At 42.1% G+C, this 144,179-nt stretch overlaps 1 protein-coding gene across 4 annotated transcripts; it reads left to right on the forward strand.

Annotated features, from left to right (window-relative positions):
- The first annotated feature begins 14,617 nt into the window (after positions 1 to 14,617).
- On the forward strand, positions 14,618 to 109,237 carry LOC132872586 (zinc finger protein 213-like). Of its 4 annotated transcripts, none has more exons than XM_060907496.1 (3): positions 14,618 to 14,909; positions 105,885 to 107,106; positions 107,322 to 109,237. In XM_060907496.1, the coding sequence occupies exons 2-3, from the start codon at positions 106,351 to 106,353 to the stop codon at positions 107,454 to 107,456; spliced, it is 891 nt and encodes a 296-aa protein (XP_060763479.1). In that variant the 5' UTR covers positions 14,618 to 14,909; positions 105,885 to 106,350; the 3' UTR covers positions 107,457 to 109,237. The 4 variants fall into 4 exon arrangements, with proteins under 4 accessions (XP_060763479.1, XP_060763481.1, XP_060763478.1 ...); XM_060907498.1 differs by lacking the exon at positions 14,618 to 14,909 and adding an exon at positions 94,580 to 94,615; XM_060907495.1 differs by lacking the exon at positions 14,618 to 14,909 and adding an exon at positions 105,287 to 105,746.
- Positions 109,238 to 144,179: the final 34,942 nt, after the last annotated feature.

The following is a 144,179-nucleotide window of genomic DNA, read 5'->3' on the forward strand; positions in this document are numbered from 1 at the left end:
TTTCTCTGAGCTTCACCTCACACTAAATTCACGTCTTTTCTTCCTTTATCAGAATTATAGTTCTGTATTTATGTCTAACAGACCAAGACGTACAAAACAAACAAAAGTCTCTCCTTCCTTCCACTGCATTTCTAATTTTAAACCCAACAGGAGACTAAAATCAGTGTCTCATCATCATTTCTGTTCCACAATCCGACATTTTACAACCTCAAACAGACAACAAACAGGATCACTTTCTCTGATTCAGTTTAATTGTTCTGGACAGAACCAGGTTCAGGATCATGATCACAGCTTTGTATTACTGATTTTTGTCACTGAAGCCCAGGAATATCTTCATTCTTCTCTTTGATGAATCAATTTCTGTGGTTTTGCTGATTGAAGTGTGTAATTATGATCCAGGTGTATTTTTCTTTCCTAATTTATTGGTCAGGGATGATACTAATTAATGAACAGGCCTGTAAATGAGCCAGCACTGTCCCAGATCCAGTTCCTGATGTTTCCCAGATGTGAACAGAAGAGTCTCCATGTCAGTAAGAATAACTAATGGATCACAGAGATCATGTTAGAGATCATACTGAAGCATCATGAAATGAAGATGGACACAAGATGCTTTTATATATATGTGTGTGTGTGTGTGTGTGTGTCTCTCTCTCTCTCACACACACACACACACACACACACACACACACACACACACACACACACACACACACACAGAGCTCCTCTGGGAAGAGGCTGAAGGACAGAAAGAGAGAACGGCCCTGATTAAGGCTCCTGGTTGGAGATCTCGGCCACCTCGGCCTCCTGTGTTTGTTTATTTGAGCAGAGGAAGGTTTTCTCTCCGCATGTCTCTCCTGAGTTCACAAATACAGCCGTGACAGCTGCCATCTGGAGCAATCAGCAGGTTCCTCCCCCAAAAACAAGGCCACCAAACACCAAAAAACCATCCTGCCAGGGCCAGAAACTACTGAATGTGTGTCTCAATGCATGTGTGTGTGTGTGTGTCCTCTATAAGCAGATGTACAGGAAATCAGAACGTCTCTACTGTAAACTTGTGTGTAAGGACGACCCACACTGTACTTTATTTATTTATAAACGCAGAAACTGGAAAACATTTTAATTTGAGAATTATTACAGAAACACAGCACCACTTTTTCCTGATTATCAGCTCACATCAGCACTGTCAACTATCATACAGTCCTCTCCAAAAGTCTTAGCCCCCCCATTTTTTTCATACAAACTTTGTTATAGATTTCTACTTTATGATTTCTACGTTCATTATCAAGTCACAACATTACAAAAACATTATAGAGTTTCAAACGTTTTGCTTTTCCAGCACAAAACTTAAAAGTTTGTGAACATCTGAGCACCATATTCCATCTGTAAGAGACACTTTTCAGATTAAAAAAGAAAACATAATGAAGGCCACTGGTGCAAAAGTTTTGGTGTAAAATGAAGAAGTGAGTGTGACAGTCAAAGTGTCCAGAAGAACTGTGGCTGGTTCTGTAAGATACTCAGTAAAACCTACAGCTCATTTCCACATAAAACTGCACTCACTGGACCTCAGACTACTATTATTATTTTTAAAGTAAAGGGTCATTTCACACCGAATACTGACTTTGTTGTTATAGTGATTTATTACAGTTTACTGATTACTGTTTACAGTATTTTTTTAAATATTGAAACATTTTATTTCATTATTTTTGAATCCATTTTTTGGTCTCTAGCATTTCTTTACATGTCCCTGAGTCTTTTCCACAGCACTGTGTGTGATAAAAGTATAATTATATATACAGTGCTGTTCAAAAGTATTACACACTATTTTTATTTTATGACATCTACATTATCGAATCAGTCACAAAAGAAGTCAGAAACAATTACAGTATTTTCCCAGGACAAAATTACAATTTTTGTATGCCAGTAAATAAATCAGAATAAATTTTGCAGCTTCAAAAATGAAGAAGTGAGTATGACAAAGTGTCCAGAAGAACTGTGGCTGGTTCTTTAAGATGTTCAGTAAAACCTACAGCTCATTTCGACATAAAACTGACCTCACTGGACCTCAGACTACTGTTTTTGTTTTAAAGTAAAGGATCATCACACAAAATATTGACTTTGTTTCATTTATTATGGCTTACTGATTATGGTTTAACTTGTCCAGGGTGTACCCCGCCTTTCGCCTGTAGTCAGCTGGGATAGGCTCCAGCTTGCCTGCGACCCTGTAGAACAGGATAAAGCGGCTACAGATAATGAGATGAGATGAGAAGTATTTTTTTTTAAATATAGAAACATTTCATTTCTTTATTTTTGAAAGCATCTTTGCTCTCCAGCATTTCTTTTCATGAGCCTGGAATTGTGTATAAAACTAATCCCAATAAAAACACACGTATCAAATCTCTTTATATTTAAAAATTTACATTAAAAAAAGCTTTTTCATTTATTGGATTAAAAAAAAGTTTTTCTCCAGTATTTTAAATCAGTCTGATATTATCCGATATTCATCTTAAAGATGTGGACATTCTGGGACACTCAGTGTAAATGTGTATAATCTGCATTCTTTTCCAATTTAATACAAAATCTTTCCTGAGACAATAACGACACAAAATTCTTCACGGGTTTCTGAGCACTTGGCTCGTCCCACTCGAGCCAGACCGGACCGGACATGCTGGTGTTAAACCTCACATTCGATCAAATCCTACAGAGAGTCATCTGAACATGGGATTTAATGGAAGGAGGAAAAACCTAACATTTATTTATTTGTTTGTTTGTTTGTTTACAAAGGAGTTAACACGATCAGGATGACACATTTGCTCAGGTTTAGTAGAAATACTGATAAAACCTCAGGATTAAATATTCAACACACTCAACAGCTGAACTTTTCCTTTTTGAAAAACACTTTTTTTATTTCCAGTTTTAACGGATAATAAATTGAGTCTGATCTCAGTCTGCGTGTCCGAATGCTTGCGTAGATGTCTGATGATAAATACAGGACTGATCTGATGACTGATTGTAAGTGTCGATGTGAGAGAAATCAGTGGAAATGAATATTTTTATTTTTAAAAAAGAAATTGTTTGAATAAGTGCTGTGACTGTATTTACAGTGAGCTGATGGATTTAAATAAATAAATATATATATACAGTCTTATACTTGCAGTTCATTACAATTACACAAGTAGAGAGGATTGAAATTCATAACATATATGAAATATAAAGAATTCATGAAAAAAATATTTTCTACTACAAGCAAGTTTGCCGCCACATGACATTTTACAGGCTTATATTTCAAACAGTGGAATTCTTCTTCTTCTTCTAAAACATTTATACATTCTTTTATATATATATATTTTAAAATTATACAATACACCGAATGTTACTCATGCCACATTGTGCAAATGCAATATTTGGAATCGATAAAGTTAAATTGTATTTAGTTATATTTTTGAATTAACACCATTTTAATTTTCAATTTCTTAAATTTAATATTATGTCTTATATACAACCTCCTTGATATAATGATATGATATATATTTGATATTTATCTATTATATGTTTGTTTTTTTAATGTTTAATTTAGATCTTTTATTAGTTTGAATGGATTTGTTCCAAGTTTTTGACTCATTGCGCATATTGACAATAAATAAAGTCACGATTGATGACTGAAGAATTATTTCTCATCACAAAACAGAAAATAGTTGGCTGGAAAAATATTTTCAGCTCCTTTTACATCAACAATCAACAACAAAAATGTTTAAAGAAACATTATCTGTTATAATAATAATAATAATAATAATAATAATAATAATAATAATAATAATAATAATAATAATAATAATGTTGCTCTACAAAGGTATTGTTTAAAAAAATCAAAGCTTTTTGTCATTTTGCTTTTTAAGAACATGTTTCTTCATGACTCTGTAATTGAAGTAATTTAAGTTAACTGACTGTAGAAAGGTTAGTTGTGAAAACAGAATGATGGATGTTGAGCTTTAAAAAAAAGTTTCTTGCTGTAGAAAAATGATAAATGTGACCATCACGTTGTTGAGTTTGTCTGAAAGTCCAGATGGCTGTAAAACACGTTTCATTAAGCAGAACTTCTCACTGTGGAATGTCCTGAAAGCACAGATGAGGGAAAGAAAAGAAAAGAAAAGAAAAGAGAAGAGAAGAGAAGAAAGGAAAGAGTCAGCTCTGTTCTCTGTTCTCTGTTCTGTGTTCTCTCCCATGCTGTTTTGTTTTAAAGCTGGGAAAAAGCTTTTAGCTTTTGAAACGTATCCTTTCCCTATCGGAGCAGAAGCCCCGAACCCATCATCACCTGGGCCTCTGCTGCACTCTGATTGGTCCGATCCTGAATAGCTGGCATTCCTGCCCCAGAAAAAGCCATGATATGGAAGCAGGGCTGCGCTGATCCCTCAAATTAATTAAGGCCTTTTTTTGCGTCTGCTCTGTAATACATCCTGAGCCTGCTATTAAACACAAGCGCAGAAGCTCAGCACATTATAAATCCATCAGGGGCTCGGCTTTCTTCTGCTGGATCCAGGTTCAGGAGTCAAAACATGTTTTAAAGTTGAGTCACTGTCCTCAAAACCTCATGAAGCTGGGACTGGAGTCACATTGCTCATCTCACGTTCGGCTGGTCCTCAGAAGGAGAGAAGATCTAAACAAAAACTGGAGCAACGAAAGAAAAACTAAACCAGCCCAAAAAATATTTCCTTTTGTTATCGAGGTCAGGGTTAAGTGTTAAATTTAATTGTCACATGTCATAAATCGGCATAATTATCATTAATAATGCATAATTATTTCTGTGAAACTTCTTGACAATGACAGGATAATAAATGTTTGTTTGGTTTATCAGGAAACCTTTAGAGGAAAATGCCTTCGACTCAGACGGGGCAGGGTGGGGCGGGGAGGGGTGGGGTCATGATGCTGATATCATATTGATACTAGGATTAATAATTAGTAAGATATCTGAGACATGTTGTGATATCTTTGTACAGGCTTTTAGTACTCGAGTTCGACTCGTGCCCTAATTTTAAAGACTCGTGACTTGACTTGGACTTGAGCACTGATGACTCGGACTTGGACTCGGACTCGTGCATTCATTAACTGCATTCGGACTCGTAAATTGGAGATGAGGACTTGGGTTTTTTCTTTATTTTTTGTAATATGCCATAATAATTTGGCATATTTATATTTACATTTACAGGGCGGCACGGTGGTGTAGTGGTTAGCACTGTCGCCTCACAGCAAGAAGGTCTGGGTTCAAGCCCCGTGGCCGGCGAGGGCCTTTCTGTGTGGAGTTTGTATGTTCTCTCCGTGTCCGTGTGGGTTTCCTCCGGGTGCTCCGGTTTCCCCCACAGTCCAAAGACATGCAGGTTAGGTTAACTGGTGACTCTAAATTGAGCGTAGGTGTGAATGTGAGTGTGAATGGTTGTCTGTGTCTATGTGTCAGCCCTGTGATGACCTGGCGACTTGTCCAGGGTGTACCCCGCCTTTCACCCGTAGTCAGCTGGGATAGGCTCCAGCTTGCCTGTGACCCTGTAGAACAGGATAAAGCGGCTAGAGATAATGAGATGAGATATTTACATTTACATTAATTTTTATACTAATTTCGTGCAAGAGAATGCACATGCACCTGCTCATACGTCATGTTCAGGAACAAACTAACGTTAATGGCGCTAAAATGCCTAGAGAGACGCCCCTAGGATTGTCCGCTTTGCTTATACACACTTCTCGTGCAGTGGGAAACAATGCACCGCTATGTGTTCCATATGTAGAAGAACTATTGAGGAGACGACGGGGACAACCTCGAACTTCCATCGTCATTTGGTAAGACTCCACCCAGAGAAGGAAGTGATATTCATTATAATATATTCATTGTTCTGTTGATAGTGGGTGGGGCTTGCTGAGTGATGAACTAGCTAGTGTTAACCCTCTATCATGTTATTTGCCCTGTTGATAGTGGGCGGGGCTTGCTGAGCGATAAACAAGCTTTTTATCTGTAGCCTGTTAACCAAAATGGGACAGTCGAGCAGGAACGTTAGTACAACACAGTAGCAGAGACGCTTTCACATAAAGGTAGCAACAGCCACCGTCACATGGTGCAGTTGGAGTCTTGTTCTCAGAATCAAAATTTTCTTACTGACTCGGACTTGAACACTGGGGACTCGAGACTGGATTCGGACTCGAGATTTAGTGACTCGACTACAACACTGTCTTTGTGCAAGGATTAAAATATTCATAAACTCTGATTGGAAGCAGTTTATTAGATGTCAGGATTTGGAGGGTTTAGAAATAGAAAATGGACATCAGATGAGAACTACGAGTATTAGCATCAAATTCAGAATTTGTGCTGAGAAAGGAAGTGATTTGGTTCTAAGAATTCGGCTGTTTTTAGCTCTGTGACGTTTTGCGTGTGTGTTTATAGATGGGAATATGTTCTAGAAAAAATCCAGAATTTTATTTTTCCACCAATGAGCTGAGTAGTATATCATAATACATATCGTGTATCGAAGAAAAGTATCTTGATATGATATTTCTGTGATAGCACATGATGCACCAAATCATGCAGATACAAATCAAGAGCTTCAGTTAATGTTCACAATGTTCAAACACCTGAACGGGAAAAATTGTGATCTCACAGTGTGACATTCTTTCACTGTGGTATGGGTGTTGTTTTGAGCCAGATGAGTATTTTTGGTTTGAGTATTTCAGAAACTGCTGATCTCCTTCCTGGGGTTTTCACACACAACAGTCTCTAGAGTTTACACAGAATGGTGCGGAAAACAAAAAACACTGAGTGAGTGAGTGAGCGACAGTTCTGTGGGTGGAAACAAACACCTTGTTGATAAGAGAGGGTCAGAGGGAAATGGACAGATTCAAGGTGGTTTGAGCTTTTTTTCAGGAAGGATATAGTAACTCACATAATCACTCTTTACAACCATGGTGAGCAGAAAAGCATCTCAGCATGCAACAGAAAACAGAAGAACACATTGGGTTCCACTCTTGCAGCCAAAATCAGGGATCTTAGAATCAAAAACACGTTTCTATTAAAGTGGCCACTGAGTGTAGTGTATGCACACAGTATCTCCAGGACGTCCTTGCCCTCGTTTCGACTTGTCTCTTTCCTTCCCTCCTGAAATTTAGGGATTCATCAAAATGGACGTCTCAAATAAAACACCAGAATGAGTTGGTGTTTCAGTTCCTCGACTTCAGCACATATATATATATATATATATATATATATATATATATATATATATATATATATATATATATATATAAAAACAAACAAACAAAAAAACCCCATAAACCCTGCTCCTTATTACATTTCACTTACATTATTTTTCAAAAACACCAGATAAATGAGCCGTCTTGTGAATTAAAAAAAAAAAAGTCCCAACATTGGCATGTCTGTGCTCGCCGGCGTTCCCTTGCCTTTCCTCCATAAAGGGAAACTGTTAACTTTTCACCACGTTAGTTAACACACCCGCTGTGGGACGGACTCGGCAGCGAGGTGGTCTTCCACAGGAAATGGCTCACTTGTTTCATTTCTCGACCCCGTCTTCCCCCCTTCATCCTCCCCCCACATACATGCCCTCTGGATGGTCAAACTGCACCCCGGGCTCTGAAACGCCAACGTTCTCTTTATTAGAACAGAAAAGCACGACACGGGCTGTGAGGAAAAATTATTTACAGTTGTGTGTTGTGTTTAGTTTCCCATCATCCTCTGGTTGTGTCGTGATAAAGAAGGGGAAGTTTAGCAGATGGGTGGATGAAGTTTAGCGGATGGGTGGATGATGGGAAGTCCATCCTCAGATGCCAGCAAGCTTTTTAAAGCACTGACCCGATCAGCTATAAACGGTTACGTGTGGGCACACGGATGCACGCCATGATTGTGTCTGGGGTCATGATCAGTTTTTCACTCTGTCTTGTAGCATCATTCTGGTTTCCAACATCAAGCCCAGGTGCATTCTGGGAAAAGACAAGACTTGTTAATTCCTACACACTTCGCATTCTGATCATGTGAGAAATTTTGATGAATTTGATTGAATGAAATCAGTGTGTTTGCCTGATTTTCCTGATTTAACATGAAAGAATCTGTAAGAAAACATAAACTCCACTGACTCCACCCCTAACCACGCCCCTAACACTATTTTGAATCATTGTAACCGTTCAAATGGACTTGGTAGCTCAGCTGTTTTTAGCTCAATTATAAGCTAGCGTCTTTCCTGATGGTCAACACGGCCTTAAAAAAAATAAAATAAACAATATTAATAATTTAGAGGAGTTTAGTTAAGTTGTGTAGCTGAGTAATCAACTCAATATTCAATTTAATTTACTGATCTTTTCTCAAAACTTGTGTACATTATAATTCATAAGAATTTAGGTAAGTTAGTTAGTTAGCACTGGGGGTGGGGCAACACTGTTGAATTCTCCCTTCTGATTGGTCAGCACTGTTACAATAAAATTGCAAATGTTTTCTGTGTGTGTATACGTTCCTCTGAGAAACACTGAGTGTGTGTGTGTGTGTGCGTGTGCGTGCACACGCACACACAGTTGGTTAATTACAGGCCCTGATTGGACAACTGTAGACAGACTTGGACTCCACCATTCAGCGAAGGACGTGGGGGGAAGTGAAGGTGGATGACTTCCACACCAAAGTTGACCTTCAGACATTAAAACTGAACACAGCAACGTCCACCACATCCCAAACGTCCGCCATTTGTCTTCATATTTCAGACTCATGACTGCATGACTGAGACATGTTTGCTTCTTTAGCTATAAGGTTAACGTAGCTAACACACACACACACACACACACACACACACACACACACACACACACACACACACACACACACGGAGTTTATGTAAAGTATTTGTACACAGAGTTTAAAAACAGAACATGGAAATAAACTCGCACCAAGATGACGTTCAGCGTGTGATCGCGGTAATCTGTGTTCTGAGATTCGGTTTTCAGAATTCTGAGTGACGGCAGTTTGTAGCTCTACGGCGTTCTTGCGTGTATATTTATAGGTGACTGTGTTTCCTCAAAGGTAGCTACGACTCCACAAACTGCTAGCTATTAGCGTCCTTTACTTGTTAGCTACATTAGCCTTGGGTGCAAAGCTTCAAATGCTGAACATGTTGTGAGTGATGTGGATCATTTTCTGTACTATTTCTGTCCCGGAGTAAAACCTGTCCTGCTGTTTACTTTTCTGATGCTAACGACAATTTAAATATAATGTGACACATGCGTAAGCTCGATGGAATTTCACTCGACTGCACCAGCAAGTGATGCAACACACCAGGTGTGTGTGTGTGTGTGTGTGTGAAACCATGTATAAAACCACATGCATTGCTGAACATGGAAGGCATGAATCTTATCAAGGTACATCTTATACCCAGCTTGAAAAAACAGAAGTTAAAAAAAATAAAAGATAAAAAATTTCCATGATGTAAAAGTCTAAATGTAAAAACAGGAACATTTTTAAGGTCAAAACTGTAAAAAAAAAAAAAAAAAAAGCTTGATTGCAAAGAGAGTGAATTTAAGAAATGACGGTACTTTGTACTTTCGTTCAGAACACCAAAATAATGTTTTAATATGAATAAATATCTAACATTCCCTTAATAAATAACTTTATGTAAGTAAATTAAAAGTAGATATGTAACATTTAGCTAATGTTCCATGTTAAATAAACAAATAGATGGTTTGTTTTTAATTATAAAATTTATTATGATAAATTAGCATATTCAACTTTAAAGTTGTTACATAAATGTAAAAAAAGTATAATTTTTGAAAGTTAATTATTTGCTGATACACACAGTCAGTATTGTATATTAATTAAATAATATGTGCACAAATATTATATTATAATAACTATAATTATAATGTATAATTATAATAATTTATAATAATTATATAAATGATCTATATTATATTTTACATTATATAATTTATAATAATATTATCTGTAAATTTTTGAAAACATTTAGAAAATCAAAATGTGTTATAATAAACTTGTGTTTTTAAAAAAATAAAAATAAAAAACTGAATTTATAAATGCTTTAATATAAAAGCTGTCCAAATATTGATACGAGTACAAGTTGCAATATTTTAAAAATTATTTTAAGATACACTCACTGTCCACTTTATTAGGAACACCCCTACATCCACCTGTTTTCTGCAGTTCTCTAATCAGCCAATCAGGAGCTTCAGTTAATGTTCAAACATCAGAACGGGAAACACTGTGATCTCAAAGTGAAGTGTGACTTTCTTTCACTGTGGTATGGGTGTTGGTTTGAGCCAGATGAGTATTTTTGGTTTGATTATTTCAGAAACTGCTGATCTCCCTCCTGGGGTTTTCACACACAACAGTCTCTAGAGTTTACACAGAATGGTGCGAAAAACAAAAAAACACGTAGTGAGTGAATGACAGTTCTGTGGGTGGAAACAAACGTCTTGTTGATGAGAGAATCAACATTTTAGAATCAAGTCCTGCCTTTCCTTTGAGGCCAGAAAGACGCTTGTTGTTTCTGCCACTTTTATGTCTGTGTTGGATGATGGAGATGTGATCTATATGCATGCGTCTTCTCAGAGTTGACATGCTCTTGATACAGTTTACCATGGAGCACTAAGGTTCATCACAAATTTCACAACTCTGACTCATCATTGTTTGTCATATGCTCGTGTTGATTGGTCGGCTGTGTCCACATGTAGACTTAAAGGAGAACTGAAGTCATTTTTAAACCTGTTTTATTTCTTAATTAACGTGTTATTCAGTTACGTTTTCAGTTTTGGTAACATTCTATTGTGACTCATATTGGCAACTAATTGCAATTAAATATTATACTTATCAGCCTAGTCGGTTTTTAGCTGTGTTGAATTTAGTTCGTTTGGTCCACGGCAGGGGCGGCACGGTGGCGTAGTGGTTAGCACTGTCGCCTCACAGCAAGAAGGTCCGGGTTCGAGCCCCGTGGCTGGCGAGGGCCTTTCTGTGCGGAGTTTGCATGTTCTCCCCGTGTCCGCGTGGGTTTCCTCCGGGTGCTCCGGTTTCCCCCACAGTCCAAAGACATGCAGGTTAGGTTAACTGGTGACTCTAAATTGAGCGTAGGTGTGAATGTGAGTGTGAATGGTTGTCTGTGTCTATGTGTCAGCCCTGTGATGACCTGGAGACTTGTCCAGGGTGTACCCCGCCTTTCGCCCGTAGTCAGCTGGGATAGGCTCCAGCTTGCCTGCGACCCTGTAGAACAGGATAAAGTGGCTAGAGATAATGAGATGAGATGAGAATGGTCTACGGCAGGCGTCGCTTATCCGCGTAATCTTCACGAGACTTGTGCGAGACTTCGAAACGTGACGTGTCAGCCAGGTGTCCGTGCCGCCATTTTGAAAACTGTTTTCCAAATGAAATATTGCACAAAAATGAGTTTAAATGACGATTACTGCCTACTTTTTTCAAACTTTCCTGATTGCTATCAAAACAAACAAAACTTCCGGCTTGATTACATCAGCATTCGAAAGAGGGCACGCGCGTCTTTTGACAACGTTGGCAGATGTTGGTCACTTTGATTTCCGCTGTACGTTTTACTTCCGTCCTACGATGTCTCGCACAAGTCTCAACGAATCTTGTTTACAGCCGTTGCTTTGACATATGGACTGATATATTACAGAGCATATTTCAAACACTCATAACTTGCTATAGCAGCGACAAAATAGCGATCAAAAATGCATTCCGATATTTAATAAAATGAGAAATAGAATTTTGATCATAAAAAAGTTTGCCTTCAGTTCTCTAAACATTGGCATGTTCTTGTTTATAAGTGTATTTTAGATCTGCTCCCATCGTATCTTCATGCGTACATTTATCAAATAAGTGTGGGCAGGTACAGTCTTCATTTGCAGGATCTGTTCTTACTTTCTGTTCCAAAGTCCATACTGAACTGGGAAAAAAGGCATTTAAATGTTTTTGTGCCCTCTGCTTGGAACCAATTACACATTGACCTGAAACTTAAGGAGCTGGTCTCACTGCATGTATTTAAAGCGATTTTCAGTGATTGCGGACAGAAACATCCAGCTATAGATGTTTTGCCTGACTTTCTGGGATAGTGATTTTAATGAACTTTTGTTGATTATTTTAAAATGATCTATTCATTGATGTCTATTCATTACTTTATTCTGTAAATTATTGAACACTGTGTGTACGGATGCACTGTATGTATGTACTGGCTCGATGTTTTGTTAACTGTGCTGCTGTCTGTCTCGGCCAGGACGCTCTTGTAAAAGAGATTTTTCATCTCAATGAGTCTTTCCTGATTAAATAAAGGTTAAATAAATAAAAAAGAGAGGTCAGAGGAAAATGGACAGATTCAAGGTGGTTCGAGCTTTTTTGCCAGGAAGGATATAGTAACTCATATAATCACTCTTTTCAACCGTGGTGAGCAGAAAAGCATCTCAGCATGCAACAGAAAAACACATTGGGTTCCACTCCTGCAGCCAAGAACAGGGATCTTACCCTAGGCTGACACTTGCACGACTTTTGGCCACGATTTTGTCGTTGCAAGTCGTGCCATTTTGGGGCACGGACTGGGAGGCTCCTGCACTGTTCACGACTAGTTCATGCATAGTTCACGACGAGTTCACGAATGCGTGCCTGTCCACATTCACAAACTGGCACGACGAGTTCACGCATAGTTTGCACACAGTTTATGCACTTCCCGCGTTGGCACGACGAGTTTGCGCAATTCGGACGGTGTCGTGCCAACTTGGGCACGCCTGTGTCATGCACAACCTCATCCTCATCAGATACCCACACGCAATTTCAGAAGTGGACCGCGAAGATCCGGACACACATGATCTGATCCCTGGTGGATGGAGGACTGACCGACACCTGCAGGGGATGCTGCCTCTAACCGGCCATCATACCCAGAAGGATGCAAAGGATCAGCGAGATTACCTGTCACATTACTACATGTCCCCTGCTGGTGCTGTCCCTTGGCAAGAAAGAATGGTAGTAGCTTCATGAGCTGCATCCACAGTTGTTCCACTTTTGAAATAAAAGAAATGAAACTCCCCCCCCCAAAAAAAGTCATGAAGGAATAGAAAATAAAAGACATTAAAGAAAAAAGCAAGAAAAAAAATTGCGAATGGCGAGAAGTGTCCGGGAAGCCCTATATATGCCCCCGCACCGACGCGAGCGCCACTGTCGCGCAGTAGTCGTGAACTGCTCGTGAACTGCTCGTGAACTCGTCGTGAACTGCTCGTGCCATGCGCAAACTGTTCGTGAAGTGCGTAAACTAGTCGTGAACTGCTTGTGCCATCAATGCGTGACCGTGTCAGTGGGAAGGCACGGCCACGCTGCGACGCGCACCAGTTCGTGAACATGTCGTGAACTACTCGTGAACTCGATGTGAGCTGTTCGTGAACTATTCGTGGCAGTTCGTGACAGTCGTGGCATGGCGCGCACTTCCACGCACTGGCACGCATCCTCCCGCATCGTCCCGACGAGTTCATGACGAGATCACGAACAGTTTGCGCATAGTTCACGACCCGGTCGCGAAATTTTGTCGTGACCAAAATTTTGAACATTTCAAAATTCTCGTCCCGACATGGCACGCAGTCACGACGGGTTTACGCACACTTCACGCCAGTTTACGACTAGTTTGCGCACTGGCACGACTCGAGTCGTGCCAATGCGTGCCACGGAATCGTGCAAGTGTCAGCGTAGCCTTAGAATCAACATGTTCCTATTAAAGTGGCCGGTGAGAGTGTGTTCATCTCATCTCATCTCATCTCATTATCTGTAGTCGCTTTATCCTGTTCTACAGGGTCGCAGGCAAGCTGGAGCCTATCCCAGCTGACTACGGGCGAAAGGCGGGGTACACCCTGGACAAGTCGCCAGGTCATCACAGGGCTGACACATAGACACAGACAACCATTCACACTCACATTCACACCTACGCTCAATTTAGAGTCACCAGTTAACCTAACCTGCATGTCTTTGGACTGTGGGGGAAACCGGAGCACCCGGAGGAAACTCACGCGGACACGGGGAGAACATGCAAACTCCGCACAGAAAGGCCCTCGCCGGCCATGGGGCTCGAACCCAGGACCTTCTTGCTGTGAGGCGACAGCGCTAACCACTACACCACTGTGCCGCCCGAGTGTGTTCATGTCAGTGTAATTTTACATCTACTTAATGTTTGTTTTATTTATTTATATCAGTATGAATGTAATATTTTGGAAAATACACTAATTCAGTGAATGTTTCATGCCTTTTCTTGCTGAATAACAGATCTGTGTCTGGAGTTAAATTTATTAAAATCTCATTCTGAACTCATTTAAAGTGAATTTTTAGCATTCCTGCTGTACACGGGTTCTGTGCCCTTCTGCTCCACACCGTGTTTCTGAAACTTTCTCAGGAGAAAATGTGACACTTTTTATTTTTTCTTGTCAGCCGGTTTGTGATTTGTGTCAACGTGCTATTTGTTTTGTCTCGCTCTGACTTCTCTCTCTCTCTCTCTCTCTCTCTCTCTCTCTCTTTTTCTCTCTCTCAGCACCTTCTGCACCCGTCCTCATTTTGAAATATGGACCAAATCCTCCCATGTGACCGAAGAGAAGCGAAAACATGGTGTTGAGGGACAGAAAAGTGACAAATGAAAGCAAGAAAGAAAAGAGAATGAGAAAAACAAAGAAGTCAGTGAGAGAGAGAGACGGAAAACGACAACGTTTGGGTCTCGTTTGTGGTCTGTAATGATATTTATCAGGACGTGTTCCTGCTCGTGTCTTATGTTGCGTCGTGAGACGGATTTTTTTTTTTTTTGTGGAGCAGATAACAGGAAGGTGTTTTATTGCTCAACACATCAATAATCCGTTCCTGCTGAATGCTGAGTGATCTACGATGTGTGGTGGTGAAGGTAATCTCATAAAACTGGCACGTGTCACGCTGCATCTACAAACATTTTTGCATCTGAATTGATTGAAGTTTCTGGCTGGCAGAAAGAACGTCTGTTTCACGTCTGTGATGTCACATTTATCGCCAAAGATACTCGAATTTTTACCCAATTCCAAAAAAAAAGGGATTACCCAAGATAGTTACCGAGTCGTACCTATCAATAATGATGGATTAGCGACTAGTTTACTTAGTTACTACAGTACCTAGCTAGTAAGCATTACGTGAAAAGTTTAAGAAGAAAACAAACAAGTTAATACTCATTCGTTAATGTGATAATGATTCAATCTAAATCCAGCACCTGTAATCTAAACAAACACCCCTGAAAAAACAGCCACTAATTTAGCTAACAGCTAACGCTACGTCTCTAAGTCATTATCTCAGCTATACAGTTCACTTGTTCACAAATAAAATTAATACAGATGTTTGTTTCGATGTATAAAGCTTGATAAAGTGAGACTGCTGTTTACTGACTCACCATACAACAGATTTCCTTTTTCTATTGCTGGGTTTCAGTCACGTGACTTTTCTTAGCAGTTTTACCGGAAGTGAAATAGCTGGTGGTCTAAACGGCTGCCGTAGTGCAAAAAACTAGTGATAACTTACCAGAGTATGCTCGTAATCTAGAAGCCACTGCTCACTTTAGATATATTCAGAAGATTGCTATGTGCAATGGAATCGACCCGACAGTCTGGGAAAGAAGGATTTGTCATATGATCTCGAAAACTACCATTCAGTCGAGTTCCCCGACATCTCGAACTATCTGGTGTTGCAGACGTCCTTCTACACCGCAAAACAGATGAAAGCGTGGAAGAGTATGGAGGCTTACAACGGTTTTGTATGTGGCTGGGTAAAGAACCTTGGTATCAAGGTGCTGCCGAATGAATCCTGTATTGTTTTTGCCCGTGTAAGCAGTGGTCGAGTTGTAAAATCAAACCAGGGGGGATGGTGAAATTTTTAGTCGCGTGTCGACCCATCGGTCGGTCCGTCGGTGGGAAACTGGTTTGCTTTTAGGAGGGTTTGCACACAACATAGGTCTGTGGACCTATGTTCATTTACCAGACATACAGTATTTTGTGCTGATAAAGTGTGTAGACCCTTTTTATTGTTGTAAAAAACATAATACACTGGTATTTTACTGTAAAACATGCACAGTGTGGATGTCATGTGTCATATTTAGTCAGTCTCCTGGCTGACATACCGACCACATTCTCCATATTAGGGTGAAATGCAGATGACAAATTTGAAGTGTAACTTCATAGTCATGGTAGGCTCCTTTTAAATCGTTTGGTAAATAATTTATTAAACAAAAATGAACGATCCTCTCTGGCTAAGATGTCTGCCAGTTTTCTGGAAGTCCTCTCATAGGGATTTCATCCCAAAGTGCGTAGAAACATATCTGTGACGAATCTCAGATATGTTTGGGATGAAATCCCTATGAGAGGACTTCCAGAAAACTGGCAGACATCTTAGCCAGAGAGGATCGTTCATTTTTGTCAACCTGGAATGACCATCATTGAACAGAGGTGGGTGTCTATGACATCTTTTATCAGCCACCTACAATGCAGCCATCAGCATTCTGATTCGGATTCTATGATGATCCATGAGATGATAAATACTGGATGCTCCCTATTAGTCAGACAGAACTGAGGAAGCCTTTCGGATGAGAGGCGAAACGTTTTCAAGAATCTTCAAGCAAGTCCAGTTGCTCTCTTCAACCAACCACAGATTACTATGTACCTGGATGACTGAGATTCGTCACAGATATGTGACTGATATTCGTAACTCTTGACTTACCTCCTGAAATGTTTTTTCTTGCGATCTTAAATCCAAACTTGCTTAGGTCTTGCTGTCCACTCCGCTTGGCCATGATGCTGCAATCCGCTGCTGTCACTGACGCCGAATGAAATAAAAAATAACGGAACCCCAACTGAATGTCACCTCCTCAAATGCTTCGCTTGCGCGTGCCCTCTCTCGCGGTAGCTTATTGTATGCTCAGTTTCAGCAAAGCTACGTGGAATGGCATTTCTAATTCCAATGTTAAATAGAAGTAATGTCCACATTTATTGATAAAATTGCTCAAGGGAAGGGAGGGGGGATGCCCGTTTTAGAGGGGGGATGATTTTGACCATTTTTTATTCCAGGGGGGATGGGATCCCCCCTCAACTCGAGTACAGCATGTAAGTATGTGGGTTTTTTTTAAAGCTTTTCGTTCACGTCTTTACAACGAAGGGCAAACAAACAACAGTTGGTTTGATTCTCACTTGTGTTGGCTCTTATCTCTCAGGTAAATCATTCACAAAGATCATCAGAAACCCCTTTAAAGACCTGGATCTTAGTTAAACCAGATGGAGAAGAAGTGATCACGGCGCATTGTAACTGTACGGCTGGGGAAGAATTTTGTTGCGACCTTCATGCATATGGACTTTGTGAGGCGTAAACAAAGAAACAGCTGGGAACTTTAGCGCTTCGTGACTAGAAAAAAGTACCGTAAAGTAACAAGCAAGAAACGTACTTGGAAAACACTAAGGACGTAGCTGAGAGGGAAATACAAAGCTTTCACCAAGTGATCACTGCAAACTCGAGCATGCTTCAACTCGGCTCCCTTCAATTTCAGTGAGAGGTTCAAAAGCCACCTTTCTCAACGTCTTTTTGTGAAATCCTGTGTTCATTCACCCTTTTTTATTAGCTCAAGGGGAGCCCTGAAGAAACTTTTATCAGTTTCACGATTTGATCGATTCGAACAACACAAGCGTAAGGCATTTTTCATGCAAACAAATGCTTTGTCAACTGAGCTTTAGCCCGCCAGCTAAAGTTTTGAATAATTGATGAGGCAGATGTGATGTCATGCGAAACCCAGCAGTAGTGCAGAGTGGCTGAAGACAACTCGTCTCGTGAAGATCGCACGGATAAGTGACGCCTGCCGTGGACCAAACGAACTAAATTCAACATGGCTAAAAACCGAATAGGCCGATAAGTATAATATTTAATTGCAATTAGGTGCCAATACGAGTCATGATATAAGATTACTAAAACTGAAAACATAATTGAATAACACGTTAATTAAGAAATAAAGCAAGTTTAAAAATGACCTCAGTTCACCTGTCTGTCTTAACTTTAGGGTGTTGTGACTGCATCTTTCTTAGACTGTATTTAGGTTTCTTAATTTGTAGAAGCAACAAGTACAATGGGTGTTTGTTCATCACTTTCAGTTTATTAGCTCATCTGGCCAACAGGTGATGAGTTTATGCCATCATGTGTCATCCATCATCCGTCTGTCTGGCGTTGTCCACATTTCATGAAAATCGCTACTTCTCTCTCAATTCTTCACTGATTTTTATTCTTTTTGGCAGGAAGGTAGGTCTGCCTGGGGTGCATATATATATATATATATATATATATATATATATATATATATATATATATATATATATATATATATATATATCTTCTACCCAGATTTGCATAACTGCAATTAACAATGAAGATATGGCGCAATTAATCAATCCCTAATGAGCAGTTTCCACACAAATTGCTTCTTCTCTCTCAATTCTTCACCGATTTTATTTCTTTCTGGCATGAAGGTAGGGGTACCTAGGGTGCATATAACTGCTACCCAGATTTGCTTCATTACAATTATTAATGAAGTTATGGGCTAATTAAGCCTTAATGCCTTCAGCAGTTTAACAAAAATCACTTCTTTTTGGTCAATTCCTTGCCATTTTGGATTCTTTCTGGCAAATAGGTTGGTATTCCAGGGTGGATATCGCTTCTATATATCGCTTATATATAGTGTATATGTAGGCAGATCAGACGCTCGCTGGCCGTGCTGTGAAAATTGTCCATGCAGACTCTCATCTAAGTTTCCAAATCTGTCATTGCTTAACTCTTGTATATTTTCTATTCTGAACACTATCATTCATTAAAAATCTTATAATCTCTGCTTTCCAAAGAAATGTATCTGGTTAAGATCTGTTCAGTACTTTGGGAGTAACAGCAGGTTGAAGTCAGTACAACAGAGTAAAAACTCTGCTCGCGGGACATCGGGAAACTGCCGGTGCTTTTCTTTTTCGAGTCACGGGAAAGTGCCCAGTCTCTCTCTCTCTCTCTTTTCTGATCGGTTTCCCACTGGATTACTCGTCAGTATCAATCAGATCACTTTCATAGATATGTTCTCTCGCTCTCACTGTTTCTGATGAAGGATTCGGTAAAATTTTCCGTCTACTAGTTTTGATGTTCTGATTCACGGGAGACTTTGAAGTGAGTTTTCATAGCTTTACCTGCTTATTTTTTCAAATCAAACTGATTCATGTAAATAAATAACTGTTTTAGAATATAACTGGAGTTGTTTTGATGAAAAATATTGAGCTCTTAGTGGACAGAATGAGATTTAAAAAAACCAGAAGTCAGAAACATGAGTGTCAATTTCAGTTGAGTTAATGGAATTGTTTATTGGATGTGGCTCAGACAGTTTTTTTGAGGTTCTCCTTGAAAGCTGTGAATATTAATCGAAATAATCATTTATATTCTTTCATATAAAACACAAGTCGACCCTACTGAGAAATACAAAGGCTTACAGGGCACAAAGAGGGGATTAGAAATAATCTTTCATTCATTTTTTATTTTGATTTTATAATTAACATTGATTTCTCCTTCTTTGTGATGTATAAATGAGAGTTAAGATCAGCTTTATATCGCACAAATAAAGCCGTTTGGTGAAACTTTGAAGAACAGAGTGAACCGATTTAACATTTTAACATAATTAGCATAATTATTACTAATTAAATACCAATTTGCATAATTTATTTTGACTAATTTTTTAAACTTTGTATTCAGTATACAACCATCTATGTGCTGCCAATTTCAATCCAAGCAATTTGGATTTAATTTTAATTTTCACCTGATATGCCGTGTATATAGCTTGCAACATTTATTGCGCATTAAGGTGTCCCACTTTAGATCGTTCCTTCTGGACTAGATGTGGCCGGAGTGAGATACGCCATCACTGATGGGCTCGCTGAAGACGTTCCTGTCTTGTTTTTCGAACGGCACACATATATCTGTTCTCACTTTCGCTTGTAGCACCTGTCCAAAATATTTTGAACAATGGTGAGTTCTGGTTCTGCAGCCCCATAAACTGGAAGACCACAAGATATATTATATTCATATGAAAACAAACATCAAATTAGTGACGTCGCCATAGTAACCAATAGTAACTTCAGCGTTGCTACTGGTGGTGTGAATGCAACAAACAAACACAACCCCTCTTGAAGGTATGGTGCTCCCCAGTGGGTAGTTCATCTTATAAGTCCTTCGAACTGTTTGGTCTGAAAGTGTCTCATGATACCTCAAGAATCCTAAAGGTTCTAGATCTGACCTTAACATAAGAGAATGAAGGTTTTGTTGTTAGTTTGTTATATGGTTCCTCTTTGTTTGTTGTTCGTTCACTCAGATAGCAACATTGCTTTGTTTCAAATCTGTCTCGTTACTATTCTTAGGAACACGCTCGCCGTCTGGAGGATTTCCTGAACGTGAATGGCAACCCCCACCTCACGAGTGTTATAAGACCCGAGAACTGGAGAGCAAACTCATACTTTTTTAGCTGTTTGGTCGCAGCCCTTTGGTTCAAGGTTGTGTTTATGGTGAGTTTATGGGGCGGTGAGCATCTGAGAGCGGCCATCGGTCTGACGCTGTATCGGGTGTCCCATCACACACACACACACACACACACACACACACACACACACACACACACACACACACACACACACACACACCACTCGAGGGTCCTTCAACTTCACACACACCTTAGATGTCATGGCGACCTGGGTGGCAGAGTAGTTAGCAAGGATTTACATCAAACCACACACACACACACACACACACACACACACACACACACACACACACACACTTAGGCCGTCTCGAGCTAAACCATGCAGCCAAGATACACAGTCTTACATTTGCATTAAAAATATATGATCAAATTTAACACACACACACACGTTCGTCACTGCTTTGAAGGCGTTTCACAGAATGTTTACTGATGCAAATTAGCCAGCGCTCAGCGGTGTGTCTGCAGATCATCCAGCTCAGAGAGGAATGTGTGTGTCGTGTTGTGTTTTCTTTCTTCTCCTCCTCTCTCTCCTTCCTGCGCTACTTCTTTTATTTTTACACCTCCATCTTTCTCTCTCTCCCTCTCTCTCTCTCACTGGTCCTGACTCAAAGCTAACCATGTGGTCATCATCACAATCCAACATTTACATTCCACTTGCTCCTTTATTAAAATTAAAATTAAGAAAAACACACACACACACACACACACACACACACACACACACACACACACACACACAGAGCAACTGCTGTCATAAAAGCACAAATTATTTTCTTTGTTTTTCCCCACATCGTAATTGTTCCCCTTAAGGCCAAACTAAATGTTAACAGATATGAATATGTTCACACTGCAACGATCAGCAATTCAGTTTAATGACTCTATATGGGGCGTGTCACCACAACACGACTCCAGTGTCACTAAACTTCATTGCGAGATACTGTAGTGATTTGAAACACACACACACGCACACACTCACACCAGCCACTTTAATAGGAACATGTTGGTTCTAAGATCCCTGTTCTTGGCTGCAGGAGTGGAACCCAATGTGTTCTTCTGTTTTCTGTTGCATGCTGAGATGCTTTTCTGCTCACCGCGGTTGTACAGAGTGATTATATGAGTTACTATATCCTTCCTGGCAAAAAAGCTCAAACCACCTCGAATCTGTCCATATCCCTCTGCCCTCTCTTATCAACAAGGCGTTTGTTTCCACCCACAGAACTGTCGCTCACTCACTCACTCAGTGTTTTTTGTTTTTCGCACCATTCTGTGTAAACTTTAGAGACTGTTGTGTGTGAAAACCCCAGGAAGGAGATCAGCAGTTTCTGAAATAATCAAACCAAAAATACTCATCTGGCTCAAACCAACACCCATACCACAGTGAAAGAAAGAAAGTCACACTTCACTGTGAGATCACAATTTTCCCCGTTCTGGTGTTTGAACATTGTGAACATTAACTGAAGCTCTTGATTTGTATCTGTGTGATTTGATGCATCGTGCTGCTGTCGAGGGATCGGCGGATTAGAGAACTGCATCAAACAAAACAGCAGGTGGATGGGTGAGGGGTGTTCCTAATAAAGTGGCCAGTGAGTGTATGATTTTACTAATATTTCCCATAAACACATTTCTAGTCTAATAATCTGTCATTTATCCATCACGAAAATGTTCTACTGCATATTCTAAAAATGACTTTATAGTTTTTCTCCAAACTTGATTTCCTGTTAAGATGATGAGACCTGAAACATTTTCGCTGATTCCTCTCGATCGGCTGCATGAAATTTAACAAATGGCCCTTTATTTTACAGATCATTAACTTTAGATTGAAAATATCCAACTTTTTTTTTTAAAACAAAAAGGCTTTTTTTTGATCAACTGGACTCACGTCCTGTGTCTGAAATCGCTCCCTACTCACTATATAGTGAGGACGCCATTTTGTAGTGCTGTCTAAAACCTTAGTGAGGATTATTTACACCTTATATAGTGCACTTAAAGTATCCCACAATGCATCACGAAAAGTAGTGTACAACCGATGGTCACTAACCAAAGCAATATATCCCATCATGCATTGAAAGAAATCAAATTAAAAGTCTCAAATGTGATTTAATAAAAGGCGGCGGCAAAGAAGAAAGTATTCAGCCTTGATTTAAAAGAACTGAAAGCTGCAGGGACTTTGTATTGATTAATGTGGGAAATGCGCTCAGTATAATATGGATTTATCACAAAAACACATGCGTGTATTTATTATTTTGAAAACAAACCAGCCCACTGATCTGGCACGTTTTAATGGTGCGACAATGATGTAAATCCCAGCACAACGGAGTAGTGTCCGAAAGCGTTTTTTCATTTTACCAATGAGCTCACTGTATAGTCCTCTATATAGTAATTCCCTATATAGGGAGTAGGGAGTAGTGAACGAGTGAGCGATTTCAGACACAGGGACTCACTTTGAGGTGACACATTTCAGAAAATGTCCTGATCTTTGACAGATTTCAGCATGTACAGGATTACAAAAAATAATGTTAAATGCTTCTAAAACTTTTTTTGGTCATACATAAGTAGTCTAAATCAAAACAACAACAACAACAACAACAACAACCCAAATCCAATTCATATATTTGTTTCACATTTTTCATACACAGGATGCAAAAAGTGTTTTGACAATTTGGCACAGAATACAAACCAAGAACAACAACAACAACAAAAAAAAGATTTAATAATGGTAATAATAATTAAATAAAATGAAATAAAATAGTAATGAATAGATCACACAGTAAAATTTTTTTGCTTTGCTTTTAAAACAGTGTCAGTTCTTTGCTTGAAGGAGTTTGTTAAAGTTCTCTATGTAATAAACGAGACTGTTAATAATGGCGTATCTCACTCTGGCTCCGTTTAGTCCAGAAATGATCTAAAGTGGGTCAATAAATGTAGCAAGCTCTATACACTATATACCAGCAATATATAGAAGCGATATACACTCTAGGAATATCTACCTATTTACCAGAAAGAATCCAAAATGGTGAGGAATTGACTAAAAAGAAGTGATTTTTGTTGAACTGCTGAAGGCATTAAGGCTTAATTAGTCCATAACTTCATTAATAATTGTAATGAAGCAAATCTGGGTAGAAGTTATATGCACCCGAGGTTCCCCTACCTTCATGCCAGAAAGAATCAAAATCAGTGAAGTATTGAGGGAGAAGAAACGATTTGTGTGGAAACTGCTCATTAGGGATCGATTAATTACTCCATATCTTCATTATTAATTGCAATTATGCAAATTTGGGTAGAAGATTTATATATATATATATATATATGCAACCCAGGCAGACCTACTTTCCTGCCAAAAAGAATAAAAATCAGTGAAGAATTGAGAGAGAAGAAGCGATTTTCATGAAATGTGGATGACAGATGATGGACAGACGGATGACGGACGACACATGATGGCGTAAACTCATCACCTGTTGGCCGGATGAGCTAATGATAAATCATGATGCAGGCTTGCTGTGAAAGGAAAATAATCAGTCATGGTATTTTATCTGTTCATAATGGCGTGTAATATTGTGTAAGGTCCGCTGTTGTTATTTACATACTACGACAAAAAGCCACAGCTTGTTTTTCATGTTACCGATAAAACAGAAAGTGTAAACTTGTCTGTCCTGATAACAGTTCCAGATTTACCTCTGACTCTTACAAACCACTGACATTGGAGACTCCTTCCAGGGAGGTTCTGAGAGTTCTAAGGGTTCGGAGGGTTCTTTGATTAATTCAGGGTTAGCTTCCTAAAAGGTTCTAGAAAGCCTTTCTTTTAGGGGTGTATATATTTAAAAAAAACCCCAACCCTTTCAGGATTCCTGACAGAGAGGCAACTGGAGAACGCGTAAAGACAGTAAATGTTCTCTTTCTTCTTTCTATCCCTCTTTATGGGCGGAGCTTGGCGTGTGCGAGGCGTCGCGTTGCCTCAAATTCAACTCTTTGATTCAGCAGCTTTGGAGATTATTCATTCGTCTCCAAGCGGAAGACAAACAGACCTCCCTGAGTGTGTACGGGAATGCTCTGTACATGCATGTGTGTGTGTGTGAGTGTGTGTGTGCCCAACCCGTACCAGCTGTGGTGCGGCATGGACATATGGTGGCCTGTGTTCAGAGTTACGAGTGTTCACACGTGTTTGCGAGACCGTGTGTCCGACTGCAACTCACCCGACTACAACACATGAAGTCATGAAAGTTTATTTATAGAGAGCAGCAGAGACGAGGGATTAAACACACAATCAGTCTCACATGCACCTCGGGGCTTAGACCTCGACTTATGAGTGTTCTTACGAGCGCAGCGTGAACGTTCTCACAAAAAAGCCTTTGTATAAGATTTATAAAGCATTACAAAGGAACACTTGAGCGTACTTGCTCTCGATAAAGACGGACCGATCGAACCTTTACAGCATGTGACTGAATTCTGGATTCTGATTGGTCAGATTTATTCTTGATAAAAGCTGAACAGCTCTGATAGAAGTGCATGCAGCTAGCTGGTTTATATTCACATGCTTGTTCGTTCGTTATCATTTCCAGCGTTTCTTAAACATCACTTCTGAAAAAACACCTCATATGAGCGTGAGCGTAAAAATTATTATTTTTTGCAGTATTTGAGAGGTTTTTTTCTGAAATACATGTTGTGGTATTTTTTTTTTTTGGTCGCTGCAGTTAGCGAACAGGCTAACACCCAGACGACACAATGTGGACGTATTTCATGATTAATAAAACAATTCACTGCAATCAAAGAAAAATAGGTGGCAAACAATGTTCTGGGAACATCTCAAGAGAACGAACTACAGCACGACTAACCCGATCAAACATCTGAAACATAAAACTAGCATGAGGAGTCAGGATCATGAGCAAAAAATGCTGGCTAAGAAAGAACAAAAAACCTACACTTGATCAGAAGTGAAACGAACATCTCTTATATTACGGTACGTTGTTGTTATTGACGACAACGAGCTACTCGATTTGAGCTCACGAATGTAGCCAGATAATGGGCTTCATTGACTTTTTGGTCTAATTTGGTTCTAATCCCACTATGAAAACACTCAACATGAAGGGCACCGGATCAAATCCCAGCGCCGACCTTCTGCTTTCCCTGTTCATGATCCCTACTGTGAATAAATAAGGGTTCTTTAATGAACTCTCAGGGTGTGTTGTGATACAGTAGGGGATGGCAGAACCTCAGGGGGGAACAGGAAGATGGAGATGTTGACCCAGAGCAACAGGGGGCACTCTGAGGAGGAAACTACCCCTGAGGGGGTGTATGTATGTATGGATGGATGGATAGATAGATGAGAGGAGAAAGTAGGAAAAATCTTTGCAGATTGATGACTTTCTGACGGGGTCAGGAACAGGACGTGTCCCGTGTGTTTGTAGAAATGGCTTGAGGTCATTCTGGGCTGTCTTGATTTTTTTTTTTCAGGACTAATATGAGTCAGCTTTTTTTTTTCTGATAATGATACTGACATGAGGAACCTACATATCATTCAGGAACGTCATGGAATATTTTACTGTTTATGTTTCTGTAGTTTAAACAGTGAGCAGGAAAAACGCAGACACACACACATACAGACGTGTGTGTGTATGTGTTAATGCATTGACACTACTAGCGTCATTCTTTATAATGTTAGTGAGTTGATTTTAACTGAAGCGCACTTGTTTATAATGTATCGCTAGCTATGTGAGCTTGAATCGACTCAGAGAAGTGCAGCAGTTTTGTATCACTTCGGAAAATCGCTTCTGTACGTTTTCATTTTCGGTGCGTGACAATCCCTCGTTAATCGTGAAATACGTCTCAATCGCTGTCATTTTGTGTTTCTGTTCATTAGTGTAATGACGCACACGAGACGTCATTAATTGATTGGTGTTTTTGTATCTCTAGTTGAAACTGGCACTGATGATAAAGGTGACGTTTTCTGACAAACTTGCTGTTGATTGCTTCCATTTCTTTGTGTCAGTCCAGGTGTGTGTGTGTGTGTGTGTGTGTGTGTGTGTGTGTGCGTGCGCGTGTGTGTGCGTGTGTGTGTGTTAAGCAGCCTGAAGGGATAAATTCTTTCTCTATAACCCAGTGCCTATCCTTCAGTTCTCTGCATCTCCTTCAGTCCCATTTTTACATTTTTACATATCTACAGAGAGAGAGAGACAGACAGAGAGACAGACAGACAGAGAAACAGAGAGACAGAGTGACAGACAGAGAGAGAGACAGAGAGAGAGACAGAGAGAGACAGACAGAGAGACAGAGAGAGAGGCAGAGAGAGACAGACAGAGACAAAGAGAGAGAGAGAGAGAGACAGTGAGAGAGAGAGAGAAGAGAGAGAGAGACCCTAGCTCTTAAATGGTTCTCTGTAGAACCGTATCTTTATGTACGTACCGTAGAACCTCTAAAGTTTCCCTCAAACCCCTTTTCAGCCAGCAGGGAATGGGTTCTTGAACTGGTTCCGTTCAGGATTCTCTGAACCCACATTTGAGCCCATGTTCTAACCAGTTTTGATCAGAACCATTGTAATCAAGGCTGTGTCATGAACGGAGGGCGTGGCACAATTCACAACGGGAGTAAACAGGAGGAGCTAGATCGCGGTGTGCATTGATTCCCTCCGAGCTTTTGTTCTGTTATTGCAGATATTTGTTTTCGATCCATTTTTTCCAAAGATGTTTCCTTTCCCGTTGTGTTCTCCATCACTGCGCTCTGCTTCCTGTCCAAACTAGAGACACACCCACTGATGTCATCATGGCTTACGCTGGAAAAACAAGCTATATTTTGTTCCAGCTGGGAACTGAGTTTTCAAGCTCCAAACCAAATCATTTGTGGTTGAAATGCTTTGAACAATTCAAAATTTGGTGCACAAACTAAAATTTGGTGGAACAGGGGTATCAGAGGAACAACCAAAGAACCCTTAAGAGTTCAGAAGTTCCTTGAAGTTTTAAAAGTATATCATCTACATCGTTCCTTGGAGGTACATTCTTCAAAAAATTATTTTTATTTATTTATTTTTTGTTAATTTAAATGTTCTTCTATTGTCCATCCCAATCTTTGTAGAACCATTCCAGGGTCCCTCAGAGGAACAACTGGAGAACCCTGAAGGATTCAAAAGGGCCTCTAACTCACATTCTCCATCTCAAGGTACACATTGTATGGTTTCTCTCGAGGTTTCTTCCTCATGTTGTCTGAGGGAGTTTTTCCTTGCCACCGTCGCCACAGGCGTGCTCATTGGGGATAGATTAGGGATAAAATTAGCTCATGTTTTAAGTCGTTCAAATTCTGTAAAGCTGCTTTGCGACAATGTTTATTGTTAAAAGCGCTTTACAAATAAACTTGACTTGACATTATTATTATTATTATTATTATTATTATTATTATTAAAGCTAGACGGCCTTTCGATTTCATAAAGCCGGTGAAATTTATTTCCCTCTGAAATGTGGTCATTGTGATATATGTTTATTTCTGTAATATCTGACAAAATATCAGGCCATTCTGTGGCTGGGAAGTTATTTAATTTGAGGGGATTAAAGCAAATAATGTGCATGAAATCGCTCGCTTCGCGCAGTCAAGCAGACAGAAGAAGTCTGTGTGTGTGCGCATGTGCAGGTTTCCCTTTGACCGTGCACTGACAGTTCCATCATTCCGTCGCTAAACGAACAGCTGATCACACCGAGGTGCTCGCTGAGCGCCGATATTTATTAGTTTGGTCCTGCGTTTCCTTTCCTTCGTATATAACATATCGTCTTTTCTTCTCGCTTTCTTTCTGTTACTGTAGTCGGTTTTTCATGTTTCATTCGCACACTCACGTCCTCCATTTTTCTCTCATGTTTCAAATTTGTATCCCACAATGCTTTGCGTGAATGGGGAAAGCCCACCACGTGATGTGATGCATGATGTAGTATCTTGTGTTGGGTCATGGTGAAGCAGGAAAAAATAGCGGAGAATTTACGGCCATGTGGAGATAAATTCATTAATTGTTCTATTAAAAAAAATACTAATAAAATTGGAAGCCTGTGATTCAAATTCAGTAGCTTTCAGTCACTAAACAAAAATAATTGGGTGTCGGGAAAATTCTTTTTATGACCTACACTTCAAAAATCTGAAAAGCAGTCTACCTTTAAGGGTTTTATTTAGATTAAGAGTTATTCAGTTAACCATCCAGGAGAACCCTTAATGGTTCCACTTAGAACCATGTCCCTATCTATGCAGAACCTTTCAGGGTTCTCCAACCCAACTAAAAGTAGACTTTTTTTTAAATGTACTTTTTCTTTACATTAGATATTCTTTTGTTTTAAAGGGAAAACCTTTAAACGTTTCTCTGTAGATCCCTGTCTCGGTAGAACTGTTAAATCTAAAGGGATCCTCTTTGAGGAACAACCAATGAACCTTAAGGTTTTACAGGTGCACCATGTCATCTAACTCGGTTCTCCAGCTGAAGGTCGGAGAAACGAAAGGTGGACTCTTGATGGAACATGAAGTGAAAAGGGTTTCAGTGAAAGGAAGTGTTTAGTGCTCTTTTTTTCTGAGTGTGTGTATGTGTAAGTTAACAGTACTCCCTCTACTGGTGGTTATGTTTGTGTGGAACCCCCTCGGTACTCCTCGGGGTCATATCACTCTTCTCCTAGTCGAGGAGTCAGTGGGTGGTCGTTCTCTCTCTCTCTCTCTCTCTCTCTCTCTCTCTCTCTCTCTCAGCTGTGGGTCTGTATACATGCAAGGTATAATTCCTATAAAAGGGTTCTGGTGTGTGTGTGTGTGTGTGTGTGTGTGTGTGTGTGTTGGGGGTTCTTAGTGCCTGCGGCGTTTGGTCAACCCTGCTGTGTAATGTGCTTCCTCTTCTTCACTTACACATTCCTATAGTCCATAACACACACACACACACACACACACACACACACACACACACACACACACACACACACTGCTTTTTCTACTGATGGTAGAACCATCGCACTAAGCCTCTCTCTCTCTCTCTCTCTCTCTCTCTCTCTGCCTCGGCTGATTTATTCTCGTGTTTTCTCAGGCCCACATGGTCCTGGAGTTTGCACGAGGGCAGCTCAAGCAGAACCGATGTCATTCAAACCCCAGTAAAATAAATGACCCTGTAAATTTCCCCCAATAATGAGAGATGTGTGTGTGTGTGTGTGTGTGTGTGTGTGTGTGTGTGTGTGTGTGTGTGTGTGTGATGAGGAATGTATGTGTGTGTTTGTGGAAGATTGATAGAAAGTAGTGGTCAGCTACAGCATGGTGACTCTCTCTCTCTCTCTCTCTCTCTCTCTCTCTCTCTCTCTCTCTCTGTGGTGAATGGTTCCTGAGGGAGGCGTTAGCACAGCGTTAGCGTAGCCCACCCAGATTCGGCGCTCGTCCCTGGGAGCCACTAATCTTCAGCACTGTCGAAGAAGCGCCATTTTCCGGCTTCCATATTGATAACTTTCACATTCTCTCGTTCTCTCATTCTCTCTCTCTTTCTGATGCTCTGAGGCTCTGGTGTCTTCCTTTTGTCTTTTGTCTTTCAGGGTTCTCATCTCTTGTCCCTCTTTTTCATTTCCATAAACACTAACATCATGATGGCTCAAGAAACTTCAGGGCAAACTTTTTTTTCCGGCTAGCTTCTACCGCTTCAAGATCCGAACGTTACATCATGGCTATATTACGTAATCCATGTGGGAGTTTTATTAATCAGGGGTGGACAAACAATACCTTCATGAGCAGAATTAATTCATTCTGGCCAAGTGAGCGCTCCAGTGTGCACAGTGATAGCTGACGTAATTTAATTACGTATCATGAGCTAGGTAGCTGGTTACGTTCATTAATACAGATGAAGGGAAAGGAACAAGTTGATGAATTCCTGGTGATGGAATGTATAAAGTGAGGACAGGGAAATGAGGAAAGTTTTTATATTCAACAACAATAAATGCAACTACGAGAAGGAAAGGGCTAAAACTTATCACATATTGTTTTTGTAATTAATTAATTAAAATTTTTAATTGTTAGCAAACTGCTGTGAGATGAGCGGTTACAGGAAAATAAATAAACAAACAAGTAAATAAATAAAACCTTTTTTTTAAAAAAAGCTCTATAGAGTATCTGTATCATTTCCATCATGGAATTTCACTGGCTTTCTGCCTTTTCTGTCGAGTGCAGTGTGTATAATCAGATTTACTGCTGCTGCTGTGATCTGCTACAGTTTCAGCGTGGAATCAAGCAGCGCTTCTCAATTCTGCTGTGAAATAGTAGCAGATCCAGATGTCTGTTTTTTTTTTTTTTTGGGACATGTGATGGCTGGGACTCGTCGAAGGTTTCGTACATGCTCCGTACACGATGCCGAGAATGATCATCCCTCACAGCAGGAGCAATAAATCATTCACCAGCACGGTGTCAGAGAGAATCTGTAGGAATTATAAAGAGTGAGGCTGATTTTATAATTTTATAAGAATGAGGTCATAAAAAAAATGCAGAGTGACAAATTTGTGTCAAGGACAAACCGTAAAACATCACCACTGTCAGTCAGGAGATTAGTATTTGAGGAGAATTCGAGAGATAGTTTTCTGAATGAAAGATCTTCATGTGATGTATGTGGTGTGGAAAGTTTTAAATGTTTAAGTTAAGGATGAAGGTTGGGGTTTAAACTCGAAGCGTTTGAAATTATTCATATAGCATAATAAAATCAAGAGTTTGGGTTCGTCTGTGCTCACTGGAGACTCCTGTAGCTGGATCCCCACGTGATCTCCTCCTGGTGTCGCTCATCCACCTCAAGGTTCAACCTGTCCCTTACAAAAAAGAAGTTTATTCAAGTGTGCTTCTAGTATACTTCTTTTAAACTAAAAATAAGAGAGTATGCTTTCAGTTTATTTTTTATTTATTATCAGAGATATACTTAATAAAGTTATACATAAGTATACTAGGCTTATACTGAAAAGTATATAGAAAAGTCCAAGTATATTAAGCTTACAGAGGTGGATAAAGTACCTGACTTCATTACTTAAGTCAAAGTACAGATCCCACTGGTCAAATGTGACTCCGATACAAGTGAAAGTTGTCCAGTCAAATTTTTACTTAAGTTAAAGTACTGAAGTACTTGCTTTTAAAAATACTTAAGTATTAAAAGTAAATTTTCTGTCAACGCATCATTGTATTATTGCCACAATGCTTACAAAACCTAATGCCATTACCAAAGACAGAAATGTGAATTCACAAAATGAATGCATGCTGTGCATCATGGTGGTTTAACGTTAAGCTAGCTAGTCAGTGAAGCTCCACCTGACATGCTAGCAAACTCTTTTCAAACTCGAATTCATATTGCATAGCTACACTACTAGAAAAGAAAGATTTCTACATTCTGTTTATTTGGCAAGATTATGCTAAAACATATTTCTGAAAGGACTTCAAATAAGTTAACGTTATTCATGTTAGTGTAACTCTGTTTTTACATGCTAACTAACAGTGTCCAAGTTAACTAGCTATGTGTTAACGTTAGCCGTGGACAAGGCGATGGCAACTTGGCAGGAAAATCCATAGGTCATTTGGCTAATCAGACTGTATAGCTATTGCAATGTTATCGCTAGCTCATAAAAGCACAGACAACTTCATTACAAGCTTTCTCTTGGAATAAAATGTTTACATACCTCAATATGCTTCTGCAGGTTGGACGGCGGGTTTTTGTAAGCCGTGACGTGCACGGGCGATTGCTCTAAGACAACGAGGGAGGCTCAGCCTCCTCTAAAAATGATGAACATCGTGTAGGATGAATTGCGCTAGGCTTATGTTATAGACGACCTTATAACATTGCTATTTCAGATCCAGAATCATAGAAATATATGTGCTCAACCCAACTACAGTGCGAAATCATTCCGTTATAACTTTAATGTGTGCGTGAGTTTTTCCCCCTTGTGACAGCGCGATGCAGCCCAGCCTCAGTGGACTTCAATGGCATTTGGGAGCTATGCGCTTTTCAATCTCAAAATGCAAGACGATTATTGGACAAATACTGCGAAAATGCCCGCCCACGGAGTCTCACGGACTCCCAGCCTCAGTGGACTTCAATGGCATTTGGGAGCTCTGCGCTTTTCAATATCAAAATGCAAGACGGTTATTGGACAAATACTGCGAAAATGCCCGCCTACGGACTCCCAGCCTCACATGGGAGGGACATGGCAGTTTCCGCGAGGAGACTGGTGATTGGTGAAAGCGGCCGGATATTTTCTTTGATTGACAGCTCGTTTCAAATATAGACAGGCAGCGGTGAATCTCAGTTCAGTCCCAAGCGGATTCGCAAGTGCTGTGGTGTATTGTAAGAGATCAGCTTACATTTCGATTTCATTCATAACATACGGTTTCTACCAGCTTTTTTAGTTTGTATATATTTTCATTGTAAATAAAGTGTAAATATAGTGTTGTCAAGTTTGCTATCTTAGTTCCAGAAATTTTGTTTATTTGAGTGACTGAACTTGAACTTGAGGGGGCTAGTCAGCTAGCAAGAAAGCTGCGCACGGATGCCAAGCATTGCTGATTTAATTTTGGCAAAGCCATTTGCCAGTCTTCCTTTCGAGGAAAAAATTAAAATTAAAGAACAGGGTAGAATATACCGATCCATTGACGGTAAACAAGGATCAATATATGGCGACTATGATATTCAATATCATAGTCGCCACTGAAGTCCACTCGATCCTTGTTTACCGTCAATGGATCGGTCACTCGTCAAACAGTCCGCCAGAATCCGAGTAGGGAATGGCCGCAACAGCCACCGGGGGAATGACTGAGCGTAGCTGTCAGTCAAACACAAGTTAGCCAATGGGAATGCATTCCTGGACAGCCCACCCACACGTGAAGTTTGTGCCAAAACTGCAAGCAAAAAGTCAGGGAGCGCAAACGAGAAAGCTGGAATCTCATTCTCATCTCATTATCTCTAGCCGCTTTATCCTTCTACAGGGTCGCAGGCAAGCTGGAGCCTATCCCAGCTGACTACGGGCGAAAGGCGGGGTACACCCTGGACAAGTCGCCAGGTCATCACAGGGCTGACACATAGACACAGACAACCATTCACACTCACATTCACACCTACGGTCAATTTAGAGTCACCAGTTAACCTAACCTGCATGTCTTTGGACTGTGGGGGAAACCGGAGCACCCGGAGGAAACCCACGCGGACACGGGGAGAACATGCAAACTCCACACAGAAAGGCCCTCGCCGGCCCCGGGGCTCGAACCCAGGACCTTCTTGCTGTGAGGCGACAGCGCTAACCACTACACCACCGTGCCGCCCAAAGCTGGAATCGCAACCAAAATAAATTACGTCAAACAAAACTGAGAAAGACGCGGAACAAAAATAAAAGGTTTCTGAAGAGTAATAGACTGATATTTTGCACGATTACACGAATAATTTGTTTGCCAGTCTAAAAAAATTGACTTTTTTTGTTTTTTTGTATTTTGATTTGTCGTTTTTGTTTGATATTTCAAAAGTATTGTATGAACATTTTGGCCCAAAATTGATTCCATAAGCTCTGGGGTGGAATAGCTGAAGAGTAAACAGTGTTGGAACTTAAACTTATCTTTTATGTACATAGTGTTTTTAACTAGATGTATATAACCAGTAACTAATAGTATATTTCCAATATGCTATAAAGTATAATTTTATAAACTAAAAAGTGGACTAGAAGTGTGTAGCGAGTAAACCAATAGTATATTTCCAGTACACTATGAAGTATGCTTTTGTAAACTAAAGAGTGGACTACAAGTATAGAACTAGTAAACTATTAGTATATAAGTTTACTTGTGGTATACTTGCAGTACAAAATAAAAAATACTAGTTGTATACTCAGAGTTTACTTCTCTTAGACTTAAAGTATACTTTTTATCAACTAAAAGTGGGCCAAGTTAGTCCTAACAAGTATTAGATTAGTTTACTTACATTGATATCAGCATACTTGGTACACAAAAGTACAGTGGCATGCAAAAGTTTGGGCACCCTTACTGAAAATGTCTGTTACTGTGAATAGTTAAGTGAGCAGAAGATGAACTGACCACCAAAAGGCATAAAGGTAAAGACGAGACATTTCTTTTCTGCAAGATTTGTGTATTATTTCTGTTTTGTACAGTTGAAGAGTGAAAAAAGAAAAGGAACACCATGCAAAAGTTTGGGCACCCCATACATTTGGGTTCTCAGGTAACTTTTACCAAGGTTCCAGACCTTAATTAGCTTATTGAGCTGTGGCTTGTTCAAATTCTTTGTTAGGAAAGGTCAGATGATGCAGATTTCAAAGCTGTATAAATTCTCTGACTCCTCAAACTTGTCCCTAAAATCAACAGCCATGGGCTCCTCTAAGCAACTCCCTCGCATTCTGAATAATAAAATAATTGATGCTCACAAAGCAGGAGAAGGCTACAAGAACATAGCAAAGTGTTTTCAGGTAGCTGTTTCCTCAGATTGTAATGTTATTAAGAAATGGCAGTTAACAGAAACAGTGGAGATCAAAGTGAGGTCTAGAAGATGAAGAAAACTTTCTGAAAGAACTACTCATTGGATTGCTAGAAAGGCAAATAAAAACACTGTTTGACTGCAAAAGACCTTCAGAAAGATTTAGCAGACCCTGGAGTGGTGGTGCACTGTTCTACTATGCAGTGACACCTGAACAAATATGACCTTCATGGGAGAGTCATCAGAAGAAAACCTTTCCTGCGTCCGAGCCACAAAATTCAGCGTCTGAAGTTTGCAAATGAACATCTAAATAAGCCTGATGCATTTTGGAAACAAGTCCTGTGGACTGATGAAATCGAAATAGAACTTTTTGGCCACAATGTGCAAAGGTATGTTTGGAGAAAAAAGGGTGCCAAATTCCAGGAAAAGAACATCTCTCCAACTCTGAAGCATGGGTGTGGATCGATCATGCTTTGGGGTTGTGTTGCAGCCAGTGGCACAGGGCACATTTCATTGGTCGAGGGAAGCATGGATTCGAATAAATGCCAGCAAATTCTGGAAACAAACATCACACCATCTGTAAAAAAGTTGAAGTTAAAAAGAGGACGGGTCCTACAATAAGATGATGATCCAAAACACACCTCAAAACCTACAATGGAATACCTTAAGAGGCACAAGCTGAAGGTTTTGCCCTGGCCCTCACAGTCCCTTGACCTAAACATCATTGAAAATCTGTGGCTAGATCTCAAAAGAGCAGTGCATGCAAGACAGCCCAAGAAACTTGTAGAACTGGAAGCCTTTTGCAAGGACGAATGTGTGAAAATCCCCCAGGTAAGAACTGAAAGATTATTAGCCGGCTACAAAAAGTGTTTGCAAGCTATGATACTTGTCAAAGGGGGTGTTACTAGATACTAACCATGCAGGGTGCCCAAACTTTTGCTTCGGGCCCTTTTTTTTTGTCTCATCTCATCTCATTATCTCTAGCCGCTTTATCCTTCTACAGGGTCGCAGGCAAGCTGGAGCCTATCCCAGCTGACTACGGGCGAAAGGCGGGGTACACCCTGGACAAGTCGCCAGGTCATCACAGGGCTGACACATAGACACAGACAACCATTCACACTCACATTCACACCTACGGTCAATTTAGAGTCACCAGTTAACCTAACCTGCATGTCTTTGGACTGTGGGGGAAACCGGAGCACCCGGAGGAAACCCACGCGGACACGGGGAGAACATGCAAACTCCACACAGAAAGGCCCTCGCCAGCCCCAGGGCTCGAACCCAGGACCTTCTTGCTGTGAGGCGACAGCGTTAACCACTACACCACCGTGCCGCCCCCCTTTTTTTTTTGTCATTTTGAAAATGTAAAAGATGAAAATGAATGTTTTTTTTGCTTAAAATATAAAGGGAATGAGTCATCTTTAACTTTATGCCTTTTGGAGATCATTTCATCTTCAACTTGCTTAACTGTTCACAGTAACAGCAATTTTGACCAGGGGTCCCCAAACTTTTGCATACTACTGTATACTTAAGGAAATATACTTTACTTAAGTACCTGTATACTTAATAAAATGAACTTGAAATATACTTCTGATAAGGGGTATGTTCTGAGATGCTTTTCTGCTCTCCATGGTTGTAAAGAGTGGCTGTTTGAATTACCATAGTCTTCCTGATGCCTTGAACCAGTTCCAACACAATATTTCTGTTCACTGGATGTTTTTTTGTTTTCCACACCATTCTGTGTAAACTCTAGAGACTGTTGTGTGTGAAAACCTCAGGAGATCAGCAGTTTCTGAAATACTCAAACCGGTCCATCTGGCTCAAACCAACACCCATGCTATAATCAAAAATGCTGATGTCAGTGAAAGCAGATAGATCTTGTAGGTGGCTTTATACATCTTTACCTCCATCAGCTTTGTTGGAGGAGGTTATGTTTTTGCCTCCATTTGTTTGTTTGTTTGTTGCCTTTTTCCAGCATAACTCAAAAAGCAGTCAATAGATTTTGATGAAATTTGGAGAAAAGGTGAACCATGGGCTAAAGAACAATTGGTTTTATTCCACCCACATTCACTGGATATGAGCAATCGCACGCGCTGATTGGCTACTCTACTACTAGGATATCAGCTCATATACCGTGAGTAGAGAAAAACAAAATGGCGGAGTGTGTTGCTGAACCAACCGAGGACGAAATAAAAACTCTACTCGAAAACAAAACCCCAAAAATACAAAAAAAGGCAACAAAATATGGAATGAAAGTATTTGATACGTATGCACATCTCATCATCTCATCTCATCATCTCTAGCCGCTTTATCCTGTTCTACAGGCAAGCTGGAGCCTATCCCAGCTGACTACAGGCGAAAGGCGGGGTACACCCTGGACAAGTCGCCAGGTCATCACAGGACTGACACATAGACACAGACAACCATTCACACTCACATTCACACCTACGGTCAATTTAGAGTCACCAGTTAACCTAACCTGCATGTCTTTGGACTGTGGGGGAAACCGGAGCACCCGGAGGAAACCCACGCGGACATGGGGAGAACATGCAAACTCCGCACAGAAAGGCCCTCGCCAGCCACGGGGCTCGAACCCGGACCTTCTTGCTGTGAGGCGACAGTGCTAACCACTACACCACCGTGCCGCCCCACGTATGAACATATCTTTAAAATTTTTTTTAAAGAATTATTGTTATTACATTTTTCACAGATTGCTCCTCTCATTTCGCTGGTTTGTATTCTAAGTGGAAATTATTTTGTCGGACGTTTTGTATAGTTTTTATTTATCGAATTTGTAAAAACTAAAACTAAAAATGCTCTGTTTCTCAAAATCCAGTGAATGTGGATAAAATAAAAGTTATTCCACTCAATCTTGTCATACATGGCTCAACTTGGGGCTACGCGCCTCATCAGCTATCAGCTCATGTACGACTTGATTTTGTGGAATAACTGCTAATATTTTGATACAAATCCAGATATGTATACAGTTCCAGGATTTTTTTTTCTGTTCCCAACATAACTCAAAAACTAGTGAACAGATTTGGATGAAATTTGGTGGACAGCTTTAGTATTATCTGACATTCAAATTATTTGATTTTGATGATGATAATATGTAGCTTGGTGGAGGAATGCACTCTAATCTCCTGAATGCCCTTCCAGTTTATACAATGTGCTTTGAACACTCTGAAGGAAATCAGAAAGCTGTAGTAGCCTTGATGAAACCACCCTGGCTTAAGCAGTCCATATTATGTAATATAATTCCTTTGAATTCATTCATTTGTTCATCTTCAGTATCCTGTTTTATCCTGGTCAAGTTAACGTGAATTTTGGGAATACTAAGTGTGATATGGACACTGGCCTTTGGCAAGACTAATTCCTGAGATAGTTCTTTCACCAAGGTCTCAAAATGGTCTTGTACGATCACACATCATCATAAATAAATTTTTAAAAAGTGTGGCGGGGGAAGCCATGGCCTAATGGTTAGAGAAGCAGCTTTGGGACTGAAAAGTCGCTGGTTTGATTCCCTAGACCAGCAGGAATGGCTGAAGTGCCCTTGAGCAAGGCATCGAACCCCCAACTGCTCCCCAGGCTGGGATGTTATCTGGATATGTTGTACATCACTCTGGATAAATGCATTTGCTAAACGGCAGTAGCGTAAATAAAAGAAGGAAGTAGACCAATCATGCAAATCCATACATTCATTTAGTAAAGTACAGAGTTTATATTGAGAGCACATTACATTACTGGCATTTAGCAGATGCTCTTATCCAGAACGACGTACAACATACCCAGAGTAGCCTGGGGAGCAGTTGAGGGTTAGGTGCCTTGCTCAAGGGCACTTCAGCCATTCCTGCTGGTCCAGGGAATCAAACCAGCAACTTTTTGGTCCCAAAGCTGCTTCTCTAACCATTAGGCCATGGCTTCTCCAGTTCACAGACACATATAAAAAGACATCACATCACATCACATTATCTCTAGCCGCTTTATCCTTCTACAGGGTCGCAGGCAAGCTGGAGCCTATCCCAGCTGACTACGGGCGAAAGGCGGGGTACACCCTGGACAAGTCGCCAGGTCATCACAGGGCTGACACATAGACACAGACAACCATTCACACTCACACCTACGGTCAATTTAGAGTCACCAGTTAACCTAACCTGCATGTCTTTGGACTGTGGGGGAAACCGGAGCTATAAAAAGACATGACTTTGCATATCTGCTAGTACATATTTTCATATCGCGTATTCACCCTCCCTTCTAGAACAGAGCTTCTTCCAGGACGGACTATTTCCCCAGTCCCTGCTGATAAAAAGCATCCCCACAACATGATGCTATCACCACCATGCTTTACTGCAGAGATTATGTTCTCAGGTGTATGAATTCCACCAAACGTAGCACGTTGTGCCAAGGACAAAAAGTTCAGGAATGGTTTCAACAAACTAGACGTCCTTTTTCACATGTTTTGGTATAGTAGATATGAATACGCTTTTTGACAGACACCAAAAGGTCCTTATGAAGACAGTTTAATCGCGGCTGTGTTTCTCAAAAAATTACAGCACAAAGATCATTGTTAAATGAAACATTGAACATCACTTTGAATCTTTATTCTCTTGAGCAGTCAAGAAGATCTTGTAAATTTACAAACTGGGTCCAGACAGTCCCCCCAACAACACGCACGCGCACACACACACACACACACACACACACACACACACACACACACACACACACACACACACACACCTCAATACCGTACCACACTGTCTAAACTCTGGGATTTCATTGTCTTCCCATCTATTTCACTGAGTGAAGCACTGTGTGAGCTCAGTGACCCCGGTCCTCATAAACGCTCCCTCTCCAGGCCCAAGAAGAAAAAAAAATGTATGAGATGTCTTAAAAAGTCTAAAATTTCTCTGTTTGGTGGTTCTCAGCAGGGTGTTTACGTGGGTGTGGATGTTTCTCCAAACTCACAGCACATGATGTAAGTGCTCGTGTGATTATTAATGAGAAATTATTACGAGTACGACAGAACAGGATGTAATTTTGGGCGGTTTAAACTATAACGTCCTGACAGTTGGCAGTGGTGATATAAACTAGAAAGTAGAACATAGTGTTTAATTTATTTTTGGTGAGAATTTGATCATTGTTCCATTGTTCTCTACACTTCAGCAAACTTGTGCAATTATAGGACTCGTATTAAGGTGTTATGTCATATGGTGTGCATTTCACTTGATTTCTTTGAATTCAGTTTGTCAGAAAATTGTAGGAAAACTGGCTTAAGTTCTCTAAAGCCATGGAAATACTCAGAACTTCAAATGAATCAGATAAATCCACCTTTCCTGCTCCGTAACAATGCATTCTGAGTGATTCGGGATTTTCCTGTTCATTAGTTACCCTGAGACATAAAACTCACAAGCTTGTGTTAAGGATAGACATTCTAATCACAGAACTGGAATTATATTAAACAAGCTAAAATATGAACTAGCATCATAGCAAGCAGGATTAAACATAAACTAGCATTATAGAAAATAAGCTAAAATATGAACTAGCATTATAGGAAATGGGATAAAACTTAAACTAGGATTAAAGCAAACTAGCTAAATACAAAGTAGCATTATCGTAAACAGGATAAAACATAAACTAGCATGATAGAAACCAGGGTAAATATGAACTAGTATTATAGAAAACAGGCTAAATATTAACTAGTATGATAGAAACCAGGCTAAATATGAACTAGTATTATAGAAAACAGGCTAAATACGAACTAGCATTATAGAAAACAGGCTAAATATTTGCTCACATTATATTAAACAGGATAAAACATAAACTAGCATTATAGAAAACAGGCTAAAATATGAACTAGCATTATAGAAAACTAGCTAAATATTAACTAGCATTATAGAAAACTAGCTAAATATGAACTAGCATTATACAACCCTGATTCCAAAAAAGTTGGGACAAAGTACAAATTGTAAATAAAAACGGAATGCAATAATTGACAAATCTCAAAAACTGATATTGTATTGACAATAGAACATAGACAACATATCAAATATCGAAAGTGAGACATTTTGAAATCTCATGCCAAATATCGGCTCATTTGAAATTTCATGACAGCAACACATCTCAAAAAAAGTTGGGACAGGGGCAATAAGAGGCTGGAAAAGTTAAAGGTACAAAAAAGGAACAGCTGGAGGACCAAATTGCAACTCATTAGGTCAATTGGCAATAGGTCATTAACATGACTGGGTATAAAAAGAGCATCTTGGAGTGGCAGCGGCTCTCAGAAGTAAAGATGGGAAGAGGATCACCAATCCCCCTAATTCTGCGCCGACAAAGAGTGGAGCAATATCAGAAAGGAGTTCGACAGTGTAAAATTGCAAAGAGTTTGAAGATATCATCATCTACAGTGCATAATATCATCAAAAGATTCAGAGAATCTGGAAGAATCTCTGTGTGTAAGGGTCAAGGCCGGAAAACCATACTGGGTGCCCGTGATCTTCGGGCCCTTAGATGGCACTGCATCACATACAGGCATGCTTCTGTATTGGAAATCACAAAATGGGCTCAGGAATATTTCCAGAGAACATTATCTGTGAACACAATTCACCGTGCCATCTGCCGTTGCCAGCTAAAACTCTGTAGTTCAAAGAAGAAGCCGTATCTAAACATGATCCAGAAGCGCAGACGTCTTCTCTGGGCCAAGGCTCATTTAAAATGGACTGTAGCAAAGTGGAAAACTGTTCTGTGGTCAGACGAATCAAAATTTGAAGTTCTTTATGGAAATCAGGGATGCCGTGTCATTCAGACTAAAGAGGAGAAGGACGACCCAAGTTGTTATCAGCGCTCAGTTCAGAAGCCTGCATCTCTGATGGTATGGGGTTGCATTAGTGCGTGTGGCATGGGCAGCTTACACATCTGGAAAGACACCATCAATGCTGAAAGGTATATCCAGGTTCTAGAGCAACATATGCTCCCATCCAGACGACGTCTCTTTCAGGGAAGACCTTGCATTTTCCAACATGACAATGCCAAACCACATACTGCATCAATTACAGCATCATGGCTGCGTAGAAGAAGGGTCCAGGTACTGAACTGGCCAGCCTGCAGTCTAGATCTTTCACCCACAGAAAACATTTGGCGCATCATAAAACGGAAGATACAACAAAAAAGACCTAAGACAGTTGAGCAACTAGAATCCTACATTAGACAAGAATGGGTTAACATTCCTATCCCTAAACTTGAGCAACTTGTCTCCTCAGTCCCCAGACGTTTACAGACTGTTGTAAAGAGAAAAGGGGATGTCTCACAGTGGTAAACATGGCCTTGTTCCAACTTTTTTGAGATGTGTTGTTGTCATGAAATTTAAAATCACCTAATTTTTCTCTTTAAATGATACATTTTCTCAGTTTAAACATTTGATATGTCATCTATGTTCTATTCTGAATAAAATATGGAATTTTGAAACTTCCACATCATTTCATTCCGTTTTTATTTACAATTTGTACTTTGTCCCAACTTTTTTGGAATCGGGGTTGTAGAAAACAGGCTAAATATGAGCTAGCATTATAGAAAACAAGCTAAATATTAGCAAACACTACATTAAACAGGATTAAACATAAACTAGCATTATAGAAAACGAGCTAAATATGAACTAGCATGATAGAAACCAGGCTAAACTATGAACTAACATTATAGAAAGCAGGTTAGATAAAAACTAGCATTATAGAAAATTAGCAAAATATGAACTAGCATTATAGTAAACAGGATAAAACAAACTAGCATTACAGAAAATAGACTAAAATATGGACTAGCATTATAGTCAACTAACTAAATATGAACTAGCATTATAGAAAACAGGCTAAAGATTAACTAGTATTATTGAAAATTAGCCAAATATGAACTAACGTTATAGAAAACAGGATAAAACATAAACTAGCATTATAGACAACAGACTAAATATGAACTAGCATTGTTGAAAACAGATTATAGTGGGAACGAGCATTACAGTGAACGTTTGTGAAATGTGAGCTAGCATTACAGAAAACCTGCAAAATCGTAAACTTGTATTATAATAAACAAGCTAACATATGAACTAGCATTATAGAAAACAGGATAAAACAAATTATCGTTGTTGAAGACAGGCTAAAATATGAACTAGCATTACAGAAAACAGACTAAATAAAAACTAGCATTGTTGAAAACAGATTATAGTGTGAGCTAGCATTACAGTAAACATTTGTGAAATGTGAGCTAGCATCACAGAAAACCTGCAAAAATGTAAACTAGCATTATAATAAACAAGCTAACATATGAACTAGCATTACAACACATCAAAGCAACCAGACGAAAATCACCTGTAAATGATTGCATTATAGTAAAACATTAAAATATTAAGAAGCATTCTGGTAAATTAGCTAAAATATGAGCTAGCATTACAGATCAAAGGCTAAACAGCTAACACGTTCCATTAGTTATGAAACTAGCATGAAAATGGGCTAAAAAAACAAGGTAAAATTATTAATTTGATTTAGCTTGGTTTTCAAGACTGTGTGTGTGAGTGAGTGAGTGAGTGATTTCCAAGTGCCCAAGGGTGCACACATATCACGTCCCTTATTGACTTCACTCAATATAAACATTTTTTATCACATTTTCAGCCTTTAGCAAATGGGACGTGTGTTTAAGGACCCGATCTACCCAGCTGCTCCTTCAGCTCATGCTAGCTGTTGTTTGTGTGAGCCGTATTACCACGACGGACAACACAGAGTTGAATAAATGTCAAGTGAGAGAGCTGCAGAGGCGTAGGATGGAACTGTGTGTACTGTCATGGCTGTAATTTTGTACTGAAGACCCCTCTGGCAACATCCGGTATGTATGTGTGTGTGTGTGTGTGTGTGTGTGTGTGTGAGAGATTCAGGTTGTGAAATATGACATGGGAGGTCTGTACAGAGGAAGATGATTTATATGGCACTAATAAGTGGTTTGTTTGTTTTTGTCAGGCGAGATCGAGAGAGTGAGCGCTTCAGTGGGAGGTGTAGAACGCTGCCCTTACAGGAACACCCAGGAAAAAACTTGTTCAGAAAAGATTATAAATATAAGCTTTGGTAATATATATATTTTTTTCTCATCGCAATCCATAAAGTGCTTCCTCACTTTGTCCTGCTTAATACCACAAATGAGCTGTTGATTACAAAGACTCCATTTGAAGCCTTCCAGCTTCAATCAGCGTAATCTCTGTAATGACGAGAGGTTTCAGTTATTGGGACGCAGCCAGATGCTCAATTACTTGTGATAAGAATCTTGCCCGAATCCACATCCTGTCTCCACATTAAGACAGTTTTACGTTTGTATGGTCAACAGGTTTAAGTCATAAAGTGGGAAAAACGGTTTGTTTTATGGGTGACTGGCTGGCTTTAAGCATCAGCACGCTTGGTAAACAAAGCTTCCAATTTTTTACATGTTTTCTGGTTCCAGAATCTGGATCCTTTACACCGTATCATATAAATCAGCCTGATTTTGCTGCTGCATACAAAAATCACACATTGTAAATAAAAGAATACTTTGGTGGGTTTCGATCATGTAATGTACTGTGTCTGATGTCATCGTGTTATAGTTGACAAAGATGGTCGACAGTTAAAATTTGTCTGAAGCCACCAAAAGGAGGACAGCATACGATGATGTGAACCTCAATCATTTAAAGAGGAACTGAAGTCATTTTTAAACTTGCTTTATTTCTTAATTAACGTGTTATTCAATGATGTTTTCAGTTTTAGTAACCTTATATCATGACTCGTATTGGCAACTAATTGCAATTAAATATTATACTTATCAGCCTATTCGGTTTTTAGCCGTGTTGAATTTAGTTCATTTGGTCCACGGCAGGCGTCGCTTATCTGCGCGATCTTCACGAGACTTGTGCGAGACTTTGAAACATGAAGTGTCAGCCAGGTTTCAATGCCGCCATTTTGAAAACTGTTTTCCAAACGAAATATTGCACAAAAACGAGTTTAAATGACGATTACTGCCTACTTTTTTCAAACTTTCCTGATTGCTATCAAAACAAACAAAACTTCTGGCTTGATTACGTCAGCATTCGAAAGAGGGCGCGCGCGTCTTTTGACAACGTTGGCAGATGTTGGTCACTTTGATTTCTGCTGTATGTTTTACTTCCGTCCTACGATGTCTCGCACAGGTCTCAATGAATCTCGTTTACGGCCATTGCTTTGACATATGGACTGATATATTACAGAGCATATTTCACACACTCATAACTTGCTATAACAGTGACAAAATAGTGATCAAAAATGCATTCCAATATTTAATAAAATGAGATAAATAGAATTTTGATAATAAAAAAAATTTGCCTTCAGTTCACCTTTAAAATACTGACCTGCTCACTTTATTTAATTTACGCGAGCAGTACCAGCACAAATTGTTACTCTCACTCTGGACCTTTCTACTTTCTTCTTCTTCTCCTAACATAGGATGCTATTTCTCCCTCAGTTTTCAACCAATCGTCACCAAACTTCACACGAAGAATCCCTCTGGGCTGAATTACATTGCTTTGACTTTTGGTGCTGATCTGGATCACTGATCCAGAATGATCCATGAAAAACAGGATTTTTTTCAATGGCTTATGACTCTGACAATTTTCATTATTTTTTTCAATCAGTTTTTTTCTTTTTAAATTTTGTTCAGCGCGGCAGTATGCAACTTTTCCTCACTCAGCATCATTCTCTATCTCTTACCATTCCAGATCTATATGGTACAGTGACCAGATGTCCCGATTTATAACAGCTAGTGCAAATTACTGTGATTTTAGTCACAGTCTTGATCTAGTTTAATATAACTTCATTTACCAGCTGACATATCCGGCTCCTCGTGCACTGAACTGCAAAAATATCCTATTATTATTACCTCAAGCTCACTTTGAAGAATGGGCGTTTCATGTTGTCCTCTTTTAACCTCGCCACGAATGCCTCCAAACTTATCTTCTTCACCTTTTTAAAACAAGTTTTCTCCAGGCACAACACCGCTACGATGATACCAAACACCTGTTTGTGTTTTCTGCACAAGTCCAGATCATGCTGTCTGATGACATAAGCAGAAAGTAATCTCATTTTCTTAAAATCATAGGTCTACATGTGGAAACAAAAAGTTTTTAAAATATACTGTGTCAAAAGCTGTTTAAAAAATTCATACTTAGAGTTATCCCAAAAATCTAGAAAATGGTATTAAAACTGGTATTAAAGCTAACCAGGTTAATGAATTCACTATAGTAACCAGGATAATCTACACTTTTAAGATTAAAATAGTAACTTTTTTTTAATCTGCATTATTGCAAACACATTACATTAACAGCACTGAGCAGACGCTCTTATCCAGAGCGACGTACAACACACCCAGAGCAGCCTGGGGAGCAGTTGGCAGTTAGGTGCCTTGCTCAAGGGCAGTTCAGCCATTCCTTCTGATCCAGGGAATCAAACCAGCGACCTTTTGGGCCCAAAGCTGCTTCTCTAACCATTAGGCCATGGCTTCCCTTGAAACTTGAATGAAATCCAGGCTAAAACACAAACTGTAGAAAAAGAGGAACAGCAGCAGCTAGCATTATATTACACACAATAAATCAGTTAGTACGCTGTCTAAAACAAAACTTACCATTTTATTAAACATGCTTAAATATGAACTAGCATTACACACTCCCCGGCCACTTTAATAGGAACATGTTGGTTCTCAGACCCCTGTTCTTGGCTGCAGGAGTGGAACCCAATGTGTTCTTCTGTTTTCTGTTGCATGCTGAGATGCTTTCCTGCTCACCGCGGTTGCAGGGGCGCAGATACGCTTTTTGAACTGGGGGGGACAAAAAACTGGGGGGGACAAAGCTTCCAGCAAACCAACCCCGATATGCCTGTCAAACTTGTTGTGGGTAACCATAGCAACCAAGCTCGAGCTCGCAACCTGTGCAGTCTGCGCAGCTCAACCAACTGAATATCAGTCTTTGTTTTGTCTTATGTGAGTTGTTGCAACTATGTACCGTATATACTGCTGTGCACCTCAATAAACCGAATGGTAATTAGTCTTTTGATTTTTCCGTGAGGTTTGCCTTATGCAAAGAAAGACAGCATAGACGTTTTTTCCTCCCTATAAGTGGGGGGGGGACCGAACGAGGTGAATTTAAATCTGGGTGGGACGAATCCCCCCCGTTCAACCCTCTATCTGCGCCCGTGCGCGGTTGTACAGAGTGATTATATGAGTTGCTATATCCTTCCTGACAAAAAAAAGCTTGAACCAATCTGTCCATTTTCCTCTGGCCCTCTCTTATCAACAAGGTGTTTGTTTCCACCCACAGAACTGTCGCTCACTCACTTGATGTTTTTTGTTTTTCGCACCATTCTGTGTAAACTCTAGAGACTGTTGTGTGTGAAAACCCCAGGAAGGAGATCAGCAGTTTCTGAAATACTCAAACCACCAGTCCATCTGGCTCAAACCAACACCCATACCACAGTGAAAGAACATCACACTTCACTGTGAGATCACAGTTTTTCCCGTTCTGATGTTTGAACATTGTGAACATTAACTGAAGCTCTTGATTTGTATCTGTGTGATTTGATGCATGGTGCTGCTGTCGAGGGATCGGCTGATTAGAGAACTGCATCAAACAGAACAGCAGGTGGGTGGGTGGGTGTTCCTAATAAAGTGGCTGGTGAGTGTGGTAAACAGGCTGAGACAAAATGTGACCTGATCATACAACTTTTTATTCGAGCAGACACAGGTGTGTTACTGTTTGCTTATTTAGTACCGATAGATAGATAGATAGATAGATAGATAGATAGATAGATAGATAGATAGATAGATAGATAAAATTTATTGATCCCTTTGGGAAGGTTCCTTCAGGGAAATTAAAATTCCAGCAGTATCATTACAGAATAAACAGAGAATAGAAAATAGAGAAAACTTCTAGATAAGGTGTTCTTTCTAGTTTCTCTTTTTGAGCGAGTAGAAACTTATTAGATCTTTTATCAAATGTGGAATATTAGTTAAAAAGAGTACATGTGTGTGCGTGCATGTGAGAGAGAGAGAGCGAGAGAGCGAGAGCACAGCGGTGTGCTCAGGACTTATGAAATCTCGCCAAATTCTAGTTCCAAAGAGAGATGTGGAGTTAAACTGACCTGCTAACATCACTTTTAATTTAGGAAAGCTAAGAATGAGATATTATACAAACTGCAGCTGCATGCTCACATGCACGCGCGCGCACACACACACACACACACACACACGTTTGTGTGCTTAGAAGCAGCTGCCTGAATTTCTCAGCAGGATTATGAGACTTCTATAAGAGTCAACTGTGTGTGTGTGTGCGCGCGTGCTCTGAAACGCCTGAAACATGACTCCATGACTTTAATAAACACCTACAGCCTTTACACACACCCGCACACAGTGTAGGAATCAGAAGATCTCTCTCTCTCTCTCTCTCTCACACACACACACACACACACACACACACACACACACACACACACACACACATTCACCAAGTTTAGAAATCAAATCGTTTGCAATACTCCATAAAGCCGTATGATTAATGGATCTTCAGTCAGCTGAGAATTTCGCAGGAAAACGCAGTAATTAAGAGTTATAAATGCTGAATTCATCTTGTTCCTTGTTCCAGAATGATCATTAGAGCCACAGCCAGCGTCTCATCCATCACTGACCCCGTATTTGGCATCGGAGCCGGTGGCGGTCCCTCAGGCCAATCCCATGATCCCGTGCACGCATGACATCACCATACCAGTAACCAGAAAACACATTAGGCTTCCGGTTCTCTCTGAGATACAAAACCAGAGCTGTGTAAATAAACACACTGTCTGTCACTGTTATAAACAAAGTGAACACAAACCCTGGTGGCCATTTTGTCTCAGCAATGCTGACTGCAGTGTCTCCTGCTCTTAAACTGTTCCAGTCTCATTAGAGTATGTTAGGAAATAGTTTTGTAGCTAATGAAGCTAAAGTATTATATACAGTAAGGTATTGAGCTATAGCTAGCTAGCTAGTGTTACATGAAGGCATTTTCACTGGAGTAGCTAAACTTAGCAAATCATAAATTAAATGGGGTATTAAATTATTTAGCATTGCACTAAGATACTTTCAGGAACTAGCATTAAACGAGCTAATCCAGGAACTACAGTAATCAAGCTAAACAGAATAATACTAGCTAGCATTATAGTAAACCAGGGTAAAATGCAAACTAGCGTTATAGTAAACCAGGCTAAAATGCAAACTAGCATTATAATAAACCAGGCTACAATGCAAACTAGCGTTATAGTAAACAGACTCTCTCATTAGATTAGATTAGATTAGATAAAACTTTATTGATCCCTTTGGGAGGGTTCCCTCAGGGAAATTAAGATTCCAGCAGCATCATTACAGATAAACAGAGAAAAGAAATAGAGAAAAACTTCTAGATAAATTAAAATAAATTAAGTATTTACATATACAAATATAAAAAGAATAAGATATAAGATATTAAGACATTAACCAAAATTATAAAAAGGCTAAATTCATAATTAGGCTAAACGTTGACAAGGTATGTTGCTATGTAATGCAATTAACTAGCATAAAAGTCGACATGCTGAAACACAATCTAGCAGTGTATTAAACATGCTAAATCTCAAGCTAGCTAGGGTTATATTAAAAAAGCCAACTCATTAACTAGCTATATAGTCAACAGGCTAAAACACAAGGTAGCTTTGTCCCAAAACAGGTTAAACACATGCTAACATTGTAGTAAACAGGGTAGGTCATTAACATGCTATGATACAAAATAGAATTATTGCAAACAGGCTAACTTATTAGCTAGCTTTATTGTAAACAGGCAGAAAAAAAAACAACAACCCAGGATGACAGTAAATAGGCTAACTTATTAACTAGCATTAACTAGGTCATGCTGGATGGAAGATAATCTGATGAAACTAATTTGAGGAAACTAATCAGTGACAGGGCGGCACGGTGGTGTAGTAGTTAGTGCTGTCGCCTCACAGCAAGAAGGTCCGGGTTCGAGCTAGAGCCCTGCACTCCCGCGGGAGTCCCGCGGGACCCGATGCAAAGCACTGTGGCGCGGGACAAATTTTGAAAGTTCATTGCGGGCACGGGCGGGAGGGGGAGTGCACAATGCGGGCGCGGGTGGGAGAGGTGATAAGCTGCAGTCCCGCTAACTAAAAACGTGTTTAAAATAAAATGTATAAATTATTAATTTATGTCTATCGTATATAATTTGTGCTGGATATTTTATTTGCCATTAATAAAAACATTTTAAGATGCCTAAATTTGCGGATGTGGTCTAATCTTGTGTACGTTTCCGATTCCTTTCCGCTCTTCCGTGTTTGAGATCTCCGATCATGGCAGAAGAGCAGAGCTCCTCTAGTGAAGCTCACAGTGCTTCAGAAGTAAGTGCTGCTTTAAAAAGAGGTACATTTACCGTTAAAAAGTCAAGAGTATTAGTCCTAAGTATTAAAAAGTATTAAAAAAAGTATTAAAAAGTATTAACTAGCAGGGCCGGTTCTGCCCTAATCTGGACCCGGGTGCAACATCGCGCAACCCCCCCCCCCCCAAAAAAAAAAACAAAAAAAAAACACACACACAGACACCAGTCTAAATCAGGACAACCATCACATAACTATAAACATTTTACATCAACTATTTTAACTAAATGGGCTATAATAAATGAGCCTGCAGCCACGGCAGGCTGCCTTAAAAAGTAACCATTCAATGACACAACTGACAGCCTGCGCAGCCACGGCGGGCTGCCTTAAAAAGTAACCATCCCTGTGTCCTCGATTTCTTCTGTTCGTCTACTAAGCCAAGAAGTATATACTTGTTTTGCATTTTCTGCCTCCTTTTTTGTATTTTCGACCCTGCGTTTATTTTCTTTCCTTTTCTGAAAACCCGTTTTGTGTCCAGACATTTTGTTTTGCTACCAACGAACTAACTCGTCAGGTCTCGTCTCTCGAGCCCGCAATGATTCCTGTGGGAAGGGCAACAACTGATACATTTTTACAAACAACCTATAAACAGCCAATAGGGAGGTTGCAACGTTCAGGCTCTCCTTTGCTCAGAGACACTCAGTAATGCACTTATTCAGGAACAGAGAGAACTCTTTATTTTTTATTTTATCTTATTTTTTGAGGCCCCTCTCCACACCAGTCCTGGGTGCAAATGCTACCGTTGCTACCCCTCCAGAACCGGCCCTGTTAACTAGTATTAAAAAGGACTGTGTATCGCACAGATTGTTCAATTTAAAGCTAGAAATAGACAGTGTATAATCTGAGGAGCTGGTTGTGGTTGCACAGCACTTCATATGAGAGGAGAATGAAATCACGGTTGGAATCATAACGCCACAGACTCGGAAGTGGGAGTGCGAGTGCGCAAAGCGAGTGCTGTCAATCAAATCGAGAGCTGTCAATCATGAGCGCATGCAGCGCTCAACTTGGAATGTATCAGCAGAATGTCAGAGTCTAAACAATAAACTTACAATAAATGAAGGATCGGTCAGTGGAGAGCTCAGCTAAGCTCAGCATGTTTAATTCCCCAAGCCAATGACAAGAAATTTCGTGAGAAATAACGCGAACGTCTGCATCATGCGGGATTTGCGGGCGGGAGCGGGACAAAATATGGCAGGTGCGGGCGGGAGCGGGACTGAAAATCATAATTCTTTGCGGGAGCGGGCGGGAGCGGGACTGCACAATGCGGGAGCGGGCGGGAGCGGGACTGAAAATTCTGTCCCACGCAGACCTCTAGTTCAAGCCCCGTGGCCGGTGAGGGCCTTTCTGTGCGGAGTTTGCATGTTCTCCCCGTGTCCGCGTGGGTTTCCTCCGGGTGCTCCGGTTTCCCCCACAGTCCAAAGACATGCAGGTTAGGTTAACTGGTGACTCTAAATTGACCGTAGGTGTGAATGTGAGTGTGAATGGTTGTCTGTGTCTATGTGTCAGCCCTGTGATGACCTGGCGACTTGTCCAGGGTGTACCCCGCCTTTCGCCCGTAGTCAGCTGGGATAGGCTCCAGCTTGCCTGCGACCCTGTGGAACAGGATAAAGTGGCTACAGATAATGAGATGAGATGAGATAATCAGTGATCAGTGACAGTGTAGTGTGATGAGACTGAGTTCTAGTCACCACTCAGCTGCTGATTATTTTCCAATAATCACATGTCCTGAAGTGTTTTATTCCTTTTATACCACTTACACCTTGTCATGTCACTGAGGAACCACACAAGTGTAAACTCGTCTGTCCCGAAGACGTCTAGGAGTTTTCATCTCTGTTACAAAGCGCTGACTCTGAGACTCCTCCCAGAAAACTTCACCATATCACTGATTCACTCACAAAGAAAAAGTGTGTGATGTTTTTAATCTGTGTTTTTTAATGTGTATTAATTATATGGAGCATCTGCACAAGTCCGAGTCCCTGTGAATGAGCTGTTGGTAGCGAAAGAAACTCGCTAACAGCTATAAGCTAGCTGGATAAACAAATTGGCTAGTGATGCTAAAGTTCATGCCTTGCTAGTATGTTCATAGAGACCTAAGCTAAAGTTTTGTCTGGATGTGTTTTTTTTTTTCTTTTTGGTTCATGCTAGTTTTATGCTAGTTAGTGCTTGTCTGTTAACTAGCAACACATTAGTGGTGTAATTAGCAGGTTAGGCTGGTGTGTTTTTGTGTGTGTGTGTTTTAGTGTGTGTATGAGATACATGTTTGGGTCTACTCCAGCTTTGATTTATGACTTTGGCTCTTTCTCTGACTGCAGTGTTTAGTGTACAGTGTGCCCCTGTCAGCTTACACTACAGCCCTCCATAAATTACTGATCATTTAAAGCAACAATGTGAGACTGTGTGTGTGTGTGTGTGTGTGTGTGTGTGTGTGTGTGTGTGTGTGTATATGAAACAGTATGCGTTCCTATGCGTAAAAGAGCTAGAAAAGTGATTTACGACCAAGTTGCAGGACATAATTTCAACATCGTTTAGCAGATGGCTAGCTAATAGCTCATGAATCTTTGCCGTTTTTACAGTGTAACGTGCAACGGTAAATCAGGTGTGTGTGTGTGTGTGTGTGTGTGTGTGTGAGTGAAATGCTTGAGTCGCCTCCTCATGTACAGTCTGAGAGCTGGTGAACCTTTGAAGACAATAGCGCTAAGAAGAGCGCATTCAATACACCTAGCATTAACAAGCACACCTCCAAAATAACTCAGCTGTCTAGTTTGTCAATCTACATGCACGTTTTTAAATATATTTTTGAAATTTTTCCAGACGACAGATGGCTTAAGAAGGTTCATCTATTTCTTCTCTTGAATGGAAGTGAGCTTCTGACTGGATTCGTGTTCAGACGTGCACTCTGCAAAACAAACACTCTATTAAAATCCTGTTTCCTGGAGTCGAGGCACAGATATGCAACTTCAGGTGTGTGTGTGTGTGTGTGTGTGTGTGTGTACATGTCTGGAGCAGAAGTGGATGTCATGGATGAAAAATATAATATCATTACATTAAGAGCATGATTTTATCTTTAAAGGAATACCCCCCAACACACGCTAGCATTGCGAATGGCGGTATTATCCACCAAAGTTAGCAATGATATTATTAAATATATTTTTTTAAATAAATATTTTCCATGTTAAACTGTTATGTAAATATGTTTAACCTGGTTCCACCGTGATGTAGCCTACAGTGTTATCTGTTTCCAGGGCTGGAGCTAGCATCTGTTCCCGTAGTTCTAGCGCTAGCTACATCTCCAGATTCTAGCATAGACAGTAATTCTGATTTAACACATAGGTTTATTTAAGTGGACTAAAAATTAAGGAAAAAAGCGTGACGTAGCTTTTCACTTAGCTTACGAGCGCTCGCTTGATAATGGTGTCCAAGTGACACTGAAATGTTGCGGTTTTTCCCTTAATTTTTAGTAAACTTTAAAAAAAATTTGTTTATTTAAAAATACAGATTAAATCACTCTTAAAATTTCTCTCGTAAAAGAAATTTTTCTTGACTAAAATGAATTTCCACATTTCTGGCTGTGAGAGCAGGAACTAGCCTGTTTTTTTGTGGATGGGCCACGGGGTTAAATGTAACTATAAATGGATAAAAAGTACAACTTGCCTTTCTTTAATGAACTAATTAAAAGAAATAATTACTGGCATGTTGCTGTAGTATAAGAGGAATAAATCACTTCGAGACATTCTGTTACAGCTAAATAATCAACTTTGGCGTGCTAACAGTAACTCCACTCCAGTTCATCACACCAAATCGTCCTGGATTATTTATTTTCCTACAATAGCACAACACACACAGTGTTTTATTCCTTACTTATTTGATTTTATACATCGTATTTGTATTGCTAAGAGTGTATTCTCGCTTGTGTTTATGTGCTTATGGAGTCTACATTACACATGCCTGAAAGAGAAAGTGTGTGTGTGTGATCACACACTCTCAGATTAGTGTTTAAAGGCTGTGTGTGGAATTAAGAGCTCTCTGAAAAGTGACACCGGTCTCAGACGTTCCCTGATAGGTGGTCCAGAGGTTGAGGAAGGGCTGGACAAATGTGTGTGTGTGTAAGTCTGTTTCCTTGGCCTGGCTGCCTTTTATAAACCCCGGTCTGTTCCCCTCCCTCCTGAGGGAGCTCCCCTCGTCCGCTCCCTTTCCAAATTTATGCAAAGACAATAATCCCTAATTGCGATATCACTTTACTAGTGAATTCCTCCAGAGGCCATTAGTGCCAATCCCTGATGACGAGGCCCAAAGTTTCTCAACATAGTCATCCGCTCTGTGGTCCAAGTGAAACGGCCGCTACAATTCATTTCCTTTCCTTTCTCTTTCTTTTTAAAAAGTTTGTTAGGTTAGTCTAGTCAAGTTTATTTTTATAGTGCTTTTAACAATAGACATTGTCATAAAGCAGGTTTACAGAATTTTAATGACTTTAAACATGAGCTAATTTTATCCCTAATCTATCCCTGATGATCAAGCCTGTGGCGATGGTGGCAAGGAAAAACTCCCTCAGATGACATGAGGAAGAAACCTCGAGAGGAACCAGACTCAAAAGGCAACCCATCCTCATTTGGGTGATAACAGACAACGTGATTATAACATTTTTAACAGTTTTAACATGAAGTCAGTTTCGTTGATGTTATAAACTCTTCATTGATGGAAACTTGAGTGCAAAACTGTTCATGACAACTGCAGTCCTAAAGTTAGCAAGTCAACTGTAGTCCTCAGCCATAAAAGCATTACTGTAAGAGTCCAGAGCGTCCTCCAAGTGTGACTTTCAACTGTCCATATGGGGCCGTCCTCCACAGGAGCAATGTGATGAGACTCCGACCAGACGTAGGACATCAAGATGGATCAGGCAGGTCCGAGGAGCAGAGGAAGTCAGCATCTCGATCTCAGGATTGACCTGTAACTCAGAGGGACAGAATGTATATCCTGCAGCACTGCACGTTAACATCTTTAACTTGCTCCATTTTGAAATGACAAAATTATATCATTATTATACTCATGCTCCGAAGGAGGGGGGTTATACTGGTTTTTTACCTCTGTCTGTCCATCTGTCCAACCAAAACACCCTTTTTCTCAGCAACCACAAAACATAGCCACTTGATACTTGGTACCAAAGTTCCGTTTGGGGTTCGATACCATGTATACCGTTTTCAGGTCTGTCACACATTGACTTCCTGTTTACTGACTGAATGTATTTACGAAACATATAGGGTGGATTTTGATGCTATTTCAAGAAGCAAAATACTATTTCAGAATGACTGTTTACCAAGATGCTATTTGAAATCCCTGGGGAGAGACACTGCTCTTTACTTGTTTCAGGGTTCATTATTTGTTGAAGTCAGCATTCATAATAACCGTCCTGTTCCTTCGATTGCTTGCATTCTGATATAAGCAAGAGAAGGGGGAATACATAAGTGAACAGTAGCTCACAGTTGATCTTGTTTATATTATTCTATTATTCATCCAGTTTAGAAACAAAGCATCGTTCTATTGCATTTTATGAGTTTCGTCAAAATGATTATGTTACCGTTATCCACTTGTTAATCCGTGATGTAATGACGTATTGCGGTCGATTCTGGGGATGAGCCTCATCTTCTCAACACGGCATAGTGTTGTAGTACCCGAGACTGGGCCCAAGATCACTTTTTGAAGGTCTCGTCTCGGAATCGACCGCATTTTTACTTGGTCTTGTCTCAGTCTTAGACATCGAGGACTCTGGACTTTATTTCAAGACCAGTCAAGCCCACAACTGTGGTGATTTTCACTGAACTGCCTGATTTATTTCTTAACATCATTACTGTGATTGGGCGTAAAATTTCCTGCTTCAAATGCAACCAATAACGTGACTCATTGCTAATTTAAAATTTTTCTTCCTGTTATCGTCCGTCACCCCTCCTCCACCCCCCTTTCACACACACTAGTCTGGTTCTGGTCTTGACTCGGTCTCGCCCTGCCTTGGTCTTGGTCTTGACTTGATCTCAACCCCTCAAAGCTTCAGGCTTGTTGATCTCGATATTCTCTGATCTCAGTCATGACTTGGTCTTGACTCCAACACAACTGTGCGCCTCATTATTTGAATAGATCTGAGTCCAAAATAACTACAATTGCCTTAAAAGAAGTCAAGTATATTTGTATCGCACTTTTAACAATAGGCATTGTCGCAAAGCAGCTTTACAGAAATTTAAAGACTTTAAACATGAGCTAATTTTATCCCTAATCTATCCCTGATGAGCAAGGCTGTGGGTGACGGTGGTGAGGAAAAACTCACTCAGACAACATGAAGAAGAAACCTCGAGAGGAACCAGACTCAAAATGGAACCCATCCTCATTGGCGGTGATAACAGATAGCATGATTATAAATAACTCACTTCTATAGCTGTATCCTATAGAGTCAAAAAGTACAACTGTGAAACCAGGAAATTCATTATAGTTTTCACATGAAGTTAATTTCGTTGATGTTATAAACTCTTCATTGATGGAAACTTGAGTGCAAAACTGTTCATGACAACTGCAGTCCTAAAGTTAGCAAGTCAACTGTAGTCCTCAGCCATAAAAGCATTACTGTAAGAGTCCAGAGCGTCCTCCAAGTGTGACTTTTGACTATCCATATGGGGCCGTCCTCCACAGGAGCGATGCGATGAGACTCCAACCAGAAGTAGGGTATCAGGATGGATCAGGTGAGTCCGAGGAGCAGAAGAGGTTCAGCATCTTACTAGTGTTTCAGGATCAACATGTAACTCAACAGAGAGGGACAGACAGAAGGAAGGTGGGGGGGAGGGGAATGTTTACTCGCTGTTAGTATGTCTCATCTCATCTCATTATCTCTAGCCACTTTATCCTGTTCTACAGGGTCGCAGGCAAACTGGAGCCTATCCCAGCTGACTACGGGCGAAAGGCGGGGTACACCCTGGACAAGTCGCCAGGTCATCACAGGGCTGACACATAGACACAGACAACCATTCACACTCACATTCACACCTACGGTCAATTTAGAGTCACCAGTTAACCTAACCTGCATGTATTTGGACTGTGGGGGAAACCGGACCACCCGGAGGAAACCCACGCGGACACGGGGAGAACATGCAAACTCCACACAGAAAGGCTCTCGCCGGCCACGGGGCTCGAACCCAGGACCTTCTTGCTGTGAGGCGGCAGTGCTAACCACTACACCACCGTGCCGCCCCATGGTGGAATCAGTAAAACTTTTTGAAATGTCTAAATGTGCTTGAAAAACAGAACACAGGCTCAATGTTTAAGTGTTTGAAGTCATGAGGACGCTGTTGCTTAGCAACAGGGAAACATGGAACCTAGCGGATGACTGAGGCTAACAATTTAGCTAGCTGTTGTGTCTTTTTTAAAGACTTTAAAGTGTAATGGCAGAATGAGTGCAGAAACAAGACAGCGGCATCAGTAACGTTGATGTTTGTCTCAGGAACAGTGATGGATTACAGCACTAGCATTACACTGTCGTTACTGTAATATTTGTGGTGTTTGTTTAAAACGTTCTCTCTCTCTCTCTCTCTCTCTCTCTCTCTCGATGATTTATATAAACAAACTCTGTAGTATGAAGTAAGACGTTCTCCTGTGTGCTAAAATATGATTCTGTTAAACACACGTTAACGATTGTGAGCCAAATCTCTGTGACGGAGTGTATCGGCCATTTTCACTGGCATTGATAAATCTGTTTCATCTGTCTCCCAAAGATATTCCCATGCTCTCTGTTCCCAACAATTCCTTCTCTCTCTCTCTCTCTCTCTCTCTCTCTCTCTCTCTCCCTCCCTCGTGCATGCTTTTCTCTCAGCGCAGTCGATGTGTTTATTGAAACTCCCTGAACCCCAGCAGTGCTAATCGCTGTCCCAGAGCTCCATCCTTTCTCTCTCTCTGTCTCCCTCTCCCTCCCTCTCTGTCTTTCTCTCTCTCTCTCCCTCCCTCCCTCTTTGTCTTTCTCTCTTTCTCTCTCTCTCTCTCCCTCCCTCCCTCTTTGTCTTTCTATCTCTCTCTCAGAACTCATCCACTGACATTCCTTTTCGCTGAATGAAACGTTCGCTCAAATAATAAAAGCCCTCTGTGAGGAATAAAGCACTTCGTGTCATGCTGTTTGAAGAAAATAATCAACAGTGGGGTAGTGTGATGATGAAAAGCAGCGGCGTTCCTGTTACCTCAGGTGTTTTGTTCCTTTTATACCACAGCAATTTGATCAGGTGTTCATTTCTAAATGAATATCCTGTTTGTAAAATAAAATCTGTTTGTAGTTGAGTTCGATGTGAACGATGTGCTCATGGTGCAGCTGTAAGGAGACGGTTTTCTTCACCGGCCTCTCTTTTTCACTTTGTAAGAGGAAAAGAAGCAAACGCTCCAGCTTTACCTCCGACACTGGACATTGGAAGGAAACGTCACCATGTCACTGATTATATAGAAATGGTCTGTATAATTGACAGTTATTCCACGAAATCGAGTCGTACATAATAATAATAATAATAATAATGTGTGTATGTTGGTAATACCAAATCTCCCCTTCTTGATTGCCTTGTAGGAGTCCCACAAGGCTCCATGCTTGGTCCAATTCTATTCACATTATATATAAATGATCTACCTGATGTCTGTCATAGTGTTAACATCCAGATGTATGCGGATGATGCAGTAATTTATATGCATGCTAAAAACATCCAACAGGTGAAAGATACATCTTGCTGATGCGCTGGGACACATCATCAGTGATGTAACCTGGGGTCACTGGGTGTTTCGGGTCTTTCAACATCAGACACCCTCGCCCAGGCGACCCAACCGGAGGTGATCAGACTCCGGCCTGTATCCCAGCAGCATTCGTCCACGGATCAGCCCTCTTAATCCAAAGCCATCTTGTGGCTCTTTCTGCGGCTTCAGTTGCAGACCTGATGGCCTTCCTCTTTGCCTCACCAGTGAGGCCCAGCATGGTGAGGACTTTGCAGAGGGACCGCCCTGCAAATCCTCGGCATCCAACCTCCAGGGGTTCACAGTAGGTCTTCCAGCCTTGGCTCCTGCACTCCTCCACCAGCTCCTGGTACTTGGCACGCTTCCTCTCATTTGCCTCCTCCATGCGTTCTTCCCAGGGAACTGTGAGTTCCAGAATGATCAATTGTTTGGTGGCATCTGAAGCAATGATCATGTCTGGTCGGAGCCGTGTTGATGTTATTCTAGCTGGGATCTTCAGCTGTTTGCCCAGATCCACTTCCAGCTGCCAGTCCGCGGCAGTGGTGAGGAGGCCTGACCTGGCCCCTGCTTGAATGGTGGGCTTCTCTCCGGCTTTGTGGAACCTAATGGACTTAGGCTTGCTGTGGCCCTTGGTGGTGTTAATGGCCTTGGCTATGCTCTCAGCAATTGCTTTCAGCACTTGGTCGTGGCACCAGCGATAATGCCCCTCTCCAAGGGCTTTTGGGCAGCTGCTGAGTAGGTGTTCCAGGGATCCCCATCCTGGACACTGGGGGCAGGATGGTGTCTCTGCTTTACCCCAGACATGAAGGTTGGATGGACTAGGTAGGACATCATAAACAGCTTGGACTAGGAACCTGATGTTAAGGGAGTCTGCTCTCCAGATGTTGGGCCAGGTTATCTTCCATTGCAGAATGCTCTCCCATTTAGTCCATGCTCCTTGTTATCCCATTCCTGCCATCCTGCTAGCTCGTTCCTCCTCCACGCCTGCCCGCACTTCCTCCTGAATGAGGTGTTGCCGCCCTTTTCCCTGGGCCTTGTCCACCCTGGTTGATGGGAGATAGCCAATGCCTGCGTGTCCTGAGGCTATGGACCCGACCAGTACCTTCTGCCTCAGTCGCGACTCTGCCACTTCCAGAGCCTCGTCAGCCCTCCATTTCCGGCCTGTCCGCACCTGGATGCCAGCCGCTGCCACCTTCTCATCCCTGGATTCCCTGTACTGCAGGGCTTCCCGAGTTCTGGTCACCATAAATTCTTCAGTGAGTCCACTGAACGGAAGCTGCAAGGTGTTACTCCTGCCGTACAGGGCAGCACTGCTCAGGCTTCGGGGTAGGCCAAGCCATCTTCGCAAGTAACTGCTGATCTTTCTCTCCATGGCCTCTACAGTTGTGATGGGTACTGCGTACACTAGCAGAGGCCACAGGATGCGGGGCAGGATGGAATGTTGGTAAATCCAGGCCTTGAATCTCCCTGGCAGGCCAGATCTGTCGACACATCTCAACCAGCCCTCAAGCTCCTTGCTGGTTCTCTGGATGGATGTGGAGTCTTTGAGGCTACAGTCAAAGAACTTCCCAAGGCTCTTGACTGGCTGCTCCGTGATGGACGGGATGGTGGCTCCAGCCAGAGAGAAGCGGTACCTGTCTGTCGCCTTCCCCTTCTTGAGGACCAGAGACCTTGATTTTACAGGTTTAAAACTCATCCTTGCCCATGTGATGAGCTTCTCTAGTCCTTGGAGAATCCATCTGCTGCCTGGGACAGATGTGGTGGTGACAGTTAGGTCATCCATGAACACTCTTATAGGGGGCTGGCGCACTCCAGATTTTGTCAGAGGTCCCCTACACTCAACCTCTGCTGACTTGACAATCATGTTCATGGAGAGTGCAAACAAGATGACTGAGATTGTGCAGCCTGTTATTATGCCCTTCTCAAGTCGATGCCAGTCTGATGTGCCTGATCCAGCGGTGACTCTTAGCCTGAAGTTGTTGTAATAGTCCAGGATAAGGTCAACGACTTTGGTAGGAACATGATGTTGCAGGAGGGCACGCTCAACAAGTTTGTGAGGTATGGAGCCATACACATTGGCTAGGTCCAACCACAGTACGGACAAGTCTCCTTTCCCTTCACGAGCCTCTCTGATGAGTTGCGTCACCACTCCTGTGTGTTCAAGGCAACCAGGCACTCCAGGAATCCCACCCTTCTGAACAGAGGTGTCAATATAACTGTTCTTCAGAAGGAACTCTGTTAGTCGTCGTGACAAGACACTGAAGAAAATCTTGCCTTCGACGCTTAACAGTGAGATGGTCCTAAACTGACTGATGTCCTTTGAGTTCTCTTCCTTTGGGATCCACACACCCTCTGCACATCTCCATTGCCCTGCGACTTGACCCCTCCGCCAGATCACCCTCAACAGCTTCCACAGGTGTCGAAGTAGTTGTGGACAGCGTTTGTACATGGAGTATGGGACACCGCTGGGGCCTGGGGCTGATGCTGTTCTGGCTCCTTTCACGACCTCCTGTATTTCAGCCCAGCTGGGCTCCCTCATTACAAACTCCACTGCTGGCGCTTGTGGGCTAATGAGGGCCCTCTGTGGTCCAAGCTCCTGGTCCCTCTCTGGGTCGCTGAGGGTGTTGTTACAAGTTACATCGACTTTAACATCTGTAATGACTCATATCCAGGACTGGCTAATTGAATCATGCCTATATTTAAACACCAAAAAAACAGTCTGCATGATGTTTTCTAAACAGGCTACTAAGTTGACACATTCTAATGTGTTCCTTAGAGGAGAAGAGCTTGAGCTTGTTAATGAGTTTAAAGGAACAGTCCACCGTACTTCTATAATGAAATATGCTCTTATCTGAATTGAGACGAGCTGCTCCATACCTCTCTGAGCTTTGCGCGACCTCCCAGTCAGTCAGACGCAGTCAGACGCGCTGTCACTCCTGTTAGCAATGTAGCTAGGCTCAGTATGGCCAATGGTATTTTTTGGGGCTGTAGTTAGATGCGACCAAACTCTTCCGCATTTTTCCTGTTTACATAGGTTTATATGACCAGTGATATGAAACGAGTTCAGTTACACAAATTGAAACATAGCGATTTTCTATGCTATGGAAAGTCCACACTATAATGACAGGTGTACTAACACCTTCTGCGCGCTTCGGCAGCGCATTGATACGGACCTCAGATATCAATGCGCTGTCGAAGCGCGCAGAAGGTGTTAGTACGCCTGTCATTATAGTGCGCACTTTCCATAGCATAGAAAATCGCTACGTTTCAATTTGTGTAACTGAACTTGTTTCATATCACTGGTCATATAAACCTATGTAAACAGGAAAAACGCGGAAGAGTTTGGTCGCATCTAACTACAGCCCCAAAAAAATACCATTGGTCATGCTGAGCCTAGCTACATTGCTAACAGGAGTGACAGCGCGTCTGACTGCGTCTGACTGACTGGGAGGTCGCGCAAAGCTCGGAGAGGTACGGAGCAGCTCGTCTCAATTCAGATAAGAGCATATTTCATTATGGAAGTACAGTGGACTGTTCCTTTAAGTATTTGGGAGTAACCCTGGACTCCACATTAACCTTCAAAAGTCATGTTAAAAGGGTGTCAAATAAAGTAAAACTCAACATTCACAATTTCAGGCAAATTAGGCCATTTCTCAACATGAAAGCTGCTAAGATGTTTCTACATTCTATGGTTTTCTCACATATTGAGTACTGCTTCATAAATTGGTCATTAACTAGTACAGCAACACTTAAACCAATAGAATTGCTTTTTAAAAAAGCTATAAAATATTTGATAAGAAAGCACTATCATTTCATTAATGTGATATTTAAAAAAAAACACAATCTTTTGAGTTTTGATAATTTTAAGAATTATAAGTATACAGGGGCGGCACGGTGGTGTAGTGGTTAGCGCTGTCGCCTCACAGCAAAAAGGTCCGGGTTCGAGCCCCGTGGCCGACGAGGGCCTTTCTGTGTGGAGTTTGCATGTTCTCCCCGTGTCCGTGTGGGTTTCCTCCGGGTGCTCCGGTTTCCCCCACAGTCCAAAGACATGCAGGTTAGGTTAACTGGTGACTCTAAATTGACCGTAGGTGTGAATGTGAGTGTGAATGGTTGTCTGTGTCTATGTGTCAGCCCTGTGATGACCTGGCGACTTGTTCAGGGTGTACCCCGCATTTCGCCCGTAGTCGGCTGGGATAGGCTCCAGCTTGCCTGCGACCCTGTAGAACAGGATAAAGCGGCTAGAGATAATGAGATAAGTATACAGTGCCTTGAAAAAGTATTCATACCCCTTGAACTTTTTCACATTTTTCCACCTTACAACCATGAACTTAAAAGTTTTTTACTGAGATTTTATGTGATAGATCAACACAGAATAGCACATAATTGTGAAGTGAAATGAAAATGATAAATGGTCTTCAAATTTTTAAACAAATAAAAATCTGAAAAAATGTGATGTGCATTAGTATTCAGCCCCCCTGCGTCAATACTTTGTAGAGCCACCTTTTGCTGCAATTACAGCTGCAAGTCTTTTGTGGTATGTCTCTACCAGCTTTGCACATCCAGACACTGAAAATTTTGCCCATTCTTCTTTGCAAAATAGCTCAAGCTCAGCTAGATTGGATGGAAAGCGTCTGTGAACAGCAATTTTCAAGTCTTGCCACAGATGCTCAATGGGATTTAGGTCTGGACTTTGACTGGGCCATTCTAACACATGAATATTCTTTGATCTAAACCATTCCATTGTAGCTCTGGCTGTATGTTTAGGGTCATTGTCTTGCTGGAACTTGAATCTCCTTCCCAGTCTCAAGTCTTTTGCAGTCTCCAACAGATTTTCTTCCAGGATTGCCCTGTATTTAGCTCCATCCAGCTTCCCATCAACTCTGACCAGCTTCCCTGTCCCTGCTGAAGAAAAGCATCCCCATAGCATGATGCTGTCACCACCATGTTTCACAGTGGGGATGGTGTGTGCAGGGTGATGAGCAGTGTTAGTTTTCCGCCACACATAGTGCTTTGCATTTAGGCCAAAAAGTTCAACTTTGGTCTCATCTGACCAAAGCACCTTCTTCCACATGTTTGCTGTGTCCCCTACATGGCTTCTGGAAAACTACAAACGGGACTTCTTATGCCTGTCTTTCAACAATGGCTTTCTTCTTGCCACTCTTCCAAAAAGGCCAGATTTGTGGAGTGTACGAATTATAGTTGTCCTGTGCACAGATTCTCCCGCCTGAGCTGTGGATTTCTGCAGCTCCTCCAGAGTGATCATGGGCCTCTTGTCTGCTTCTCTGACCAGTGCTCTTCTTGCTCACTCTGTCAGTTTAGGTGGACGGCCATGTCTTGGTAGGTTTGCAGTTGTGCCATACTTTTTCCATTTTTGAATGATGGACTGAACAGTGCTTCTTGAGATGTTCAGCGCTTGGGATATTTTTTTATAACCTAACCCTGCTTTAAACTTCTCCAGAACTTTATCCCTGACCTGTCTGGTGAGTTTTTTGGTCTTCATGATGCTGTTTGTTCTTCAGTGTTCTCTAACAAACCACTGAGGCCTTCACAGAACAAGTGTATTTATGCTGAGAGTAAATTACACACCGTAGGACTCTATTAACTAATTAGATGACTTCTGAAGGCAATTGATTGCACTGGATTGTATTTAGAGGTATCAGAGTACAGGGGGCTGAATACTAATGCACACCACATTTTTCAGATTTTTATTTGTTTAAAATTTTGAAGACCATTTATCATTTTCGTTTTACTTCACAACTATGTGCTACTCTGTGTTGGTCTATCACATAAAATCCCAATAAAAAACTTTTAAGTTCGTGGTTGTAAGGTGGAAAAATGTGAAAAAGTTCAAGGGGTATGAATACTTTTTCAAAGCACTGTACATGTTTTTATATATAGAGCCTTATATGGGCTTGCTCCACCTCCATTAAATCAATTTTTTAAAAGAGTTGATGGTGGCATTACAAGGGCTTCAAAAAAAGGTGACTGTATAATACCATTCAGACATACTACTTTTGGGCAAACTGTACTATCTGTAAAGGGTTGCAAATTTTGGAACAGCTTAGCACTTACATTAAGGGAGTACTTACCCTACATACCACCAATTTAAAGTCCATGTCAAATTATGGCTGATGGTAAACCAGAATTGCACTCATTTTTAATATGTCATATATCTGATACAGTTTTTCTTCTTTCTTTTTAATTGTTGTCTTTGTCCTACTTTGTTTTATGTTGTGCATTGTGGTATTGTTTTTTTTTGGTCTTGTTTTTAGTAAATGCTTAGTTGTAATGTGTGTCTGTAGATAGGCTATTTTTTGTCACCTGCCGAGGGACAACGGATGAAAATTAGCAGTTATGCTAACTCCGGCGTCTTTACACTATGTATTTATACTAATGTTCATTAAGATGTAATGTCCCTATCAAATAAACCAATAATAATAATAATAATAATAATAATAATAATAATAATACATTTTATTTATAAGTCCCTTTCATGACACTCAAGGACACTTTACAAGAATAAAACAGAAAAAATAAACAACAGATAAAAACTCCACAATATAAAATGGAAAGAAGGGAAAAAAAACAAAGCTGACAGCTGACGAGGCATGTAGCACTGAGGTTGAGTGGAATAACTGTTTTATTCTCCACATTCACTGGATTTTGAAAAACAGAGCATTTTTATTTTAATGTTTTGCAAATTCGATAAAAACTTTATACAAAACGTCCGACAAAATAATTTCCGCTTAGAATGTAAACAAACCGGCGAAATGACAGGAACAATTTGTGAAAAAATGTGATAATAATAATAATTCTTGAAAAATAAAAAAGATATGTTCTTACCATCAAATACTTTTATTCCATATTTTGTTGCTTTTTTTAAATTAATTTTTTTCACAGTCCAAATCCTGTGCTCTGATTGGCTGGAGAACGGGTCCGTATCCTATGATACGGACTCCAGTTACGGACCCCGGTTACGGACCTCTGGCGACTCGCTCGTTCACAACAACAACAAACATAGTAGAATTTTTTGTCAACATTTATCTTTTTAAAAAAAATAAGATTTATTTATAAGATTGTCAAAAATCTTATAAATTTTTGCCAGCATTTCTCAGGAGAATAGCATTAATTTTACATAATGGATAGTGATAATGACAGTCTTCACAGCGAAAGCGAGTTTTACTACCCTGAGGAAGAAGAAATAAAAGAAAACATTTCAGGAGAAAGCTAAAAACCTGTAATTTGCTAACACCAAGCAAAAACATGGCTGAATCTTGAATGACTCCTATTTGTATAAAGAGGGGACTACATAGGCGGCAAAATGTAGTTTTTTTTTTCCTGCCATGGAAGTGCACTTGTATACCAAGGAGGAAGCAATTTGCATTACAGCCGTGAATGAGGATTCAAGATGGGGGCTTGCCTCGGCTTGGTTTTACCCTTCGGGTGCTCTCGTTTTCTGTTAGAATTTGGTAAAGAAAAAAAAATATTATTTACCAGCTTAAGGTCGGTCCATATGGTGAAATACCGTGACCTCGGCCTTGAATACTGACCTCGGCCCAGAGGGCCTCGCTCAGTACTTTCAAGACCTTGGTCATGGTATTTCACGATACTGACCTCCCAGCTGGGAAATAACATATATGTATTTTTGGGGTCTTCTTCTTCTTCCTCTTCTTTAGGGTTATTTTTAGCGGTTGGCAAACCAACTTAAAGGTCCATTACTGCCACCGACTGGTCTGGAGTGTGGAACAGGAGATACTGGGGAAAAAACAACCAAAAAAAATCTATATTCTTTTTACTATTTCTGTTTCTTTTAAATACTTTAACAATTTTTGGGGTTTTGTTTTCGAGTAGAGTTTTTATTTCATCCTCGGTTGGTTCAGCAGCACGCTCCGCCATTTTGTTTTTCTCTACTCATGGTATATGAGCTGATATCTATAGTAGTAGAGCAGCCAATCAGAGCGCGTGATTGCTTGTATCCAGTGAATGTGGAGAGAATAAACTGATATATACCATGTCATGTCACTGATTATATAGAAATGATAACGTCAGTGCTGCGGTTACAGAAAATGAATCGACTCCTTTCGATTCATCAGATTTGAGAATGGATTAAATCTTAATAGTGTTTAAGCAAAATACACTATTTATGTAGATTCCATCATATTTTTAAATATAGGTGAAAATATAGGCTTGTACTTTCTCAAATATTTGCATACATACAGTGGTGCTTGAAAGTTTGTGAACCCTTTAGAATTTTCTACATTTCTGCATAAATGTGACCAAAAACAACATTAGATTTTCACACAAGTCCTAAAAGTAGATAAAGAGAACCCAGTTAAACAAATAAAACAAAAATATTATGCTTGGTCATTTATTTATTGAGGAAAATTATCCAATATTGCATATCTGTGAGTGGCAAAAGTATGTGAACCTCTAGGATTTGCAGTTAATTTGAAGGTGAAATTAGAGTCAGTTGTTTTCAATCAATGGGATGACAATCAGGTGTGAGTGGGCACCCTGTTTTATTTAAAGAACAGGGATCTATCAAAGTCTGATCTTCACAACACATGTTTGTGGAAGTGTATCATAGCACGAACAAAGGAGGTTTCTGAGGACCTCAGAAAAAGCGTTTTTGATGTTCATCAGGCTGGAAAAGGTTACAAAACCATCTCTAAAGAGTTTGGACTCGACCAATCCACAGTCAGACAGATTGTGTACAAATGGAGGAAATTCAAGACCATTGTTACCCTCCCCAGGAGTGGTCGACCAACAAAGATCACTCCAAGAGCAAGGCATGTAATAGTTGGCGAGGTCAGAAAGGACCCCAGGGTAACTTCTAAGCAACTGAAGGCCTCTCTCACATTGGCTAATGTTAATGTTCATGAGTCCACCATCAGGAGAACACTGAACAACTATGGTGTGCATGGCAGGGTTGCAAGGAGAAAGCCACCACTCTCCAAAAAGAACATTGCTGCTCATCTGCAGTTTGATAAAGATCACATGGACAAGCCAGAAGGCTATTGGAAAAATGTTTTGTGGACAGATGAGACCAAAATAGAACTTTTTGGTTTAAATGAGAAGCATTATGTTTGGAGAAAGGAAAACAATACATTCCAGTATAAGAACCTTATCCCATCTGTGAAACTTGGTGGTGGTAGTATCATGGTTTGGGCCTGTTTTGCTGCATCTGGGCCAGGACGGCTTGCCATCATTGATGGAACAATGAATTCTGAATTATACCAGCGAATTCTAAAGGAAAATGTCAGGACATCTGTCCATGAACTGAATCTCAAGAGAAGGTGGGTCATGCAGCAAGACAACGACCCTAAGCACACAAGTCGTTCTACCAAAGAATGGTTAAAGAAGAATAAAGTTAATGTTTTGGAATGGCCAAGTCAAAGTCCTGACCTTAATCCAATGGAAATGTCGTGGAAGGACCTGAAGCGAGCAGTTCATGTGAGGAAACCCACCAACATCCCAGAGTTGAAGTTGTTCTGTACGGAGGAACGGGCTAAAATTCCTCCAAGCCGGTGTGAAGGACTGATCAACAGTTACCGGAAACGTTTAGTTGCAGTTATTGCTGCACAAGGGGGTCACACCAGATACTGAAAGCAAAGGTTCACATACTTTTGCCACTCACAGATATGTAATATTGGATCATTTTTCCTCAATAAATAAATGGCCAAGTATAATATTTTTGTCTCATTTGTTTAACTGGGTTCTCTTTATCTACTTTTAGGACTTGTCTGAAAATCTGATGATGTTTTAGGTCATATTTATGCAGAAATATAGAAAATTCTAAAGGGTTCACAAACTTTCAAGCAACACTGTAAACAGAAATAATTGATTTTTTTTTTTGTCCAGAGAATGAAGTTCGCGTTTCATAAGGATCGTAACCTGGCACGAATTCTCACATTACACAACCAAAGCAAACTTCTTACAGGATTACTGGTGACAAATCTACCTGTAGTTGTAGTGTACTCAACTAATCTGCAAACATCGCCTCGTTTAGATTAGATTAGATTCAACTTTATTGTCATTGCACATGTCACAGGTACAAGGCAATGAAATGCAGATTGCATCTAACCAGAAGTGCATAGCAGTAAATAACATAAGTGCAATATCCATAAATATAAATGTACAGGAATTACAGGGTATGGAATGGTATAATGATATGTTACAGTATGTTCAAAATGTGCAATATGAATGAACTGTAGTGCAATGGTATGATACATAGATATTTACAGTATATACAAAACACGATATGAATAAACAGTCGTGCAAATAGTGATAGTGCAATGAAGTCAGTTCAAGTCAATTCAGTTTGTTGGGGGGGTTGTTGATGAGTGTGTGTGTGTGGGGGCGTGGGGGGTAGAGTTTAGCAGTGAGACAGCTGAAGGAAAAAAACTGTTCCTGAACCTGGTGGTTTTGGTCCAAAGGCTCCTGTAGCGCCTTCCAGAGGGCAGGAGAGTGAACAGTTTGTGTGCTGGATGGCAGGAGTCTTTGATGATATTTATGGCTCTCCTGAGACATCGCTTCCTGTAGATATCCTCAATAGGAGGAAGCGAGGCTCCCATGACATGCTGGGTGATCTTCACCACCCTCTGCAGTGCCTTCCGGTCTGAGACAGAGCAGTTCCCATACCGCACTGTAATACAGTTGGTTAGGATGCTCTCGATGGTACAATGGTAGAAGTTCACCAGGATGTCTGAAGAAAGGTGGTTTTTCTTCAGAGTCCTCAAGAAAAAGAGATGCTGGTGAGCCTTCTTGACCAAGTTGGAGCAGTTGGTTGTCCAGGTGAGGTCCTGCGAGATGTGGATCCTCAGGAATTTGAAGCTGGTCACACGCTCCACTGCTGCACAGTTGATGTGGATGGGTGTGTGTGTGTCAGCATTCCTTCTGAAGCCCACGATGAGCTCTTTGGTCTTATTGGTGTTGAGCAGCAGGTTGTTCTCGCTGTACCACACAGCTAGGCGGTCCACCTCCTCTCTGTAGGCTGACTCATCATTGTCCTTGATGAGGCCTATCACTGTGGTGTCATCCACAAACTTGATGATGGTGTTAGTGTACTGTACAGGTCTGCAGTCATGAGTAAAAAGGGAGTAGAGCAGGGGTGTCCAAACTGATCCATAAAGGGCCGTGTGGCTGCAGGTTTTCATTCCAGCCATGCAGCAGCACACCTGATTTGGCTTATTCAATCAACTGACACACCCACCCTTTAATCAAGGGTGGGTGTGGCTGCAAGTATTTGACTGTGTGAAGACAGTTCAGTTGATTGAATGAGCCAAGTCAGGTGTGCTGCTGCATGGCTGGAATGAAAACCTGCAGCCACACAGCCCTTTATGGATCAGTTTGGACACCCCTGGAGTAGAGGAACGGGCTCATCACACAGCCTTGTGGTACGCCAGTGTTTAGTATGAGGGTGGAGGAGCAGTGATGGTCTAAATGAACATGTTGGGGCCTGTTGGTTAGAAAATCCAACAACCAGTTGCAGATGGGAGCACTGATGCCCAGATCTGTGAGTTTGGTGATGAGCTTAGAGGGGATGACAGTGTTAAATGCTGAACTGAAGTCTATGAACAGCATGCTGGCATATGTGTTGCCATTATCCAGGTGCAAGAGGACAGAGTGCAGTGCTAGGGAGACTGCATCCTCTGTGCTCCTGTTCTTGCGGTAGGCAAATTGGTGTGGGTCCAGGGTGGGGGGAAGACAGGATTTGAGATTTGTCAGGACCAGCTGCTCGAAACACTTTGTAATGATGGGGGTGAGTGCTACTGGACGGTAGTCGTTGAGACATGTTGGAGTGGAGTGTTTTGGTACTGGCACGATGGGATGCCATCCGGGCCTGCAGCTTTATGTGGATTAATCCTGCTCAGCACTGCTTTAACATCATTGGGGGAGAGTGTTAGGGGTTGGTGGTCTGTAGTCAGCCTTGCCCTGGATGCAGACTCCAGGTTGTCCTTCTCAAACTGAGCATAGAAATTGTTGAGCTCATTGAGAAAGGAGATATCAGAGGATGGGAGGGAAGGGTTGTTGGACTTGTAGTCACTGATGACCTGAATGCCTTGCCACATACGTCGGGGGTTGGAGTTGGAGAAATGCTCCTCAACCTTCTGTTTGTAGCAGTGCTTGGCCTTCTTGATGCCACGCTTCAGGTTAGCAGCTCTGGCTGTACTGTAGGCTTGTACATCTCCTGATCTGAAAGCAGTGTTGTGGGCTTTCAGCAGTAGATGGACATCTCTGTTCATCCAGGGTTTCTGATTTGGGTACAAGGTGATCATTTTCTGGGTGGTGACGCTGTCTATGGTGGTGGTGATGTAGTCCAGTACAGAGGAAGCGTAGCTCTCAATGTTTGTGTGGGAGTGACAGGTTGCTTGAATGGCAAACATATTCCAGTCTGTGTGTTTGAATTGGTCCTGTTGCACAGAGGTGGGGTTTACATTAGACTGTATCAGTGGATCATCAGATTAACGTTTTTAAAAACGATTAGCGTGCACACAGCAACGCCAATACACGATTCGCGTGCACACAGCAACGCCAATACACGGATACGCTAATCACATGACTAATTCGGCACGTAAGTTGAAATGTCTCAGTGCGGCTCATCGCTTCCTCCTCAGCGGCTGCGCTCCAAATCACTCCGCTCTGAACAGCGAGTGCCCTCTGGAGGGTGTGCACTCCGGCCCTGCGCAACTCACAGAGCGCGCGAGTGAAGTGCACGAGCAGTGATTCGGGACTGAGCTGCTGTGCGCAAGTCACTTACCACTTGCAAGTGGAAGGATGGCAAGCCTAAAGACAATCATAACTACACAATGGGCAGTATTTGCAGTATTTTCATACTTTTATACTCTTTAATGAAAGGTGATACAAGGCGGAAGTCTGCGCCGTTTTTCAGCAGTCGCGTCACATGACCAACGCCAGCGAATCAGGAAGGTGGATGTCACAGTGACGTTGTCCAATGACGATGCCAGCTAGAGCTCAGCACAGCGTATCCGCGTATTCTCAATGTTTACACAGCACCGGACCAGACACGATCTAGATTGAATACGTGGACCCTGGCGGATTCCCGTTTCCCGGCGTTTCCAGGCGTTTTAATGTAAACGGACAGTGCATCCGCGAAGAAAACGAGACAGATACGGTCTAATGTAAACTTGGCCAAAGTCTGTCCCCTCTGGCCACACTTTTATTGTCTTCATTATGGGTTTCACACCTTGGATGAGTGGTGAGTACTTAGGGGTGAGAAACAGAGAAAGGTAATCTGACTGTCCTATGGGGGAGGGGTATAACTTTGTAAGCTCCAGCTATGTTGGAGTAAACATGATCCAGTGTTTTATTTCCTCTTGTGTGACAGGTAACATGATGTAGTCTGGGAAGTACTGTCTTCAAGTTGGAGTGATTAAAGTCACCCGCAAAAATAAAGGCAGCCTCTGGGTGCATTTCCTGTTGTTTGCTAATGGCTGCATGCAATTCTCCCATTGCAAGCTTAGCATTCGTGTCTGGTGGTGTATATACAGCAGTAATGAAAACTGATGTGAGCTCTCTTGGGAGATAAAAGGATCTACACTTAACCATGTTCACGCGCATTACAAATTCAGTCATCCATCTCAAACACTGAACCAACACGTGAGTCAGGTCTGTCCATGATTCACAATCAAACTATGACAAGTTTGAGTCGAGGTGTATTAAAGCTCAGCTCGGCGTACACTCTGTCAACGTTAACGCAACAAACACGTGCTGTAATAAGAGAACGTTGGCTGGTGTACAAATTAAATGGATTAAAATCTGCAAAACGACTGAGCAAATCCGTTTCCTTGGGCGATTCGTTCTGAGGAGTCGTTTGGACGCTTGAACGATTCGTCAGTGTCATTGACATGAATTTGCATTACTGAGGAAATATTATTTAAAAAAAACAATTCCTGTTCATAACAGATATAAAACTAAATCATTTCGTGTTTGTGCCTGTGTACAGGGTTATAGCATGGTTAAAAGAAAATCATTTTTAAAATAATTCTATATAAAGTATTTCTATATTTCACAATAATTCATGATGCATTTAGTGCGACGTACAGATGTCTCGTTTCTTCATCAAAAATATAATCAGGACATGTAACCTGGTAATGTATTACTGTGGGGTTGCACAGTAAATGCACCAAAATTTTGGTAAGAGTCAAAAAAAAAAAATATATATATATATATAAAATGAAAGACAAAATAGATTTGATTCATTGCTGTTTGAATTGATTTTGTCGTTGTTTATGGTTCTCTAGCCTTCCAAACATCACAGTGTATGAACAAATGAGGCCTAGATGTTTGTCAAAGTTAAAAACAAACAAACAAACAAATTAAATGAAGAGAACAACTCAACACGCAAATGACTCGCTTTAATGATTCATTCAAGGTAAATGATTCATTTGTGAACTTTATGCATAAATTTGTTTGTCGAGTGCAGAAATCTTTGTGGGCATGTCATCAAGGGTTTGTGTGTGAGAGAGAGAAAGAGAGAGAGAGAACGAGAGAGAGAGGTTAAGCTACAACATACACATCTAACATTTAAAAAAAGAAACCTTTTCTTGGTTTGTGTCCAAACTGGAGCAGCGAGTGAATAATGTACGGCCTTCTGGCCTCGTTCTGCTGCGAGCAAGCGATACGAAAGCAATGCAGTCGGAAAGGATTACACGTTGCCTCAGAACGTTCCAGCTTCTTGTCAACTTGTAAAAAGTGAGTCAAGAGGAGGGAGGAGGGGCTGTAATTGTGAGGGAAAAGAGAGCTCAGGACGCCTGCAGGAACGAAAGTGGATGGATCAGAAGCGCTATTTCATCCGGATGACAAATTGCAGGTATCTTCTCATGACTGGAGCTGAATTCGCGCCTGACATCGAGCCAAATCCGAGGCAGGAACACAGAAATGACGCCCACTTTGATATTTTCTGGTCCCATGTGACTCCAAGACCCACCAGAGAGCTCGGTGATAAATGATCTCCCTCTTTCACAAACACTCACCAAAAATAACACCGTTTTGTAACATTCCTGCATGTGAATCAAATCAATCATCATGTTTCTACCAGTTGCCATATGAGCCTTCAGTTCTTGGTGTTTACCGTACCCTTGGTTACACGAATGTGTGTGTGATGACATCACTAAGAGCCAAGCCGAGCTCCCACATTCATCACAACTTGGCTCATGATCTGCCGAGCCATCGTGCCTAAATTTCCTTGTGACATTTCTTTTCCCTTTTTTTATGCAGCTGTGTGGAGCAGACATGCTCGGGTTTGGACTGCACGCTCATCAAATGTAGGATCTTCACGATCCTGGAAAGGTCAGGGCTCCAGCCATAGGTCACACAGCACATGTGTGGGAAGGCTTTATTACCAGGAGCCCCATCAAGCAGCGTGTTCACTCTGAGTTCATGGTCATATGGTCATGTGACCATGTAATGTGTTCAATTGGATTGTTTCACCACATTGGGACATGCTGATACAGGAAACTAACCAGGAGGTGTGATTAGAGAGTTAAGACACTCAGCAGATGATTATTTTCCTGTTTCCTGAAGTGTTTTATTTCTCTTATACCACAGGTATTTAGCAGACGCTGTTATCCAGAGCAGCCTGGGGGGGGGGGGGGGGGGCAGTTGAGGGTTTGGTGCCTTGCTCAGTGGCACTTCAGCCATTCCTGCTGGTCCAGAGAATCAAACCAGTAAACTTTTGGTCTCAAAGCTGCTTCTCTAACCATTAGGCCATGGCTTCCCACCATAGATCACAGTCACTATCACCGTAGCGTTCGCCTGATCATCATGAGTTCGAATCCTGACCATGCTGAAACATGATTGGCTGTGCTGTCTGAATGGGAGGGGCATATTTCTCTCAGCTATCAATCACAACACTACGAACCAACTGTGAGCTCAATCTATGAGCTTGTTTTTGTGACCTTACTTTTATCCGTGTGATACTTATGAAGTATTCCTTCATATGTTGTTGTTTTTTATTTTTGTTGACTGTTATTGTGCTGTAATGTCCAAGATAAACAAACTTACCTTGAGTCTGTAGAAGAGGATGTGAACAGCGCTTTCCTGTGAGTGTGTGATGCTGAACGGAAGACGCAGTTTAAAAAGAGGAAGTATGTGTAACAGGTGAGAGCAGGCTGGTGGACCAAACTGGAGAGATGATGGAGGACCATAACATCAGGGACATAGTCTCATCTCTCATCATCTGTAGCCGCTTTATCCTGTTCTACAGGGTCGCAGGCGAGCTGGAGCCTATCCCAGCTGACTACGGGCGAAAGGCGGGGTACACCCTGGACAAGTCGCCAGGTCATCACAGGGCTGACACATAGACACAGACAACCATTCACACTCACATTCACACCTATGCTCAATTTAGAGTCACCAGTTAACCTAACCTGCATGTCTTTGGACTGTGGGGGAAACCGGAGCACCTGGAGGAAACCCATGCGGACACGGGGAGAACATGCAAACTCCACACAGAAAGGCCCTCGCCGGCCACGGGGCTCGAACCCAGGACCTTCTTGCTGTGAGGTGACAGCGCTAACCACTACACCACCGTGCCGCCCCGTCAGGGATATAGTAGCTCATCAAAACAACCATGACGACCAAAAGATCAAACAGAACTGAAATGTGGCGATGTGAGAGAGAGAGAGGACCAACCTCCACAACAAACTGTTTCCAACAGGAAACTCAACAAAGGACTAAATTTTGTTCCCTGAGGGAAGCTCGACCCAAAACATCGACCAGAACTGAAATCGCATGATAAATGAGAGGAGATACAATTCTAGTCAGAAGGAAATGTGTTAAATTGACCTAATGACTAATTTGTTAGGGAAAAAATGACAATACAATAAGCAAATTTTGTGCAGAAGGTCGAGTTCTTTCAAGTAAAACAATCAGAACTGAAATCCATTGAGAACTGAGGGAGGAGAAACAATTTAACTGAAAATAAAGTTGTAAACAAATTGTTTACAACAAGAAAATCAACAAATGAAAAGTCATGCAGAGCAAATCACAGATCATTAGGGGTGTGCATTGGCACAGCCCTCACGATTCAATTCGATTACGATTCGGAGGGTAACGATTTGATTCGATTCAACCCGATTCTACAATGCATTGTGATGCATTAAAATTTTACTGAAAGCAAGGCAAATTTTTCAGTAGTCATGAGGCAATACAAGCAGTCAGATACTGAACAACATTTTATTGGCTGTTGTGTGCATCACTCCTGTTTTAAACAAAATAAAATTGAATGTTATAGAGTTTCAAATATGAAAAAGAAAACAAATTACAGCTGTTTAGTGTTTTTAGCCTTAATAATAACCTGTCTCTCGCAGTCCTCTTCCTCCGCCTCAGCCATCTTGCTAAGCTAGTGCTCTCTCGACTGGCGTGCAGCTACAGACTGCGCATGTCTGTGATGTTGCTCCGGAAATGCCCACGGAAGTTTTTTTTTTAATACGCTGAATCGATCTGACATGTTGCCGAATCGATGCTGAATCGTCCATGCCCCGCATTGCGATGCATTGCTGAATCGATTATTGTTGACACCACTACAGATCATTCAGTTCTGATTGATAAGTACCCAAAATCAATCGGGAGTTTACGGTTCCATGAAAGAATCTTTCCTGAAAATGTAAAGTTAATTGGAATGGTGGTTCAGGAGTGATTGTGTTAACAGCACTGTTTTACACTCACTGACCTCGACAGATCAATCATGTTAACAGCAACAGAAAAAGAAAGAAAAACAAGGAGCTGTGTTACACAGGGTAACGATATGGGCAGGTTACACGTGGCAATCAAAACAGGTAATGGTTGTACTGCAGCACAACTATAACATCTCCTGAGTCCGTTGCCGTCACTCACCATCGTTCCTTCGTTCCTGCTCAAGATTTTATTTTATTGATCAAAAGGAGTTTTAATGGAGAACCTACACATTTAAAAAAAAAATCAAATTCTGAGTTCAACTTTCTGAGTTATAGGCACTTGAAATGTATGGTATTCACAAAATAGTACCCGTCAAGTTGATTTTCGTGACCTTCAAACAAGGTCACAATTGGGTCAAGGTCAAGTGTCCCACACGACAATGTTCCCCGAGTCCATTGGTACCACTCACTAGGCTGTACCCTTGTTCCTTTTGGCAGTTATGGTGTTCACAAAGTAATTAATGTGACGGACAGACAGACAGACAGAATGATTATTAAGGGAATTCGGTGGAATATGACATGATTTTTCTGTGACATCATTATCAAGTTTGCTCAAGATTTTATTTTATTGATCAAAAGGAGTTTTAATGGAGAACCTACACATTTAAAAAAAAAATCAAATTCTGAGTTCAACTTTCTGAGTTATAGGCACTTGAAATGTTGGCACTAAAAACCAGTACTGTGACCTTGCCCTTTGGCCTTTTGACCCCAAATTTTGCATATGCCCTTAGAATTAGGCCCAGAACGCTAATTCATGGTCTGAATATCGATATCAAATCGATAAACATGTTTTTGAGGTCAAGGTTAAATTTGTCAAAAATCTCTTGAAATTTGACCTCATTTTTTGACCTCAAGATGACATCACAGGTAAAACGTCAACGGTGTACTCGAAAGGGATTCAAAAATGCTTTCCAATGCCACCAGTCCCATCTCAATACGAACGCTGGTTCGGACGTTATAGCCGATTAGGTGTTTCATAGCTCAAAGACATGCGGTTAGGTTGATATGGGATGGCCTTGGGCTGAGGTGCCCTTGAGCGAGGCACCGAACTCCCAACTGCTCCCCGGGCGCTGTTAGCGTGGCTGTCCACTGCTCTGGGTATGTGTGTGTGTTCACTGCTTCAGATGGGTTAAATGCAGAGAGGAATTTCACAAGTGTGTGATGAATAAAATTGTTGTTCTTCTTTTTACAAGATTTGACCTTAGTGACCTTGACCTTTGACCTTGACCCACCAAAACTAATGATGTCTTTGTGTGACCCTAGTGAGTTGTCCTGTGCATTTTAGTGAAGATTGGTCAAGAAATGACAATGCTAGCGCACAAACAAACAAACAAATGGATTTTCACAAGTAACAAATGACCAAGTTTTGTTCCTTGAGTGAAGATCGACCCAAAACATCAATCAGAACTGAAATCGGGTGAGAAATCAGAGAGGAGATATAATTCTAGCGAGAGGCCTGGAAAATTAATTAATTAACCCTTGTATGGTGTTCTGGTCTGTGGGACCCGTTTTCATTTTTTATCAAAGGAACAATGATACGATTAATTTTTTTTCAAATTCAGATTTCCACTCATATCTTGACTATAACTGATTTTTCTTTTTTGTAAAATTACATTTTATTAAAAAACAAACAAAATAAAACCAGTAGCACTTTTTAAAAAAATAAAAGTAATCTAACAAGGGTAAAGGGCAAATATTAACCATTAACCATATACCATATGCTGTTTATATTGCTTGTAATTGGGGTGAAGTAAACATCTGTTAAGTATTTAATGTAAAACTGTTTGATTGTATTGAATTTAAAACACTAAAATGCAGCAGGTCCACCAGACCTACGGACACTGGCTGAGTAACAAAAATATGAACAACACACAAGGGTTAATTTGGCCTAATTAGTAACTCATTAGCAAAAAAATTGACAAAATGATGACCAAGTTTTGTGTGGAGTGATGAGTTCTTTCAAACAAAACAATCAGGATGGAAATCCGTAGAGAACTGACGAAGGAGATACGATTTAACTGAATTGTGAACGACGGATGCCGCGCCATGGCAACAGCTCATTGTCCTTATGAGCAGATGAGCTAAAAATGATGGTTTTGATTTCCTAGAACAAACTGAGACCAGAGATGTTGAAAGTTCATTCCGAAGCCTTATCGATGAGCCTTATAGATTCTTCTGTTCTACAGTATCAGGGAAAGCCTGAGTGAGTGAGTCATTAATCGCAGCTTAACTGAGTTGGAAAAGCACATAATGTTTTTTTTCTTCCTTTCCATCTCTCATACTGATAAAGATCAGCTGAAAGGCAAGTGTGAACTCTTGGAGGCGTTTTTGTAAGCGAACTCAGACATTAGTGTAGCGCAGCTTTAATTCCAAACTCGGCTCAGTCACACGCGGGTGTAGCCTGAGGCTGCGGTCAGGCCGAGCCGCTCACACAGGGGTGTTAATTTGTTGGTTCAGGAAACATTAGAGTGAAAGTGTGTTTGGACAGAGAGTTGGCTAATTTACAGAGAGAGAGAGAGAGAGAGAGAGAGAGAGAGAGGAAGAAAGAGAGAGAGACGGATAGATGGATAGATGGTGGTGACCAGTGTTCAAAGAAATAAAACATTCTGTGTCATGCTGTTACAGGAAACTAATCAACAACGAGCTGGTGTGATGAAGCAGAGATACTGTTTTCACCCAGAAGTGGATTATTTTCTATAAACCGCCACTTTCCTTTGGCACCACAGCAAATTCTGATCGATTTAAAAAAAAAAGTCATACTTTTTATCCGTTTATAATTTAATTTAATGGTTTTTGTTCTCAGCTCCCATCACCAGCCTTTCTTTACGGCCCGTTCTATAATCACGGGTACGTTTCAGGTTTTGACTCTGTTAGTCATCATTAACTCTGTTATCGCAAAACTGGACAATCTGTTAACAGGATTGACGATAACAGAGTTGACCATCACACAGCATGTATAAAAACAGAATTTGATGGATTTTAATCATATTATTGTTTTTTTTTTAAAAAGAGTGAGAGATTCACTCCAGTATCACAGTAACAGAGTTGACGCATAATTAATCTACTGTTGGTGTAAAATCCTCAACATTCTGCTCAAATTAACGAGAGAAGAAACAGAACGTATCTCGCTGCCTTTCTGAAGTTTCCCACCAGAGGAAGTGACATCACTCTGTGCAGGTATCATGCGCATTATTAAGTCTTTGTGGATTTTATGCGTTTTTAATAGAGTTAACAAGAACATTGGGATGGATAATATATATTAAAAATATATATATACACACACACACACACACACACACACACACACATATATATATATATATATATATATATATATATATATATATATATATATATATATATATATATATATATAGGGGAGAGTGGGGTAAATTGAGCCATTTCTTACTAATGCTGTCTTCTCAGCAAGGAAAAATGTTATAGCACAAAAACAAAACCACCCACATATAGTCCAGGATGTGTGCTGTAAATAGAAATGACAAGTATGTATCTATGACAAACGATAATGAAAAAATGACTTATCAAAAAAAAGTGGTGTGATGGCTCAACTTCCCCCACCTTAAGGGTAAGTTGAGCCATCTAAGTGGGTAAATTGAGCCACCTGGGGGTAAAGTGACCAATGCAGCTTTTCTCGTGTAAAACTCGAGCTTTACTTAAAATAATAAATAAATAGATAATGCAAGGGTATTGTTCTAAATATTTTAATACAGTGCAGACACAAAAATAACAACAGTGTATGCAAAACCTTTTCTAACTTCTTTAACTTTTTTAAATTCTTTAACTTGACCTAACATTCTTTATTGAACAAGGCTTTGTTTTTCTTACTCAACAACTAATTATTCCACATTCCAACCTTCAACGCTACAAGGAAATATGAAGTGCTGTTGCCTCCGTGCAGTTCCTCCTGCCTTTTGAGGTTGAGGTAACTTCTTCAGCACATCACTTTGTGGAAAAAGTGCCACATCATTTTCCTTGAAAGCGAAAGTGGGTTTCTCATTGGCAGTGCTTCCCCGGATTCTTCTCAGAAACCTTGCAGTCACTTCATCATTCTCTAGTTTTTCCACCATGCCAATGTAATTGTAGCTTCTGCTTTTGGCTTCAAACTTAACAATAACAAAGTCGCCAACTAACAGATCTCTGGTGCTTGGTTCGCTTGTCTCATCCTCAGAGCTCTCATAATCGGACATGTCATCAAATGGGATGGGAACATCACTTTCCTCAGAGCCGCTGCTCACCATGATTTTCTTTTTTGTTTGTTTCTTCTTGAGCTTTTTGCTTCTGCCCTGCAGTTTATTTTTTCTTTCTTCATAAGCCCTTTCGATTGCCTGCTTCTCAGGTGTGTCAGTGAGGACTCTTGTCTTTACGTGCTTTTGCTTTGTCTTTGCCCTGGGATGTGGATTTCTGGGTAAGGGCAGGATTTCATCTGGAGACACATGCGCAGGGTGACTTGGACTCATATCTGTATCATCTGGTGATGCACATGCTGGGGTAGAGGTTGATGGAGCCAGGTCTGCAGACATGGAGGTTGAGGCAGTGGGTGTATCATCTGCTGTAGGGTTTGGCCTGTCTGACACCATTGAGGGCTCAAACTCTGCATCAGGAAAGATGTCTCTGTTATATGCTCTTATGGACCCTCCAGACTTGACCTCAGCAGCAGCTCGCTCCATCTCTTCAAGAGGTGTTGAGGCCCAGTTTGTCTTCCTTTTGTATGTTCTTGGCATGATGGCTATAATGTTTACAATATAAAGGTCATTTAAAGTCATAGAAATCGTACAAATGCCATTTTCAGACTTTTTAGGATTAAAATAACTAGTGGCTCAAGGTGGGGTAAGTTGAACCAGTGGCTCAATTTGACCCAAGGCAACTGGCTCACTTTACCCCACAGTCACCATTTTGGAAAAAACATCCTGTTCTGGCTAATCAGGCTAATCTTTAGCTAAATTATCACCATGATTTGATACACTAGCTAACCATCAACATGTATATGTTTTTAGACCTTGATAAATTTGCTTTTAGCAAAATACCCTTTATATCTGATGTGTAAAAAATTTACTTTGACAAACAAAAAATGTATTTTTGTGAAAAAAACATACTTACCACGCAAGCATGGACATCTCTCCTTCACATGGAACAGCAAATGAATGGTGATTGTAGAATTTCTGATCACATGACTCTAAAGGTGTACCAGTGCCTTAATACAGGGGGTGGGTCAACTTACCCACTGGCTCAATTTACCCCCCTCTCCCCTATATATATATATATATATATATATATAATGACTGAAATTTCACATAATACAGAAAATAGACTGCATAGAAAGTTGATTTTTATAACAGTGAATAGAATAAGCTCCAAAAACCAGATTGTTAGACTGAATCACTTCCTGTTTATTCGAGTTTAATGGATGAATCAGGAGTCGAAGACAGCCAGTAATGTGGGGGGAGGGGTGGGAGTCACTCAGTGCGTTTACATGCACATAGAGAGAATCGAATTTCTGCCATTGCTCGACTGAAATCGAAGTTCAAAATGCCATGTATACACCTTAATTCGGCTGAAATTGAACCGAACTTGATTTCTCGGAATCGAGCTACACGACCTAGATTATGCAATTTCTGCCGAGCTACTTAGTGCATGTAAACCCTATTGAGCTACGTATTCGAGCTACTTACTTCAGCACTGCCCCTTCCGGAAGTGACGAGTGACGAGACCACAAGGGAAACACAACAGCCTCGGTCGGCATGACAACGAATCATGACAACGGCATGAATCTTTTCTTTTTGTGGCATTGTTTGCACTGTTAAAATTTAGCTCACTTACTGTATCACCAAATACATCTGTACAGCTGTTGCATAGCTGTGAATTGTGTACATAAACAAGTCATTGTATTTGTGTGTGTGTGTGTATATATATATATATATATATATATATATATATATATATATATATATATATATATATATATATATGTGTCCAACATCTGAAGAATGTCAATAAAAACAAAACAATTGAGCTTTTTCTGTGTTTATTAAGACATAAGTTAAATTGTAAGCAAAAAAAATTTTTTTGTAAGCAAAAAATGGACTTTAGAAAAATATTATTGTGCAAAATAAGTTGTCTTACAAAACAGTGGTCTGCGCTGGACAGTTTGTAGCCATACAGTCTGTTAGAGCAAGCCTAAAGGCCCGGTCCCACTGGCCGATGGACACAAAATGTATGCAAAAAGGACACAGCGGACGAGCAAAATTTCGGGGGTGGCTCTATCCATTTTCATCCGCTCCAGAAATGGACAAAATTGGCGAAAATTTGCGAAAACAGAACGGAAAAGAACGGACGTGGGTAGTATATAGCGGGGATGTTAAACGCATGTTCATAGGAAGCCTAGCGGATGAAAGCGGATGGAAGTGGATGACAGCTCCGAAGGGGTTACCGGTGATAACTGAGAAGCGGACGCATAGCAGAAAGAGCGGATGCATAGCGGATGAAGGGGATGCATCACGTACGCCTAACGGAAACAAAGGGGATGTTGCGCGGATGTATATCGGATGCAGACTGTTCACTGCGCATGCGGGGGGTATGAATTGCGTCTGCTCCGCAGATATAAAGGGATGCAGCACGCACGCCGTCAGCATAAAGCGGAAAGACGTGCTGGCGGCTACATCGAGAGATCCAGATGATTTTCTCCCCCTTTTTATACAAAATATCGATTGTCCGCTAGGTGTCCTTCTACATACTCTAGACATACTCCAGACATCCTAAATATACGAGATACATCCCAGATATAAACGCTTTGTCCGTTTTGAATACTTTATATACGAGATGCATACGCTTACATCCTTTCTATTTCCGTGCTACTAACGATGAATAGACGTTTCATGTACCTTATCTTTCCTCCCTCTTTCCGTTTTCAGCTGCAGCGGATGTGAGTTGCGAGGATGCCCAGAGGATGCAGAGAGGATACAGCAGACGTTTAACGGATGATAACGGACATAGAACGTTTGTTGCTCGTATATGTCGCAGATTTACATTGTACACGGCGGAAAGTTCATCCGTTCTAAAAGTTTTGTGCAGCTCAAAACTTTTTGCGCGGATGAAATCACAGTGGACGGATGCTCGATGGATAGAGCGTATGAAGCACGTATGCAATGAGTACACAACGGATGCATAGCGTTTTCCAACGGATGGCAAAGATTTTTTTACGTTTTACATCCTCTTTGCATCCGTAAGTGCAGTGGGACCGGGCCTTAACAGCTTGAGCACGGAACTGCCAGTATTGCCAGATTGGGGGTTTTAAGTGCATTTTAGCGGATTTGAACATGTTTTGGGCTGGAATACGTCAGCAGTATCTGGCAACACTATAGCTCTTCTTCATGACGACAACCGGAAGTGTACCAACACGATGGGGCGTGTAGCGCCACGTGTGGCTCGGGTGCACAATGCACCTTGCACAATAGCCCGATTTTCACTTGTGCATGTAGGATTGGATTTCTCTGGCACCCCTGCTGGGACCCTTTGCTCGATTACCGACAGCAGCTCGATTTGGACGTGCATGTAAATGTACTGACTTAGTTAATGTTTTATGGATAAATTGGGTCTAAAATGGACATCAAGCATCGTTATTGGTGAAAGTTTGTCATAATTTGCATTATTGTTCAAAACTGATTCAATAAAGATTTCTTTTGTGGAAAATAACAAACGGTTTATCTTGGAGATGCAAAATGTCCCCGAATTCTAGAATGAGCCGTGTATCTCTGTCTTGAAATTAAGAAAAAAAACAAAAACAGCTTATCGTGTTACCAAAGTGCTCTGGACAAATTCTGTATTCTGATTGGTCAGTAGATGGGTGTTGATTAATTTTCTAGAACAGCAGCTTTGGTCTGAGCAATCGTTTTAGTTCTAATAGATTATTGTTTCTATAGTAACGGCTCATTGATGGGGACTTTCAATAGGAAAAGTTTATTTCACATTTAATGGAAGGAGTCTCCAGTGTGAGCGATTTCTAACAGCTTTATATTTTCTGACAAACTGTGTGTTTTTTTTGTCTTATTAACTTGTAGTGAGAGGAAAAAAGAACTTCTGGTGAGGGAACAACTGCATCGCTGCTATAACAGAAGTGAGAACAGGGACTAATTCATTCTGTGGATGTCCTACAATGCAATAAACGGATAAAAAGTCTGATGTGTTGCTCGTTAAAGCTAGACGGCCTTTCAATAGATTTGGCATGGTGCCAACCAATCAATGATGCATCAGATTAAATTACTGATAGCTGTTTTGCAAATCCATAGTAAAACTAGCATCATTCTGGTTCAAAAATACACTTTAGACCTCGCTGAAACATCATGGACATCAGGGACATTTTGAAGGCTTTCTGCATGCACATGATTTCCATGTCAGATTTACAGTAACTTCTCTCGATCCAATTTCACTTTGGTTTGTATTTCCTGCATCGAGAGGTTTGGCAGTTTAAAGCGAGATGGCCTTTCGGGTTCATAAAGCCGGTGAAATTTATTTCCCTCTGAAATGTGGTCATTGTGATATCTGTTTATTTCTGTAATATCTCACAAAATATCAGGCCATTCTGTGGCTGGGAAGTTATTTAATTTGAGGGGATTAAAGCAAATAATGTACATGAAATCGCTCGCTTCGAGCAGTCAAGCAGACAGAGGAAGTCCGTGTGTGTGTGCGTGTGTGCATGTGCAGATTTCACTTTGAGTGTGCACTGACAGTTCCATCATTCTGTCGCTAAACGAACAGCTGATCACACCGAGGTGCTCACTGAGCGCCGATATTTATTAGTTTGGTCCTGCGTTTCCTTTCCTTCGTATATAACATAACATCTTTTCTTCTCGCTTTCCGTTACTGTAGTCGGTCTTTCACATTTCATTCACGTCCTCTATTTTTCTCTCCTGTTTCAAATTTGTATCCCACAATGCCTTGCATGAACAGGGAAAACCCACCACGTGATGCATGACATAGTATCTTGAATTGGGTCATGGTGAAGCAGGAAAAAATAGCGGAGAATTTAGGGCCATGTGGAAATAAATTCATTAATTGTTCTATTTTTAAAAAACTAATAAAATTGGAAGTCTCTAATTTGAATTCAGTAGCTTTCAGTCACTAAAGAAAAATAATTAGGTGTCGGGGAAAATTCTTTTTATGAACTACACTTGAAAAATCTGAAAGGCAGTACAGCTTTAATTAATAAGTTGCTCTGGTATAAGAGGAATAAAAGACTCTGGTGGAAACTGTAACAATGTACAGCAGTAATATACAGTTTATATATATATATATATATATATATATATATATATATATATATAGTGTGTGTGTGTGTGTGTGTGGTATGCTGCGGGAGATGAGTTGAGGGAAACTGTAGTACATTTGAGCACTATGTTCAGGTTTGACTAGAACAGATCAGATTACAACACACACACAGACACACACTTCCCAAAATATGGCAGGTGATTGTGTAAATACCAGTGAGTGACATTTCTCTGGCTTCTGCTGCCGTGTCATTTGTCTGAACAGAGCCATCACACAGGCACGCCGTCTGACAGGAAAGGCCCATTGTTCTCCCACCATGACACCTTTCACAAATGTAAGCTGATAAGCATCAATTCGTTTGCACACACACACACACACACACACACACACACACACACACACACACACGTGTGTAGGTTGAGAGGATTGTGGAATGAGCGTGGCATGGCAGCTCCTTTCAGATCTGTCCTGCGTGCCAATTAAAACATTCCTGGACGTAGCTGTGGTGCTCGGAGACGAACCCCAGCGGGACGATGGCGAGCGCCTGCACTCACTCCGGGTTTCATCCGATAGCTTTGATGAGCTTTTTGTTTCTCGCTCGTGCTTCGCTTCAGCTGAAGAGTGACAGGAATTTCCCAACCTCTGCACGTGTTCATTAATCATCGGAGTCATTGTTTCACCTTTACTGGGTGGTGGAAGATAAACAAATAGGTTTTACAGTCTAAGGCACTCGGTTACGAATCAACTTTCGCATAATAATTAACGGCTGGGCCATACATCAGGAATTAAACAGTGTGTATCATGCCGTTCGAGGAAACTTCAGGGTGGTGTGATGAAGCAGGGGTACTGATAAAAACCAGAAGCTGAATATTTCCCTCAAGCATTTTATTCCTCTTAGATTCTGTTTATATTTACATTTCATGGAACTGGTTCCTGAGAAACCGCTCCTCCTGAAGATTTCAGAAAACTGTTACAAAGCGCAAACACACTAATAGAGATTCCTTCTGTAAATGTTTATCATATAGATACTTGAGCAACAACCTGGCGACTTGTCCAGGGTGTACCCCGCCTTTCGCCCGTAGTCAGCTGGGATAGGCTCCAGCTTGCCTGCGACCCTGTAGAACAGGATAAAGCGGCTAGAGATAATGAGATGAGATGAGATACTTGAGCAACATGTATAAGGTTTACCTTTACTTCAGAGTACACTGTAACTCCACGATATAATGAGCTAAGTTCGTGTCCCCCACCTTCAGTGACACCTGCAGTTGCCGTGAACAGTTTTGCACTCAAGTTTCCATCAATGAAGAGTTTATAACATCAACAAAACTGACTTCATGTTAAAACTGTTAATGTTATAGTCATGTTGCCTGTTGTTGCCCAAATGAGGATGGGTTCCCTTTTGAGTCTGGTTCCTCTCAAGGTTTCTTCCTCATGCCGTCTGAAGGAGTTTTTCCTTGCCACCGTCGCCACAGGCTTGATCATCAGGGATAGATTAGGGATAAAATTAGCTCATGTTTTAAGTCATTCAAATTCTGTAAAGCTGCTTTACGACAATGTTTATTGTTAAAAGCGCTATACAAACAAACTTGACTTGACAATGAGTCGGAGTCTTCAAAAAACATCACTTTGTCACATCTACACGTGTTGGCACTCAGAGTGCACAGCACCATCAGGACTAATCACAGTACCATGCACCTGTTCTGGATTAGAGCACAATCACAGCGTGCACTTAAAACACGCTGTAAACACACACACACTTGGTGAAGTATACACGCTGTACCGAGTGTCTAACATTACCAAGCCTTATTATCTGTGTATTGGCTTTCTGGATTTGACTTTGTTTTTTGCCTTTCGTCTTTGCCTTTACCTCCACCATTGTATTTGTGCCTCCTGTGTCCGCTGACCATTTCATGACCCTGCCTTTCTTTGTCTTACGTTTTTGTCCTGTTTGCCTGCCTGTTTGTAAATAAACACTCTTCCTGGAATTACATCCATTATTTGCCTGCTTACATACACACTGAGCCATGCTCTCCTCTTCCCCCAGAGACAAACAATAAGTAATCAAGTCTGCTATCAAGTTAATGATACGTGTTAATGCCATAAAACAAAGGCTTAATGATACAATCCTCACTTAGGTGTCGATCACTAACAATTATTGAGAACGGAGATCAAAGGATCGATAAAAGGATGAAATGTGCACTGATACCACTAAACTTAACACCTAATTAAAGTGCGTTGGTTGTGTTTTTATACCCCCAGCCCTGCCCAACCCTGTGGCGTGACATAAATGACATCATCTGTGATTTGTGACACATGAATGACCTGAATGGTGAAGATTTAGAAAACAGAGCAAGTCAGTGTTTGGACATTGACAACAAATGATACACCGGTAACCTCCATCTTTTCCATAACAGACGAAGAAATCAATCATCACCTCCGTTCGTGATCCTTTAACTCAGTCAGTGAACTGCAATAGTGACCCGGAAGGAGAAATTCATGATCAGGAGAATGTGCTGAAAATGTCGTGTGTATATGTGTGTGTATGTGTTTGATGTGACATGTGGGTCCATTTCAGTATTACGAACTTTCCAGCATAACTCTCTCTCTCTTTCGTGCATCGTCATCATATGTCCAGCTTTGTGTCGTGTAGCCATGCCCTCGTCTCAGGTCCCACTCGGAAGAAGCCCTCCTCTGAAGGTGGTCTATACAGGGTAGAGGTCTGCGTGGGACAGAATTTTCAGTCCCGCTCCCGCCCACTCCCGCATTGTGCAGTCCCGCTCCCACCCGCTCCCGCAAAGAATTATGATTTTCAGTCCTGCTCCCGCCCGCGCCTGCCATATTTTGTCCTGCTCCCGCCCGCAAATCCCACATGATGCAGACGTTCGCGTTATTTCTCACGAAAGTTCTTGTCATTGGCTTGGGGAGTTAAACATGCTGAGCTTAGCTGAGCTTAGCTTAGCTGACCGATCCTTCACCTAGCGCATCTAGCGAGGGTGCGCATTGCCAGGCAGCATGCGCAGCTGAGGCTTTACAGAGATACCCATTGTGAGCTTCACAAGAGGAGCTCTGCTCTTCTGCCATGATCGGAGATCTCAAACATGGAAGAGCGGAAAGGAATCGGAAACGTACGCGAGATTAGACCACATTCGCAAATTTAGGCATCTTAAAATGTTTTTATTAATGCCAAATAAAATATCCAGCACAAATTATATATGATAGACATAAATTAATAATTTATAAATTTTATTTTAAACACGTTTTTAGTTAGCGGGACTGCAGCTTATCACCTCTCTCGCCCGCTCCCTCATTGTGCACTCCCCCTCCCGCCCGCACCCGCAATGAGCTTTCAAAATTTGTCCCGCACTGCACTGCTTTGCGTTGGGTCCCGCGGGACTCCCGCGGGAGTGCAGGAAATACAGGGGACAAGCAGTGATGATGTAGTTGGCAGTCTGCTCAGGCTCCCCGCACTCACACGCTGCACTGTCTGTTAGGCCCTTCTTCTTCATAGAGGCTTTGAAGCAGCCAACCCTGGTGTGTAGGCGATTCAGGAGAGTCCATTGCCGGCTAGGTAGGTCTTCTCCTTCAGCACCATCTCCAGGATCCTGGATGTAGTGGTGTATACATGTCTGACCTGCCGACTCCCATTCCTGCTTCCATGCCGCCGCCAGCCAGGATTTAGTTGACAGGTCCTCTGGGATAGAAGTGAGCATCTCTTGGGCCGCCAAGTTGTATGGGTGGCGGGACTTGAGTCTGCTTGGAGGTGTTGCCATGGTTGTGGTGTTATGGAGGAGGTGCCAATCATATTCCTGGGCTTTCCTTGCCAGGGCGAGGGTGGCAGCCTCTCGCCATAGGCTGGCTGGTGCAATTCCTGCTAGGACTGGCAGGTAGGACATGGGGGTGGGTTTCAAGCAGCCAGTTATGATCCTCAGGGCGTTGTTAATGGCTGCATCCACCATCTTGATGTGTGGGCTTCTGCTCCAGGTTGGGGCACAGTACTCGGCAGCAGAAAAGATGAGGGCTTGTGTGGAGATGCATAATACCTTTGCGGAGGCACCCCAGGTTGTACCAGCGAGGCGACGGATGAGTGAGACCCTTGAGGTTATTTTGGCCCTCACGTCCTCGAGATGTTGTTTATATGACAAAGACCTGTCCAGGTGTACGCCAAGGTACTTTGGGGCTTGTTGGAACTCCAGGGGTTTGCTGTTCACTGAAATCTCCAGCTCCTTTGTCGCTTCCTTGTTGCAGAGGTGGAATGCTGCAGACACCGTCTTCCCAATGCTGAGCTGCAGGCGCCAGCTGTGAAGGTAGGCAGCCAAGATGCCCATGTCCTGGTTTAGGCCCTCTTTCACCGCCTTCCATGTTGGTTGTTGCAGCATAATGGCTAGGTCATCTGCATGCCCGTACCTTCTGGATGTTGTTGCAGGTAGGTCAAGGATGTATATATTGAAGAGCATTGGTGAAAGAACAGACCCTTGTGGGACCCCGTTTCTCAGCCTCCTGAGCCTGCTACGCTGGCCGTCACTGGTCTGGAGGATGAAGCTATGGTTCGACAGCATCTCCATGATGAAAATGACCATATGACGGTCCGGGATGGTTCTCAGCAGCTTCAGGTGGAGTCCGTGGTGCCACACGGTGTCATAGGCGGCGGTCAGGTCCAGTAGGACAACCCCTGCTTTTGCTTTGGCCTGGAAGCTGTCCTCAAGGTCTTGCATGAGCAGGGTTACTTGGTCCACTGTTGACCTGCCCTGACGGAAACCAGCCTGTTCCCTCGGAAGCTGTGGGTCTACTATAGGTTCAATACGGCTATGAATCATCCTCTCCAAGATTTTAAAAGGAACGCAGAGCAGCGAGATTGGCCTGTAGGCCTTGGGGTCATCCGGGGGTTTGTTGGGTTTCAACAGGGCTATGACAGCCGCCCGTCTCCATGTCCTTGGGAGTTTGGACTTTTGGAGGCATGCTGAGAAGAATGCGCACAACCAGGCAGATGTTGTTTCGCTCTGGTGGATCACAAACTCTGGATGGATGTTGTCAGGGCCTGGTGCCTTGCCTTGTTTGAGTTTGGATATGGCATCCCTGAGCTCGGTTGATGTAAATTTCCCTGACAGGTTGGCATTAACACTGGCTGCCCTGGAGAGGGCGGATACCTTGCGAGATGTTAGGTGGGTAAAGTCTTTATCTGCACCTGGGAAGCGGCCATTTTTTAGGAGTTGGGCTGCGATGGCATTTGCTGTCCCCGGGCACTTGGGGGGTGTTGTGCTTCTACCTGAGAGCTGATTAATGGTCTGCCACGCCTTATGGCTGGAATGGGTGAAGTCAATCGACTCGACGACCTCCATCCATCTGGCCCTGCGGGTGACATCCAGCTTCTCAAGAAGTGCCGTTGCCATTGCATCCACTTCAGCTCTTGATCCAGCCTGCTGGTGGGCTCGCAGGAGGTAGTTACACTCTTCGTCCCAACCTGGGATGTAGTTTTTGTTATAGCCTCGTGGGATAGATTTTTTCGCTGCCCCTATCAGCACTTCGCAGTAGGCCGCGTATGTGGCATCTACATCAGGAGTGTCTGGGTCCGGAAGACTGGTGGATATTCTCTCAGTCTCTGCAGCAAATGCATGCCAGTTGGCCTTCCAGAAGTTCCACCTCCTGACAGGTTTCCCCGTGACCGGCTGCACCAGTGATGGAATTCCGATGACAGACAGTCGGTGGTGTGATCGGGGGAACCTGTCAATGACCCTTCTCTCTGGCATCGGGTCATTACTGTGGAACCCAGCAAAGGCGAGGTCTGGGGTGGTGAATGTTCCATCTGGAGGAGTAGAAGGTTGGTGGTTCTTTGGGGTCAAACAGGAGCCAGGCATTGGCGGTGGAGGCCCACTCACTCAGTGTCTCACCGTCTGGTGTTGTGTGGGTGTAACCCCAATCGGTGTTCTGGCAGTTGAAATCCCCGGCGTAGATGGCAGGTGCCGAGGCAATTGGGAGGTCTGATGTGGACAGTACTGATGGTGGGGGCTTGTACACATTCACAACCGTTGTTGTCTGTATCCTCGTGGACATCCACTCAAGACTGGAGCCTGGTGGAGATTGGCCTGTGGCTGTCCAGCTGAGGTCAGACCTAACAAAGGTGGCCATCCCATGCTGCCTACTGAGGATGGAGCCGGCAAGGTGGAACCTGGGCAACCTGAGGAAGTCTGCTTTTTCACAGTGTGTCTCCTGAAGGAGGACGACTGTGACTTCGTGGGAGTCGGCGAGGTGGCGTATGATGTCCAGTTTGGCAGTGGTGAGGCCCTCGACATTCAGCTGAAACACTGATAGATCCTGACGCTTGATGGTCGGGATGGCCGCCCGCCCTGACGTGAGCTTACGTCCCCCCGACCTCTTGCGCCCTGGTCTGGCAGGGTGACGATTTGGTGGCAACATTAGTTTCATGAGCTGGTCTTTCACCATTTCTCATTACTTGCAGGAGAGGCCGCGTGGAGGCTGTTGTCTTCTCTCCCATTTCAGTATTACAAACTTTCCGGCATAACAAACTATTTGGACGTCATCAAAGGAGTTCATTATAATGGAGTTGGGGTGGCAGCATACTTCCTGTTTCAGGTTTGGTGATGTTGGGAAAAGTGCTGTTGTGGTCAGTGAAGGAGATGGGATGCTTTACTGATAAATAAAAATAAAAACACACTTTCATCAGCCTGGAGCTCTGTGATTAGTTTGCATTCATGGCGCATTGTGAAAACCCAACATCTCATGTTGGTTTACAGCTGAAAATCTTCTACAAGAACAGATTCTCGTTTGAAGGTTTTCCTGAACACGCTGGTGTTCACTGTTTGATTGTTGGTACTAAAGGAAAATGAGACTGTTAATGATGGTGTAGCTCACTCAGGCCCCATCTAGTCCAGAAGAAACGATCTAAAGTGGGCCACAATAAATTGTGCAATAATGTTGCAAGCTATATACACTATATACAAGCTATATACAGAAGCGATATCCACGCTAGGAATACCGACCTATTTACTAGAAAGAATCCAAAACGGTGAGGAATTGACTGAGAAGAAACGATTTTTGTTGAACTGCTGAAGGCATTAAGGCTTAGTTAGTCCATAACTTCATTAATAATTGTAATTAATTGAATCTATGTACAAGTTATATGCACCCTAGGTACCCCTACCTTCATACCAGAAAGAATCAAAATCGGTGAAGAATTGAGGGAGAAGTGATTTTTATGAAATATAGATGATGGATGAATGATGGACAATACATGATGGGAAAAACTCATCACTTGTCGGACGGATGAGCCAATAATAAACGATTATAAGCCCCTCCCCTAAACGAGCACGGAATCCCTCCTGTGTGTGGACTCACTCAGGTGTGAAAAACCTGCTACGCATTCCATACTACACACTGGCAGATCTGTGTGTCTTCAATCACCTCTGTATGAACCTTGAGGTCCTTATCACTGATTGTGGTGTTTTTGATCTCACAAATTTTTGCACAAATTTTTCTCTCTTATTTATCCTGATTTACATTTTAAGCGTTTCCTTGGTATGGTTTCCCTTCCTTGAGTCTCCCGTGATGAAACAATACTGGGTTTGGAATTTGTTCTCAGAAGGAGTGAAGGTGGAAGAGGCAGTGCCTGCCATCGTGGCTGTGATTTATGTCTGAGAGCTGAGTCAGTCTCGCTGTAAGCGAGCGAAAGGCCTGACCTGACAGTTGCTCAAGATGATTTTTTTTTTTTGAGAAATAAAATGTTAATAATCGTTCTGTGTTTGTTCCTGAGACTCCTTGACCGGGATTTGGGCCCATACTTGTTTTGTTTGTCAAAAAGCACAAGGAAGCCTTGACCGGGTGCGAGCTGTGTTTAAACACGAAGACTCCGCATTTATTTAGGCGCGCTGAGATTTACAATGCCCTTCCCGTCACGCAGAAGTCAGACTTGGCAGCCTGACACAGTGTGTTTCTTTGCCAAAGCTAATAAAAGCGGTGGTGCACTGTGCAATCAGCTCACCTGTCTGACTGACACATCTGGACAGGTGCCACATACCTGGCAGTTAAGAGCAGCACTCCTTGGTGGTTCTTCCCAGCAGAAGTGAACAGCGCTACTGAATGCAGGGCGAGCCTGATAATCAGCGCTCCAATAGAGACAATGCGCTATGCTAATCCCTGCTTACACCTGGCTTTAACACTACAATATCATAATTTAGCGTGATTTGTACCTTTTGCAGCTGTTCAAATCTTTGCCGTGTATACTGTCCAACATTCTGTGGGGATACAGTACAAGTTGTACCAAAATATTTCCACTGTTTTGTTGATGTTGGTCGTTTCCTGATCTGGGTTGTTACTTTGACATTCCCTCAGGTGGGACTTGTACTGAATACCTTGTCCTCAGCTGCACCTGGTCGCTAATTTTCTTTCTCACCAGGATGGTACATCTGGTGTAGAAAGATACAGCGATTGAAGGTTGGTTGGTTTCATTTCAGATACAGTGTTTACTCTTGATGCCTAAAAACACCACATAAAGAAAATATTTTTTCCGAAGAAAGGAAATGAGTCTAAACAAAGAGAAATTAGCAAGGCTAGCTGGTTTGACAAGCTATATTTTCCACTACATGCGTGGGCTTTAAATAACATATCTTGTAATCAGAATGAACCATTTTTATCTTTCATGTATTGCTTATAAATGTGACATTTCATTTTCTTAAACTACATTCATCTAGTGTAGCTCACCTGTGTAGCTAGTTGGTGAAGAGATGTTTGTTGTGAGTGCCTAACAAGACCAAATAGTTTAAAAAAGATCAAATATATTAAACATAAAAATGTAAAATATACTGCCAACTAGTTATTCCTGTTTTTCAAGCAGATACAAATCAAGAGCTTCAGTTAATGTTCAAACATCAGAATGGGAAAAACTGTGATCTCAAAGTGTGACTTTCTTTCACTGTTGATTTGAGCCAGATGAGTATTTTTGGTTTGAGTATTTCAGAAACTGCTGATCTCCTTCCTGGGGTTTTCACACACAACAGTCTCTAGAGTTTACATAGAATGGTGTGAAAAACAAAAAACATTGAGTGAGTGAGCGACAGTTCTATGCGTGGAAACAAACACCTTGTTGATAAGAGAGGGTCAGAGGAAAATGGACAGATTCAAGGTGGTTTGAGCTTTTTTTCAGGAAGGATATAGTAACTCATATAATCACTCTTTACAATTGTGGTGAGCAGAAAAGCATCTCAGCATGCAACAGAAAACAGAAGAACACATTGGGTTCCACTGCTGCAGCCAAGATCAGGGATCTTAGAATAAAGAACAACAAGTTCCTATTAAAGTGGCTGGTGAGTGTACAGTAGCTAGGACGTGTGTAGATTTTACGTGCTGATGACGTCGACAGCGTGTGAGGATTATTAAGTTTCTTACTCATCAGACGCTGCACTGAGATCAGATTCAGGATGTAAAAAGCTATTCCAGTTCCTTAGAATGTGTTTATGAGTTCTGTATGAGTACGAGATAAATATCTGTCCTAATGAACCTGTTCACTGACTGTTAGCATTAGCACTTTAGCATGTTAGGCTAATCAGCTGCTACGTCCTGTCTCTTAATGTTTACGTTTATTCATGTAGCAGATGATTTTAGCCGGAGTGACTTTTGAGTGAAGTTAATATAAGTGTAGAGTAAATCAGTGTGAAGGCTCAGAGGTATTGGTAATAACACTAACCAACCAACTAACCAACTAAACATTAAACCGAGTTATTATCAGTAACTAATGCACTGCCATGGCTGAGCTGCTTTACTGTCAGAGTGAACACACACTGAGCTGAGGGGGAGGGGGAGGAGGGGGAGGAGCCATTTCACTATTGATTTGCCATTTTGTTGCCATTTTCTCTGTGAGCTTTACCTTTCATGGATCTTTGTGGGCGTGGCTAAATGTAAATGTGCTGCAAATGTGCTTGGTATTTTATGGCTTACTGGTGCTCATCAACACACACACACACACACACACACACACCAGTGTGAAAAATATCAGCATGACAGATTTATTTCAGACTTTTTAAAATTAATGCAAATTTTGATTTTTATAGTTTTGTAAATAAACAAATAACTGCACCTATATATACAGTGTGCATTATTATTATTATTATTATTATCTCATCTCATTATCTGTAGCTGCTTTATCCTGTTCTACAGGGTCGCAGGCAAGCTGGAGCCTATCCCAGCTGACTACGGGCGAAAGGCGGGGTACACCCTGGACGAGTCGCCAGGTCATCACAGGGCTGACACATAGACACAGACAACCATTCACACTCACATTCACACCTACGCTCAATTTAGAGTCACCAGTTAACCTAACCTGCATGTCTTTGGACTGTGGGGGAAACCGGAGCACCCAGAGGAAACCCACGCGGACACGGGGAGAACATGCAAACTCCGCACAGAAAGGCCCTCGCCGGCCACGGGGCTCGAACCCGGACCTTCTTGCTGCGAGGCGACTGCGCTAACCGCTACACCACCGTGCCGCCAATAATAATAATAATAATAATAATAAACGAAATAGATCAAGAGAAAAATAATTAACCCTTAATTATGTAAAACTCCACAAATCGGTTGTTTATAATAAGAAACAAACAAACATTTACTATTTAAATATTCATTAAAATAATACAAACTACTTAAAATATTTATGCATTTTTATTTCATTTTATTATTATTATTATTATTATTATTATTATTATTATTATCAACAGTTCCTCGTAATAATGCGGCAGAACAGTAAATTCTAGCATGTGTCCTTGAAGTAGACAGATGAAGCTGAATGGAGGGAAATAATCTCTCTCTCTCTCTCTCTCTCTCTCTCTCTCTAACTCTCATCTGTAGTTGCTGAGGATAAAAAAGGAGCTGCAGCTGACTAACATTTGTAATAAATTCCTGATGCTTTGACAACATGTAGGGTGGGATTTTTCGAAGGCTTATCCCGAATACTGTGGTCTCTCTCTCTCTCTCTCCAGAAGTTTAGCATTACAGCCTGGCTGGAAAAGTCCCAAGAAAAGAGAAAATAGCCAACAGCTCCCTCTCTCTCTCTCTCTCTCTCTCTCTCTCTGTCTGTTTCTCTCTCTCTCTCTCTCTCTCTCGTCTCAGCCATCTGTGCTGCATATTTGTGTTTAGTGATCTTTAAAGTCGATCATCAGAGTTTGTTTTCCAGAGTTTGACTCATACGAAGAAAGTTTAAAAGACCATTAACAGTCACGGGCTGTTGCCTGCGTGGGCGTCTCGTGCTCCACATAGCTGCCGTACCTGTGTTTAAACCTCTGAACAGGATGAAAGGCACTGACTCTGTGTGTGTGTGTGTTTGTGTGTGTGTGTGTACTCAGAACCGAGTTTAATGTTACGCCGCTTCTGGGTGAATGTTCTGGAACTGGCTCAGTGGGTCAGGATGCCAAGGCACCAGGTGTGAATCTGATTTATCTGTTTACTTTTGATTTATTGGTTCTGTGAGCTGAGGCATGAGGCCGTGTACAGATATTTGATAAAACAACAATAAAGGAGTAACATAAAGGAGTGTTTAGTCACGTGCGTCTAATCTGGTTTTGGCAAAGGTTGCAATCCTGGCATGCATTAGACTCATGAAAGTGCTCTCGAGAATCAGCCACTCCTTAATCCAAAGCCTCACTGAGACTGAATCTGCAATCAGGGCAGGGGAAGCTTTAGCACTGGCTGGAAGGGTGTGAGTCAAATGAAAACCTTTAATCCCTAAATTGGAGTTCAGTGTGAATGTGAACATCATTTTCCACTCTTGCTACTCGCTAAGGAAGAAACAAAACACCCAGTGTTGTGCTGTTTTGGGAAAATAATCAATGACTTAATGTCACCCCTCCCCCACCTCAAAGTTCATTATTTTCCCATCACAGCCCATCCTGAGGTGTTTTATTCCTCTTAAATGTCAACAATTCTCCAGTCCATGTTTTGACATTTTAATTATTTAAAGAACAACAGACACACTGGAATTTTTATCCGCTTATATTTACATTTCATGTTGGGGAACATGCAAGAATCTAAATCGATCCTGTTCTCAGTTATATTATACTGTCGGTCGCAGATATAAACAGTCGCTGTTTCACTTTCGCAGCTTGTCACGTTATCAAGAAACCGCAAAAAACAACAACGTAAACTCATTTATCCAGAAGATCAGAAACCTTTCAGACTGTTTCAAAGCGCTGACACTCAAAACTCATTCCATAGGTGTGAAATAAACACCTCCTTACAGAAAAGCTCAAGTTGCTCCATCAATTATGCTCCGAGTAAGTCTGTCTCAACGAGCTGTTAGTATAGAAATGTGTTAGAATGTGTTCTTTCATATAAACCTGTGATTCAGAATTAAGCAACACCTTCTGATCAGTCAGAGCAGATAAATTGGTGTGTGTGTGATACTAATTTGGACAAAAGTTTAAAGACAAAATCATCAGATGTAGAATCATCATAGATGCGGCTCATCCTGAGACGTGTTTTCGTCCAAATGCAGTGGGATTTTCAGTTCGGTTTGTCCTTTGAAAACATTTCCACACATTTTTACGAAAAGATAAAAGATTGTGCATCCGAATGACTCTCACAGAAGAAATCTCCAAGCCTTCGATAATGAAATGGAATGAATCCACAGGAGTGCGGAGTCGCGCAGGATACAAGATCGACACGGTTTACTGCATCAATTTTTCATGGGAATGAAAACATCAGGCGGCACGGTGGCATAGTGGTTAGCGCTGTCGCCTCACAGCAAGAAGGTCCGGGTTCGAGCCCCGTGGCCGGCGAGGGCCTTTCTGTGTGGAGTTTGCATGTTCTCCCCGTGTCCGCGTGGGTTTCCTCCGGGTGCTCCGGTTTCCCCCACAGTCCAAAGACATGCAGGTTAGGTTAACTGGTGACTCTAAATTGAGCGTAGGTGTGAATGTGAGTGTGAATGGTTGTCTGTGTCTATGTGTCAGCCCTGTGATGACCTGGCGACTTGTCCAGGGTGTACCCCGCCTTTCGCCCGTAGTCAGCTGGGATAGGCTCCAGCTCGCCTGCGACCCTGTAGAACAGGATAAAGCGGCTAGAGATAATGAGATGAGATGAGATAATTAAAAACCTGAAATGGCCATTAATTGTGTTTACTGCAACACAGGTGTGTGTGTGTGTGTGTGTGTTTCCTGTAAATATCATCAGACAAGTGCTTAAATGCTAGGCTGTGTTTGCCAAAAAAAAAAAAGGTGGTGTACAAATGATGGCAGTGAAACAAGCAACCTGTCCATCAGCACCTGTAGAAGGAGTGTCAGGAAGTCAGGAGAGAGAGAGAGAGAGAAGGAGGGGTTCATTCCTCATGCCTGGCTCTGTGCCACTGCATTCCTTCTGTTTTGCTGTTTGTGGTTTGTTTTTATGGCCTCCTTTTATACGGAAGTCATAAACACTGAATAGCTAGCTAGCACTTTCTGGGAAAAAAACAACAACAACAAAAAACACCAGAAGTACTAAAAGTGCTAAAAATCAAAAATCAAAAACGATCATTACGAGTATCCACTGTGAAATGGACTACATTAGCGCTCAGGCTGTAAGACCTTCCTTCCATCACATCTGTAGCTCTGTATCACAACCGGTATCTCTATTCTCTCCACATTCACTGGATATGAGCAATCGTGCGCTCTGATTGGCTACTCTACGACGAGGATATCAGCTCATATACCAACCGAGGACGAAATAAAAACTCTACTCGAAAACAGAACCCCAAAAATACAAAAAAAGAGCAACAAAATATGGAATAAAAGTATTTGATGGTAAGAATGTATCTTTTTTAATTTTTTAAAAATTATTATTATTATTATTATCGCATTTTTCACAAATTGCTCCTGTCATTTCACCGGTTTGTTTACATTCTAAGTGGAAATTATTTTGTTGGACATTTTGCATAAAAAGTTTTTATTTATTGAATTTGCAAAAAATAAAAATGCTGTTTCTCAAAATCCAGTGAATGTGGAGAGAATAAAACAGTTATTCCACTCAGTCTCGTTGTACATGGATTATAGTGCTATCAGCTCATCAATGACTCGATTTCATGGAATAACTGTTAAATATGCAAACTTTAACTCAAAGTAGGTGTGGCCTAAACTGCCTAAATGGCCTTAGTCAGTGCTGAAAAGCAGATGAGTGAGTTTATGAGTAAAATATTTACAAGACCACAAAATTCCCCTGAATAGAATAATAATATTACAGCACCATGAATGAACCATTGAATCGTGTCGTGTTTTTCACCTCAATAAATCACTGCACTGTTTTGTGACATTATTGTGAGACCAATTATGAAATACACATCGCTGTTATGATACAGATTTATTCCTTTCTTTGACACCACATGCCATGCACGAGAAACAACACCACATTTATTATGGTGTGACTCTGCTGGGTGCCTGGGGGACAGCAGTGAACCAGCGCTTTCACTTTACATCACTACTGTAGAGTTACCATCGCACTCCATACATCAAACAGTCGTCTGGTTTCATCTGTCAGCACCATTAGGATTAATGACCATGCACCTGTTCCTGATTAGAACTCAATCACAGTGCAGACATTTATATAAGGACTCTGAGTAACACACAGACTTTGTGAAAGTCTTGTATTTTGTATCACTTTTCTTGTTTTTGACTCTGTCTGTGTTTTTGGACTGTGAGTATTGTATTCCCTCTGATATCCTGTCTGTGCCTCGCACAACCACTGCCTGGTTTTTAAAACTCTTCCTACACTTACTAATCTATTGCGCTTATGTGACACAAACTGTCAACTGTCCAACAAGTGAGTGGACTAATAAAACAGTTTTAATTCATTTTATATGAAACTGTCGTGAATATTTTCTGTAAAATGTGTGAGTAAATAATCCAATGTTATTAAAAAATCTATCTCTCTCTCTGGCTTGGCTTCGCGAATGAAGATTAAGAAGGTGATGGTCCATGTCACCTGCAGGCACGCTCGTGGTAGGTCTGATCGGGGTTAGGTGTTGCATCTGCACGGTTCTTCCTCTTCTGTCGTTTTTCTTCAAGAGTGGCCCTATGGGTGTTCTCAAAGAAGTAGACAGCCCTGTTAGTAGGGTGATGCCAGTTGCCATGGTCTGCGGCAAGTGTAGACCACTGGTGATGGTCAGTGTGACAGGCACTGAGGGACTTCTTGAGACAATCCTTGTAGCATTTCTTTGGTGCCCCTCTGTCATGGTGGCCAGTAGAGAGCTCACCATACATGATGATCTTGGGCAGGCGGTGATCCTCCATCCTAGAGACATGCCCTGCCCAACGAAGCTGAAACTTCAGCAGCATGGCCTCAGTGCTGGTGACCCCCGCCCGCTTGAGGACCTCGGCAAAAAAAAAAAGCACTGGATAAAAACCCATCTATCTTATGGAAATAAAGGTACAAATTTTGTTTTCTGGTGGTCAAATGTTTATGAGATGCTGCCTTGCACTTATGATCAGGTTCCCTGTGGTGGTATAGTCGGATGTCATTCGTATGTACGGCCGTTATACAGTCGCAGAAGTCATCAAAAATCAGGTTGATGTATTTCTATAAGTATGGTGCTCCACTGCTACAGTAACAGTGGAGTAGTAGGGACTGAACCATCCACACTGTCATATATCCTGAGAATTTGGTTGCAGCCCGAAAGCAAAATTGGCCATACTCTCTGTTTCTCGCCTGTCAAGCACAGCAACACGAGACTCTGTGAGCTCATGTATGTGGATGACGGCGGATGGCACTTTCCTCTGAGTGTCTCACGCAGCATGTATATAACTTGACATATGTCAGAGGATTGGTAACTCTCCTACGATTGGTTGAGAAAAATCCCATTGGCTGGTGGGTGGGAATTGGCCATGACCAAATTAGGGAGAATTCCTAATTCAGAGGATCTTCATTCAGAATATTGGACTTCTGGTACATTCCAATTTTGCGCTTTATGCTATATATCCTTCAAGCAGGTGTGTCTGTAAATAAACTGCGATAGACTTTTGGTGTAGAGTTAGTGCAGACTCTGCGGTTTCTTCTGTCTCTCAGCTGCAGAAAGGTCATGCCAAAGGTCACTGGTTGCTGATCTGACTGTCCTGAAGTGCCTGAAGTATTTGACCGTTAAACCTTTTGAAAACATCAAGAGTCTTTCTCATGACCGTCGCTTGAAACTAAAATACTCTTGTTAGATATCAACTCGGTTGTTAGAGGACACGAGACAAAACTACGCTATGAGCAGACGTCTCGTTTTGCAGACAGAAAAGAAATGAGATGTCAAGCTGTGTTGAAGAGAGTATGATGTTCATGATGCTCGATGTTCAAGTTCTATTATAATACGTGACATTGTAGTCAGAACTCTAGCTAACAGGTAGTTGTTTTTGTTTGTGTCTGAAGTCAATGCAACACTGTTTGTTTGATAAACGTTTCCATGGTGACGGCTCATAAACCCCCGGAAGCCTCGTGACACGTTTGATTAAAGGCTGTTTGGACTGAAAGTGCAGAAGTTCTCTATTTCGCAATCAATCACGTTAAAGTGAAAGCTGCTATTTTTCTAACCTGCCGAGCGTCTGAGATGCACGACACAAACTTATAAACACGCCGAGACACAACAAACACACACTCTTTAAGACGAGGCAGTAATCCCTGAGAAACCTCTCCGTCACGTCTCAGGGTGATGGACGAGTGTGTGATTCGTAGGAATCAAATCTAAACAAATATTTCTGATTCTGATTCGTTATCCACCACGAAAGTGCAGCCGTTCCTTGTGTGTGTGTGTGTGTGTGACATCACAGACGTTTCAGGAAGGTGGAACAAGGTGCGAAGTCTCTCAAATTCCACCAAGCTGCAGATCATGTCAAAGGTTTTAAACCCCTATATATAATGTGCTTTTCTAACTTGACCTTAAAATGCAGCCAACACACACACACACACACACACACACACACACACACACACACACACACACACACACACAGAGAGAAAAGGAGACTGAAATTCTGCACTACTTCATCTTTAATGAACATTTGAGTCTCAGTCCATCTGGATTCCATCACAGCCACTCATTACAGCTGCTTCTGTGTGTGTGTGTGTGTGTGTGTAAAACATCAGACAGCCTCTTACTGTGATGTATCAGTGTCCTCACTGCCCTGTGCCCCAGACTAAATCCATCCTGCAAGGAAGCAAGTGTGTGTGTGTGTGTATGTGTGTGTGTGTTTTGGCCATCAGGACCTGCATTTTTTTGAATCCAAACTCTATTAAATGATGCATTTTGATTTCTACACTAAGACAGACAGTTACAGAGGCCACGCCTCCTTCACTATTACTGACAGGTACAGAGGTCCCGCCTCCTTCACTGAGACTGACAGGTACAGAGGCCACACCTCCTTCACTGAGACTGACAGGTACAGAGGCCACACCTCCTTCACTGTGGATGACAAGTACAGAGGCCACGCCCCCTTCTCTACTGCCTACTGTTCTGCAAAAAAAAAAATTCCCAGTTTCCTCATAATGCACTGTTCGTGGAATTTCGATGGTGTGTGTGTGTGTGTGTGTGTGTGTGTGTGTGTTTTGGCCATCAGGACCTGCATTTTTTTGAATCCAAACTCTATTAAATGATGCATTTTGATTTCTACACTAAGACAGACAGTTACAGAGGCCACGCCTCCTTCACTATTACTGACAGGTACAGAGGTCCCACCTCCTTCACTGAGACTGACAGGTACAGAGGCCACACCTCCTTCACTGAGACTGACAGGTACAGAGGCCACACCTCCTTCACTGAGACTGACAGGTACAGAGGCCACACCTCCTTCACTGTGGATGACAAGTACAGAGGCCACGCCCCCTTCTCTACTGCCTACTGTTCTGCAAAAAAATAATATTTCCCAGTTTCCTCATAATGCACTGTTCGTGGAATTTCGATGGTGTGTGTGTGTGTGTGTGTGTGTGAGAGCATGAAGCTCTGATGCATGTTTACTTTTCACTCAGCATATTAAACTTATCTTCTTTTCACACTACCAGCATACTGGTATCACCCCCCTCCCCCCATCTATCTCTTTATCTGTTTCTCTCTCTGTCTGTTTCTTTCTTTCTCTCTCTCTGCCTCTGTCTGCCTGTCTGTCTGTCTCTTTCTTTTTCTGTCTCTGTTTCTCTCTCTCTTGCTCTCTCTGTCTGTCTCTCTCTTTTTCTGTCTCTTTGTTTCTGTCTCTCTCCCTGTCTCTGTGTCTCTCTCTGTCTGTCTGCTTCTCTCTCTGTCTTTCTCTCTCTCTCTCTCGCACACATTTTGATCAGATGATTTGTCATGTTGGTATTTTTCAGTGCACACATCTGACCTGCACACTGTCTGGTGCAGATAAACATCTCATAATGATCCCATAGCCTTCCAGTAAAAACCACACACACACACACACACACACACACACACACACACACACACACACACACACACACACACACACAGAGTGACCTCTGAGTCCTGCACACTGACATGTTTCCTGGGGAATCTGCACCTTAATCTTTTAGAAACTTTCTTATTTTCTGCAAAATATTTATAACTCTGGATTCAAAATTACGAGCAAAATGACAGACATACACCAATCAGCCAGAAGATTAAACCCATGGACAGGTGAAAAACACAGATCATCTCAGTACAGTGGCACCTGTCGGGGGGGGGGGGGGGGGGGGGGGTGTTATCAGGCAGGAAGAAAGAGAACAGTCAGTTATTGAAGTTGATGTGTTGGAAACAGGAAAACTGGGCAAGTGTAAAGCCAGTATCTGACTGGGCTGCGACAGCCTGCGACTAGTTGGAGACACAGCAATTGCGATAAAATATGCGAATTAGTGACAGTTTTCACTTGGAATCAAACGGAATTGATATTCGCATATTTTACTGCAATTGTTGTGTCTCCAACTAGTCACAGGCTGTCGCAGCCCAGTGAGATACTGGCTCGCACTTCCTGTCTCAACTCGCACTTCCTGTCTCATGGAAACTGACTTGAGAAGGGTTCGTGACGGCTTTGCGACACCAGCGATGCATTTGCAGCTATTTTGAGAGAAATTTTGTCGCACTAATTTTTTGAATATGTTCAAAATTTCAGCAACGAAGGATCAACACTTTGCAACTCATGCGAGGAAATTGAGAAGCCCCATGAATGTTTCAAGACACTTTTGAAACTCTCTCGTGAATGACATTCACAATTTGTCACAAGCTGTCGCAGCCCAGTGAAACACTACCCTAAGGATATGAATGACTTTAACAAGGGCCAGATTGTGATGATGAGATGATTGGGTCTGAACATCAACAAAATGGCACATCCTGTGGGGTGTTCCTGGTGTGCAGTGGTTAGTACTGAACAAAAGTGGGCCAAGGATCCAAAGGACAACCGGTGAACTGGCGACAGGTCATGAGCGCCCAAGGATCACGTTGGGAGTGAAGGCTCTCCCATCTACAGACCAGTCAGAGAGCCCATGCTGACTCCTGTCCACCACCGAAAGCACCTACAACGGGTGTGTGAAAATCAGAAGTGCACCATGGGGCAATGGAAGAAGGGGGTCTGGTCTGATGAACCATGCTTTCTTTTGACATCATGTGGACAGCCAGGTGTGTGTGCATCACTTACTGTGGCAGCGGGGGCATGGTCAAGCGTCAGTCTGTGAATGGAGGGCGGAGTCAGGGAAGGTAAGTGGTAGAATCACTGCACCTAATGGAAATTAACCTGTGTTTGTGTGTCTTCCCCAGTGACTGCGCCCTATAAGAGGAGAGGGAGAGCAGAGGAAGGGAGCTCTCCCCCAACCAGAACACTTGTGTGTGTGCATGCGTGCCTGGGAGAGTAAATGCATAACGCTGAAAAGCGAAGAATAAAAGAGGTTTTTGAGAATTCAGTTCTGGCCTGCCGTGCTTATGTGCTCCACCCACCTGGTCTGATTGTACAGTGGTGCTGAAACCCGGGAATGGAGTGCAGAAGGGAACAGCCCCATGGAGTCCTCCCCCTTCAAGAACCTGATCCATGCCCTTGCCATGGCTCAACAGAGCCAGCACCAGGTGCTGATCGCCCTCTGGAAGGAGTAGGAATAATGGTTCGAAGCCCTGGTGCTGGCGCAGCAGGAAGATCGCCAAGCATTCCGGCACCTGCTTGCGTCGGCGAGGTCCACGATCACCACCACCGCGAACCCTCCCCACCTCACCCTAACGAAGATGGATCCGCATGATGACCCTGAAGCCTTCCTCGCTCCTCCCCCTGCTAATGGGCAAGGTGCAGCTGGCCGCGCTACAGCTCCCCGCCAACAGCCAGCTGGTCTACACGGACCGCCACAGGGCCGTCCTCCAATGTGTGGGTCACACCCTGGAACAGCAACGGCAGCACTTCCACGGGCTGCGCCTGGAGGAGGTCGGCCGGCCGTTCGCGTTTGGCCAGCAACTCTGGGACGCCTGCCGGCAGTGGCTGAGGGCCGACAACCATGACGCCGAGGGAATCGTCAACCTGGTGGCGCTGGAACAATTTGTCACCCGACTTCCGGAAGGAACAGCAGAGTGGGTCCAGTGCCATCACCTGGCGTTGCTGGATCAGGCCATTGAGCTGGCGGAGGACCATATGGTGGCCATTCCGATGGCAGGACAGCATGTCTCCTCTTCTCCCCTCTCTTCTCTCTCTCTCCCTCCCTCTGCTCTTCGTCCTTGCCCCATTCCCCCACCGCGGAGGCAGGGGCCAGCTCCACCCCAGCTAGCCCACTGCACCCACGGTGCCCTACCATTTCTTGCTTCCTTGTCTGTCTCTTCTCCCTCTCAGGTGAGTGATGTCCGGAACACCAGTGCAGAGGGAGAGGCTGGGCCGGTATGCTGGCGCTGCGGCGAACCGGAGCACCTCCAGCATCAGTGCTCGGCAGTGGAGGTGGGCACGGTGGTCTGGATCCCCAATGCGCCAGGGACCGCCTTTGATCGGGCTGGAGTGTATCGCGTACTGGTGAGTATCCAAGGGGTATCAGGCTTTGGTGGACTCTGGCTGTAATCAGACCTCAATCCACCAAAGCCTGGTGATTGTGTGTTATGCCTGATGTCAAGAGACTCGTCTCTGCGAGCCTACCACACAGATTTAATACTTGTGTCATTTTTAGGGCATACCTAACAACCTCTGTTTTCTTTCTCTCTCTTTCTCTCCCCCCCATCTGTCCCTCTGAGTTACATGTTGGTCCTGGGATTGAGATGCTGGCGTCTTCTGCCCCTCGGACTTGCTTGATCCATCCTGGTGCCGTGTGTCTGGTCGGAGTTTTATCGCATCGCTCCTGTGGAGGATGGCCCCATGAGGACAGTTGAGGGTTATACCTGGAGGATGCTCTGGATTCTTACAGTGATGCTTTTATGGCTGAGGACTACAGTTGACTTGCTAACTTTAGGACTGCAGTTGTCATGAACAGTTTTGCACTCAAGTTTCCATCAATGAAGAGTTATAACATCAAGGAAACTGTCTTCATGTTAAAACTGTTAATGTTATAGTCATGTTGTCTGTTGTTGCCCAAATGAGGATGGGTTCCCTTTTGAGTCTGGTTCCTCTCGAGGTTTCTTCCTCATGTCGTCTGAGGGAGTTTTTCCTTGCCACCGTCGCCACAGGCTTGCTCATTGGGGATAGATTAGGGACAAAATTAGCTCATGTTTTAAGTCGTTCAAATTCTGTAAAGCTGCTTTGCGACAATGTCTATTGTTAAAAGCGCTATACAAATAAACTTGACTTGACTTGGTGCAAGACGAGGCATTGGGGAGAGCACAATTGGTGAAGGTGTTGTGTGTGCACGGGGATGTTCACAACTACCCTTTAGTGTTGGTCCACATTCTATTTCGAGGGGAAAAATTTAGAGTAAAGGCGGCGATTAATCCTTGCCTTACCCACTCGATAATTCTGGGGACTGATTGGCTGGGATTTAGGGAATTAATGACGCATTTAGTGAAGAGTGGGGCCTGCCATAGTTTAGCAAGGGGAGGTCCCAGAGTGGCATTGGTGGGAGTATCTGTCACAGAGCTGTCTACGTCATCATCACGTCAGAGTGAGGAGCAGCCTGCTCCTCCTCCCTCTCTTGGGGATTCCCTTGCGGATTTCCCGTTAGAGCAGTCGTGAGATGAGACTCTGCGTCATGCGTTTGACCAAGTGAGAGTAATCGATGGTCAAACTCTCCAGCCAAACGCCACACCATCCTTCCCCTATTTTTCCATTATTAAGGATAGATTATACCGAGTGACACAGGACACTCAGACTAAGGAACCAATAACACAGCTTTTAATCCCAAAGAGCTGCTGGGAATTTATATTCCAGGCGGCTCACTTTAATCCCATGGCCGGACACTTAGGGCAGGATAAGACACTAGCCTGAATAATGGCCTGGTTCTATTGGCCAGGGATTCGCGATGATTGATTGATTACTTTATTCTGAACAATAAAGAAGAAAGATATAAAAATAAAAATTTAAATAAAAAATACAATAATCAAAACATCATCATAAACAAACAGAATAGCGTAGCCACAAGGCAATAACATAACAATGTTCAGAAAGGATTAGGAAGAAGTAACTTATCCAATCCTAACCCTCTATACCACCGCTAATCAAATGTCACTTTCCACCATAATAAACTATATATACAAAAGAAAACAAAAGCAATAAACAAAAAAGAAAACATACCAACATACCAAAACATACCGACATGGTATAATATCGACCAAATCAAATCATATATACAGATACTTATGTTATGCATATATACACACATACAATACATATATACAGTACATACATATACACATACCTATAACTATACACCAAATACAAGAAGACCAGTCACAGACTTACTCTCAATTTCATCATCACCTATATAGTCTGCCTGTCCTCATTCTCATATATTTTTAGTAGCATGTTTTTATATAATTTTTTAAACAGTTTTATGTTGGTGCTATTTTTGAGTTCATTTTCCAGACCATTCCACAATTTCACCCCACAGACTGTTATGCACATACTTTTCATAGTTGTTCTAACATTTACTCTCTTAAAATTCATTTCCCCTCTCAGGTTATACCCACCCTGCCTTTCCATAAACGTTGTTTGTACCTCACCCGGAAGAAGGTTATGTCTTGCTTTATACATAATTTGTGCAGTCTTGTGTTTAACCAGATCAGTGAATTTCAGAGTGTGTGCTTTTACGAATAATGCGTTTGTATGCTCAAGATATCCCGTATTATTGACAATTCTTATTGTTCTTTTTTGTAATGTGCATAACGGCTGCAGGTTAGATTTGTCGGTATTACCCCATATCTCCACACAGTAGCTCAGATATGGAAGTATGAGTGCATTATACAGAGTATGTAGTGATTTATAGTCCAGAATGTGTCTTGATTTCCCCAAAATTGCAGTAATCTTTGTTATTTTTGCTGTAACATGATTAATATGCGGTTTCCAGCAGACTTTATGATCAACAATCACACCCAGAAATTTTATTTCATAAACTCTTTCTATGGTTATGTTGTCAATTTTCAATTCAACTTGAGGGTTCGACTTATATTTTCCAAATAACATAATCTTTGTTTTACTCAAATTCAATGACAATTTGTTTACGTTAAACCACCTTTTTAATTTATTCATTTCGGTTGTGATTGTTTCCATAAGCTGCTGTGCATTGTCCCCGGCGCAAAAGATGTTTGTATCATCAGCAAATAATATGCATTTCATTATACTTGATACATTACATAAATCATTAATATACAATATAAACAGTTTAGGCCCTAAGACAGACCCTTGCGGTACTCCATATGTTATGGGCAAATACTCAGATGTGTGATCTCCAATTTTTACAAATTGTTGCCTGTTACTTAAGTAGCTCCTCACCCAGTCCAAATCAACCCCTCTGATACCATACCTCTCTAATTTTTTGAATAGAATGTCATGATTTATTGTATCAAATGCTTTCTTTAGATCTATGAAAATTCCCATAACATGTTTTTTATTGTCGATACCATTTGTGATTTTCTCGATAAGTTCCATTAATGCCAGGGTTGTTGATCTGTCTTTCCGGAATCCGTATTGACTGTCAGCTAAAAGTTTATATTTTTCAATGAAATTGTCTAGTTTTGCTGTGAACAGTTTTTCGAGGATCTTGGAGAACTGAGAGAGTAAAGAAACTGGCCTGTAATTTGTGTAATGGTGTCTATCTCCACATTTTATATAAAGGTATAACTTTAGCTATTTTCATGTTGTTTGGAAATTTACCAGATTGAAAAGACATATTGCATATGTGAGTAAATGGTTCTGCAATTTCTTCAATAACTTTTTTTATTAAACTCATATCAATATCATTCCAGTCAGTGGAGGTTTTACTTTCACTTCTCCTTACAATGTGTATGACCTCTTTTATGCCAGCTGCACCAAGGAATATAGATTTAGGATTTCTCTCCCATCGAGCAGCCTCCACCCCTCCAGGTGTGTCTGTATCTTGAATCTTTTCTGCCAAATCTGATCCCACATTTACAAAGAATCTATTAAAACCATTTACCACTTCCTCCATATTATTTATTGATCTGTCATTCTCAATATAATGATCAGGGTAGCTTGTGTTTTTGTTTTTAGCTCTATTCCTAATAATACTATTTAGTACATTCCATAGCCCCTTCATATTATTTTTATTACTATCTAATAATTTATTATAATATTCCTTCTTACATGTCCTCATAATGCTGGTTAATTTATTCTTGTATTTTTTATATTTAATTTCTGCCTCCAAAGTTCTTTTTTTTATGAATTGTCTATGCAGCGTGTTCTTTTTTTTACAGGCATTTTTTAATCCTTTGGTGATCCATGGACCATTTGCTTGTTTTTGTCCATCATTGTATTTCCTTACAGGACAGGTTTTATCATATAGTGTTTTAAAGATATTTAGGAATCCACTGTATGCTTTGTCAATATCTTCTTCCTCATATACGACTCTCCAGTTCTGTTTAAGTAATTCACTCTTAAGTATCCTTATGTTTTCTTCGGTTCTTATCCGTTTGTATTTCAGCTGATTCATATCCTTAGGTTTCCAGTAATTACAGTGATAGACAATAAATACAGGCAAATGGTCACTGATGTCATTATATAAAAGCCCACTTTCTGTATTATTTTCCATACTGTTTGTAAATATATTATCTATTAATGTGACACAATGAGAAGTAATTCTACTAGGTTTGGTGATTTTTGGGTATAAACCCATACTGTACATTGTATTTATGAAATCTTCTGTCATTTTATGCTTTTTTGGATTTAACAGATCAATATTACAATCCCCACAGATAAACACAGTCTTCTGCACTGAGTTAGAAAACATGTTTTCCATCCAGTTTTCAAATATATCGATACTTGATGCTGGAGTTCTGTACAAACAGCTCACAATTATTTTTTACTTTTTCCATACAAATTTCCACTGTGATACATTCCACCATATTATCAACAGCTGCTGTCATACTCTCCACCACCTTATACTTCAATCCTTTGTCCACATATATTGCCACACCTCCTCCTCTCTTTTTCACTCTGCTTATATGATTTAGATCATAACCCTCCATCTCAAAGTCCACATCTCTGTCAGTGCTGATCCATGTCTCTGATGTCTATGATGTCCGTAGGTGGTGTACGGCATGCCGTGAATGACAGTTTGTAAATCCCACGGCCATTCCAAAAGCGCCTTTGTGCCCTCTGCCATTAATCGAGACCCCGTTCAAAAGAATTGGGATGGATCTTGTTGGGCCATTAGATCGGTCAGCACGAGGATATCGCTTTATTTTAGTTCTGGTGGACTATGCAACGCGATATCCGGAAGCAGTGCCTCTTCGCAATATCTCAGCACGTAGTATTGCAGAAGCGCTCTTCCGTGTCATCTCCCAAGTCGGAATCCTCAAAGAGATTCTGACTGATCAAGGCACTACGTTTATGTCACGCACACTGTGCGAACTGTATGGGTTACTGGGAATTAAGCCTATCCGCACCAGCGTTTATCACCCACAAATGGATGGCTTAGTTGAACGGTTTAATCGCACCCTCAAGAATATAATTAGAAAATTTGTAAGTGAAGACGCACGCAACTGGGATAAATGGCTCGAGCCCCTGTTATTCGCAGTGTGAGAGGTCCCACAAGCCTCCACGGGGTTCTCCCCATTCAAATTATTATACGGGCGTAAGCCGTGTGGCATTCTGGATGTGCTACGTGAAAATTGGGAGGAGGGACCTTCAATCAGTAAAAATGAAATTCAATATGTTATCGACCTGCACGCCAAACTCCACACACTCATGCACCTAACCCAGGAGAATTTGCAGCAGGCCCAAGAACGCCTTAGGTAATTCACACCGGGAGATAAAGTACTCATGTTGTTGCCCATGTCAAGCTCCAAATTGATCGCCAGGTGGCAAGGACCCTTTGAGGTCATACAGCGAGTCGGGGACGTTGACTATGAGGTGAGGCGAACGGACAGGGGTGGGGCGTTACAGATTTACCACCTCAATCTGCTAAAACACTGGAATGAGGAGGTCCCCATGGCATTGGTGTCAGTGGTTCCAGAGAAGGCAGAGCAGGGGCTGGAGGTTCAAAAAGGAAAATTGACATCGCCCACAGCTCCGGTCCCCTGTGGAGACCACCTCTCCCCAACCCAGCTCACGGAGGTTGCCAAGTTGCAGACAGAATTTTCTGACATGTTCTCGCCCCTGCCCGGCTGCACCCACCTCATAGAACACCACATTGAGACGCCCCCGGGGGTAGTAGTGCACAGCCACCCTTACAGCCTGCCCAAACACAAAAAAAGGTGGTTTGGGAAGAACTCAAGGCCATGCTCGAAATGGGCATCGTCGAGGAGTCCCACAGTGACTGGAGCAGCCCGTTGGTCTTGGTTCCCAAGGCCGATGGGTTGGTCCAGTTCTGTGTGGACTATAGAAAAGTCAATGCAGTGTCTAAATTTGACGCATACCCAATGCCTCGTATTGAGGAGTTGCTCGATCTACTAGGCACGGCTCATTTTTATTCGACACTAGATTTGACAAAGGGATATTGGCAGATCCCCTTGACTCCTCTATCCTGAGACAAAACGGCCTTTTCCACACGTTTGGCTTACACCAGTTCGTCACACTTCCTTTTGGGCTGTTTGGGGTGCCTGCTACGTTCCAGCGGCTTATGGATAGGGTCCTCCGTCCCTACGCCACCTACGCGGCCGCCTACTTAGACAATATTATTATTTACAGTAATGACTGGCCACGGCACTTAGAGCACCTCAGGGCCGTCCTTAGGTCGCTGAGGCGAGCGGGTCTCACAGCCAACCCGAAGAAGTGCGTGATTGGGCGGGTGGAAGTACGGTATCTGGGTTTCCACTTGGGCAATGGGCAGGTGCGTCCCCAAATTAATAAGACAGCAGCGATTGCGGCCTGCCTGAGGCCCAAGACCAAAAAAGGGGTGAGACATTTCCTGGGGCTGGCTGGCTACTATTGTAGGTTTATACGTAGTTATTCGGACATCACCAGCCTGCTGACTGATCTCACTAAAAAGGGAGCACCAGATCCAGCCCAGTGGACGGAGCAATGCCAGCGGGCTTTCTCTGAGGTAAAGGCTGCACTGTGTGGGGGGCCACTGTTACACTCACCTGACTTTTCTCTCCCCTTTATTTTGCAAACAGATGCATCGGACAGAGGGCTGGGGGCTGTTTTGTCCCAGGAGGTGGAGGGGGAGGAACATCCCCTGCTGTACATCAACCGGAAGCTGTCTGTGCGCAAGGGCAGGTACAGCACAATAGAAAAGGAATGCCTCACCATCAAGTGGGCGGTCCTCGCCCTCCGCTACTACCTGCTGGGGCACCCTTTCACCCTCTGTTTGGACCACGCACCCCTGCAGTGACTCCACCACATGAAAGATGCCGTTGGTATCTGGCACTCCAGCTGTTTAAATTCGAGGTGGTCCACAGGCTGGGGGTGCAGATGGTCATGGCAGATTTCCTCTCCCGTCAAGGGGGGGGGAGTTGGTTGCAGGCCGGACGGCTCCCTGGCCTGAGTCGGGCGGTGGGGGTATGTGGCAGCGGGGGCGTGGTCAAGCGTCGGTCTGTGAATGGAAGGCGGAGTCAGGGAAGGTAAGTGGTAGAATCACTGCACCTGATGGAAATTAACCTGTGTTTGTGTGTCTTCCCCAGTGACCATGCCCTATAAGAGGAGAGGGAGAGCAGAGGAAGGGAGCTCTCCCCCAACCAGAACACTTGTGTGTGTGCGTGCATGCCTGGGAGAGTAAATGTATAAGGCTGAAAAGCAAAGAATAAAAGAGGTTTTTGAGAACTCAGTTCTGGCTTGCCATGCTTATGTGCTCCACCCACTTGGTCTGATTCTACACTTACCTGGAAAAGAGATGGCACCAGGATGCACTGTGGGAAGAAGGTGAGCCAGCAGAGGCGGTGCGATGCTCTGGACAATGTTCTGCTGGGAAACCTTGGGTCCTGGCATTGATGTGGATGTTCCTTTGACATGTAACACCTACCGGAACATTGCTGCAGACCAAGTCTGGTGTTCCCTCATGGCAGTGCCCTGTTTCAGAAGGATAATGCTCCCTGCTACACTCCAAAAATTGTTCAGGAACATGACAAAGAGTTCAAGGTGTCGACTCGGCCTCCAAATTCCCCAGATCTTAATCTGATCGAGTATGTGTGGAATGTTCTGGACAAACAAATCCGATCATGGAGGCCACATCACAGCTTACAGGACTTAAAGGATCTGCTCTGAATGTGTTGGTGCACCAGATACAACGGCACACCTTCAGAGGTCTTGTGGAGTCCATGTATGTTATGGCTGATCAGCGCATGTACATACACTCACCAGCCACTTTATTAGGAGCATCCATCCATCCACCTGCTGTTCTGTTTGACGCAGTTCTCTAATCAGCCGATCCCTCGCCAGCAGCATGATGCATCAAATCACGCAGATACAAATCAAGACCTTCAGTTAATGCTCACAATGTTCAAACATCAGAATGGGAAAAATTGTGATCTTAAATTGTGACTTTCTTTCACTGTGGTATGGGTGTTGGTTTGAGCCAAATGAATATTTTTGGTTTGAGTATTTCAGAAACTGCTGATCTCCTTCCTGGGGTTTTCACATACAACATTCTCTAGAGTTTACACAGAATGGTGTGAAAAACAAAAAACACTGAGTGAGTGAGCGACAGTTCTGTGGGTGGAAACAAACGTCTTGTCGATAAGAGAGGGTCAGAGGAAAATGGACAGATTCAAGGTTGTTCGAGTTTTTTTTGCCAGGAAGGATATAGTAACTCATATAATCACTCTTTACAACTGTGGTGAGCAGAAAAGCATCTCAGCATGCAACAGAAAACAGAAGAACACATTGGGTTCCAGCCCTGCAGCCAAGAACAGGGGTCTTAGAATCAGGAACAAGTTCCTATTAAAAGGTCTCATTGCATCGTTTTTTTTCATTAATTGTGCGGTGGTCTCTAGTATGAATGAATGCCCTGTGAGCCGGTTTTGGAGAAAAAAATGTTGTGGTTCTCCTGTTTCAGGCTCTTCTAGTTTGGTGGAGGAGTGGGTGGTGGGAGAACGACAGGATTTCAGCTCTTACTCATTAATATTCATGACATGTAAATGTGTTACCTCTGATTGGCTAACAGCAATCAGTAAACGTGTTACCTCTGATTGGCTAACAGCACTGTGACGCTACCTTCAGTGGGTCAGAACAAGCGGACGTGGGTGTCTTTGTAAAAACTATTTTGATTGGCTATTATAGTCTCGACATCGATGTTTTGACCAATAACAATGTAGATAACACGAATTTTACATCACATTCAACGAGATTTAAACGAGACCAAAGATGGTGACTTACAAATAATGTGTAAACATCGTTGGAGTTAATAGAGTTTGAACAGCATGAAGGAACATACCCCAACCGCCTAAAATTAATAAAAAAAAATTCTCAATGGATTTGGCATAATATAAAAAGGTTGTTTTTTACTCAGAAAAAGCGGAAATCCGCCGAAAAGCAGAAAACTCCCATCCCTGCCTAGCTTGTGAACATGTCATGCATGCTAACGTGGAGAATATGAACATGCTATTTTGTAACAAAAACCTTCGAACAAAAAGTTCATGTTTTACTTACAGCTTGTGAGCTGGTGGTCGATCGGCTTGATGGTACAGATCCAAGTATTAAAAACAACCTCGAAGCAAAACCACTACTGAAGGCATGGAAGTTTGAAAAGTCACTGTGGTTGAAATGATCAGAACACAGTACTAACGTTGCATTATACTTCGCTGGTGGTGTTCCAAAGATAAATTCCAACCATTTCTTCTTCACCTCTTCTACAGTATCTTGCAATGTTGCTCTGCTTAGGTTTCGTTTCTGTTGGCGGCTCCAGCCCGACTTTGGACACTCGTAACTCAGGCAGGGGAGGTCCCAGCCTCCCCAAACTTGACAGCCAGCGACCTCTGCCCTCTCCCCAACGAACCAGCGCTGCCAGGGCGGGCTAGCCCCGTGCCTCGGGACGCAATTCGCCCCGAGGCGAGCCGCGGCGCTCCGCTTAGGTTTCATTTCTGTCGGCGACTCCAGCCTGACTTTGAACGCTCGTAACTCACGCAGGGGAGGTCCCAGCTTCCCCAAACATGCAACGTTGATGTGTTACTGCCACAAATAACACAGGCACGAACTTGTTCAGACATGTTTTCAACTTGCTGTTAGGTCCTCTTCGTTAGCTACTGACGAGATGGGCTCTGCTATCTCTCCTGGTGCTTAAATCCAAACTTTCTTCCCGTGGGCGGTTGCAAGCCAAGGGGGGCGAGGCCATGAATGCTAATTTTCGAAGTGATGCAAGTTCGTAGGGCTTTTTCAGATTTGCTCGTTTTTCCGACTATTTTCTTTCATAAGCTAATACAGGGAATGGGAGTAGAATTACATTTTCACATGCAGCATGCATATGCAACTCAGAGTGAACTATGGTATTTCAAAAAGAGCCAGTATTAAACATTTTTGGTGGAAGGGCACCTTTAAAGTGGCCGGTGAGTGAAATATAGACATAATAATAAAATAGTAGTACTTGATTTTTAAGATACGAGTAATAATAATAATAATAATAATAATCCATCCATTATCTGTAGCCGCTTATCCTGTACAGGGTTGCAGGCAAGCTGGATCCTATCCCAGCTGACTACGGGCGAAAGGTGGGGTACACCCTGGACAAGTCGCCAGGTCATCACAGGGCTGACACACAGAGACACACAACCATTCACATTCACACCTACGGTCAATTTAGAGTCACCAGTTAACCTAACCTGCATGTCTTTGGACTGTGGGGGAAACCGGAGCACCCGGAGGAAACTCACGCGGACACGGGGAGAACATGCAAACTCCACACAGTAAGGCCCTCGCTGGCCACGGGGCTCAAACACAGAACCTTCTTGCTGTGAGGCAACAGTGCTAACCACTACACCACCGTGCTGGCCCTAATAAGTCAAGTCAAGTTTATTTGTATAGCGCCTTTAACAATAAACATTGTCGCAAAGCAGCTTTACAGAATTTGAACAACTTAAAACGTGAGCTAATTTTATCCCTAATCTATCCCCAACGAGCACGCCTGTGGCAACGGTGGCAAGGAAAAGCTCCCTCAGACAACGAATTGTACTCAATAATAATAATAATAATAATAATAATAATAATAAATTTTGCCATGTGCCTATGTTTAATAATCATGTTTAAAAGGTATGAGGAGAATATATTTATTATTCTCTCCACATTCACTGGATATGAGCAATTGCCGCTCTGATTGGTGACTCTACTACTAGGATATACCATGAGTAGAGAAAAACAAAATGGTGGCTCGTGTTGCTGAATCAACCAAGGATGAAATAAAAACTTGACTCGAAAACAAAACCCCCTAAAAATACAAAAAAGAAACAAAATATGGAATAAAAGTATTTGATAAAAGTAAAAATGTATATTTTTTATTTTTTGAGAATTATTATTATTATTATTATTATAGCATTTTTCACAAATTGCTCCTGTCATTTTGCCGGTTTGTTTACATTCTAAGTGGAAATGATTTTGTCAGATGTTTTGTATAAAGTTTTTATTTATCGAATTTGCAAAAGATCTCATCTCATCTCATTATCTCTAGCCGCTTTATCCTTCTACAGGGTCACAGGCAAGCTGGATCCTATCCCAGCTGACTACGGGCGAAAGGCGGGGTACACCCTGGACAAGTCGCCAGGTCATCACAGGGCTGACACATAGACACAGACAACCATTCACACTCACATTCACGGTCAATTTAGAGTCACCAGTTAACCTAACCTGCATGTCTTTGGACTGTGGGGGAAACCAGAGCACCTGGAGGAAACCCACGAGGACACGGGGAGAACATGCAAACTCCACACAGAAAGGCCCTCGCCGGCCCCGGGGCTCGAACCCAGGACCTTCTTGCTGTGAGGCGACAGTGCTAACCACTACACCACCGTGCCGCCAAATTTGCAAAAGATAAAAATAAAAATGCTTCATTTCTCAAAATCCAGTGAATGTGGATAGAATAAAACAGTTATTCCACTCAATCTCATTGTATACGGCTTAACTTGGTGCTACGCGCCTTGTCGTCTTTCCGCTCATGTACGACTCAATTTCATGGAATAACTGTTAATTAGAACAGAGGTGTGTATTTTCTTCAAATGTTCAGTGGGAAAAATAACATTCGAACAGTTTATTTTATATATACTGTTGTTGTTTTTTTTAAGGATGCCAATATTTCTGGAGTTACCTGTATTATATGAAGTCCATATGACGGATTGTACTCAAGCTTGTGCATAGTTGCAGGTCTGCGATTGTGTGTGTGTGTGTGTGTGTGTGTGTGTGAGAGAGAGAGAGAGAGAGAGAAGGAGAAACATCTTTCCACTAGTATCACACATTTTTTGCACACACTGCTGTTCTCCTTTTCATTTCTCCCTCGTTCTTCAGTGTTCACTTTTAAATCAGTCTTAAAGCAAATGTAACTTTTCTCCTTACTTTTGTTTCTCTCTCTCTCTGTCTCTCGCTCTCTCTCTCACAGATTCCTGGGATGTTTGGGGAACTGAATGTTTTCTCGCAGAGGAAAGAGAAACCCCGCGGGTCTCACATGATTGAATTATTCCGTGTATCTCTGTAACTGGATCTATTTTCCTATGATGCGGCGAGCTCCACTCGTCCATCCGTCTTGTGCCACGCAGAGGTCTCGGGGTGGTCCCTTCCCCTTCCCCTCTTTTACCCCGGTTTTATTTTTCTTCCTTGTTTAAAAGGGCGGCTGCCGTGTTCCGAATGTTCGAACGCGCCCTATCTGGCTCGCATTGGCCTTTTTGCTTCATGTGGTTTCAGCTCGCAGATGGCTCATGTGGTTTTTATCGGACTGTACGGATTAGACGAGCGGGATAGTTTATTTTGGGCGGCCGTTTAAAGCGAGGGGCCAGGATTCCTGTCCAAAAAAAAAAAAAGAAAAAAAGAAAAAGAAAAAAAATGGTGAGCTGCTCAGCACGACATGACCAGCTGACAGGAGCTTTCTGTTCACTTTCACTCACTGCAGGTTGCCTTCCGATAAAAAATAAAAACAATTCTGAGACAGACGGGACAGCGCTTTCGGCCTGCGTCATCTTCCTGTCGTGGTTTGATTTGAAGAATCAGAGTTTGAGTCCCAAATTCACAATAAACATTTTACTTCCATATGAAAATAGGAATACAGCAAGAATTCTCTAACGCATGCTTAAAAAGTCCCTCCTGATGACATCACAGACTCATTTGCATGTGACCTGAGTCATCCAGTGTTTACAATTTAAATGAAGAAAGCATTTAAATTGAGTCCCTTCTTAATTGAACTTAAACTAGCATGCTAAAGTAGCTAACTCATATTTTGGTGAATTAGCTAATCTAAAGCACTGAACAACATTTTTTGTTCTATCTGAATGTCCATAGAGATGTAGAGACAGCCAATGACTTTACAGCACCAATGATGACGATCCAACATGGCTGCTAGAGGTCTAGCTACGATTAGCTCATCTGTCCGTAAGGCCGATTGCCATGGCGTGGCGTCCGTCTGTTGTTCGTCCGTCGTCCGCAATTCAGTTAAATCGTATCTCCTCCGTCAGTTCTCCATGGATTTCCATTCCAATTGTTTTGTTTGAAAGAACTCATCACTCCACACAAAACTTGATCATTGTTTTGTCAAATTTTTTGCTAATGAGTTACTAATTAGGCCAAATTAACAAATTTTCCAGGTCTCTCACTAGAATTGTATCTCCTCTCGCAGTTCTCATCCGATTCCAGTTCTGATCGATGTTTTGGGTCGGTCTTCCTTCAGGGAACAAAATTTAGTCCTTTGTTGATGTTCCTGTTGTAAACAGTTTGTGGTGGAGGTTGGTCCTCTCTCTCTCACATCCTCACATCAGTTCTGTTTGATGTTTTGGTCGTCAGGGTTGTTTTGATGCCAGGCCAGATGAGCTCCTATGTCCCTGACATTCTGGTCCGGTTATCACGATAACGCTGATCATTTTCCTCTAACACCACATCCTGAAGTGTTTTATTTCTCTTAGACCAGAGCAATTTGCCAAAATTAAAATTTTGATCATCATGCTTTCTTTCCGTTTAAAGGAACAGTCCACCGTACTTCCATAATGAAATATGCTCTTATCTGAATTGAGACGAGCTGCTCCGTACCTGTCCGAGCTTTGCGCGACCTCCCAGTCAGTCAGACGCGCTGTCACTCCTGTTAGCAATGTAGCTAGGCTCAGCATGGCCAATGGTATTTTTTGGGGCTGTAGTTAGATGCGACCAAACTCTTCCGCGTTTTTCCTGTTTACATAGGTTTATATGACCAGTGACATGAAACAAGTTCAGTTACACAAATTGAAACGTAGCGATTTTCTATGCTATGGAAAGTCCGCACTATAATGACAGGCGTACTAACACCTTCTGCGCGCTTCGGCAGCGCATTGATACGGAGCTCAAAGGTCACGCAAAGCTCGGAGAGGTACGGAGCAGCTCGTCTCAATTCAGATAAGAGCATATTTCATTATGGAAGTACGGTGGACTGTTCCTTTAAGGTCGCAGCCGTTTGTTCCTGTTCACACTTTACTTTATATGGCTTTACAGCAGCTGTAAACAGTCGTTCCCTCGCCAGCTTCTCAGTCCTAAACCTCAGACTGTTACAAAGCGCTGACGCTGGAGACTCCTTCCGTAAACATCTCTGTACAGAACCTCAACATATTACATTGAATCAGTGACTACACCTGTGTCAGATGTTTGTCTAGAAACAACAACCTTCTGACCAATCAGAATAGAGAACTGCATCACTATTACGTCATTTAGCAAGCACAGTGAGTTGAATTACCGTGAAACAACCGGAAAATGGCCAAAAGTGCGATTTATCTTTATTTAAATGTATTTCAGTGGGTTTAACCCCTGGGTGTATTGATGAGTGAGTGTATACGGAGGAGGAGACATGCACAAAGGAAGGAACAGATGGATTTCCAACAGTGTTTAATGTGTTTCTCTCACAACGATGTGATTAAAATGCCAGAGATTGACCGAGCCCACGCATGTAATTCGGAATTGCTCCTAAACGAACGTCCAGATTAATGAGCATGATGAATGCTGAGAGCCTGCTGCTGGATAGAAAAGCGTTCTGCAAACGGCCTGCCTTCAGCAAGAGAACGGAGAAAAAAAATGTTGGAAACATAAATCACGTTTCTGTAAACAGTGTTGACGTGGAGCCTGATCTGAATTTGCGATATTCATTTGACTCGACCTGGAGGGTTGAAATATGAGTCATGAGTGTATATGTGTGTGTGTGTCTTTCTCTTCTCATGTCCCTCTGCCATCTTGGTATAAACACACACTGCACCCACATTCTCTGGTGTTAATTTATTTTTTCACTTGTAAGTATACGGGTGCGATGATCCACCGTAGAAGAATTAATCAAAATGAAACGTGCAAAAATTTTCCCCCCTAAATGTACCGTAATGTTTCAGGCATGACATGTTTGCTGTCTGAATTTTTACAGGAAAGGAAACAAAGCAAAATACACTGCAGCCCCAACCCCCGCTATAACAAACTCCTTGGGCGATGTCCAAATAGTTTGTTATACTGAAAAGTTCGTAATACTGAAATGGAACCACTTGTCACCAAACACTCACGTTATACGTGAAATTTTCAGCACATTATCCTGATCACGAATTTCTCCTTCTGAGTCACTATTGCAGTTCACTGACTGAGTTAAAGGATCACAAATGGAGGCAATGATTGATTTCTTCATCTGTTATGGAAGTCAAGTCAAGTCAAGTTTGTTTTTATAGCGCTTTTAACAACAGACATTGTTGCAAAGCAGCTTTATAGAATTTTAATGGCTTTAAACATGAGCTAATTTTATCCCTAAGCTATCCCTGATGATCAAGCCTGTGGTGACGGTGGCAAGGAAAAACTCCCTCAGACGACCTGAGGAAGAAACCTCGAGAGGAACCAGACTCAAAAGGGAACCCATCCTCATTTGGCTGATAACAGACAATGTGATTATAACATTTTTAACAGTTTTAACATGAAGTCAGTTTCGTTGATGTTATAAACTCTTCATTGATGGAAACTTGAGTGCAAAACTGTTCATGACAACTGCAGTCCTAAAGTTAGCAAGTCAACTGAAGTCCTCAGTCATAAAAGCATTACTGTAAGAGTCCAGAGCGTCTTCCAAGTGTGACTTTCAACTGTCCATATGGGGCCAAGCGATGTGATGAGACTCCAACCAGACGTAGGGCATCAGGATGGATCAGGCAGGTCCGAGGAGCAGAAGAGGTCAGCATCTCGATCTCAGGATTGACATGTAACTCAGAGGGATGGGGGGGAGAAGAGAGAGAAAACACAGGTTGTTAGGTATGCCCAATGTCACCAGATGAGTGAGAACAGTATACATTTTGCACTGAGCGCAAGCAGGGACTCCGGCAAAACTAACTATGACAGCATAACTAAAAAGGGAGAGCCAGAAGGTAACACAGACAATGAAAAACTGACAGAGGTTACCAGTGTATCGTTCGTTGTCAATGTCCACGCACTGGCTCGGTCTGTTTTCTAAATCTTCGCCATTCTGTTCATTCATGTGTCACAAATCAGCAATGATGTCATTATGTCATGCTGCGGGGCGGGGCTGGGCTGGGCGGGGGGGCATAAAAACACCACTGGTGCACTTTAACTAGATGTTAAGTTTAGCGGTATCAGCAGTCATTTTGTCCTTTTATCGATCCTTTGATCTCCGTTCTCAATAATTGTTAGTGATTAACACCTAAGCGAGGCTTGTTAAGCCCTTGTTTTATGGTGTTAACACGTATCATTAACTTGACCGCTGACCTGATTACTTATTGTTTGTCTCTGAGGGGAAAAGGAGCACATAGCTCAGTGTGTATGAAAGCAGGTGAATGACGGCTGTAACTGCAGGAAGAGTGTTTATTTACAAACAGGCAGGCAAACAGGACAAAAACGTAAGACAAACAAAGGCAGGGTCATGAAATGGGTAATGGACACACAAGGCACAAAGAGAAAATGGTGGCGGTAAAGACAAAGACAAAAGGCACAAAACAAAGTCAGAACCAGAAAGACAATACACAGATAATAAGGCTTGCTAATGTTAGACACTCGGTACAGCATGTATACTTCACCAAGTCTGTGTGTTTAGAGAGTTTATAAGTGCATGCTGTGATTGTGCTCTAATCCGGAACAGGTGCACGGTACTGTGATTAGTCCTAATGGCAATGCGCGCTCTGAGCACCAATGCACGTTGATGTGACACGATGATTTTCTTTTTTTGGAAGACTCCAACTCAGTCATTATAGGCGGTAACACGAACTTCAAAGACATGCAGACTTGGTAAAAATACCCAGCCAGTGGGTTTGAACAAGCCAGTGCATACTTAGTGCCAGTCCCAGGCCTGGTAAGATTGGGGAGAGTTGTGTCAGGAAGGGCATCTGGTGTAAAAATCTATGCCAAAGGGTGTTGAAAATCAGTTGGGGCTAAGTTCATATTTGATTTGTATATCGAGCGCCACTGGTGTCGCTTGTGGCCGTGTACCATCTGTCAAGTGCTTATTCCTACTCCGATGTCAGAGGTGGCTTTGTATGATCCTTGTTAGCATTTTTCAGGCTAATTGTTCTAGCTACTAGCTGTGTAGATTCACCAGAGGCACCAATGTATGAGCTGTGGTACTTCCTTTATACAAACTTAATGTGACTTCATAAGATAAAATCAATCTTCCAGGTTTTGTGCATCAAACTAATAGTAGGTACGAACTAAAATTGTGAGCAGGGAACCAAAAAAAGTCACACCACATATGCCATAATGATCATTCCAAGAAATCATTCAAGTCAGTTGGTTGGATTTGTATCTTTACAGATTTGATTACAGATGCTTTAGCTTTAGCGCATTAACTTTGTTATTGTTTAATAATAATAATAATAATAATAATAATAATGAGTTCAATTTATATAGCGCCTGGAGCGGCATGGTGGTGTAGTGGTTAGCACTGTCGCCTCACAGCAAGAAGGTCCGGGTTCGAGCCCTGTGGCCAGCGAGGGCCTTTCTGTGCGGAGTTTGCATGTTCTTCCCGTGTCCGCGTGGGTTTCCTCTGGGTGCTCCGGTTTCCCCCACAGTCCAAAGACATGCAGGCTAGGTTAACTGGTGACTCTAAATTGACCATAGGTGTGAATGGTTGTCTGTGTCGATGTGTCAGCCCTGTGATGACCTGGCGACTTATCCAGGGTGTATCCCGCCTTTCGCCCGTAGTCAGCTGGGATAGGCTCCAGCTTGCCTGCGACCCTGTAGAACAGGATAAAGCGGCTACAGATAATGAGATGAGAAGTATATAGTGCCTTTCTCAAAACCGAAGGTCGCTTTACAATTACTGTATAGGGAAAAAAATCCACCAAATAGAGGTCAGGATGTCATTCCAATGGTGTAGCAGCCATAGTCCCACCAAAAGGTGCATGAAAACAAGTCCCACGCCGCCAGGACAGCCACCGTGCCACTGCCGGGCAACATCACTCGGAACACCATGCCATGAATCCACAAAGCGAGCACAGACGCACTGCCATGCAGAGCGCTGGTATGTCCCAAACCGCCTGCACAGCTGCCGCCACGCCACTGAGCAACATCACTTGGAACATCACGCCAAGCACTAAAGCACTGCTGCACAGAACGCTAGACAACCATGATGTTAAAATGAGCAATGAGCTCACTGCAGTCCATAGCGAGGAGCACAGGCACCACCCACAGCGAACCAAGGCCTGGAGGGAACTGACGCCCAAAACTGGGTCCAGAGCTACACCACAACCGGAGGACAGAAACACTCAAACAAAAACAAACATCAAACTACACACACGCACACACACACAAAAAAGCTCCGGTGAGAAGCAGCAGCCAGACACGACATACTCTCAACCGGAAACGGAAAAGCCACTGGTGTTTACTTCAGACTATAACACTGTAAATACCGTATATCTGTGTTGACTCCAGTGTTGAACTGAATGACCTGCTGTAATGTGTGACATCACTGACTTACTGTCGTGTTGTTGTTTGAGCAGGATGGTGATATTTCCTCTATATTACCACGAGACTCGTAACGGGTAATAATGTTCTCAACACCTCGCTTTGGCATTCTGTGACCTGTCCTTGATTCAGGCTTAAATCCTGCTGTGACAGGAAGCGCAGCTTGGGTGAGTTTAAACACCACGGGTTCAGAGCGTTCGTGCTAATTCACCTTTTATCAAAACATCCAGAAAAACCACAGTGTTCTCAGTGCGAACGTTTTCAGGTCAAGATGCAAAAGTACAAGTTGTAAGCAAAAAAAAAAAGTGAGCCATTTGGGGTAGAATTCGGGGTACGTTTCGTGTCTCCAAGATAAAACTTTTGTTATGTAATATCAATTATGACAAACTTTCACCAATAGCGATGCTTGATGTCCATTTTAGACCCAATTTATCCATAAAACGTTAACTAAATGACTCCCACCCCTCCCCCCATATTATTGACTCTCTTCGACTCCTGATTCATCCATTAAACTCGAATAAACAGGAAGTGATTCAGTCTAACAATCTGTTTTTTTTGGAGCTTATTCTATTAACTGTTATCAAATCAATTGCACAGAAAGTCTATTTTCTGTATTATGTGAAATTTCAATCATAAAAAAAAATATTTTATCTGTCCCAATGGTTCTGTTAACTTGGTTATAAAACCACATCAAATCCACAAAGACTTTTAATAATACGCATGACACCTGCACCGAGTGATGTCACTTCCTCTGGCGGGAAACTTCAGAAAGGCAGCGAGGTATGTTCTGTTTCTTCTCTCATTAATTTGAACAAAATGTTGAGGATTTTACACCAACAGTAGATTAATTATTAGTCAACTCTGTTATTGTGATATTGGAGTGAATCTCTTGCTCATTAAAAAAACAACAACACAATAATACGAATAAAATCCATCAAATTCTGTTTTTATACATGCTATGTTGTGGCTAGTTTGAGGTTAGCATGTGGCACAAAATGGTGGCTAAGTTCTGTTAACGGCTTGCCCAGTTTAGTGATACCAGAGTTGATGATGACTAATAGAGTCAACACTTGAAATGTACCTGTGTGTGTATAATATATATATATTAAACACACACACACACATACACATCACATACAATCAATTTTCTGATTATATATATATATATATATATATATATATATATATATATATATATATATATATATATATATATATGTGTGTGTGTGTGTGTATAAATAAAATCAGAAAATTGATTGTATATAATTTATACAATGTCACATTTTCTAAATAAAAATACAAACTACAATTCAGTTTTATGTTCCAGAATCCAAAATAATATGAATAATGAAGGATTTTCATGAATTTAATTGAGCATGAATTTTTTTTGGTTTTGGTTTCATGATCATGTACAATATGACTGAGTTTCCCACCTTTCTATAAATTTGCATGATAAAATATCAGCTCAATTAATTCTCAATTAATTGAAGCAAACTTAATTATTTTTAAACTTACAGCGCCCTCCACAATTATTGGCACCCCTTGTTAAGATATGTTCTTAGGCTTCTAAATTCATTTTTTTTAAATAATACAGGACAACAACGCAAAAAAAAAGAGAAAAATCCAACCTTTAATTCAAGTGCATTTATTCAGTGGGAAAAAAAATCCTACATTAAGAAATAATTCTTTTACATGAAATCATGTGTGCCACAATTATTGGAACCCCGATGTTAATACTTTGTACAACTCCCTTTTGCCAACAAGACAGCACGATATTTGACCATTCCTCTTTGCACAGTCTCTCTAAATCATCCAGAGTCCTGGGTCCTCTCCTATGCACTCTCCTCTTCAGCTCACCCCACAGGTTTTCAATTGGGTTGAGGTCTGGGGACTGAGATGGCCATGGGAGGAGCTTGATTTTGTGTCTGGTGAATCATTTTTGTGTAGATTTGGCCACATGTTTAGGGTCATTATCTTGCTGAAAGACCCAGTGACGACCCATCTTCAGTTTTCGGGCAGAAGCCACCAGATTTTGATTTAAAATGTCCTGGTATTTCAAAGAGTTCATGATGCCATGCACCCTAACAAGGTTCCCGGGGCCTTTGGAAGAGAAACAGACCCACAGCATCACCGATCCTCCCCCATACTTCACAGTGGGCATGAGGTGCTTTTCCACATACTCATCTTTTGTGATGTATTAGAGTGTTTGTTGCCAAAAAGCTCTATCTTGGTCTCATCTGACCAAAGCACACGGTCCCAGTTGAAGTCCCAGTACCGCTTAGCGAACTCCAGACATTTACATTTATACTTGTAAGTGAGAAAAGGCTTTTTCCGTGCATGCCTCCCAAACAGCTTGTTGGCATGTAGATAGCGCCTGATGGTTGTTATGGAGACTTTGTGACCCCAAGATGCTCCTCTTTGATGCAATTATCTAACAGTGAGCTTTGGAGAACTTTTTACTTCTCTTACCATCCTCCTCACTGTGCGTGGTGGCAAGATAAACTTGCATCCTCGTCCAGGCTTGTTTGCCACTGTTCCAGTTGTTTTAAACTTCTTGATGATTCCTCTGACTGTAGATATGGGCCGGTGTAGGCGAGCGGCTATTTTCTTGTAGCCATTGCCTGACTTATGAAGGTCGACACACATCTGCCTTACTTGAATGGTGTGTTCTCTTGTCTTTCCCATGTTGAAGAGTGGGTAAGAGAAATAGGGCTCTGTGTCACATCATATTTATACCCCAAGGAAACAGGATGTGATGAATTACTAATTAAAGGTTCCTAGATACTCTGATCAACTTTATAAACTACAGTAGAAATGACAGAAATACTTCAATTACATTTATTTTCTAGGAATTGTTATGGATGCCAATAATTGTGGAACAGGTGATTTTATGAAAAATAATTATTTCTTAGTCAGGGATTTTTTCATTTTTTTTTTTAAAATTCACTTGAGTTAAGGGTTACATTTTTCTACAATTTTCAGTGTGAGATTATGCTTCTGCAATAAAAACTGAATTTATTTTAAGGCTTTTAACACATCTTAACCGGGGGTGCCAGTAATTGTGGAGGGCGCTGTAATCAAGATATGATAGACTTTTATTATGTTTCTTGTCATTCCACATATTTCACATTACACTACGCATACAGTGTGCTAGCAGTGTAGAAATGTCTCTTACACACAGTAATAATAGTTATTCTGTCCTGTATCGCAATATACGGGGTGTGTGTTAGATGGGAAAGAATGACTGTTGTGTTTATGTTTATTTCCTTTGAATTCAAAAACATTTAAAAGATTTTTCATGATTTGCATTGAGACCCTAAACGGGTTCTTCAGGATGTTCCTCTGGGGAATGGTGAAATCTTTTTTTTTTTTTGGGGGGGGGGGGGGGGGACACAACAACAATGGTTGAGAAATAGTTTCACCATTTTTTTGGACAGTTAGAAACCGTTCTCTATTTAAGAAACTGAAAACAGAACTATCTAAAGAACCTCTGAGGACCAGGCTGTGTGCCCTCCTGTGTTATCTCTCCTGCTGGGACGTTTTCTTTCAGCACAGGATATGGAGTGTTAGCGTGAAGTCCCATCACCTGTGATAAGCACCACATTACGCTGTTATTAATTGCAGCAGCAGCGACTCAGGAAGTGCTTCAGCCATTAATCAGAGCGTCGGAGAAAGAGCGTCGTTCGTGAGCAACGAGTCACCGCTGGCCTTCTTTCTCTTGCCTTTTGTTGTTCCCTCTATCCTGCTTTATCTCTCTAATCCCTGCTCATCCTCTTCCTGTCCTCCCGTCCTCCTGAAGACAGATGAGGTGCGAGGGGTGACTTCATGCAGGGATCCACTGGTCAGGATATAAAACTGGGGACAGCAGAGAAAGTAGGTGGAGTCTGGCCTCGCACGGCTTTATTTATTTATCAAATCATTTTGGAAAGGTAAATCTCAAATCCTACAACATCCAGATTTGAAGCCAAATTTTATCCAAGTAAATAACTGGGATAAATTGTTCTGGCAATTCTTCACTCCAATTCTCTTTCCTTCTCACCAGCAGCTGGATGCTAATGAGCAGCAGGAGCTCCATCCTGAACTCCTCAGTCATCACTTCACCAACTCTTGCCCCACAGATCACAGCCTTTATTGCCCTTGTCTCATCTAACCTGACTATCAACAGCTGCTGCCGGATCTCTAAAGAACCTGAGCAAGAACTAAAAGGCAAGAACTCCAGCCACGACTGGACCCAAACATTTCTTTGACTTCCTTCAGTAGAAAATGTTCTCAATTTAGGAAGCAGAGAACCAAACTATCCAATGAACCCCTAACAAGGAAATGGGCTCTATAATTTCAGTCGGATAAAACTGGAGAAGCAAAGAAAGCAGGTGGAGTCTGGCCTTGCATAGTATCCCTCGCTTCATTCCTCAAATCACTGGGTAACTGGAAAGGAAGGCTGTGGAATAAAATCCCATCATTTCCAGAAAGCTCTACTATATTTGAGACTTTGAGCAAGCAACTCTCAACTTGGGTAGATAGTTCTGGTAGTTCTTCACCCCTTCATCCTGAACCCTTCACTCATCACCTTGCCAACTCTTGCCCCATAAGATCACAGCCTCTGTTGTCCTTGTCCCATCTAACCTGACTATCAGCAGCAGCTGCTGTGAGAGAGACCTAAAAGGATAGCTCCAGCCAAAACTGGACCCAGCGTTCACCCAAACATTCCCTTTACTTCCTTATTGTGGCTTCCAAACATGTGGTAGAACACATGGTCCTGCACCACGGGACTGAAATCGTTGTTGCTTGATATCACTTCTGAACATTGTGTCAGTCCTCTGAGAATGCTTGACCTTCCCAACCACAACACTGGTGCAAGCAGGGCACGGGATCACCAAGGAGACCGAGATGAACCTTCTCCTTCAGGACAAGCAGCCTTTACTCCAGATGGAGCTGCTCCTGGATGATGGAGATGCTTGTTTTGGAGTTCAGTGACAGTTGGCTCTTATTCCCAGCTGCTCCTGAGACACGGCTGTTTGAAAATTCTAAAGCCTTAGACTTTTAAGACATGCTCCAGTCTTACTTCTAGCTTACCATAGAAACAAGCAACTCAAAAGTTTTAGTAAAATTGCACGCAATTCCAAGTAGATTTCAAAAAATTTGATTTTCTTTGTAGGAATGTGTGTATTTTGATAAATACCAGTCAACCATAAATAACCAAATGTATTCACAGCGCATTTACATTTAGCCATGCCCACAAAATGCCACAAAAGGTGAAGAAGACGGAGTTGAAAATGACAAAATGACGACAAAACATGACATGAATTAAATCTTCGATATGACTCAGGGAAGAACTGTTTATAGCTGGAAGTGAGAACTTGTCACGCAGACATTCCTTTACATTAAATGTAGTGATTATTAATTATAGTACGTGTTCTTTAATTAAAAATTCAAAGTGAAATTGCTGGCAAATTGCTGCGGTATAAGAGAAATAAAACATTAATTTATTGGTTATTTGCTAAATAATCAATTTCAAGATGGCAGCAATAACTATTATTGATTATTTTCCTAGAACCGCATGACATGAAGTGTTTTATTTCTTACTTATTATCTCATCCGGCCAACAGGTGATGAGTTTATTCCATCGTGTTGTCCGTCATCCATCCAGCATCGCCCACATTTCACAAAAATCGCTTCTTCTCCTTCAATTCTTCACCGATTTTTATTCTTTTTGGCAGGAAGGTAGTTCTGCCTGGGGTGCATATAGCTTCTACCCAAATTTGCATAATTGCAATTAGTAATGAAGATATGGAGTAATTAATCAATCCCTAATGAACAGTTTCCACACAAATCACTTCTTCTCCCTCAATTCTTCACCGATTTTGATTCTTTCTGGCATGAAGGTAGGGGTACCTAGGGTGCATAGAACTTCTACCCAGATTTGCTTCATTATGATTATTAATGAAGTTATGGACTAATTAAGCCTTAATGCCTTCAGTAGTTCAACAAAAATCGCTTCTTTTCAGTCAATTCCTTGCCATTTTGGATTCTTTCTGGTAAATAGGTCGGTATTTCTAGGGTGGATATCGCTTCTATATATAGCTTGTATATAGCGTATATAGCTTACAACATTTATTGCGCATTAAGATGTCCCACTTTAGATGATTCCTTCTGGACTAGATGGGGCCGGAGTGAGATACGCAGTTCCCATTGACGGTCTCGTTTGTTTTCCAGCTCTGTCACAGTTAAAAGGAAACACAAAAACGGAAAAGAAAGAAAGTCGTCCGTGTATCAAATATAGGAAAAATTAGCTTTGTTCTCTCTTTTTAAAATTTATATAAATAACCATTCCTCCCACTGGATTAGCATGGACATTAAACAGATCAAACAACAATGAACAGGAACAAGAAAAAACACAACACCATTATTGTGTATTAAAGAAATAAAAGGATGCAGTGAAAACAGCTTGCTTGTTCTCTTAATAAGCAGATTAAGATGAACTCGTCGTTATTTTTTTTGAATAGCGTGCATGTTCACTAACAGAAGTGAGAGAAAGCCTTGGGCGCTCCACTTCAAGTGAAATGCTAGCAGCTCTATAGACACAAAAGAGTTTACAGTACGCCAGACTTCCAGTGTCCCCACAGATGCTTTCAGTGCCAAGCGGAACACAATAAGTCTCTTCTGTAATTGTGTTATGACGCCTGTTGATTGTGTGTTTGGCAACGCTTCAGTGCCGCGTCCATAAAGAGAGTAAAGATTAACCCTGATAGTGGATTAGAACACCATCAATAATGTATACACTGCTCTCACATCCCTATTATCCCACTTCCAAGTCATTTGTAACAAAAAACAAAACAAAATAAAAAACTTTGGATCTATTGTCTGGGAAAACAATGGATGAGAACTTAAATGTAACTTACGTTAGCATAACTCCACTTCCTGTGATCGCTAATGACTACAGTGATAAGGAGAAGCTTCCCGAGATAACACAAGGAAGGAACCCAGAGAGGAACCATGGGGGAATTTTGCAACACATTTATGTTTGTTCCAGTGCAAAAATACCAGGACGGGTTCTGGAGCCAATCAGCTGGGGATCTGATAACATGAACATGTTCACCTGAAATTGTTTGAAACAACGTCAGAAGTAGACGAGATCTTTTTATTTTGATGACATTCCTAAAATCATACGTAAATAGGCAATAAAGAGGAAGTGGGAGGAGTTGTTGTTGTTGTAGTATATTTGCTCATTTTGTGGAAGTGAACCCAAATACTGAACTTTTTTCACTTCTGATTTTAAATTAGCCAAGTTAGCGAGCTAGCAACAATTACCAGTGATAAATTTTGTAAAAAAAAAAAAGCAGCCCAGCTAACAGAGAACATAAAATATATCAAAAAACATAAAATAAAATACACAAACATGAAGTAAAGTATATAAATTAAATATAAACTAAAATACTTAAAGTATCCAAAGTAAAGATAAAATAAAATAGTCACATCTCTGCCGGAATCTCAGCCAAACTCCATTACCCAGGGTGCAATGCAGCTGAGAGACAGGAGTGCTATGGACTACGACTCCTGACCACCACAACAACCTCTCTCCATCTCTCTATTGGTCTTTGTCTCTCTCTCTCTCCCTCCATCCCTATGTCTCTCTCTCTCTCTCTCTCTCTCTCTCACACACACACTCTCTGTCTCCATCTCTCTCTCTCTCTGTCTCTCTCTCTGTCTCTCTCCATCTCTTTCTGTCTCTCCCTCCATCCCTATGTCTCTATGTCTGTCTCTCTCCCGCTATGTCTCTCTCTCTCTCACACACACATCCTCTCTCTCTCCCACTATTTCTCTCTCTCTCTCTCTCTCTCTCTCTCTCTCTCTCACACACACACACACACACACACACACACACACACACACACACACACACACACACACACATCCTCTCTCTCACTGTCTTTCTGTCTGTCTGTTTCTCTCTCTCCCACTCTCTCTCTCCCTCTGTCTCTCTCTCTCACTGTCTCTCTCTCCCTATGTCTCTCTCTCCCCTGCTGTTTCTCTCTCTCTCTCTCTCTCTCTCTCTCTGTCTCTCTCTCACACTCTCTGTCTCTCTCCATCTCTTTCTTGCTCTCCCTCCATCCATATCTCTCTCTTTCTCTGTCACACACACACACACACACACACACACACACACACACACACACACACACACACACACACACACACTCTCTCTCTCCGTCTCTCTCTTTCTGTCTCTCTCTCACACACTCTCTCTCTCTCGCTGTCTTTCTGTCTGTCTGTTTCTCTCTCTCTCTCCCGCTGTTTCTCTCTCTCTCACACTGTCTCTCTCCATCTCTTTCTCGCTCTCCCTCCATCCCTATGTCTCTCTCTCTCTCCTGTCTGTCAGCTCCAGTACGGCTCATAGCAGCCACATTATCTGTCCTCATATCTTCGTTCTCATCCTCACACCTGTTGATAAAAGACGTCCTCACTGGAAACCTGACACCTGTCATCACCTCTCTGAGTTCTGTGCCGCTCCGCTCTGAAGTGCAGGAGATATTTATAGCTCTCTCTCTCTCGCTCTCTGTTTATGGTACCTCCTTCCCTCTGGTTCTCTCTTTCTTTTTCTATATCTTGCTCTCTCTATCTAACATCCTTTATTTCCTTCTCGACTCTAAACATGTGACGAAATCATGAAAACAGAAGGTGTTTGGGTCGATGGCAGGCTGCAGACCTGCAAACAGAGCATTATTTAGCGTTGAGCGAAAGGCAGACGTGGCAGGCTCGGGCTCGGGTTCGGGTTCGGCTCGGTGTGTGACGGCTCGTCTCTCTGAGAGCTGAATGCAGGATGGAGATAAGGATGTGATGGTCAGGTTTACAGCGGCTCATGGCTGCTAATAGACATCTTCCGAAATGCTCTCCATCTGCTTTGGTGTCATTAGGACAAGTCCAGGAGCAGTGATGAGTGGAATTACAACTATTTCAGGAGTGCCACTGGGGTGAGAGTGTGTTTACGGAAACTTTCGTTCTGCTTGAGTACGAGTCTTTCTCAAAGGGCGATCACAATCCTCTGGTCCCTCACAAAACCTTACAGCTTTCCCAAACCGCTGCTGAGTTCTACATTCTGACTGGTCAGAAGGTGTTGATTCATACAAACTGGTCAGTTAAGGACTATTTCCCTGTCTCAACATGTCAACTGGCCCAATCTGGCAACTCCAAGCCTCGAGGCTGACAAATGGCTACCGTGGCAGAAGATAAATGATGTTCTGGAACTGAGGGAGGTTCCAAGCTCAGCCTGTGATTAATACTAGTATCAGGTTGCCAATTTGGGATTTAACTCATCTCTTCTTCGCTCTCTTTTGAGGCCCAGGGGGTTTGATGCTCACGTTCATGTTGGTGGTAGAAGATGACTGAAAGATAGCCATGGCAGAGACCACCATCATTTGTATTGTCTTCGTTTTTTTTTTCTTTCATCACGCTCACCTACCTGCGAGTTGGTATTTTTCCTCTTACTGCCGTGGGCTGCAAACATGTCCCCATGTTGGTCATCTTTTCATCTTTCCATCCTTGAGATGCAGGACTTAGGAGGGCGGGTGGGACCAACGGCTGTTTTGTTTTGTCTGACTTTGAGGCCCATGTTGTAACACACACACACACACACACACACACACACACACACACACACACACACACACACACACACACTGTTTAAAAATAACAGCAGGGTTTTGTTTCTCGAACTGGATGCCAGATCATGTCTGTTGTGGCTTTGCCTGGAAAGAAATCCACTCGCAACACTGAAACGGAAGACAAAGCACTCGTTTTTTGGCTCGTTTGCGATCTCGCTGCGTGTTTTCGGAGCCGGGAAGCTTATTGAGCTCCACTGATTGAATGTGAGACTCCACTTGGTCTCTGTAAATGTTTAAAGATCAGTTAAAGAGTTTTACAGCTTGAGGGTTTGACGACTACTGAAGCACACGTCATGTTCAACTGATACTTGGTTCAATGGTGCAGCGTAAACAGAAATGGACAAAAACACCATGCATTTGCCGAAACACACACATTCTGCTCGTTTGTTCAGTGGTGTGCAGCAACACGCAGCTAAAAGCTGGTTCTGTTTCTGCAGTTAGCATTACATTCATGATGTTTGGTCTCAAGCAAAGCTTCATAGAACCTCCATCTATCACCTCCACATCATCATCCAGTTCTTTATCTACAGCCTGAATTACTTCTCCATCGACAACCTCCATCAAACAAAATCCATCAACTTCTCCATCTGCATCTCTTTCTAAATCTCCATCTACAATCTCCATCAACTTCTCCATCTCTACACCTCCATCTACAATCTCCATCAACTTCTCCATCTCTACACCTCTGTCTACAATCTCCATCAACTTCTCCATCTCTACACCTCTGTCTACAATCTCCATCAACTTCTCCATCTCTACACCTCCATCTACAATCTCCATCAACTTCTCCATCTCTACACCTCCATCTACGATCTCCATCAACTTCTCCATCTCTACACCTCTGTCTACAATCTCCATCAGCTTCTCCATCTCTACACCTCCATCTACAATCTCCATCAGCTCCTCCATCTCTACACCTCCATCTACAATCTCCATCAGCTTCTCCATCTACAATCTCCATCAACTTCTCCATCTCTACACCTCCATCTACAATCTCCATCAGCTCCTCCATCTCTACACCTTCATCTACAATCTCCATCAACTTCTCCATCTCTACACCTCCGTCTACAATCTCCATCAACTTCTCCATGTCTCTCTCTCTCTCTCTCTCTCTCTCGTCCCTTGAGGTGGTTTAAAAATGGAAAGTTCCTGAGTTATGGCGCTGCTCCAGGTGGTCTTCCTCCAACCCCAAACAAGCCCCCTCCCCCGCCATTACTGTGAGAAATTTCCCTCCTGAGGTTAACAGTAGACAAAACCAACACACATCTGCTCGCTGTCACACTCTTTCTTACTGTAATATCTTACTGTAATTGTGTGTGTGAGATTTATGGAAGTAGTGCAAGTGAATGTGTATCCAATGACCACTTTATCACCTGATATCATCCAAATTGGAATTTAATATGGAATAAAAGGCGATATTATTTTTTATGAAAATAATTCCGAGTGACATCACACTGGTGAAATTCCACAAATCATTTCTGAAATGTTGTTTTAACGTTTGCACTCTGACTGTTAGAATTTCACTGAGTTTTGGGAAAAATACTTTAGATCCAAATATGTGTTCACTGATCCAAAGTGGATTCGTTACGGAGAGAGACATCCGGAGAGAGTGGTATCTGTGTTTCTCTCTCTCTCTCTCTGTCTCTCTCTCTGTCTCTCACACACACACACACACACACACACACACACACACACACACACACACACACACACACCTCCCTCAGTGTCAGGCTCCTGACTGAAGGTGTGACTCAGGTGAGGAACTGAAAGGTGTGTGTTTTCTCCTGTTTGGATGTGAAGTGAAAGATAAACCTCCTCAAGCAGCTGCTTGGTATGGAGGTGACGTCTGAGCTGTGACTGCAGCAAACACAAGATTGAGACCCCTACAGGTGAGCTGGAGGTGCTGCAGCCAGGTAGGGTGATAAAGGAGGGGTTATCGTTGGGTTCTGCTGCTCTGGTCTCTCTCTCTCTCTCTCTCTCTCTCTCTCTCTGTGGACTGCAGTGTGTTTGTTGGTCATTAATTAATCCTCCTCCTCCTCCTCCTTCTTCTTCTTCTTCTTCTTCTTCTTCTTCTTCGTATCATTATTATTATTTACAACCCCGATTCCAAAAAAGTTGGGACAAAGTACAAATTGTAAATAAAAACGGAACGCAATGATGTGGAAGTTTCAAAATTCCATATTTTATTCAGAATAGAACATAGATGACATATCAAATGTTTAAACCGAGAAAATGTATCATTTAAAGAGAAAAATGAGGTGATTTTAAATTTCATGACAACAACACATCTCGGGGCGGCACGGTGGTGTAGTGGTTAGCGCTGTCGCCTCACAGCAAGAAGGTCCTGGGTTCGAGCCCCGGGGCCGGCGAGGGCCTTTCTGTGTGGAGTTTGCATGTTCTCCCCGTGTCCGCGTGGGTTTCCTCCGGGTGCTCCGGTTTCCCCCACAGTCCAAAGACACCTGAGCTGTGTCTTTGGTTAGGTTAGGTTAACTGGTGACTCTAAATTGACCGTAGGTGTGAATGTGAGTGTGAATGGTTGTCTGTGTCTATGTGTCAGCCCTGTGATGACCTGGCGACTTGTCCAGGGTGTACCCCGCCTTTCGCCCGTAGTCAGCTGGGATAGGCTCCAGCTTGCCTGCGACCCTGTAGAAGGATAAAGTGGCTAGAGATAATGAGATGAGATGACAACACATCTCAAAAAAGTTGGGACAAGGCCATGTTTCCCACTGTGAGACATCCCCTTTTCTCTTTACAACAGTCTGTAAACGTCTGGGGACTGAGGAGACAAGTTGCTCAAGTTTAGGGATAGGAATGTTAACCCATTCTTGTCTAATGTAGGATTCTAGTTGCTCAACTGTCTTAGGTCTTTTTTGTCGTATCTTCCGTTTTATGATGCGCCAAATGTTTTCTATGGGTGAAAGATCTGGGGCCTCATGTACAAAGACCTGCGTGGATTTCCCACTAAATATGTGCGCACGTCAAAATCGGGAAATTTGCGTACGACCAAAAAATCCGGATGTATCAATCAGTGCGTACGAAGGTTTCCATGCACTCTCCTGTTGTACATCCCAATCAACGTGGAATTCGGCGCACATGCACGAGCCCCGTTCCCCGCCCCATCTCCTCCCTCAATTATTCCACACTGAATATGTTAATTAGTATAAATAGACCTGCAGTAAGGCCCGCGTTAGGTAAAAGACATGGCAACTTTTACTAACGCGTTAATGTTAATTAAATGTTAGAAATCTCACGTTAATCAAATTAACATTTAACATTTATTATTAACATTTAACATTAACATTTATTTGCGTTAATCCCTGCCTTTAGCACAGTGTAATAGAATTCACATACATCACTTAATTGTTCTGTCACCTCCAATTAAAGTGATGTTCAAAGTGTATGCTATGAGACATGCAACGGTCACTGATTGTATGCCACTGAATGTGAATGTAGCCTATACCAAGATAACGGTATGATTCGCATCGTCCGCAGTGCCTGCGCCACAATGAGTGTCTATTTGAGTTACATGGGTTTTGAAAACAAAAAAACACCTTTAGTGCTCTAATGTGTACATTTTTTCGGGGACACCCTGTATTTGAGGAAATGTCTTCCTCTCTTAGTAGGCCCAATATTCCTAGCCACATGTAACCAGAAATAAAACATGTGCACATATTTTCCACAATAGGATTTTAATGACAAATGTATTCTAGCAGGGTGCCAGGGAACAACAGAAGGCCCCCAGTCCATCCCACCCGAGCAGGAAGAGGACCCCCAGCCGAGCGGATCCAGCGTCACTGTCACCTGCCCCCCTTCTCCACTGCCTGCCCCGTTGCTGGGTCCACAGGCCGGGTGCTGACGCACGCGGTCCTTGAGTTGCAGGGGGAAATTTTAAAGGGGATAGAGGCGAATAATGACAACCTCGAGGGAATCCGCGAGGAATTGAAGGAACTGAATAACACATTAAAAGAATATCTTAAAAAATGAATGGTGTCCCGTGTCCCGTCTGTCCTTACCTTTTCACATTGTGGCTATTAAGTGCTGCCGGGTTTGTATGCCATGTCGCTGTGGCACCTCGTTGTGAGGCCCAGGGTCTGGGTCCTCCGGCAGGTCTCGCTCCATTATTGGCACGCCGTGCCACTGCACCACATTGTGTAACACGCCACACACCGCGGTTGTGTCTGATTTGTACACACTTGGAAATCGTTTCAGAAATTGATCTTGGTAATTATGTGATAAGGCTACCCCACGCAACATCAACTAATAATATTTCAGTCTGACACCTCGCGGCAAATGTGTGAGGAAGATCTATTAAGCTAGCTGCAATGCATGGTCCTGCATGTGCATTCTTTAATTTAATTAATTAACCAATAGTCAATGGGAATAATATCGAAATGATATTGCTGGGGTTTCTCATTTCCCGTAATTACAATATGGAAGGGATGGTTGATGGATCTGTTGGCATTTACCTAACAGTCTCGCATTATGTGTCTCAACAATGTCGTATGACTGACATACATTTCAATTCACGCATCCTGATGTTCTGATGCATTTTTGGATGCCTCTTATCGCCATGTCATGACTCTTGACCGAGTAGGCCTAAATGTAGTTGCGTTGCTCTGCCTCTAAGTGTCGCCAAGTACCAAGATGCACCAGAAATGTGCGTACGCCAGCCATGAGGTTTGCGTAGAGTACCGCACTTTTCCACGCCAAGTCAATCTTTGTACATACGAATGTTTGCGCAGAAAGTGACGTACGTAGCTTTTTTGTGCGTACACAAGCTTTGTACACGAGACCCCTGGACTGCAGACTGGCCAGTTCAGTACCTGGACCCTTCTACGCAGCCATGATGCTGTAATTGATGCAGTATGTGGTTTGGCGGGCGGCACGGTGGTATAGTGGTTAGCGCTGTCGCCTCACAGCAAGAAGGTCCGGGTTCAAGCCCTGTGGCCGGCGAGGGCCTTTCTGTGCGGAGTTTGCATGCTCTCCCGGTGTCCGCGTGGGTTTCCTCCGGGTGCTCCGGTTTCCCCCACAGTCCAAAGACATGCAGGTTAGGTTAACTGGTGACTCTAAATTGAGCGTAGGTGTGAATGTGAGTGTGAATGGTTGTCTGTGTCTATGTGTCAGCCCTGTGATGACCTGGCGACTTGTCCAGGGTGTACCCCGCCTTTCGCCCATAGTCAGCTGGGATAGGCTCCAGCTTGCCTGCGACCCTGTAGAAGGATAAAGAGGCTACAGATAATGAGATGAGATGAGATGTGGTTTGGCATTGTCATGTTGGAAAATGCAAGGTCTTCCCTGAAAGAGACGTTGTCTGGATGGGAGCATATGTTGCTCTAGAACCTGGATATACCTTTCAGCATTGATGGTGTCTTTCCAGATGTGTAAACTGCCCATGCCACATGCATTAATGCAACCCCATACCATCAGAGATGCAGGCTTCTGAACTGAGTGCTGATAACAACTTGGGTCATCCTTCTCCTCTTTAGTCCGAATGACATGGCGTCCCTGATTTCCATAAAGAACTTCAAATTTTGATTCGTCTGACCACAGAACAGTTTTCCACTTTGCCACAGTCCATTTTAAATGAGCCTTGGCCCAGAGAAGACGTCTGCGCTTCTGGATCATGTTTAGATATGGCTTCTTCTTTGAACTATAGAGTTTTAGTTGGCAACAGCGGATGGCATGGTGAATTGTGTTCACAGAAAATGTTCTCTGGAAATATTCCTGAGCCCATTTTGTGATTTCCAGTACAGAAGCACGCCTGTATGTGATGCAGTGCCGTCTAAGGGCCCGAAGATCATGGGCACCCAGTATGGTTTTCCGGCCTTGACCCTTATGCACAGAGATTCTTCCAGATTCTCTGAATCTTTTGATGATATTATGCACTGTAGATGAGGATATGTTCAAACTCTTTGCAATTTTACACTGTCAAACCCCTTTCTGATATTGCTCCACTATTTGTCGGCGCAGAATTAGGGGGATTGGTGATCCTCTTCCCATCTTTACTTCTGAGAGCCGCTGCCACTCCAAGATGCTCTTTTTATACCCAGTCATATTAATGACCTATTGCCAATTGACCTAATGAGTTGCAATTTGGTCCTCCAGCTGTTCCTTTTTTGTACCTTTAACTTTTCCAGCCTCTTATGGCCCTTTTCCACTACCCTTTTTCAGCTCACTTCAGCTCGCTTCAGCTCACTTCAGCCCGACACGGCTCACGTTTCGACTACCAAAAAACAGCACGACTCAGCTCGCTTCAGCCCTGCTTAGCCCCTAAAACTCGCACGGTTTTGGAGTGGGGCTGAAGCGAGCCAAACCGTGCCGAGTGAGGCTGGGGGCGTGAGCAGACACTCCCCTGTGCACTGATTGGTGAGGAGGAGTGTCCTCACATGCCCACACACGCCCCGCGAGCACGCTGGGATCTGTAAACACCGCAAACCCGGAAGAAGAATAATTACGAATTACGAGAATTTCTGAAGCCTTATGCGCCTCGCCTCATCTATACGCTCTTGCCAGTATCTGTTGGCGTTGTCAGTGACAACAAGCCACAGCACCAAGACCAGCAACACTAACGACTCCATGTCCTCCATGTTTATTGTTTACTATTTGGGTCGTGAGACTACCGCTTAAAAGCTCACTGATGTCACTGTTTGCGCTGCTTAACGACATCACGTGACGTCCACCCACTTTCGCTTACTCCACCCAATGTGTCCACCCACTTCCAGCCAGCACGGTTCAGCGCGGTTGTAGTCGAAATGCAACTCCAACAGCCCCGCTCAGCTTGACTCAGCACGGCACGGCTCAGCCCGACTCAGCCGCATTGGTAGTGGAAAAGCGGCATTATTGCCCCTGTCCCAACTTTTTTGAGATGTGTTGCTGTCATGAAATTTCAAATGAGCCAATATTTGGCAAGAAATTTCAAAATGTCTCACTTTCGACATTTGATATGTTGTCTATGTTCTATTGTGAATACAATATCAGTTTTTGAGATTTGTAAATTATTGCATTCCGTTTTTATTTACAATTTGTACTTTGTCCCAACTTTTTTGGAATCAGGGTTGTACCAGATATACTTACAGATCACATGATGCCATTGATTTCTACATCATCAAGTTATACATACACTATACAATCAAAAGTATGTGGACACCTGACTGTCCAGCCCAATGTGTTTCTTCCCCAAACTGTCGTGTCAACGTTTTGTCATGACTTCCTGGCTCAAGGCTGCCACAACATAAAGGGGGGAGACCACACCGATGTATATCAAAAGCAAAAATAGATTTATTAAAGAACTATGTACAGAAGTCAGTAAATGTGAAACAAAGCAAAGCTGTAGTGTATATCAGCATAATGGAATATAGTGCAAAAAGGTAAATAAAAGTAAGTGGGGAGTGCAGCCAGCACCACAGCAAGTGTGATGTCGAGCAAGCAAGCGCCCCACTCTCGAACTGGGAGGTCCAGGTTTTATCCGGCTCCTAATTACGCCACCAATTAGTCACGTCATCAGAGCCCCAGAACTCCCCCTGCTGGCCGAGAGACAAACTCAAAACAGAAACCAAAACACTGGCAGACCAAGAGGGCTAGCGACGAACCCAGCATGGAAAAGCTGCAGCGTCACACCTCCCCCCCAAAAAAAAAAAAAAAACAGAGGCCCATATTCATGGGACTCTGATTAACTGTAGCTCCCATCACCAATCATAAAGAATAAACTCAATAAACAACAACAAATTAAAAACTGTAACAGATGACTCATTCACTCTGGAAGATCACATACATGCACACACACTCCTCCGTGATCAGTCACTCATGGTGGCACAACCATTAAACCCCACTCTCACCCCCAGCCTCCTCCATGTTCTACCCTCCAGCAGATCCTGGCACTTGGACAGCAAATTAAGGACAGACAGAAACAGAGAGAAGACAAAGGTAATAGAGACATGCACACAATCACATTGTCCCATCCGGAGCCCGAGACAGCACATCTGCCATCACGTTCTCAACGCCCTGGATGTGATGAATAGACAGTCTATAGGGTTGCAAAAAGAGTGCCCACCGCAATCAGATTAAGCCTCGTACACTAAATTTCCCTTTCCAGCTCTTGGTGTTTAAGCTTTTCCAACTCCAACAGTTCGTTATGTTTAAGCTTTTCTATCTCCAATAAATGTTTTTTTTCTCTTTCTTGTGCTTCCAATTTCTTTTGTTCAAGCTGCATTTACAATTCTCTTTCCTCGTCTCATCTCGTCTTCATCTGCTTATCCGGGGCTGGGTCGCGGAGGCAGCAGTCTGAGCAGGGAAGCCCAAACTTCCCTCTCCCCAGACACCTCGGCCAGCTCCTCGGGAAGAACGCCGAGGCGTTCCCAGGCCACCTGAGAGAGATAGTCCCTCCAGCATGTCCTGGGTCTTCCCCGGGGCCTCTTCCCAGGGGGACATGCCTGGAACACCTCCCCAGGTAGGCATCCAGGAGGCATCCGAAAGAGATGCCTGAGCCACCTCAGCTGATTCCTCTCGATGTGGAGGAGCAGTGGCTCTACTCCGAGCTCCTCCCGAGTGACTGTGCTTCTCACCCTATCTCTAAGGGAGCACTCAGCCACCCTGTGAAGGAAACTCATTTTGGCTGCTTGTATCCGCGATCTTGTTCTTTCGGTCATTACCCAAAGCTCATGACTATAGGTGAGAGTGGGAATGTACATCGACCGGTAAATTGAGAGCTTTGCCTTTTGCCTCAGCTCCTTCTTCACCACAACGGACCGGTAAAGCGACCGCATCACTGTGGAGGCTGCACCGATCCGCCTGTCGACCTCACGCTCTATCCTT

The sequence above is a fragment of the Neoarius graeffei genome, chromosome 24, assembly GCF_027579695.1.
Source record: "Neoarius graeffei isolate fNeoGra1 chromosome 24, fNeoGra1.pri, whole genome shotgun sequence".
Classification (NCBI taxonomy): domain Eukaryota; kingdom Metazoa; phylum Chordata; class Actinopteri; order Siluriformes; family Ariidae; genus Neoarius; species Neoarius graeffei.

Excerpts from the sequence above, each read along its gene's own strand:
- LOC132872586 (XM_060907496.1), top strand. The coding sequence starts at position 106,351 with ATGATGACCCTGAAGCCTTCCTCGCTCCTCCCCCTGCTAATGGGCAAG. Across the intron at positions 107,107-107,321 it reads CTGGAGTGTATCGCGTACTG|TTACATGTTGGTCCTGGGAT; the intron begins GTGAGTATCCAA and ends TGTCCCTCTGAG.